General features: G+C 47.8%; 3 protein-coding genes and 1 non-coding gene across 5 annotated transcripts; all 4 read right to left on the bottom strand.

Annotated features, from left to right (window-relative positions):
- Positions 1 to 3,377: 3,377 nt before the first annotated feature.
- On the bottom strand, positions 3,378 to 28,336 carry LOC126537979 (uncharacterized protein KIAA0930). 2 transcript variants are annotated; one of them, XM_050185096.3, is made up of 8 exons: positions 28,220 to 28,336; positions 22,328 to 22,479; positions 21,003 to 21,182; positions 18,317 to 18,418; positions 17,138 to 17,395; positions 14,840 to 14,990; positions 13,002 to 13,106; positions 3,378 to 12,086 (listed from the first exon to the last, which is right to left on the bottom strand). In XM_050185096.3, the coding sequence occupies exons 1-8, from the start codon at positions 28,326 to 28,328 to the stop codon at positions 12,046 to 12,048; spliced, it is 1,098 nt and encodes a 365-aa protein (XP_050041053.2). In that variant the 5' UTR covers positions 28,329 to 28,336; the 3' UTR covers positions 3,378 to 12,045. The 2 variants fall into 2 exon arrangements, with proteins under 2 accessions (XP_050041053.2, XP_054930556.2); XM_055074581.2 differs by lacking the exons at positions 3,378 to 12,086; positions 13,002 to 13,106 and adding an exon at positions 13,117 to 13,558.
- A 2,389-nt stretch (positions 28,337 to 30,725) lies between these two features.
- Positions 30,726 to 63,677, bottom strand: LOC126537977 (caprin-1-like). Its single transcript, XM_050185093.3, has 8 exons — positions 63,492 to 63,677; positions 62,877 to 62,939; positions 56,574 to 56,660; positions 55,742 to 56,069; positions 49,645 to 49,826; positions 43,802 to 44,528; positions 36,099 to 36,200; positions 30,726 to 31,370 (listed from the first exon to the last, which is right to left on the bottom strand). The coding sequence occupies exons 1-8, from the start codon at positions 63,603 to 63,605 to the stop codon at positions 31,297 to 31,299; spliced, it is 1,677 nt and encodes a 558-aa protein (XP_050041050.2). The 5' UTR covers positions 63,606 to 63,677; the 3' UTR covers positions 30,726 to 31,296.
- On the bottom strand, positions 59,404 to 59,587 carry LOC126538003 (U2 spliceosomal RNA). Its single transcript, XR_007600894.2, has one exon. It is a non-coding gene; the product is annotated as a U2 spliceosomal RNA (small nuclear RNA).
- A 14,728-nt stretch (positions 63,678 to 78,405) lies between the features above and the next one.
- On the bottom strand, positions 78,406 to 80,348 carry LOC126537980 (uncharacterized). The gene is made up of 2 exons (XM_050185097.3): positions 79,972 to 80,348; positions 78,406 to 79,017 (listed from the first exon to the last, which is right to left on the bottom strand). Exons 1-2 carry the CDS (start codon positions 80,293 to 80,295, stop codon positions 78,481 to 78,483), a joined length of 861 nt encoding a protein of 286 aa, XP_050041054.3. The 5' UTR covers positions 80,296 to 80,348; the 3' UTR covers positions 78,406 to 78,480.
- Positions 80,349 to 112,191: the final 31,843 nt, after the last annotated feature.

The raw sequence follows: 112,191 nt of genomic DNA, 5'->3' as shown, positions 1-112,191 counted from the left end.
ATCATGGGCCGTATAAAGTAAAACTATTCCAATATGTTTTTATTCTAATCTCCTGACGTCAAATTTGCCTAACCAATGACGCAAGCATCGGGCGGTCACCCGCAGCGTTGTCTGAACAAACCAATCAAGTGCTCCCCTCGTTCATAGAAGATCACTTTTGTTTGCTTGAAAAACAAATAACATTGCCTGCGCTGAGCGGCTTGTCTTATCTAATTGGCTCACAAGAGGCGAGGAGCATGCTCAAGTGGAGAGGGATTCGATGCGGCCAAGCCACTGCAGTGAATATCGATAACCGGATGAAGAGGGTGGTGCCGGCCTCTGCGATTGGTCCGCTTTCCCTTACTTAGGTTGCGGTGGCTCGTTGACAATCGCGGCGGCATGCAACGGAACCTTAAGAATGGCGCTAAAATGGATCCTCAGCAAAGAAGAGTTGGCAGAATGAGGTCATAAACATGCCGAAAGTTTTCGGAAATGTTACATGGCCACGCAAAAAGTTTTATTACACTCAAATAAACCCATGCTCTCCAGCAGGGGCAAGTAGCCAGTGCCAGAGCAATCGGCGGCAGCCATCTTTTATTCCTTTCGGAACGGGGCAGCCTGTGGCTGTTCAGAAGAAAGTTCACTTTTGTTCGGCATATTAATGCATCTTTAACGCGTACGCGTCACTTTGATTCGGTAAGTTTTTGTGGTTTTGTGACGTTGTGCGAGAGGCAGGTGAAGCGGGTGCAGCCCGAAAACTTTTGACCAATAGCCGAGGGCTAATGGAAAAAAGGCATCGAATCAGAAATTACTATTTTTGTTTTGGTCGGTCAAATTATGCATAATCAGCGTGTACACATCCTATCAGATGGGGAGCTATCGCAGTTTTCGTGAAGTCGCGTGACAGACAGGTGAAGTGGGGGTGGTCCAAAAAAGTTTTTGACCAATCGCGGTGGGCTTATTGCAGAATTGGAATAGCTTTACGTTATAGTGCCCCATGTCTTCTTTCTTTGCATGTTAGGTTTGTGCTTTACAGTGGAGCTGTTAGAACCTCGCTGGGTTTCTCATTGTGTCTGCAGCTTTACCGAGCTGGTGGAGAGAGTAAAAGCAGAGTATAAAAATAGCATTGCGCAGCATAGTGACGCTGCAAGAGCAGGTGGAGCCTAGCAAGGGATAAGAAGCGGCACGCACACGAGTGAGGAACGCGGCTCGGATGCATGCCCTCTCCTGTTGCGCGGGAGGCAGGGGGCGTTCTTCTCTGGCGGCTGCTAGGGTGCCTCGATGTCCTTGCCCACTGCTCCATACAGAGTGGAACAGCAGCTTCTACTACAGCGTTGGCCATCCGAATTGTGGGTGCCATAGTAAGCACCTTTGGCAGATGCCGTAGGGACGCGTTGGCGGTGCTCGTGTGTTTTGTATGTGGTTTGGCACTACTTTGCTGGCCTTACCCCAGCTCCACTGGTCTCTGGTGTTTGCGATAGCAGAGCCACGCATAAATTTTTGTACTCTTCTTTTTAACTTGATTCTTCTCATCTGTGCCACATCCGAACTCTCGTTGATCACTCTATACAAAGGGGAAGGCCGCGTAGATCATCATAAGCAGCAGCAGAGTCTCCGAGTAACCACCAGCACATGTCATCGCTGCCACCTCAAAGAAGGGACCGCGAAGCACCCTGGCATCGTGTGCTGATCCAGGAAATCCAATAAAAACGTCGATGGACTTGGTCTTATTACCACATATTCCCTGGAGCAGCACAGACAGAAACTTCTTGCAGTTGAAGTAGGACTGTGAGGATTCAGCCAGCTTGTTTATCTCTATGTGGCACCCGTCGATACAGCCTATGGTGCTATGCGGCCCTTTACCGGAGGTCTTTACCAAGAAGCCCGCCTTGGTCCATTCTTGATCATGACTGTTCGGCCATGCAATTACTTCTCCGCCTGTGCTGTTTAAAAATTTCAACAGTCACTCAATGCACACGTGAACTGAAGATTCAGATAAATGAAATCTATAAGCAAGTGAGTACATACTCGTCTGCCTTCCAATATAGCTCAGTACTACCAAGCAAGTCTTCTTGGCAGTAATCCGTGTGCGCCCTCTTGGAGAATCAGGGAAGAACAGAGACAATTCGTAGCGGGCAACAAGATCGCTGAACGCCTTGCGTGACAGCCGGAACATCCGTTTAAATTCAACCCCAAAGTACCGATCTACAATGCCCTCACAGTATCTTGGAATGCGATTTCTGTCCACTCTTGCCAACTTCAGTGCCATTATTGCGACTAGGTGGTCATACTCGTCGTCATTTTCAGAGTCCAGTAGCTCCATGGTGACATGCACGACAGTTTAAAGCAGGCCAGCGTTCACAACCTTCGTACAAAGAAGCAATGGCGAGGAAAAAGGCGGCGATTTCGACACGACGAACACCAAAGCACAGAAAACACCGAGACGGGCTGAGACACATTGCTGCGCATGCAAAATAAGAAAACAGAAGGCCTGCACAACGTCTGCACTTCGACATTCGGTTCTGCGTGGCGCTGCTGTCCGATTAGGCCGGCACCACTGAACTAGCCCTGCACTCGCACTGAACTTCTCATGAACCGCCGTGAACTGGTTCAGGGTGGTGCAGGCGAATCAAAGGGACCCGTTAACACTAAAATTAGCACGGCAGTCAGCATGGCAGTCAGTCAAGTAAAAGAATAGGAATTCACAAAGCGCAAACAATTTTGCAAAGATCTATGCACATTTATTGTAACAGCAATGGTTCCTGGCAACAACTTTTTACGCACAAGCCACACTTTCACAAGTGTCAGTAGATTGGACTCGAAGCAGTCTCACCCCAAGTCTTCAATGCACGTGGCCTGCTTGCATGCCACATCCAAATATATACACGAACTTTGCCACGCGAGGCTGAAGCCATTACTTGTGCACTCATCCTTTAAAGAACACTGGTAGAAAAAAGTCCAGTTGCTTTTTTCGTGTTGTCCTGATGTCGCAATTTTGATGGGAGTATTTGCACTAAAGAGACACTTAAAGGAATTACTAGGTTAACGTAAATTCGCACACTATGCCTCTGGATCCCAACCAAACCATCTTTACTGTAATCAAAATACAAAAAGCCAGTATGGACACAGAAACGACATTTCCTGCACCATTTAACCATGATAACAATTTTGACAATGTCTATTTTGAGCCAGTTTCTTGTTTATTAATGAAGATCACACTGCATTCAAATCTAAGCAGGAACTCAACCTGGTCACTTTCGGGAACATTTTCTTCGTGAACACATCGAAAACACCTGACAACGCAATGAAATCTGCGACATCGTACTCGTGCAATTGATTTTGTAAAATATAGAAAGTTCAGCCTCACTTTTCTCCACTGAAAACTTTTCTTCATTGAAGAAGTGCAAAATTTTTTGAGAAATACTCCTCCAATATACATTTATTCCGTATTTCATTCCAGTCTACCTTTGGTATCCACAGCAGTAAATACCAGTTTCACATATCTAAAATAAAGTCGATTTAACTCATTTGCAGGAAAGATGACAGTGTAAATTTGACTAGATGTGCCATGTTCCTACAGGGAGGGTATAAGCAACAGTTCTAGCTGAAAACCACAAGCCACAGCACAGCACATGTCCTTTCTCCTAAAAGTAAAAGTTTACCCTTGTCCATGTCGACACAAGCACAATGTTTACATTCCATGAGAACCTTGCAATACCTGTGTCACACAAGCGAAACGAATGGCATTAAGTGCTAACGAGATAACTGCAAAATACATTCGTGTGCTGCCACACAGGTGGACTTGGTGCCAATCGGAACATGCCACATTCCAGTAACTATATAGTACACTAAAAGCATGTGTTGAGAAACATTTGGTTAGATGGCTTGAAACACATATGCAACAAAGTCATCACAACTATTTGTTGAAAGTATTTTCACACATCAGAAGTCATCAGCACTGTCATCTGTTCTGGCCCGGTGCTCTTTGGTCTTGCACCACACAACACTACATTCATCCTCATCACTGTCATCTGTTCGGTTTCACATTCTCAAAACTAGAGCTGACATTCTCCTTCAACCACATCAACTTTGGGTTTGACAGCAGTCGACAGGGATGCTTCTAGACATGAGCATAAACACAGCTGAAACAGCAGATCTTGCTTAAGAAATGCCTACTAACGTTTTTTTTGTGAAATTGTTCGTGCATTTAAGCGACAGATGGCCTTTCTCTTTGAAAATCGTGACACCAAACCATAACCTGCTGCATCGATTGCATATGCCATTACCACAGCACTTAATGACATTAAACACATGTGTGTTGTGCTGACTGCACACATAATGTCATCAAAGAACTTAGGGACTTAGCACTTAGCGCCACTAATCTTGCACCTGTGACACTGACATAAAAGGGATACTGCAAGGACTGTACACAGTCCCAGCAGTGCATGCTACAGTGACAAGTGTCCAATGCCAAGTCGCAAGACTGTACAACAACAATCCAAAGTTCAAACAGGCAAAGCTCATGTTGACAGATTGCATGACCTCAACATCCTGTGGCCAGCCAGGTACAGCAGGCCAAGAAAGAAAGCGACACGGTTGACAAGATGCGCCAAGAAAACTGCATATACACATTCAATAACACTAAACTGCGCATGACCACTTGGTTGCAGACTGCTGAAAGTGCATGCTACAATCATAACAGTTTAGTCACAACGGCAAATGAAGATGCAAAGCTGGATCGCAATTTAGCAGGGGAACCCACAGTGATGCCTTGTGAATTTGGGCTTGTTGACGTGTCAATGAGCGAGACTGACTTGAGGCATGGCAGGTATAATGACAGCTACACATAAACAAATGCTGCATTTAATTCTAACATAAAGCACACCTGAAACTTACAAAGAAGCTACTAGCCTTTACAAGACGTATGCAGACTAGGAACAAAACAGATGCTGTAAATGTGAAAAAGAAGTGATGTATGTGATCTCTTGAACTGGAGGAAAACAGAATAAGGTAGTTTTACTCTGTGCATGAATGTATCACAGCTTAAGAAATACCTATGCACTGGAGAGACTGAAGCCAGCAAAAGTGCTGGTAGCGCTGTCCTGTGATACTTTCTTTAACTATGTGTCCGAAACCTTTTAAGTGTCTCCTTGCAAGGCCAAATGAAGAGAGATCCATTATATACTAATAATAGTTTCTGCTGATGTGTTTACACTAGCAGATAGGTTATGAGGTATGCACCAGCACCTTCTTATGACATCTCCATCACAAGTCAGGGCTACCAGTGTTGCTATGCAGACCAGTCTCTGGTGTTTCACAATTCTGTCAACTGCAATGTGTTCATGGGGCCTCTGCAGACATGCTTTACATACTGGACACACGGATGCTGTCCCAATGAAAGACTATGGGAATATGCAATGTACGCTCAAGCTCAACTGGTCATCTCAGCCCTCACTGCTGGCAAAGTGGTTTTGTCCTGTTATAACTTGACAAGTGAGACACGGTGGGAAACAATCAAGGAAGTCTCATGTAGATAACTATCATGTCACCACACCTTCAATTAAGCTTTTCTATGAAGGAACTGTGATTTTTGAGAGATGTGCAATAATGAAAGTGAAGTGCTTATAAAAAAAAATACTGCATTGTCAACTTGTTCCTTGCTCATTGCAACTTCTCACGATATTTGCTCTTTCCCTACACATACCCATCATATCTTTATGGTTAAAAATAGGCTGGTACAGTTTTTTTTTTTTTTTTTAACGTAGTCGTTATCCCTTCCACATTGCAAGTCAACCATGAAAAGGGATTTCTTTTTTTACTCGATTTTATCTAATGCCATTTTATAATCTCTACACTTTGCGTTTTCTGTCATGTCTTTCCTGCTATAGTTTCTCACAAAAGTTACTACAGGAAACTCTGGCACTGTGATCGTTCAGCTAACCATGAGAATGTGCATAATTAGTACGTCGGATTTGTCTATTCTTCGTGCTTGTGGCTTCAGAGGTTCTTGGAGCATTACTTATTATGCTTCATCGTTCTGAATTTTCAAGCAATCATTCTCTAGATGGATGAAGCCAATAAGACTCTGCGCGCATGCATAATCGTTGCGAATTGTTCCATTCATAACTCAATATTTTGTTGAGCACTTCGCAAGTAACAGAGCTGTTTGAAGCCAGAAGGAGAAAGTTTAGGAGTGCATGCAGCTCCCATAGTCGCTAGCACGAGAGCTTCCTCCAGCAATTTTTCAAGGAACCTACGTGTCATGCCACCTGCCTCTTGAACAAGTATTCAGTACTAGTTAGATGTCATCTACTTCCCATGCACCTGTGGTGATGCAGTACCCTGAGAAGAGCTCAGGGGCCATATTATGTAAAGGTTCTTTTTGTTTTCCATTTTTTTTGTCCTTGGTCATTGGGCAGAGTGACGTTACACCTATTTTGCCACCACTATCAGCCATTCGCTGCGATGGGTGGTCATAAACGAATACACACTCCAAGAGAAAAGTATTCTTACATAATACCACCTCAGGCTGTCATTTGCCTTTAGGTTTTCTGGTCTTCCATAAAACTCTGCATCTTCAGCCATCACCGCTGACAATCCTACAGAATAAGAGCTCCAAATTAGGCTTTACGTTGAAAGCTCTGCTCTGGGTGAACAGAGAGTACCGAATGGCCCCAATTAACTCTGAAAATATATTAACAAGTTGTTGTTGTTTTTTTTTTTCACGCATGCAGTACAGTCCAGTATGTTCCACTACTCGGAACAAACAAAATGCTTGCTCCATCAGTCCTGTGAGAGTTAAGAGCAGTTCTCGTCGAAACTCTGAATACATCAACAAGGTATTTCTTCCACACACGCACTGCGGACGCCATGTGTCAGCTCCTCAAAAAAAAAGTCGGTACTTGTACCATTGAGTGTCATGGTCAACGCAGCAGTTGTCGCGCACACACTGAAGCCAAGCAGAGCATGCAAACCACTTGCAAATGCAGAGTGCTGACCGTTCTGTTGGCACACTAGTTCTGGTCTTTGTGTCAATTGTGGTGTCTCTGGGACGACTCTCTGTACTTCAAAACAAACACTTCTCTCTCTCTCTTTTGCTCAACAGATGTACTAATGCAAACCCACCAGACTGTAAACTGTCTACTGCCCGACATTAAAATTTTTTTTTTTCTGTGGTGAAAAGTTAAAAGATCAATCACATCAAGATAACTATCACTAGGCACATCAAATATCTCACAAATGATGTGTTCCTTATAAAAAAATTGATGTGAAAGGCATTTTGAATGTAATTTTCAACACGAGTGCTATCAAATGAATAATTCGTAAGGTGACAGCCACAATGGAGGAAGAAAAACTAAGGAAAAATTTAAACTATCCCAGGTGCATTATGACAAGTGCAATGAAAGTCGTGCGTCATTATAGGCCTTCTTTGTTCTTATTTGTAGGGCAAACCGTAATCCACATTACATTACCCACATTTTTATACATCATGTGTTCCCTGCTTTGCACCCTGGAGTCTCGTTTCATCGCCAGATCTCATTTTGCTTACAGAAATTTATTCCGTGCTAACTGACATCTGTTGTTGCCTAGCAATTTATATAAAGTTGCCTGATCTGTTTTGCTGGACAATGCTGAAGCTCTTTTCTATGCGCATTGTTAATACACCCTTACTGCAAGTCTGTGACCTGTTTAGTTATCCGCACTTTTTTATTGTTCGCCATTCGTTGGGGGCAGGGCCCAGTCAAGCCAGCTTAACTTTTTTTTTTCCCGCCCCAAACATCCTGTGATCTCTGAATGATTTGATTTGGTTGCTAAGGGCACTGTTTGCTCCCCGTGACTTATGCGACCTCGGACGGCGCGGTACAAAGGGTGGAGGAGGTGCGCTTGGCTTCGAAATGAGCAAGGGCAGGTGGCGAGGAGGAGCTGACCATAATATGGAGCTGCCGGTTCAAGGCTTCACAGAGATTGGCATCAGGGTGTCTCAGTTATTTTTTTCCTTCCTCCATGGTGACAGCCGCGTGTGTTTGTCCTACCTTATGAACCTGACTAAAGACTAGGAGTACAAATGACCTGCACAAACTGGGGAGTGTGACAACGCTTTGCTCCAAAAATAAAAATGCCATCTTCCGAGGGTGAGTGCGGACAACAGTGCTGCTGCTGCTGCTGCCTGCACGAGTTGCAACACTGCCGTCCCAGATTGTTTTGAGCTTTGCCGGCCGACGTTCTCTAGGCAGCTGACCAGCAGCTGCGAGCCAGCGGGGCATGGAATGACTAGACAGGAAAACAATTTGCTGCGAATGACAATGAGGATACCAAAGCAGTGCACAACACCATGTTGCAGACATTGCAATTCAGTACCTTTTCGCTGGTAGCACATGCAGCATTTCATCGTGCTATGTAAATGCAGACTACCCGATTGTGGCTGCATATAAACCTGTGTGCAGCGTTACCGTGGAAATGATTACAGCATGTCCAAAGAAAGAAACGTAGCCAGCAGCAGAATATGAAACTGCGTCCGTGCACTGGGCATGAAACTGATTAGTTTAGATTAGATTAGTTAGATTAGATTAGTTGGTTGCCAGTGCGAGGTCATAGGTCTGTTAAGCAAGTTTAGAAGAATGCTCACAACAAAGTTACAGCCTGCTAGTTTGCAAACTTACTGGTTCATAACATGCTAGTTGGTATCCCGCCAGTTGGTAAACATCCCAACTAGCAGGATGCCGACGCAAAGTCACAGGTCTCTTAGGCAAGGTTAACAGATCTTGTTGGTTCAACGTCAGTTACGTAGCACACATAAAAGACAGTACTGAACATCGAACATTGCACTTTCTTTCAACTTCTTTGATGCAGTCTCCTTTTATTCCTAACTTCCAAAGTGCCACCAATAGGAGCGAGCAGGCACTACTGAGACAACCTTGTAGCTGGGCAGTAGAGTTGAACTCCACTATTAAGTGAAGTTGCCTCTGACACGAAAATATCTTTATTATATTCGATATTCATCTTAAGTATATAATCTTTACACACTGATATTGGCAAGAAACATTTTAGATTTGCTGAATTGTATGCAGCGATTTATTATAACCATGTTTGTAATATCGAGGGTCAACATTATCAGCAAATGGGCTTGCACACATTTAAACCCTAATGTCAGTTAGGCCAGAGTGAATAATGAGTAGCCAAACTGCGAAGGTTTGAACGTTCTCGCATTACAGGATGTCCAAAACGATCATGGGAGCTACAGCTAGCCATGTTAGTAATTATTATGCATTGATGTGAGCAGCAACAACATGCGAGTCAATGGCTTTGGCTATGATACAGCTGTGGTAGCAATGGCTGATGATGATGCAACTGAGTATTACAATGTTGTTGGCCTATGTACAATCCTTGAGTGTGGTATTCATATGCCTTTCACTACTTTGTGAAGCATGCATATTTCATAGTGATTGAACATGTAAAGGAAGTTGCTGATGACACTATATTCATTCACGACAGTACATTAGGCTTCCCTGCAAATACTGTCCAAGGTGGTTGTATGCAGTTCAGTGGCACTGTTATGCAGTTGCGAACAATTGTCAGACGCTGTAGCGAGCAGATAAATAAAATGCGAACTGCTCTGATGCAGGCCTGTACTGATGCAACACCTGTATTGATGTTGCAGAAACGGTGTTGATAATGTTGACAAAACACGTCCCCGCAACATTCATAATGTTGGCATGCAAATACTCAATGCTTTTTAGTAGGGTAGAAACCTCAGTGTTCAATGTAGCGTCAATGTTCAATTATTCCTGCAGTGCAATTGGACAGTTAGCTGACTTCACAGCAAGTGGAGTGGTCTACGCATGACTTGCACTCAGTAGACCAACCAAAAGAGCCAATTACTGCACAGCATAATCTAGTTCAGCCAGTGCAGGCAAAGCATGAAGTCTCATCATTCAACACATTGCAAGCTGAGCAACACCTGGAATACCTAGTGATAAATATGTGCAGTGACGATTGGGCGTTAATTTAGCCAATGATGCTCATCTCACTGCACAGATTTAGCAAGCCATACTGAGACCACTGGTCCAATGGTTCTAGGGCAAGTAACACAACATGTGTGAACACACCAGTAAAAACTGCACGTGCTTCAGCATAATCTCTTCTGACAAACATTATGGCTCACTTAGATTTCGTATTGGTTCTATTATCACTTCCATCTGCTCAGGAAAAAGGTTGTGCACAGCTTGTGAGGCCTGCACACAACTGATGAGTACACGCAGTAGCGACTGCCGACAATTTCTCGCCAGAAGAAAAACAGTTTCATAAAGACTGAACTAATTGTCCAGGGTAGCGTCCAACAAGTGAGAACTACAGCTGACAGTGCGACGGTCAGCACTGTCGCACCTACCGCGACTTTGAGTTCTACGCCGAGAACCTGGTATGGACGGAATCATTTTGGGGACAGCACGCTTTCACTGTCGAAAGATAACGGCAATGCTGCCTAACCAAGGCTACCCTCCCAAGCAACTGTGCCCACACAGCTGTGCACCCATACACGGCTTATAGATAAACATGCTGTTATACACCGGCACAAAACTGCACGAAGCACACACCACAAAGAGTGCGACTGCGTTTGTGTCGTCCAATTTTGTCCCTGTGCGTAACAACGTTTTCATCCAAACGTGTCTAACCAAGTGACCACAAGTACAGCTCCCATGCATGGCTTACAGATTCCAAACCGAAACCAGCCTTTTTTCTACTCTCAGTAACACCACAGTGACATTTTTGTCACTGAGGCATGATTCCAAATCTTGTAGGCAAGGCTCCATCTATCAATATATGCAATGTTGGTACAAAAAGAAAATGAGACAAGCATGCATATTGAAAATGTTCTACATGCCATTATGCAAATATATTGATGTTGTTTCTTGAGCTGCAGATGTTTGGTGCCTGCGTGTGGTGTAACAAAGCTGCAGCAAATAATTTGCATACAAATGCAATGCACAGGACTCCTGCCTGCTGCAACGTTATAAGAAAACATCTCTGTGCTAGACGCACTCTGTCAATGGCAAGCAAAGATAAGTTTCAGTGTGCACCACTCCATCTTGAGAATACCGCAACTTTTGTAAAAACTTGTTATGATGAGCTGCTCGCCACACATGTGACGACGTGCACGCTCTTGGTGCTTGTACAAATGTAGGAAATCGTGTGAAATGTCTTAACTTTGCCGCAGACACCGCACTCGATAGTTATAATATCATCTGGTATCGTAGGACTTGTCACAAGGCCGGAACCTCTAAGCTACAGCTAATCAAGTTCAACAGTGAAAGGATAGGGAAATAGTTGGCTGTGCTTCGTTATGATGACTTGCGCTAGCTTAAAGACTAACACAACGCACAAAGGATACAGTAGCGCAGCATCAATTCTTAAAATTAAAAGTATACCTATTAACTGCTGCACGTTGCAATATGCACACCGATGCTGGGCAATGCCTGCACAAAATTTAATGGCCGAAATGTGTTCTGCTTAATGTTTCTAAACTTTCACCAGGATTTTAGCATCCAGGGCACAAGGAATGGAGCGCAGGTTCTTCGCTTCGACCAATCCTGTACCAGTGTATGATTAACATACAATACCAATCTGGATATCCAGCTTCTGCGCAGGTCGTCGGTTTAACAATTTCAAGCAGCTACCAGTGATATTGAGGCAGGCTCAACTCCTGAACAATCTTTGCGCAGACAACAGGCGTGAATGGCCAATTCTCGCGGTGCCAGCAGCAGATAGCCTGAGCACTGCAAACAGAAGGTGTTCGCACCCATTCTTGTACAGTCACAATTGGTGTAAGGTGAAGAACCAACGCATCTGCTTTCACCACACAGATAGAAAGGCCTTGAAGTGCAATGTCTGCAACACGTCGTGGCACAGAAATTTGTGAGACTTTTCAAGAACTGAGCCTCGTGGCCTTGTGCGTCGCTGTCTCCCCCACCGACCGCATTCGATCTGGAGAACGCGTCGAGGGCGTGGTCACTGTGTCGGACTAGAAAAATGCGGCCAAGCAACCCGTGGCGCTTGTACGGTGAGCAGAAGCTAGAAGGTAAGCAGGGGCTCACGTCGGATGTCCAACAGGTCTGCAACAGAGATGCGGCAATGTCAGACAGTTGCTCACATACGAGGCCACCAAAAACTAGCAGTAGGAGCACAGGTAATGATAGGCATTGACAAGAGTGCTGGCTAATCAAAATCCCAAGTGTTGCTTGGCGCCACGTGATGGGACACTTCAAGAGGCATAATAAATCAAATCTTATTAGTAGATTATGCTTTTGCGATAGCTGAACAGCCAGTCTTACGGAGGCGCCGTAAGGCGGGAAATTTGCAAAAACGAAAGATAGGTGCCAACGCTGCCCTGAAGTTTCTGCACTATATCCCAATGATATTATGGCTTTCGAGTTTGTTTACTCAGGTTGGATTAATTGCTTATTGGTAAAAAAAAATGACTCCACTGAATTCTAGCAGGAGCCTAAGGCTCAACAAAGTGAGTTTTCAGAACTATTCCTGTGCCACGCCAGCCCAGATATATGAAACTACTTTGAAATCTATGCTACCACATTGGCAACTGAGGTTTCGGAGTAAATTCAAAATCAGGAAATTTGGACAGGAAAGAAAATTTGTACCTTGTTTTCTCTAGCAGTAATCAAAGTTTCTTTTCCAAATGAATGAACTGATGATGGCAGGTTGTTACATAAATTGGAACACATTCATGGACCGAGCACAGTATTCAAGCCTGTAGTGTCAGTGACGGGGGAAAAATGAAAAAACAAAAGAAACACAGCAGAGTAGTACGAACTAGCATAACCACAGCCCAATTCGCACGTTAGGCCACCTCGCAAACTAAAGGCCTCACGTCACTTGTGACATACAGCCCCGGTTCCGTGCAGACTTAAACTTGGCGTCACATTTGGTCCTTCAAGGACCACCGGAAAGCGCGTGCATGTAATGCTTTGGAGCTCTTTTAGTCCCACTAGGAGCTTAGCTGTAAAACGTACCGGCCACGATGTGATGCCATGGTAGCGCCACGTACGTCAGCATGGTGTCCAAAAGGCCCTCGTTCCTGTTGCTGCCCACGGGCGCGCAGTCTTCTCCACAAAGAGCTACGCACGGGCAGACACAACAGTCCAGAGATTGGTTGGAAAAAGCAACAGCCTTTCAACGCTGCATCAACAAGAATTCTCTTCAATTTCTCAATGGAGCATTGACACACACCTTCAAACTCGTGAGAACTTCAGCGCCGCACATTTCTCACACATAAAAAGGATAATGCTCAGCAAGCACTAATGTTGGGAAACAGTTGTAAGATATTTTATTTCGAAAATGAAGGTGGTCTCGAATTTTTGACCTTGGCATCACCAACATAACTGCAACATTGAAACACAGAGATAAACCTGCTGACATTGTGCAACAATAAGACCAAATATGACGACGTTGCTCACAAAAATAAACGAGTGCAGCATGTATTTCTTCTGGTTGCGTTAGATAGTAGCAGCCACAGTGACTGCAGGAATGGAGCAAGCAGCATCTTGCGACTTCACGACGCCTCCGCCTCCTGCGTACCGCAACAAACTGGTTCGTAGGAACCGGTATTACTGTAAGCCATTTAGGCCAACCTTGTCAGTATGTTTTATGGGGTTCAGGGAATTTGAATTTTTACTTCATGCAAGAAATAAGATAAAAAAATGAGAAGATGAAAATTGAGTCAGTATTCACTTGATTTGGCTGTTACTTGTGCATAGTAGTATTTTTCCTCTGAATAAACTTGCTCAGAGTTACAAAGCTTCACACACGTGACTCAACTGCTGGGCGGTAAGTTGTCATGTGACAAAATTTGATGTCACCTGTATTAGGTCCCTCTGCCAATCTGCAAGTTTACCCACTATAAGTGCCGCAATGCATTGCAGAGTTCAGTGCAGCACTTGTCATAGACATATTTCTAAAAGCAAACACGTGGAGACAAGTCCAGCAGAGGTGCACGTGAAATAGGGTGATGCCACAGGAAAGGCTTGTTTCAATGAAATTTGTGCTGACTAAAGTTCCCTGTGGTAAAATTTATTTCAGTGACATAACTGCTTTCCAGAAGATGTTACCAAACTTTATTTACCTGGAAGGATCATTCAAGCTACCACGTCTGCCAAAGTCATACTTCACTGCTTAACCTCGTACACACTAAACATTGAAGTTTCTACGAGCAACCAGTTTTTATCTCCTGAAGTCTGACCTGGGCTATGAGTGCTTCTCTAATGGAGCTTTGAATTTCAGTTTTAACTGTTAGCATCAAGACCTGCGTACACTTGTTTTCTTGTATTCACACAAACCTAAGAATAACTGAAAATGAAACACCTGACCTTATGCTTGGCACTAGAATTCTGCAACAGCTGTGACATATAAATTTATTCATGAAGAATGCACGGTGTCAGTATGATGGGCTACTGCAATGAACAGACCTATAGAAACAATCTCAGCAAATAGAGTAATACTTCTGCTACTTGAAATGCTGAAAAAAACAAAGTAGTACTAAGAATGCCAACAACATTGGGCCAATGTAGGGTCAACATGCCCCCATGTTAGACCGATGTTGGCATGGCTTCCCACGATGTCAAGAATAGACTATGGACTAGTTGGTTTGTGACATAACTTGCAGCACAAGATAGTGGGGAAAAGCGAGACAAAGAGAGCCAATCTTAGCAAATAAACATTCAGCTGAAAGTCAGCATTTGTATGTACGTGTGCGTCTCCCTTTATGTCATGGTCATGCCCTGCAAGTTATTCATTCTGCACTGCCAAGGAAGGCCGCCAAGGAATACGCCGACGGTGCAAACGGCGAGCGTACCATCTCGGAGGTCGTCAGCTTCAAGCTCTTCCCCGGTTCCGCACTGGTCGATGCCCTGCCTTTCGGATCGACACCGGTGCAGGGGTCCCGGGTTTGGTGGTGGCGCCAAGCCGGGCTCTGAGCTTCGGCGCCACGGACCACAGGGCCACTCCTGTTGAGAAGCACAACAACAGTTTACCATAATACAACACCTGTGCAAGTCAGTCATCTATTTATTTCGTTCATTCAAAGGCACTTATTTTACAGAGAAATGGTGGAGGCTGACGTCAAGAGCTACTATATGTGACTTTGGATATGTGACATATCCAGTGGAACATACCCAGTTACCTAAGTTGGGATGAAAGAGGTTAGCCGAGGACCAATGGACAGACAGACACAGCACAAATTAGGTGAAGTTCCCAAAGAATAATGATTGCATTAAATTTACGCGAGTGGTAGAGGATTAATGGCCTGTCATGAAACAAAAGTGAACGACACCATTACCACAATCAACAAGATGATTTGAGCACCATAACCACAAAGCACACATGGCTTGGGTGACCAAGAAATACAGTAGAACCCCGTTCATATGTTTTGGCAAAAAAAATACGAGAAAGAACCGTACTAACCGGGAAAACGTACGATCCGAAATACCAAGAAATTTGACAGACTCAACTGCGGTTGACATCCACCTAATGCGAAGCATTGCGCAAGTCGTTGCGGCATGAAGCACGAGACGCAGACATGTGTCAAGCTGGTTAAGCTCCAGCAGCCCGAGAAATGTTTTGTTGTTTTTCTGTTACGCAGTGTTTTAAGACGGCGACGAGAAACCGAAACGTAAGCGAGCTGGTGGGTGATAGCAGACGCTGCCAGAGGACAATGTGACGCTCACATCCCGCTCCCTGCAGCAGGGAACGGCAGCACATTTGGGTTATCGCCTAATAAAAGCATGCAGTAAGCTTCGAAATGCACTGCGGCCCATACGCTGTAAAACAAATAGGTGAACATGCTTGGCGGTGACAGGTGAAGAAGGGTTGGCAGTGACAGCTCTGAACGCAGAGTACGACGACGCGGGAGGAGATTTGCTGGCACCGGGATAAAAAAACACTGAGTGCATGCTGGCATTTTTACGCGAGCCGGGTAGGCGAGTGTTACGGGGAAGCCGACACGACGGGCAGCTACTGCTCTTGATTGCATGCACCTCACGCCTTATCTTTTTTACGTGGAATCTAGCCACTGGAACATGTACCATGTGATCGCAGTTTGCCCATGTACCGAACATTGGTGCCGAAAAAAATGTGTTTTCCAGGAACGTATGAACTGGTAAAAAATGTGCATAACTTTATTGAGACATTTTTTGTGTCCTCGATGGCGAGCGTTGGCGCCAGGAAATCATGCATAATGGGATCGTATCAACGAGGTTCTACTGAAACAGCAGGGATGTTGTTCCACACTTATAGCTGAACAGAGGACACAGGCGAGAGGACAGACAAATGACAAGGACGTCACTTTTTTATGCTGCAACACGGAGCTCCTGGACCTGACTTGCACGTGTGCTCTGCCGTGCTCACGTTCTCAAGCTGATCTCTCTTGTCGGAAATGTGAAAAGCAGCCCAAACGTCACCACACTTTCTTATCAAGACATTTCCTCATTAGCGCAGTTGGCGGCCGTCGAACTGACTGACGGCACTTGCATCTGAGCACCTTTCATACATGCACTGCCGAATCTCCAAGATACGCTCACAGTGACAGTATAAATTCAATAACATGCTACAAACATTACCCTACACTACAACACTCTGATTTGACTGGCATGCCTTTATCAAAAAGACTATGACATTCAATATGTCAGGGTTTCGCAATATCGGGAGCACAACTCACACAACAGGACAATCCATGTAACAGTGAATGTCCAGAGGACAAAAGAAAGGCACATAGTAATGCAGTTGAAGCTCGTTATTAAGAAGTTGTATATGGTACAAAAATACATTCATTATATGTAATATAAATTATCAGCATAAATTTGTTAAGATTCTGATATCAATTAGGAACATATCCTAGTTACTTTGTTATATTGGATAATTTGTTATATCCACACACATTATATTGAGGTTCAACTGTACATGCAAAAGCAGTGCTTGAAGCACACTGTATATATACTGAAGGTCAGCTGAGCTAATTCGTATGAATTCAAGCTTGAATACATACAGATTGCTTATACTTTCAGCTTATTTTCCCACTACAAAATAAACGGACTCCTGCTTGAAAAAGGTTTTACTGACCACGATTTAGAAGCCATTGTGTAGCCGTCAGACTGACCTGTGAAGGCACAGCCGCCGCCCTCCTCAGCGCCACCTGTGCCTGACCCCTGCCCTGGGGCCCCCTCAAGCCCACAAAGTGGCAACGGCCCCGTGGCGCGGCAGACGAGGAAGCATCGGCACGGGCCAGGGTCCGAGCAAGGGGCTCGTGTGCAACACACCCCAGAAACAGCAGCGCCGCCTGGGGGCCGTCGCGACACCGAGCGCACAGCTCCACACACAGCAGCTCACCCGGCTTCAGGTTGAGCCCCTGGAAAGCCTGGGAAGCGGAGTTCTCACTTGCTTTGTTGTCTTCATTAGACAGCCATGTACTCCATAATTACCAAACGAAAACTCAAGTACTCTGGATAACCACGAATAATCAATTACGTCAACATTAAGGTGGCCAGTTCAAGATGTGGGCCAAGTGCAGCATGGCTTCAAACACGAAGTGGGGAACTATTCGCATCAGCAAAGCGGGCGGTCACAGGTCATGCGGTATCACAAGCAACTTGTGCATTCCAGTCAGCCTGGTGCAGCGGTTGAAGGCCATACAATGACAACGTCGTCGAAGGCTGCCAAATTCTGCCCTTCCAACTGTGTGCTTCCCTTGGAAGTGCCGGGGCATCCTCTCATGCCAGGTATCCTGCCAAGTGTGATGAATGGATTCAGCTTTAGGCAGCACGATCATGGTTTCCATGTATGTGGTGTCTGGTACCACGAGACCACCACACCAGGTTTCAGCGATGCAAATAGTCTCTTGCCTCAAGTCCAAAGCCACACTGCGCTTAGCACGTGTTTTAATCTGGTCACAATAAAACATCATTCAACCGGTCGCATCAAAAGGTAGCAAAGCTATTTCTATTTCTTATGCTATTGAGCAATTGAGGCTCCATAGCGTAATTACTGGTTCGACAGCTATATAATAAAACAAATAAAAGGGAGGCAACAATTTGGTGTCAGTACTCCCTTAAAAGGGGTTCTACTGTTTTGCCAGAAAAACAGCTAAAACTTATGTGCAAACAGATAAATAAATAAGAAAGAGATTCTACCTTTCGAAACTTCTGCCTTCATATCGAAAAAAATAAGCACTGAATATGCTGTACCCTATGCATAATTTGCATAGCTACCATCCCAACTGAGAGAAGCCTATAGATGCGAGCCATGGCCGGCTCATGACCTTCAATGCTGATGTGCTGACCTCCTCGTAATTGTCAACTGCAAAGAAGATGTCCGGGTAGGCCACTTCCTCCGTGTCCCCTTTGTCCTCCATGCTGTGCCGTGTAGGAGAGGCGTACACACGCTGCAAGGCACACCGAATAAACCAATGAGGCTTCTAGACCAATACCATATCAGCATGCAAGAGCTAGCCCATCAAGCATTCTTGTTTCATTGGGACAAAAATGAAAGAAAGAGATTTAGTCACCCTATAATGCTGACGACTACTCATTTTCATGTAATAAGTACTAATAGAGAAAACTTTATAGTGCGTGAAGAAACATCAAAGGTTTGAAAAACATAGAGCACAGTGAGCTAGAGTAGTTTACGCAAGGCCTCTATACAGTACATAGTCCAAGACACATTGGAACATGGAAAGATAAAAGGGGCGAGAACAGGATGTACCACACGCTAGAATGAGTTCTGAAGAGGTGCACAAGCCAGCGGTGCAGTCCAAGATGAGCGGTTACTTGGAAGAGGCAAATTCACAGATGCCATAACGCGTGCACAGATCAGTATGACACACATATTGGGCAACAAGCGCACATAAATATACATTGTGGAAGTTGATCGCACTTGCATAACTCTACCTGTCCAGCTTCTCATGTCTGTAACAAAGGGAGTCCAATGACAACTTGGTGAGACCAGAAGGCTAGCACACAGTAGGAGGGCAAGAGAAAATTAACAACCAACTCGAACTGCTGGACCATTGATAAAGTGATTCCTGCACATTGCACTCGCATCTCAACCACACAGTGAACAACCAATAGGGGTGTGCGAATAGTGATTTTTAGTGTCCCTGTCAATCCAGCGCTACGACTTCAACTGGTGATATTTGAGACCGGATTGAATAGTTCCAAAAGTGAATCGAATTGAATATCGAATACTTTTCTAATACTTTTCGAATAATAAAAAGCCATTATTACAATTAATATAAAATGATGTTCACATCCCGGTTTCTGTCATTACATAGTACAATATGAAGTGTCGTTTGCTAAAAACACAAATGGAGTATTAGGAGCTAAAAACTAGTTTCTTTGCATTCACAGGGCTTTCCAGAGGGTGCAAATGATCACTGTACAGCTTGTAAAGTATGGCTACCTAAGTGACATAGCCTGCTTCATTATGCAAGTTCTTGCGACTTATGTCTAGACTATGCCTGTGGGAGTGAAAATTTACCGTATCTTCGCTCCAATTTTATGTCTATTTGGGTGCAGTCGACATTCTGAAACATGAGAAATGTATTTCACAAATATTCGTATTTATGAATAGTGACTATTTGATTCGAAGACTGAATCGAGTATGCCACTACTGGATTCATTATTTGAATGTTTCGAATATTCACACATCCCCTAACAGCCAGTTTAGCATTAGTGAAAGGAACCAAGGGAAATAAGCGTGTTGGTGACTTCACGATGTGCTTGCTGAATGAACATCTTCGATGAGTGTTCCAGGTTTGCTATCTCTTGGAGCTACACATTCCTGCATCACACTTTACAAGTTCATTAAAGGTTCCAGTAGGTTATGTTGCTAATGGTACTGTCTCTCAAATATAGGCTGTTGAGCTAATTGGTTCATGATCAACATCTTGTCTATTCTAATCTTCTAATCTAAATGTGTGTGTGTCTCTCTGTCTCATTGATGGGCGTTGCAAGTTACTGGTGTACCATCTCTGCTGCAATTCCTTTTTGTTACACATTCTTTTAGTTACTGCCAATTTTTTATTTCTTTGTATAAGTTTGTTATCTGGTGCAAATAATTTCGCTTCTTGTTGCATGGCAAATCCCATATGTGTACATGTGCCGTGTTTGCAGAAATCAACATCAGCAACTCTTGTGTGAACCCCAGTACCAAGAAGGTTTCAATGACATCCAGCCTCTTTGTAGCTGTAGGAGAGCCCTCCGGTTCTCTCCCACGCTTGCTCCATTCTCAATATTTAGTTTTATGCTTTGTGCTTTGTGCAGACATCAAATGATCATTTCCAGTTGCACTGTTCTCAAGTTATGCTGACTGGCAGCTGGAACAAAAAAGAGCCTGGCAAAAGTAATCTGTTGGTCAATGCACTTCCTATCAATGGCACCCTTTCAGGTGTCTGCCTAGACTGCAAATAAACCAGGAATATGTGGAATAGCCTTTCTATTCTGTCTTACCATAGACCACCCTTCACTTTATCATTCTATGAACAACTGTAAGCCATAAATAAATGTTATAGCCTGTCTGTAGGGCATATTACCACTCATCGAATACCGAGTTACAGGAAATGTAGGTGCGAGTAGCCATGCCCGCAGCACCGTTTTGTTGTGCCGAGTTTAACCAGAGAGGACGTGCAGCCACTGTTGCAGTGACCAATTATACTACCCTTAGCCAACGGTGTTGGCAGCAACGTAATTGTTGACAATTTTTTCTGCCGTTCACATCTCCGACGACAAATACGTACGTGGGCAAGCTAAAGCTCTCCACTTAAAACCTTAGCCCTGACTGGCCACTTATTTCTTCCATCAGCTGCGAAAAAGATGTCGACCCAAGCCCATTGGCAGCGTTTTTCTTATAGATTATGTTCGGAAATCCTATAAACTTGACAAACTATCTGCATTACTACAAACGTACACACTGCGTGTGTTCGCCAGTATGTTTTTTTCTGTCCAGGCCTGGCAATCAGTGCGACCCACCTGCGAGCGTCGTCGCAGAACCTGTAAATGCTGGTTCCCCGTGCGTAGGCATGCGGCCGCCGTGAGCGTGTACTCCAGTTGCTGTACTATCAGGTTCAGGTAGACTGTCTCCTCCCAGTGCAGGTCCAGGTCAGCTATGGGCAGTTTCTTGGAGTTGCGACGAAACACCTGCACGGTCGTCTGACGGAGGCACACAATTACGGAGGGAAAGCTGGGCGAGTTCGGAAGTATTTCCAACACCGAGACACATTTAACTGGCACTAAAAAAGATGCAGCAATAGAACAAGCACACGGTGGGACTTCTAACTGTTAGAGTCTGGTGTTGCGCCCTGTGTGCTTTTTCGTTCGTAGCATTTTAGTGCTAGTTAAACGTGTCTCGATCCCAAGAAAGGCACGAGACAAACGCTTTGGTCCGAAGGTATAGGGATGCTGTACCAAGCCTAAAGTAATTTCAGTTGCCATTGCAACTTGCAACTTATGAGCAACTTGGGCAAAAGGCAGCAATGATGGCATTGTGGAGCAGGAAACGAACTTGTGTAGCAGATATTTCAGTTGAGATTAAGAGCAATAAGTGGAGTTAGGCAGGATATGTAATGTGCATGGCAGATAAACAGTGGTCTATAAGAATTACAGACTGGGTGCTAAGGAGAGGGAAGTGCGGTCGATTACAGCAGACAACTATCGGGCAAGATCAAACACGAAATTTGCAGGCATAAGGTGGGGTCAGCTGGTTTAAGAAAGGGGTAACTGGGGAAATCACTGGGAGAGTCCTTCGTCCTGAAGTGGACGAATAATTGGCTGGTGATAATGATGGCAGGTAAAATTAACAAGCCAATCACTACCACGAACACAGTAAAACCACTTTAGGATGACACTGCATATAACAATATGCCACTTACAACGTTTGGTCACCTTAGCATTTGCCAACTCTTGCAGTGGATATGTGCAAAAATAAACTTGCGATGGGGCCATCATGATGTATTGAATACAACAATTGATTTCCGACTCATAAAACTGTATTTTGAAAATAAAATTGACAAATCATATAAATCTGAAATTATGAAAAAATGCGAAAGCAATACTTGTGCTTTTCTATGGAACAGGCAAATGTGCAAGGAAGGCCAAATAGGACACGGAATGCATGCTTTGGATTAGTGTTAGGATCAATTTCTTTGAAAGAAAGATTAATGAGATTTTATTTCGCAGTCTCCCTACGAAATAAAGAGCTCCAATATTCAAACGATATCACTACCACGTGTCCCGTGCACTGCACTTGTTCTTTAGAACGACAAAACCTGTTTCGTTGGCGGTGCTATCAATCTCACCTCCAGACGCGGAACATAGCGTCGAGCTGCCTTGGATGCTGTCTTTTTCACAAAGAACACAAGGTCATCGTGCTGGTCCACGCCCTCAGCACACAAAAAGTGCCGGATAAAGATGTCCATCCAGAAACTGGCACTTGTCACGACAACGAAGCCTGCAGTGTACAAAACAATAAAACAATGCAGACCCGCCAACCAAGACGTTCCAAACTTCTACTGCCATTGACAGCTGGTTGCCGTAGCGTAGAACCGCAACCTGCCGTATAAGATGGCAACAGCCAAACACTAGCGGAGCTTGGAAAGAATGGTACAATGCATGTTGCAACATCTTCAACTTCTGTCTAAAAAAAAAGATCACTAAACGTGCCAAGCAGGCGGGTTATTCCTTCGATCAGCGCATTTAGTACACGACATGGTGAAATGAGAAGGAACTACACAAAGATTTGTTAGCCCTGCATATATCATGCCCGAACACAGTTCAACGTCAACAATTATTAGACCAGCTCATCCACCTTTATATCTGGCCATATAAAGTACATTTGTACAAAAGAGAACAATGAAATGTTATTTCATTAGAAGCTTCATTAGTATAACGTTTATCTAATTAGTTATTAATTCGTTTGCTATATTATCCAAACCAAAACATTATTGGGTTTTGTGAGCCAAAACTATGATCTGATGAGGCACGCCGTAGTGGGGGACTCCGGATTAATTTTGACCACCTGGAGTTTTTTAATGAGCACCCAATGCACGGCGCACAGGCATTTTGCATTTCTCCTCCATTGAAATGCTCCTGTCGTGGCCAGGATTCAATATTGCGACCTTGCGCTTAGCAGCACAACATCATAGCTACAAAGCCACCACAGCAGGTAACTATTCACAACTCAAAACTTACTTCAGAGTATCTAAACTGCTACTAGTTGTTCCCGTGCTTAAAACAGAATTTTCAGGCAGCAAATTCAGCGCAGCATATATAATATGCTGGGCATTACACGGTTAAACTGAAAATGTGCGAATGCCACATTATGCACCAAATGGCTCAATTTCGTTATATGGCCACATTTATGGTCCTATTTCAATTTTGCTTAGCCTACCAATACTCAATGCTCCAGGGTGTGCCAAAAAGCATGCATTATATCACAGACTGTGCCGACGTGCACGAATCATATCACACAGTACCAAGTTAAGGCAAAAGTTCAGTTAGGTCATTGGAGTGCCCACAAATCAGTAGAATCGGCTAAATGTCACTGTACACTCGAAGCACGAATTTAAGAGGTTGATGGATGTAGACCACCAACTTCATTCGTATAATTGAAATACATAGAAATTTGCCTCTTAGGTGAAAAATTTACTCCCCAACGACTTTTTTCCTTGAGTGCTGTTTGTCAACTGTAGCGTTACAAGCTTTTAGCACAGTGGCAGTGTTATGTCGCGCCATCTGTGGCTGACTTCTGGAGTCAGTATTCCCCTGTGTTGTGCTATGCCAGCTGCAACGTGCTTGCCAATGTGGTCTAACAACCCCGCATGCCTATGTTGCATCGCTAGTACCACACCATGTCACCGCAGCCTATATATAAGCAGCCGTGCGCCATTAAAATGGGTCCTCTCTTGACTGTAGTCACCTCTCTGCTTGCAATGTCCCCATCAGACAGCCGGCTACTTTGGCCTTGCCCCGACAGTTCGACGATAACACAGTTCGACAATAACACACTTCTCAGTGCATGCTCACTTCCCTCCCGAGAACTGGCGAGCCTATTAAGGATGTCAATCGTATCCACAGCATAGCTTGGCTTTGGCACACGATCCGCAGCGTGGCTGAATCATTGTCCGAAACTTCTTTACTAGCAGCTGCCATGAAGATGCCTTCATACTTGTGGCACGAACGATGGTACCATTATGCACGCCAAGCTGCCAGGGGCTGCCAAAGCAGCCTGGTGGCCAATATGGGACATGAGGTGCAGAAAAGAGGCTACGGCTAGGAGAGGAGAAATTCTTGGCATTTCCTTAGACTCTTGACTAATTTTGCTATTTCTTGGGTGGCTCCACTGCTTTGGCAAAACAAGGCACATGAAGCACTGAGTCACGCAGGCTACACATACACAGAAGGCATACAGCAACAGTCACAGTCATGAGGGTTGTAAAACTGGTGTTTAGATTGCATTTGCTGGCATGGATGAGATCACAGGACGACTGGCTCTATGTCACATGCAACACGCCTGACTAATGCAGCAAATCTGCCATGCAGCTTCACTGCGCAAGCGAAGATGTGTTCCAGTCAAGTGCGCGCATGCCATGTAAGTCACAGTGTCGTACCATGTCTTTTTCTCTTACAGCAAAGATCTTAGTTAAGGGAAGCTCTGCAACGGTTTTCATGTGGCAAAGGTCAGAGCGGTTGACATCAAATGTAAGTGCTATGCAACAGAAGCTGGAGCCCAGAATTTGCTATGAAACATAATGGTCAATAATTACAAAATAAAAGATACCTTGCATATATCTAATTCTAATACACAACTTGCATGTGGCAGTAATCCGTAAATTTTGTTTCTCCCATCACGTCACACCAGCCTCGCTTTGGCAGTCAACTAGGAGTTTGTATGGCTGTGGCAGTGAAAGTTGATGCCATGGTGCAGCCTGCTCAGAATCTGTCACCGAGAACAGCCAGCCACAGCTGTGCTCGAGTTCAGCAGCAACTACTGCTGCGTTTGAGCAAGGCCGCAAGCCAGCAAACAGACTCCACTACTTTTGAAGGGTGCGAGAACTTGCTCATACCGTGTGTCCCAGCAATCATTAGCCAAGCTGTTGAACAAAGAAAAACAAGATTGAAACAATGCGGGGCAAGATACAACTATAACACCCTACAGTGTTCAATCGTCAACAGTCTTGACAACCGAACACCACCGGTCTTAAAACTGTATCTTCCAGCACATTGTTTTAATCATATTTTTTGTAGGTGTTGTTGAATAGCTTGGCTAATGTTAGCTGGGACACCCTATAGAACTTTGCCGTCTTTGATGTACGAGTTGTCAAATGGGCCATACATCTGTGAAGAATTACTTTTCACATGCTTCATTGGGGCATATTGTCGTGTGAATAATTCTTAAAATTGGACTCAACATTCATACTAGGTTCACGAAATTGGGTTTTCAAATAATTGAAGTCTATGGCTTGTGACTGGGCAATCAAATCTTGTTCATAAAATTCGGTTTCAGCTATACCGGCATACAATCTCGTCTGGAATTATTGTTTTCACCAAAAAATCTTAATGCAATATAAAACAAAATCTTAAGGAACCAATTCTCATGTTAGTGTCACCAGACAAGGTTTGTAAAAAGGTATTGTGGCCATTTGCTGCCTTCCTGCGTTCTCTATATATGCAGTCTCTATTTAACAGGTGACATAACAATTTAAAAAAATAAAAAAGTTGAACATTAGCCACAAAGCTGACACAGCATTAGTGTCAATACATGGAAGTGAATGCTACCATCAATGTCGAGTTGTGTAGTATGTGTACTGCCAATTCACATTCACACAATTAGTTCTGTCTTTCACAGCCAACTGGCTGGATTAGTATATACCAATGCGTAATGTCAGGAGTGGCCTGCCCCCCCCCCCCCCCCCCAGCAGATTAACTGTACCATTGTGGCAACCATTTGACAAGTGCTGGAGCTGATTTTATTACCAGTAGTGCCTTGTGCAGGGCAATTATAACTCTCCAATTTTTGGATCCTATCCAATTTTTATATTAATGATTTAATTGTGATTAATCGTTTTATGTGGCGTGAGCAAAAATGGGAAAGCAGGTATTGTCTTACTGCTGCATGCACTTCCCCGTGGCCTTGCACACGACAGTCACCACCCTTGTTCGACCCAGTCTTAGTCGAACAAGGGTGGTTTTATGAGCCACCTGAGCGTGATGCTACCGGCTTGTGAATTAGTGACGTATCCCCTTGGTTTCTTAAGGTTACCAGATAAGTTTCATTCATTTAGTTGTGCATTATGAGTGCTGTGTTAGACCAAATATGCAGGCAATTTGCCAACTTTTACACAGGCATATGAACGTGTGTGAGTGCATGCACTGTACTGTTTGCCGCCCCGTGTGGGCCCCTTTCCACTGAAGGGAGACTTTAAGCCCTGGTATACTCTGTCACATAACTACGATATGAAAGTATGCATGACCAATTTGAATAATTTAGCACTGCTTCTGCATTTAGCAGATGGCGGTTCACGAATAGTTAAGTGAGTACATGCAACCAAAACATTACCTCCAACATATGGAACAGCTTTACACACAGCAAAGAGCAAAAGTTTTCCGGTTAATACAGTCTTTTGCACATGCAGATTACATTACAGGTGCAATTGAAGCATGACAATCTTTCAGTGGTGCTGCACTGTTCGATTCAGAGCTTAAGTACATGACCCCTTTAGTCGCAAATTATGATACTGTCGGTAAATGCACCAAAATTACATAATTCCATCGAGCAGGAGAACAGTGTAGAAACCTTCAAATACTACGAGAGGCACAAAGAAAACAAACACAGCACATGTGTTTTTGTGCTTCTCTTGGTATTTGTTGGTTTCTGTGCTATTCTGTACGATGAACAAGCAACAAAACCATCTGGAAATACTACATAATTCCATTTTAAGATGCTGCCGCCGAAACAAAGGTGGTAGGATGACCCCTTTGCTTGTTGTGTACGGAGACCTCGTAATTAAAGAGTAATTAAATCTCGACTTCGTGTATCATCAACCAGGTTGAACTTTTTCATAAAAATATTTGAAACAGTGGCTCAATTACCATGGACAGGAATCAAAGCACGCACGCAAGTTAATTATCGGCTGCAGCAATACACGGTTCAATGAAGTGAAATGTAGGCACACTGTATGTAAGCAGGTTAGCTTGTGCCAGAGTTCCATGTCTGACCTTTTTTTTTTTGTCACTCCTGGACAGAAATGGCAAAAACAGGTTGTGTATGCAATGTGTATACACCATGACTGGAGGAGATAATGATGTTTTGCTAGTATGATTCAGTCAGCTCGGTATCAGCAAACGGCATTGCGAGACACACAAATTAACAGATGGTTATAACTTTTACACAGTGCTCATATGAAAACCATATCGAAACAGGCTGAAGAAGAATTTGTATTCAGAGGGACTCCAGACATGAATACACAATGCATCTTACAATACGCCTCAAGTCTCAAACGGATGCGCCAAAAACATTAGCATAAATTTATATATCTTCAGTCTCCTATATATACAGCTAAACTAAAAGCGTAAGCACTACTGTTTCGAAATAGATGGAATATATAGCATTCTTGTGCAACCTAGATTTTACATGTCAAGCTCGTGCAGACGACACACAAGCGTGCACTGGGAAATACTATATGTCCACTGCTTTTCTTTCCCCAGAGGATGCAGCGTCGGCGGATGTACACTTCGCTCTTTATCGCTTATTGTTGCATGCCACGATCGCTTTCACTCCGTTGAATTTCGTTTAGTTCACCCGCCCCTCTAATGCGTTACTCCCTCCCAACGAAGGACTCCCACACAAAGCGCAGCGTGTTTCGGCATCAAAACTGCCTCCACAACGATTGTGCAATCGCATGCAACTCGTGATCGTTTCGCTTTCAGTATAACGTCATATAGACGCACAAAGCAGCATCCTCCGCAACGAAATCGCCGTGGCGATGGTAGCTTAACGACTTCCTGCGGCCACAAATTGCCCCAAAAACCCCCCAATCGGCACAGCGGGCGTGATTGTCTCGAGTCACGGGACATTGGAGGCAGCGTCATACTAGGTAGCCCCGCAGTCATCACTCGGGAGTGCGAGGCGCTCACGCGCTGGAAACACCGCTCGCGAAAGCAGCGGCGCACACTCCTGCACGCGCACTTACCGGACGGTGTGATGTCCGTAGCTTCACGTGAACGCAGCTGAGATATTTCCGCAAACACGCTGGATAACGCGTTGGAGCTGGACCTCCCATCTCGAGCGTCGTCTGCCATGACATAGAAAGCGCTCAAATTTTGGCTAGTCTTGTCTTCGATTCGACTTCAGCTCTATCGATGCCGGGCCAATGCCCATACGCACGGTCAATGGCACGGTGCGCGGCCTTCGTGATAAGTCTAGCGATAACTTTACGGTGATAACGCGGTAAACCACGGTGATAGCCAAGCAACGTCGCTGAACCGTAGGCGAAAAGTTTTCGTTTTCCCGGGGGGTGGGGAGGGGGGCTTAGGCCCGACCAGCTTTCTTAACCTCACTCAAAGTTGTGCGAACGTTAGTTTAACGAATATTTCAGAATGACGAACGTTTAAAAAATCCACGGCAGATTTCCTATGCATACTATGCAAAAATCTTTCAGTTAAACGAATTTCTCAATAGAGAATATTTCAGTTGAACGAACTTCATCACTGGGCTCTTTTTTTCAATCAGCAGTTCAACGAAGTTTTGCGCTCTGCAGTGCTGGCGTAGACGATGCCCCCCCCATAATCGCCCATTCAGCGGCAGAAGAATAGTGCGACGCAGAAGATGCAATGTCAGAGGCAGATTCAAATCATGCAACTCTAGCCGAGGCTGTAGGATGCCTCGAAAAGTTGCGCGACTTCGTGTCTCAGCAAGAAGCTGCGCCAGAATGCACAAAAACTGCCTCTCTGGACAGCTTCGTTAGTTCTTCCGCTTCAAGACCACCAGTGCAAATGAAAATATATATTCCAAATGAGATAGGCAGCAACGCGACTGTTACGCACTTCATACATATTGTTGTACTACACACGTAACTCCATAAATTGTATTTCAAACTTTTTGACTCTGTCAGCTGTGCCCTATATATGCTGTTCCTTGTTCTACTGAATATTGCTTTGTGGACTCTCGGTTAAGTGAACTATTTCCTTGGGTCTCTTGAAGTTCAAATGATAGCTCGCTATATATACATACTTTAATAACAGTTGCACTGAAGGGCCTTATACGAGTATGTATAAGACCTCATGATAGGAGACACTCAAGGCAAATTCTCGCTGTCGTCGTCGCCACGATGTTCCGTGTAAAACCCAAAAGCCATACGAATGAGCGACCCACACACTACGGGAGCCAGAAAAAGCACGCAACGGTGAGGTGAACAGGATGGCAGCTTGATGGGCATTATCTTCCCGCGCGCCACTCCCCCTCACTCCCTTTCGCGCTATGGGCGCATTTGCCTCCCTTGCGCGCGCCCGATTCAGCCGCGATCGCCGGCTCTCTTCGCGTGCTTTCACTCGCACTTGCAGCGCAACGGCAATAACGCTCCTAGAGTGTCCATGTAATGCTATCGCAATAGAATCGCATTTCATTTTAAGCCAGATGCACGACTCCACCACCACCCTGTTGCCATCAGTGCTTTGGAAAACCACTACTTGAACGACCGCCTGTGAAGTCCATTTAAAATGTAGGTACTGCCACCCAGGAGGAGGCACTAATACAATGGTAATTATCCATGCACATCTAGTCATGCCATTTGATCGATGTTTTTTTAGTTTTTCGTAGGAAATCACTTGGCAGTAAGAGTACAATACAAAGGCAGTGTTGGCAAGCTTTTTCCTGGGTCCGAATAAGCTAAACTATAGCCTTGCGACTTCCATGCAACCCCCCCCCCCCCCCCCCCCACTTGCAGGTTTCAAAACATCTCGTCTCTCATGCATAATTATGGTGCCTTAGCAAACACTCGTGTTGTCTTCATATGCATGGACTGCCGTAAATAGTGGCCTTCATTACGCGATGCATGTAATGCATTGTGCAAGCCTTGCGTTTACGACACCAAGCACACACGAGGGCCACGGTGGTACACATTTCAAAGATTGTAGAAACTAATGAAACGCCGTTCATATAAAAGGACGACACTAGCAAAGTACTGAAATTCGATACTAAAGTTGAACTCTACATACCACGATGTTGTCACGGGGCAATACATTTACACACGTAGTGCAGCAATAATACTTGGTATCGCAACACTGCTGAAAAAATAAAGAGGGCAAGTGTTTCTTGTGGCTGCATTAGTACAAGGCAGTCGCAGCAATAGAGTATTGTGTACTGCTGCATCCACCTCGCAAGTATCAAAGCTGGAACTGGTTTGTAGAAATAAGCACACAATTATAAATTTAGGGCACACAAATGCTCGCCAGTACTTATGCCTTATAGCGCTTCGACTTTCATTTACAGCAAATTACCAGACAATGTTACTTTTTTTTAAGTATGTTGCGTTGCATTTTGCCCTGACATTCCATGTGGTCTGCAGTTGTACAAGACAAGGGGAGCTTGTCTTGTACTTGACCGTACTTGACCGTTTAATCGAATGAGCCAAATTGACTGCAAGATGCAAGAGGAATGGTATTGGCCAGGCAGGCCAAGAATGAGACAGAACACTCGGACATTTTTTAAAACTAGAAGATCCACCTCGGCTCTTTTCTTTATTTGCCTCGGCATGCGTTGCATCTTGCTTTTCCAAGTGCATGCCACAGACAAACGGCCCTGTGCACAACTGCTGGTGTCCACTTCCACACAGAAACAGGAAGGGGAAAAGAAAGAGTGGAGAGGGGAACAAACAATGTGTTTTATGCACAAACTCTCTGCAGAATGAGGGGAAAAGGAGGGCGAGGGCTGTTGTTGGTCCTGGCACGCACGCCTGAGAGATGACCTTTTTCTTTGACAGAGCACACCCCCGCCCATCCCAAAGAGGAGGAAGAGTGCCTTCCACTGCCCCGGGCAGACTGTACAGGCACACATACATAAAGGGACAAGAATGAAAAACAAAATGTGCAGAGAGGGAGAAAGTCTGGGAGTGGAGAGGGGCAACAGTATATAACAAGAGAAAGAAGGAAACAGAATTGGCTGAGGGGGCAGCAGAGGCAACTCCCAGACAGGAGGCAGAGTCAGATGGGTGCATTGGTAGCAGCGCCCTCCCGGGGCAACTGGGCAAAGCAATGTCACTGGCAGGCACCGCTACTGGGCATAGGCTGCAGCTGGAACACCGGCGTTGCGTGGGGCGCCGCGGTTCCCTGCAGGGCGCCCACGTCCTGCAGAAGAGACAGCCGTAGGTGCAAACGATTACTTCTCGTACTAAGAATGCATGCAGAGAAACTGATAGTTAAACCTTGATTACAACGAAGTAGGTAAAATCAGCAATTTGCTTCCTTATATCAAAATTTCATTGAATTGAAATTCGGCCTTTTATGCGAATAACTACAGTCGCTGATCAATTTTTCTTACACAGAAAGGGGGCCACAGGATTTTCTGAATTATCAGGCAACCAAAGAAAGCAAATTTGAAAGAGAAAACAATTGTTTTGGTGTATTTGGGAGTTGGCGACGAATGATACGATTTCATGCCACGCTTTCGCCTGCACTTTCGCTGGTCGATCTGGAGCGGGTTCGCGCATTCCACTGGTCGTTTCGGATCAACTCGCTCCGCGCCGGATCGCTCTCACTTGCTCCGCCGCCGAGGCGCGGATTCGGGCGGAAATAGCTCGCGTCACTTCCGTCTTCAAGCGAAATCGGTACCCGTACAGTGTTCTGTAGGTACCCGGTTGGTACGCACAACCACGAGTCGTGCGCAATACATTGTGTTGCTTCGCAAAATGGCTGCGTTCGGTGCTGCCGCAGCGCTCGCGTTTAGCAATGAGAGCTCGGACGACAGCGATTACAAAGTGACGCAGGTGCTGTACGAAGCCTCCTATGCACGTTGTCCATGCACAATCCTTGCGGGCGCGACATGGAAATGACGGACTATGCGACTGCCACGGTCAAATTACACACGGGGGACGGCGAGTTTGGTTGCCGTGGAAACGTACAGAACGGAAGTCGGGCATGGTTTTCGGAACCGGTTCGTGCAACGCGTGCGACGTGTACGCAGACTTCCTGTGTGATCCACCGCAGAGCGTTCTTGCGCTCCACTGGCCGATTCGGATTTGTGAAACCCGAGCGCTCGCTCGAGGATTTCGGCGGCCGCTCCAGATCGACCAGTGAAAAACGCCATTAGAAGCAGTACTCCCACTAATGTGTTTATGCCTACGACAGACAAAAACAAATATATGATGCAGGAGATGGCACGTGCTTTCTTACACTCGGGTGCACACAGCTCGTACAGACATCGGACGTGTTAACACTGCACAAGTGAGTGCTCGGCTTTACATTCCACACAATACTGACAGTCACATTTAAGAGGGAGATTTCTGCACCACAACTTGGACCATGTTTCATATGCAGCAAGATGAAAACATAATGCCGAAGTGATTATGACGCAGTGATTGCTAAGGGCATACCAAGTGTCACACGAACGATGCAGCAGTGCACTTCTTCAAAGTGTCGACAAAGAAGCTCGAGCCGTTGCGTCTGCTAGGCTTGTCGGCAACACTGGCGACTGTCGGTAAGTACACAGCAAGCACTAACATCTTATTGAAATCTACATGCTGCAGCATCGCACATCGTCACCAAATGTTACCGAAACCTCGAAACATGCAGTACAGAAATGCAGATAAAGATATGTGGGGAAACTGTGAAATATTTTTTTATTTACATTTACATTTGCTCATATTACCAATACTGTGCACACAGAGCTTCAATGGGCTGTAAAGTGATAAATAACTGTTCAATCTCGAATCTGTTTTCGGCGTGCTATACCTATGCACTCTAGTATTCAACTATATGCTGTGTGCAACTTTCCCTTTAGCAAGTAATTATTAACGATTTCAACAAATACTATGTATATACAGTGCAGTCCACTTATAACGATATCGAGAAAGACGAAAGATATGATCGTTATAACCGATGATCGCTATATCTGGACTGCAGTTATCAAAAAAATTTTCTTTTTTTTTAACGCGTTTGCGCTCTTTACCTTTGCAGCTCTGAACTCGAATTCGCTACTTGCTCTAAAGAATAGATGATGTATACAGTAGGCCGTGAAAAACAAACTTTATTTCTAGCGCCAATGACCGTGTCAAGGATTAGGCGCGCCGAAATAGTCCGAAATCTGCACTTGCTTTTGCGGCAGCTTCAGCTTCACAACCGCGGTGTGCATGGATTCCAGCTGCTGCGCGAACACTGGCGGCAATCCTTTAGCATGCATAAAATCAATTAAGGAGTCGATCGACGACAGTGCACTTTGCGTGGACATCGTGGTCGGGGTCAAGGAGCCACCGTCGATCTCGTTGTCACTGTCGCTGATGCCGTCGCCACCGTCGCACAACTTTGCGTCTGTCGAGACAGCACATCATCGGCGATCGCCTCGTCAGTGACCTCATCGTAGAACGAGGCAGCACTGTCTGCAGTCAAAAACTCCTTCGACACACCACCTGTGTCACCAGTAGGAATGAGCTCCCAGAGCTCGGTTATGTCAGCGACTTCCACCGGGTCGGTCTCAGCGGGTTGGGGAAGTTCGTCCTTACGCACAAAGCCCGCCTTCTTGAAGCAATTGGTGATGAACCACTGGTAAAGCGCCTCTTCAACATCGGAGTTCAAAGGGTCTCTAACTCCTTTTCCGCTGATCGGAATGACCGCTGATAGCTCCTGCCTTCACAATCGCGGTGCTCCCGGTTTTCAAGATGGTTGATATCGTTAACTGGACGAGCTCATACTTCTTCACGAGGGCGCTCACCTTGAAGCCGCATCGAGAGTCCTGCAAAATATCCATCTTCGTGTCAAGCGACACAGCTTTGCGCTTTGTTGGCGCCATCTTCGAACTGGGTTGAACCGTTGGTTGCACGCTGCTTCGGTGGCGTCAGCCTGCTATCGCGAGAGAGACGCGGGACGGGCGCCACAGCGCCGCTTTGCTTGTCGCTTGTTTTTCTTTCTCTCTCTTTCGGAGCGACTGTGGCCGACGCGCATGAAGCAGCTAGCGCCATCTTGTGGCGCGCTGCGCCAACGTTGGCTGCGCCTACTCGTGCGCGGGCGGGGCGAGACGCGCTGCGCGGTAATGGCGGCAGATACGAACTTACGGAGGTAAACATCGCCTCGTCTCGACATCGTTCGTTTCAGGGAACTAAGCAACGCAAACGTTACGATTATTTGGCACGGAAAACGCCGTCCAGACTGCAAAATTTTGATCGTTATATCCGATATGCGGTGAATAACCTATCGTTATAAATGGTTTTTTTCCCCACAGACCTAATGCATAAAATGACACTCTCATGTCGACCCATCGTTATAACCGATATATCGTTATATGTGGTATCGTTATAAGTGGACTGCACTGTACAAAATATAATTAGATATTTAAAATAAACACTGAACACTGAGTGAGCCTACACAGTTTTATCAGATTTGACCAAGAAAGAACAAAGTTATCTCAACAACCCATGTCCCCCTATAATTTAAAGCATTTAGCAATTTACTCTATTCTCACCTTTAATTTATGCCAAATAGTGTCCGCCTAGTCTACTCAATGCTAACAAGCACGCTGGGGCGAAAATTCAAGAAACACAAATGCACAACTGTAAAGACATGTATTAATGTCTGAATGATGCACACAATAGCAAGAATAATGTTATAACGATTGTTCGTGACCAAAACAATGTTTACTGGAGTTGTCTAAGTATGCATAAGCATATTCCGAAATTTCAGTTGGCTCACCCCTGCTATAAGCTTCCCCAAGCATTTTTTGTGAAGCCCTAGTAACCCGATGGGTATTATCTCTGATCGACATTTTTCTTGAGGGGGGATGGGGAGGGGGTAGGTTAAATTGCTCCTTAAAGCTATAAAGTTGCCAATCATCTACATTTACACTATTATAATTACATGTTCTAACTTCACAAATACACAAGACATTAGACCTCCTTAACATTGCAGCTCTCCTGCTGGCAAATGGATGAATCCCGAGCAGAGTTGTAGTCGGCTCGTTCTGCAGACAGACGGCACCGTTCAGACATGCGTCTGTTCTTACACCATGCTTTCGACTGCTCTCGACGTTTCAGCTACAGTAATCTCTACGACTTGCAAGATGGGTGCTACGTAAAAAGCGTAGAAGTGTGGCCGATCCCTCCGTTTTTGGAAGTTTCAGACCTGCAGCTAAGCATTCTGAGCATTGGCGATGCAGACTTTGCAACGAAGCTTCGCGCGCTAAATCCTTGGACACGCGGCAAAGACGTTCCATACCAGTTCATCGGAATTCGTGACCAAATGCATCATGCGCAGAGTTCTTGGACACATGGCTAAGCATTTTGCAAATTGGCGTCTCAGACTGCATGTTAAGCCCATAGAGCGATGACCTCTCGGACACGTAGCTAGGCATTTCATGCATTGGTGCCAGAGACCTGCAGCTCGGAATTTCGAGCATTGTTGCCTCAGACTGCGCATCTAAGCCTGTAGAGCGTCAATTCACGAGACCCTAGACTAGGCATTTTGCACATTGGCACCTTGTACCGACGATCACACACCACCCGCGCAGACATTTATCATATTATCACAATATTGTAACAATATCTATTATACCACCCATTCATAAGAGAACCTCATCATGAGCTCTCTTCACGAGGCCCCTCGAGCTGGCACACACACCTGGCTGCAGAAGTGAGGCGTCACACAAAAGTACCAGCTGGAAATGGAAAGCACCTAGCAGCTGCATTGCTGTCTATCTATCAGTGCCTCTCTGATCCTAAGCTTCACAGCCACTGTCAAAGGAAGATAACTCGGAAGGATCCCAAGAGCCTTCATTCGGCGATATGGTTGACTCTACCAAAAGAAAAAAATTGAGCTTTGAATTAAGAGGCTTCTACTGTTTCGGAGTGTTTCATAAGCCGACACACTTACCCTGGTGCTGTCCTCCCCTGGGTCCGGACCCTGCCTGCCGTGGGGCCCCCCTGTAGCCTTCTGGTCGATCATGACCACTGCCATTGTGCTGCCATTGTGGCCCTGTAGGATAGAGAGGGAGAGAGCAGGGTGCGATGTCCCTTTAAAAACAAGCCACATCTCTGGCACCGCTACAATGCGCCCACAGAAAGCTGCTGGACACTGAAATACTACAACCATGTTGGCGTTTTGACCCACGCAAAGGCCGTAGCAGCCAGTTGGCCCATCAAATTGACAAGATGGAAAATTTGACTATATAGTGGAATTTGAATGCCTAGAATACCAGGTTCGTACAGAACATTTTTTGATGTGAAAGCAATATATGCCCAATGATACAAAACTATCGGCGTGACCGAAAGTTGGTACCAAAAATGGCCAACAGCGCAATGTCGCAAGCAAACAGTCGGCCAACAATCGCAACCAGCGAAATTGCTCAAGCAGAAATAAATACAGGACTATTTCATACGAAACTAAGCTAGTTTTACAATAACTGATTTTATAAATGGTATGTGCTTTTATGACACCCAATTCTTTAGAAGGCTTATATCTAATTATGCCCTGTATAAAAGTGATTGGAGTTTTTCATTTTTTTTTTCGAGTTCCATATAGACGGGTAGACTATAATAAAGAAGAAAAGAAAGAAGACTGCAAATATTTGTGTCCACATGATAATCGTAAACTAGCAACAAGAATCAGATACCTTATGATGAAATCTTAACTTGGCAGCTATGCATACCGCAAACGTACACTGCAACAAACTTGTGCAAAAAACAAACTCATGGCTAGCATGAACAATATCCATTAACATACATTGGTCGGTGTTTGCATAACACATTAGTTTTGGAACAGCCAGTATAGTTATGCATTCTCACACCAGTGCCAGAACAATCTATATTCTCACTTGGTGCAAATTCAAATAGGAGTGGACTGAAGCACAAGTGAGTTGAAATGAGTTACACATGTAACTTTTCAGATAGAATGAAAAGAAGCCATTGCCAATGTGAATAGCTGTGCTGCACTAATTTTAATAGAATTTTGCATGTGAAGACAGTCAAAACAAACTAACTTCGTTAGTCTGGTGTGACCATGGTTAGTTTTCAGCAAGAATAAGAGGCAGCCATATTTGCAAAGTAACAGTGCCATTTGAAGCCAGACGTGTAAGTTTAGGCAAATCCATGCCACCATTCCAACGTTGTCATACCTATCGTACTTATTCGAATCTAGGCCGGTAGTTATTTTCAAATAATCATATACCAAACTCTAGGGTAAGCTTAGATTTGAGGATATTAAATAACAAGCCAGTTTTTAATTAAAATTGATAAATATGGTGCATAGCTAGCACTATCTAGAAAATTCAGTATTGCAGCTGCTACTAGTCGCGCCAGTCGCCAACTGAAGTATACGAGCCACGTCACCATTTAGACCTGTATCGTATCGGCGTGCAGCACAGTGTTATCATAATGGCACCGAACTATATTGATGCCAATATAGTGCCGTTTTCAAACAAAAAGTTGTGCTAGCCAGAGAGGCATCGTCAAACATTCAAGCCAGAGGGGACTTCGGCATTGATGGTGAAAATGTCCGTCGCCGAAGGGGGCAAGCGCAGATGTTTTTTGCATGCGCTACAATAAGGATGGCATTTATCAGACCACAGCAGTGAAGATTTAGAATGAGCTCGGCATGTACATATTCAATAAATGTTTTCATTTTGTGAACGCTGTCCTCACTTTTTTTTGTTTGGCCTAAATTGAAGGCAGGTTTTTTCTCTTTTTTTCTTTCTGGCGTCGGACTTTCAGGGGTCGGCTTAGAATCGGGGCCGGCCGAGATTCGAGTGAATATGGTAGTTCCCATAGACATTAACCTTCTGTAAGTGTCCATCTAGTGGACATGTCCATTTCATCTGATGCCAACATTCTGAATGGCTGGGCTGGGTTATGCGCCAGGAGGTAAAAGCCCCAGCCAATCAGCACTTCAGCAGCAGACGAAATGGACATGTCTACTACATGGACATTTACTCCATTGGCTCCTTTGCTCAAGCTGAGGAAGTCAATCGCGGTCGAGAATTTAAATATGGATTGGTTTTGATTGCGATCATAGGTGTGTGTGTGACACTGGCATTACATCCAGGTGAAATTTTACTTCCTTGCTTTAAGAGGGGATGTGGCAATTGAAGTGGTCAAATTGTCAAAATTTCGATTTTCTGATTTATCTTTTTGCATGATCCACGTACCATTATTTACCTTGTGAAATATTATAACAAAATACACAGTAGAAATCGAGAAAACCACTTTCCTGGAGTGCTATCATAAAAATCATGGAAAAATTGGGCTTTGGAAGGCCCCGTCGCACCGCAGATTGACCTGCTATTCATTGACGCAGCACCGCCATATGGTATCATCATAAAGAGGAGAGATTGGAGCTGAAGATAGCCAGAGGAATGCATTTTTTCACCGAAAAATAAACCAGCAAACGCAAGAGAAAAAGGAAAACGTGGCATTGCGACTAGGGCGCAGTAGTCATGTGGGGCACAGGGCGTGCTATTATTTGGCTGTTGTAGATTTGAATTGCCGACGAACCTCTCCTGCGCATTTGTGCAGCAGCGAGCTGCACGTTCCAGTCAACGTGATCGACTAGCGTGGCAGCTTATGCACAGTTTCTATGATGAGCCTCAAAGGAATCAAGTTCCAAACGGCCTACGTGCACGGAAGACCACAAAAGGCATGGGAAAGAGGGAGAAAACTACTCGTAGAAGTGGATGCCGCTGAGCTTGCTGACGAGGCACGACCAGCGCACGTGGGTAATTGGGAAAGCGTGCCCACGAGCGACGGTGAAGGCACGCCTGCGAGCGATAGTGAAGGTGCGTCCACGAGCAATGGTCCGCGAGCGACAGCGAAGGCGTGTCCACGAGCGATGGCGAAGGTGCATCCATGAGTGATGAAGGCACGTCTGTGAGTGATGGTGAAGGCACGTCCGCAAGTGATGGCGAAGGCACGTCAACGAGCGATGCAGGTGCGTCCGCGAGCGATGGTAATGGTGCGTCCACGTGTGGTCTTGACGGCAACGTGACATTGGCGGCGCAGAATTTTTAGCATCAAATATTTAACTGCTGATTTCAGCTCCAACTCTCACTAATAAAGAGGGTGCGCTGTCATGCCGGATGGATGCATGATGATCAAAACGGCAACTAAGGTGCACAAAACTTATGAAAGCGCGCAATAAAGTAAATCAAAATGCAAAGAAAATGTGTCCTCACAGGCAAAGGACTACATCCCAGGCAGTTTTTAGGTGCTCAAAGTAAAGATTTAAATGTTTACAACAAATGAAACTTTGAGCTCCGTTTTCTCAGCTTTCATATTTTGTGCAGTTGCTTTCAGCCATCCCAGTGCCATTTTACAACAAATGAAGACAAAATCATCTCTCTTTTGCACTTAGATCCTGAAACATTGACGAGTGCAATAAAGATGTCCATTTTTAACTGCACCTCATAAAAAAATTGTTTTTTTTGCAAAAGTTGTAAGACAATATGCACAGGAAAGTTAAAATATTTTTTAGTCATTTCGGGATTTAAAAAATAAAGCAATACCTTTGTTGCACAGAATGTGCCTTTGTGAACATGCGGATGTGAAAATCTTGGCGAACTTCTGTGTAATTAATTTGGGGATGACCATTAGAGGCTGTCAATTGTAACTCGGAAACTATAATACAGTTGAACCCACTTATAATATTCAGGTGCCACGAAAATTCCATTGTTATAAGCAATAATTGTTATAACTGGGTTGCAGAAAAAGAAAGCAAAATAGGGGGATGGCAGAGCTGCTGTGCAATATCTAAGTGCTCCATCCCCACCACCTGCCTCCATGTGGCTGCTGTTTGTGTTAACTCGTTTTAAAGGGCCCCTTCACCAGGTCTGGCCATTTTGGGCCGACAAGTGCAGAGCATACATTGCGCGATAACGATGGTGTCTGCAATGTATTACATCATTACACGCCGTAGAAAGATCTGAAATTCCAAACCGAATGCCGTTTTTCCTTCTCTTCACAGCCGCAGCGCTCCAAGCCGGACGGTGAAGTCGTGCCCCTGCGCCTACGTAGTTGTGTCCGCAGTGTGACGTTGCTCGTGGTGATGCGCGACTTCGAGAATTATTCAAGACATCTGTTATTTGTGCTATCTGTTGCTTGAATTCACGTTTAGAGCAATAATAAAACACATAAACGGAATGTCCCTGTGCTTTTTGTTTTACTTTGACCTGAAGCCAGAGAGATGTACTACTGCTTCATCGGCTTGTTCCCACGGTTGTGCGGTCATGTGCGTAGGTACCGAAACTAAGCCATTTTTGTATAGCGTTCCAGCGCAGGATCATGTTCTGCGATCCGCTTGTTCTGCCTCAGTATTCGTGCAGCAATGAATTCTACCGCTAGTCATGTTTCCTTGTGCATAGCGTGCAAAATCGTGCGCTGCGCAAATGAGACAACATCTCGCGTGCGACGCCGTCGATGGAAGTGCGTAGCGCCGAGGGGGGGAAAGGCGAGGAGAAAAAAATGAAGGCGGGGCCTGTGACGTATTCGTCATACGATCCTCGAGGTCTGGTATGGCAGAACGCAAGGAAGGAATTTCGCTTGCGTAGGGTAGACGGGGCGAGTGGAGAGAGCGTCTTGCTTGGCAGTGGAGCCCGCCTGCTGAAATCATGGGTTCACGGCACTGAAATATTTCTATCTCGGCTATTAATGAGCCGATTTGAAACATTTTGTGGCAGAATGCTCCCTAGAGGACATGTAACAACTTCCAGCGTATAACCAAAATTTGCTATGGGGCCTGGTGAGGGGCCCTTAAACTTTTAAACTCTGCTTCCTGCGTGCTCTCCGATCGCGTGTAACAAGCCACGGCTGTTAGTGGTCAAGAATGGCACTTCTAACAACTGCAAAGAGGGGTCACAAACAACAAGTGAGACGCGAGCTCCGCTGAGGCATCATTTTGGTGGCCCCAAATGGGGCTTTAAAAATTTTTTAAGAAGGTTGCTGCAACAGCTTCTCAGCTTCAGAAATCTAGAATAAACATCTTGAAGGGGCAGCGCAATATGACGAAGACAGAAGGCAGGAACACACCAGGACAGCGCTGATCTCGCAACTAATGTTATTCGAAGGCATACACAAACTTATGTACACAACCCATAGCCACGTGCTCTCCCATCGATGACGTCATTATCAGTGCGCAGGAAAAAATGCAAAACCCTGTAATATAATGTTGCACAATGAGGTGGCTTAAAAACTTAAATTCACTGTCATACAAATTTAACAATGGCATGCTTACACAACACGACCTTTTTTTCCTGATATAGCAGGCCTCAATAATCTCCCTCGTCTGATTTCTATGCCCGGAAAGTATTGTGGTGTTTTCATAGATTGGAGTGCGCCCATGCTCAGAGCAATGCCACGCAACATGCGAGTAGGCAGAATAAACGTTGGGGTGAGATCACCACAAGCATCTCGCCACGTAATTCTCACTAGCTTGCATGTCTGTCAGCCTTGCTTGCTTTACGCGAAGCTTGCCGACATCTTTCTCCAAGGCATTCAGGTGCTCCACGTAGTGCAGCAGAAGGTACCTTGTGAAAATGAAGCCCCGGAGGGACTGAATCATCTGCAGGGCCTCCCGTGAGGGCAACGTTGAGGCAGCCTGCCCTACAGCGTCATTGTCGTCGCTATCCGATGCAAGCACATTCGCAACAATCGCCTCATCGGTTAGAAGTTCTGATGTTTCTAATGCATCGTCCGTATGTAGCAACTCTTCCGAGTCCTGAAGCACCCTTGTCGACAGTGGACCAAAGTTCAGGCATCACTTTGTCGGTGGGAACTTCGCGGGCTTCGTACAGGTCATTGCTGCCTCGAACAAAGCACGCTTTCCTAAAGCAGTTCTGCATCATAGAAGCACTCACTTCGGACCACGCACCAAAGATAAACTGCACGGCCATCAGTAGATTGATTTTCAATTCTGGTTGCTCCTTGCCTGTCCACGTGGCCATGTCCATCAACAAGACGAACTTGTTCAGGATGCGGCTACGATACATCACCTTAAGGTTGGCGATCACGTCGGCGTCAATGGGCTGCAAGCCTGCCGTCGTGTTTGGTGGCAGGAAAAAAAAACTTCCGCGCTTGTGAGCTTAGGCATCAAGTGGTGGGCACTACAATTATTAAGGATGAGCGCCACCTTCCTGTTAGATCGCTCGATACGTTGATCAAATTGCAGGATCTACTTGCGAAAAAGTGCTCGCGTCATCCATGCCTTGCGGTTGTGACGGTAGCGTATCGGTATCCTGGCAGCACCGTAGAAGCAGTGTAGATTTTTTTATTTTCCAATGACAAATGCGGGACACTTGTCACTCTCGCCCATGTTGGCGCACAAAAAAAGTGAGGCGCAGCTTGCTGTTCTTGCCGCCCTTACACGTGTCTCCTTTGAGTGCATGCATCTTGGATGGCAACATCTGAAAGAATAGACCCGTTTTGTCGCCATTATACAGGTTGGCGTGAACATAGTTGTTGAGGATGCGGGACAGCGTTTCCTCCACCCACTTCTGCTTCGCCTCAATGTCAAGCGAAGCTCCCTCGCCTGTGACGGCTTTGTACACAATGCCGTGCCTTTCTTTGAAGCGCTGTCGCCACCTGGCTGGAAGTCAACATCATTGATCAGTAGGGCAAACTGCTTCGCTAGTGTGGCCAGAATTGGCCCGGTGATGGGCAACAAGTTCGTGACATCGGCACCGAGAAACCACTCGTAGAGGGCCTTTTCCACCTCCTTCCACCACCCTGTCGAATGCGTTTGCGCCCAATGTTAGCGTGCACTTCTCTGTTGAAATTCTGAGCGGAGTGGATGATAGTCAGCACTGTCGGTTGCGACATTCCATACTTCTTGACCAAGACGCACACCTTTTTACTATCTTTCTAGTCCTGCACGATATTACACTCCATTTCCAAATCTATAGCCATGTGCTTTCTTTTCACCGGCAACGTCGTGCATTTCTAATGATCAGCGGGCGGATCAGCCATCTTCCGTTTCGGCAGCGCCAGATGAGGCGAAGAAACCACGTGGCGGGGAACGACTTCGACGCAACCAACACTGACAAGCACAAGCGACTCACTCCGTTGGCTGAACTGCGCAAACTGAAGGGGTGGCCAGGTTGGCCAACAAGCATTCTGGGAGCGGCGCAGTTGGCATGGTCCATTCACGTTTCACAGGGTGGTGCGGCTTGGAGCTGTGGGCGCAGCCCATTCGTGTTTGGAGTGGTGGAAGGGCGACAGGAGAGAGGTGCGTGTGGCTGGAGAACAGGTTCTACTGTATGAGCGCACAGTGGCGGGGAAGGTGCAGTGGCTGGAATTTCTCATTTTCTTTTATTTCACTATAGGAAGCATTCAAAAGTTGACGGTGCAACAGATTCCTATTGTTATAGCAGATATATTGTTAAAACCGGTATCGTTATAAGTGGGTTTGACTGTAGATAGCACAACACTAATTTCGGTTAAGATATCAGCATAACAAATCACACCTGCATGGCGCATTTCACCAATTTATTCCCATAAATAAGTAAATCTTTATTGCCACGTCCCCCCTTAAGCCTACGAAAATTGGGTGTGCGTTAGCCTTCAGTGAATATGGTATGTGGCAGGAGAGCCTACCTTTGCCGTTGGTGTAGCCACCCCTCCTGGGAGGTCCTCCACCAGGACCACCCCTCCGTGGCCTCCTATCGTCGCTGTGGGCACTGCGGAGGCTCTGGTTGGTGAACGTCACAGTGGGGATTGGCACGAGATCCGAATAGTCCATCGTCATTGGTGGCAGCTGTGGCTGGTGCTGAGGCTGCTGATGTGGTGGAGGCTGTTGTGGATGTGGCTGGGGTGGTGGTGGCTGTTGCTGGACAACAGGCTGTTGGACTGACTGTACTACAGGTTGAGGAGGAGGCGGGATGGTGTGGCTCACAAGTGGCTGGTGTGGGGGCGGGGCAGCGTGGTGAGGGAGAGGGGGCACGACTGTTGCAGGGTGGGGTGGGGGGCCAGCGGTCAGCACAAAGCCGGCAGGCTGCACAATGGCAGCGGGCGGAGGGGCCATCGCAGGCACTGAGGGCAGCGCTGCCACAACGGCCGGGTCCATGTGCGGTGACTCAAGGTCGATCTGAGACTCTTGGAAAAAGTCGAGCCGACCAGGAACCAGGGAAGTAGCCTCCGCCACCACTGCAGGCTCCGCGATAGTGTCGCCAGGCAGCAACGGAGGTGGGGCTGTTGTCGCTGCAGAAACTGGTGCCACTGGGATGGTCGTTGGCTCAACTTCCCGCAGGGGGCTTGGTGCGGTTGCTACTGGCTGTGGAAGCTGCGGCTGCTGCTGTGGCTGCTCTACCAAGGGTTCGGGTACCTGTGCAAATGCGGCAGTACAAAACTAAACTGAGGCCATACCTGTGACAAATGTGCTTTGTAGCAGCCCCAACAGTGCAGCCTCGAGGTGAGGAGCACCCTGCACGGTGGCTTCGCAACCACAAACATTTACTGATGTTCAGTGTCTCACGCAGGCAGGACATAACAGGTCTGCAAGTCATGTGTACAATTTAGTTAGAGGGACTTTTTCAGTTTATTCAATGCAATTCAATTATTCAATGAACTTGAATTCAAGGCTACGGATGGGCGAATATTCAATGTTGTCGAAGAGTTCTCTATTCATTATTCACTTCGATTTGAATTAAGGTATTCGATATATTCAAATTATTTGGCGGTCTCGAATAGGCAGCCAAAAGCCACAAACGACCGGCACAAATACAAATCTCGGAGGCTATTTTTTATATGTCGTGGCTGCCATACAGCAGCTGTAGATCTCGAAGGCTATACATTTTTGCATTAAAAAGGTGGAAATATGTCATCGCTGTATAGCTCACTACGTGGGCGGCCTCACATTGGTGTAGACATCAATTTTTTTTCTCTCCTCCTGACAAAGCCTTGGCATTGCCCCGACCTTCCGTTGCACCACACCAGTAGCGCTTATTCACGTGTTGGCGCTGCTGCTATAGGTGAAGATGGCGTCAACCGCGCCTGTGTACGGGCAGCGCGCGCATGCAAACCCGATATGGAACTTTTTTCCTGAAAGTGCCTGCTGGAGTTGAAGCACAGTGCGAGACCTGCAGAGTTGTTTTGAAGATGCCTACTAGCACTATGACGACGCTTCTCACCCACTTGAAGAAACATCCAGGCAAGCACCAAGAATACTCGGAACTGCACCAACTTTACAGTTTGCTGAAAAACAAAGGCGAGTGAAAGGGGCTATCATTGCAGCTATCCGTGGCCAGTTTATTTAAGCCTAAACTTCAGTCATCGATAAAAGCGCAAGAAATGACTAAGAAGATAGCAGAATTCATTGCACATGGCCTGCAGCCATACAGCGTGGTCAAAGAAGAAAGCTTCATCGAGATGATGGGCTGTGCAATTCCGGAGTACGTCGTTCCGTCGCGGAACGCCTTTTCATGAACAGGCATTCCAAACTTGTATGCGGCGAAGAAAAATGACCTGAAGAAGTGCGTTAGGGACGTATTTGACAACGGATGGGTGGACAGTGAGGGCCGGCGACAGCTACATGTGTGTTACGGCCCATATGATGGATAGCGACTTCAAACAGCACGCCCTCACCTGCACACCAATGCCACAGGAGCATACTGAAGAAAATATACTTGTTTCTCCAAGACGTGATCAAAGAGTGGGGTCTGCCCGATAACATCCAGACTTTTGTCATTATTGACAACAGCTGACAAATGCCATCTTGGTGTTGTTTTGACTGAATTTTTTTGTCTCTGTTTTGCTGCCTTGCAACATGGCATCATTGGCGTGGTTGAGGCGCTATTGGCGTTTTCCCACGATGCAGAGCGCTGATTGGCCGGAGCAGAGCGTTCAAATCCTGCGGGCTAAAGCGCACCTGCCATTGGCTGCTCCCTTTGATGCCGCGCCCACTGCGCCCGCGTCGTTGTTGCCCCTTGCTCCGTCCACCTCAACAGACACCTGCTTGCGAGCTGCTCATCACCTTGCGCTATCTTTTAGATTATTTTCTCGGCTTTTTTTCTAGTTCTTTGCTGGATGCAATGCTGGCAACGAAGCCCAAACAATGCAGATGTTCAGTGCGCGGAAGCGCGATATGCGACTTGTATGAGCATCGAACTTCCGATCTTCCCCAGCGAGTCGAAAATCTGACAGACTGAGTGTCTGGAGCCGCAAGAGCTAATTAGAAGCTCCGCAGGAGCTTTCTAATTAAAAAAAAGAAAAAAAAAAAAGAAATACACATGTTCAACTTTAAGGCCCAAATTCAAATTCAAAGTTGTGTTAAATTATTTTGGAGGGGAAGTTAAAGAAAAGGGCTCTGTAGCCCCCTGGGATGTCTATCAAGGGATCATCACAGTGAATTTCAGCTTCCTGCGATGCCCTGGCATTTCTCCAGGCTCTTCCTCAGGCATATACATGAACCACCTAGTTAGACCTCAATAACTCTGGAACTAATAAACACATCTTCGTTGAAACATTGCAGTTCCTTATAGTTCGGTGGTGTGAACGTACCTTATAAGTTTCATCCGTATATCCTAAAATATAAGAAAGTTCGGTCTCCAAGGTAGCCTCCCCCCTTTAACATTCCACGTAGACTAAGCATTTGCCTTTAGTGTCCCTTTCAGTAATACCCTTGGCTTTGACAGTCCTTGTCCCCATCACACTTTTTCAGAAACCCTGCCAAATAGGCAGACATGTACGCGTATAAATCTTACACACTAAAGGCATGACCACACTGAGCACGGAATAACAGTCTCGCTAAGCATATATGTGCGCGTATGCATCTCCATACGCATGTGAAGGGAAGGGTGAGCAGCCATACGATACTCGCACAAGTGAGTGCTCCATTGCGCTTGCCACAGTGCTTCTAGAATCACTTCTGAAGGAAATGTTTATGGGTTTGAGGAAAGTATTCCTAACTTGCTCAGAGTCAATCATGATTAAGAAATGTGTGCCCGCTCAATCGTGATGGAAAGTGCGCCGCATATAATACCCATACAAAGTTTTGAGCACATGCCTGTTACGACAACACTGAACATCACATTCTCCTTGTCATGTGCTTATTCTTATAGTGCTTGTCCTTTGCCGGCCAAGGTGTGACATGGAAGCAGCGGTGACTCCCGGCGTCTCAGCACGTTTCTGAAACAACCTGTTTCCAAACCCATGCAGGAAGTTTACATGCTGGCCATTAAGCCAGCACGCAGACTGCCACTTCCGTTGTGTACGCTCAAAATGACGCTCCCAATCAAGCCCTGCCTGATGTGCTCACAGCCTGTGCGACACACAAGCAGGCATGTACAATTAACCCCATGTGGCTCAGCCTGAAGGACACAACAGCAGCGTGTCACTTTTTAAAGCTGACAGGGTTACATCCCAGGCACTGCCACTCTATTTCTCATCAGTGAGAAAGGTAATGCGACATGCTGGAAGTGGGTTCTAAAGAGATCTATGGCACCAGTCTTATTTCAATACGTGAAGCCCTTAAGGGGGGACGCGGGGATCAGATCGCGAAAATCGCAAAAAAGATCGATTTTTGGCAACGACGCGTTTCGGTATCTGCAATGCCTAATCTACATTGTATCAAAATGGTTTGACTGAAAACGCACTAAAAGTGCCCGAAAAAAATTAATTTATCAGTGCGTAGGGCGAGAAAACAACTTTAAATCGCGTAAAATCACCGCAGTTCGCGGAGCCCTAACTCGTCTTTCCCGCCACCGAACGCCGCCATCTTGGTATCGTTCGAACGCTCGAAGTTGCGCCATTCCGTTTCTGAATTCTTCGGTCGTCACCATCTTGTAACAAACGCACAAACACAAAAGAAGCGCGGGTCTGCTAGAGGCGGTGACACGGGCCCTGCGATGAAAGCGGGCCTCCGATTGGTTGCCGTACTGAAAGGAGTCTCGCCATTGGTTGCTGCTGCAGCAGCGGACAAGCTGGCAACCACAACGGACGGCAGTTGTCTGCTTTGAAAACCACGCCGGCGTCGTTCTTCGCTTGACACTCGCAGAATTCGGATTTATGAGAGCTCCCAGGTCAGTGATGGATCGTCGCTCGTTCGAAAAGAACTTTTAAATGAAGCATGCCTTCGGAAAACGGAAGCGCAAGCCTCCTATGGCGAGAAAAAGACAGCGGCCAGCGGCAGAAGCGGAGAACCCGACTGAACACGCGGATAACGTGCCGCGTTATCTTGCACCGTCAGCGAAGCCGACAATTGCCCTGTGACATCGACACTGATAACTAAGACACCGGAAGGCGTGCCAATGGAGTCTCTCGCACCTGTGCGTACGGCCGCGCGAGTCAGCAACCGAGATCGCGTTGTTGGAGGCGACGCGGGTCGAAGGTCTCCATCGCCGGCAGAGACGGTGTGCGTTTCCGATGCATCGTGCAACAAGGACACGCAGCCTGCGAGTGAGCCCCAACCGTCGACGAGCTACATACTGTATGGTGACTCAAGGCTCACCAGACGAATCGTCGCACGATTCAGACATGCCTCAAGCCGCGTTTTGTGTCAGCGGTGACTGCAGAAGCGCAGGCATGCAGCGTTCGCGACTCCCTTCGCGCAGTGTCCGCGACTGAGCGGAAGCAGCAATGCCAAGAACAAATTTAGGCCCCTTGTGACTGCGAGTTCATTATTATGCCTGTTTCCGCGATGAACTCTTTGATCGCTAAAGCTCTGTGCCCAAGATGCCAACAGCGTTCTGTGGGTGTACACTGCGATACCAGGCTCGGCCTGGCAGTGAAAATGGTGGTCATGCACTACTCCAAACGGCGCAAGAAAAGGATAAAGAACGCCTGAAGAAGGCATCCAAAGCCCACCAAATAAAGAGGCAAAGGTGTAAGAAGATGCCTGACAGCAATGATTCAAAATATTACAGCCCTGGTGCTTTGTAATAAATTTGCAGTGCTTTTAAAACTTTGCAGCCATTTTTCTCAATTGCATTCTTTTGTCATTCACCTCGCTCGTGGAAAGCGTAGCACAACAATGGCTGGACCGATTTTGGTCCAGTTTGTTTTGCTGGGATCCACAAGCTCTGCTGTACTTAAAGACAGTCTTGAAATGTTTCTTTATCTTTCCATTATTTAATTATTTCACAATTACTACATGGCTCCATGCAGTGAAGCACAGTCATGTGCATGTTATGTTGAGCAAAAAATTATTAGCGCACTAAAAAAAAAAATCGAACACTGTCTTGATGTAGATTAGACAGCTGGGCAAACATGCAAAGTATTTCCAGCTCCCTATCATGTTTCGTTACTGTGCCAGGCTTTCCACAAGCAAGGAACTTATAAATTCTTATAAAACAAAAACTAATTAAGATATCCTAATGAAATTTTAGAATTGTCTCTTTATTGCAATGTGCAGTGTGTGTGCCAAATTTCAGCCCTTTCTGTCAAGAAACAAAAAAGTTAATTCTGATCCCCTCCTCCCCCCTTAAGAGTCTCCCCCAGCTCACCTCGCTGACTGGCGACTCGTCCCCCGTGACCAGCGGCACCTCCTGCGGCTGCTGCTCCTCTTCCTCGGTGGCCGTGGCATCCTCCTCGGAAGCAGGAGCTGCGGGTGTCGTGTCCTCCCCAGATGTCCCAGAGAAGTACGCGCTGTGCTGTACCTCCAGCAGCACCTCCCGCAACGCCTTGTCTGATCAGTGCGTCCACGGTCAAGGAATTGTACACGGCTTGTAGCATGTCAGGCAGCACTGCGCCCTAACTTGCTAATGTGGTACGCTAGAGGACACACGGTTTCCTACAAAGATTAGCAGAGGGAAGTGTGCTGCTTGTGTCTGTGTATTGCTTTGCAAGTAGGGAGTTTAGCCACCAGTAGAATAAGTACGTCCAGCCTGCCAGCGGCAAGTTCAAGTTATAATGAACTACAGTCCACCGATTTTTCCCACACACCCGATTTTTCGACCGCCTTCGTAGCACCCCCACGAGCCCCCCAATAAAGCCAACATATGCGGACATCTGAAATTTCAGGCGCCGAAACGCTTCACTGCCGCATACTGCAGGCTTGAAACGGCATAATGAACGCAACCACTGCCACCATTTTGACGATTACCTTGTAGCCTCGAACCAGTGCTGATGCACGCCAATCCAGAGGCAGTCGTATCTACAACCAAGGCAACGCTAAGCCTAGCTGCTTCAACGTTCGCTACCCTGCTGTTCGGTGCAGCGATTTTCATTAAAAGGATTCTGCACTCTCAACATTGGCACCGACTCCACCTTTGTTATCTTTGCTGATGGCTTCCAAGCGCAGAAAGCATTGTCAAAAGCAAGGGTCAAGCATTGCATAATGCTGGTGCCCGAAAGTCAACTTCGTTACAACACAGCGGTGTAATGCGACGAAGCATAAGAGAATCTAAAAAGGACACCTATGGGTGTTTTTTTTTACTAATGGCACCAGTGCCCTTGATCCAGTTAGTGGCAAGGTTCTGCTCGCAAATGTTTACTGATGCAATGCCGTGAGCAGCAAGGAAACAGCCTTCTGCTGTGGCAGTGATGACCCATCAGATGGCCCCTGTGCTTTGGCTTCCCCACAATTTGTGTCGGGCAGAGGACTACAGGGGCCCACACGGTGGGCCCACAGCCTCAACAAGCACGTCCTCATCACGTGGGCCGATCACTCCCAATGCTTCCAGCCCATGCACCTGCTGTACGCAAATGCCACGCACACAGAGCCAAAGTCCAGCGCCACTTCTCTGCTGCTGCGCGGTCGCCAGTGCACCGTACAGTCAAACCTCGTCATGAATATGCCTCAAAAGGACCCTCACCAGGTCTGGCCATTTTGAGCTGACATGCAGTGCATACAATGCATGCTCATGATTGTGTCTGCCAAGAATTACGTTCCTACGAGCCGCAGAAAGCGCTCAAATTTCAAACTAAATGCCATTTGCCCTGCTCCTCGCAGGCGCCGCGCTCCAAGATGATAGGGGGAGGGGGGATAAGTATATCAGCAAGTGCACCTTACATGCATGTATACGCGGTGACGTCACTCACAGTGACCCGTGACACTTCGAGAATTATTCAAGGCAGCATCTGTTATTCGTGTAATCTGTTGCTTCAATAGATGAAGTTTAGAGAAATAATAAAACACAAACCGGGTGACCGCATGTTTTTGTTTTACTTTGTACCACAGTAAGAGAGATGTACTTCCATTTCGCCTGTTTCCACGTGCAGTCGCGCACGCTGAGAGTGAAACTGACATTTTCTACAGTGTTCCAGTGCACGACCATGCTCTGTGATCTGCTTGCTTGCGCAACCGTCAGTGGAAGTGCGCCACGCAGAAGAAATGTGAGAAGGGAAAAAGAAAGAAAAAGTGGGGTCTGTGACATATGCCTCACGCAATTTTCCAGCTCCTGTATGGGAGAACACAGGGAAGGAATTTCACTTGCGGAGGCTAGACGGGGCAAGTGGAGAGAGTATTTGTTGGCAGTAAAGCTCCCCTGTTGAAATCATGGATTCGCAGGACTGAAATATTTGCCTCGGCTATTACCATATTTACTCGAATCTAATGCGCACTTTTTTCCCCAATAATATGGGTCCAAAAATTGTATGCCAGTTAGAATCGAGTATGGCCCTAAATCTGCATTGCCATATCGCCATTGGCATTTCACAATGGCCACCTCGTATACGCTTCGAGCCTAGCTTGCATAGCTTCCTCCACATGCTGTAGCATGTGTGCTTACCGTAACAACCGGAATATAGGTCGCACTTTTTTCAAAAAACCATTGCGAAAAGTTGACCCTCGTCTTATATACCGGACATTGGCGGAAAAGCTATGGAAATCTTGCAACAATGGGCGGACGACGTAAACAGCCGCCATCGCCATCAGCGCGGCATGGCGACATTGTGGCACCGCTATTTTGCGTTTCCATTGTCACAAAGTTATATTGGTTAAAGGCTGCTCTTTCACATTTTGTTTCAAAATGAGCGAAAGCCAACGGCAATTCACTGTCGCCTTCAAGAAAAAGCCGATTGAGTGCGCGGAAGCCCACGGCAACCTGGCGGAACAGCGCGAATTTGGAGTATCCGAAGAGAGCATTCTGTACTGGCAGAGGCAGAAGCAGCGTATTACAACTTGCAGCAACCAAAAGAAAACGTCATTTCATGGGCGGACCGTAGAACTGGAAGACAAGGTTGCGGAGTTAGTCTGGGAGCTGCGTGTAAGATCGCTGCCTATGACTGCCGAATGCATCCGTGTGAAAGCAATAGAGATCGCGCGCGCCTCTGGACTTGGCAGCGACAAGCACTCGTCATCCGACTTTAGTTTGGACGACTCTGATCAAAGGCGTTGCTCTGATTCAGAGTAGCGCTTGCGCACTTCGTGCCCTTCTGTGTATTGCACACCCGGCCAAGTTTTTAACAGTATCGCGCGACCATTGACCCGTGTGTTTATCAGCACCTTATCACGGCACGGAGCGGCGAAATAGTGAAAGTAAGTGCACGTGCACACATGCGCGTATCTCATTTGTTTCGCCACTCAGCGCCTTTAATAAGGTGCTGACAAGCACGCGGGTCGATGTTCATGCGATACTGTTAAAAACTTGGCCAGGCGCACATGCGAGCAGCATTTAAATAAATACTGTCACCATTGTGCAACCGGCTGAGTCGCATTTGTTTCAAGGTAAGGGTGTCATTCTGTACTTTTGCCATTGAAAAAGATTTTTTTTTTTCATTTTTAGAACTCGTTAGTTGGGGAATCGACCTATATTCTGGTCCGACCTATAGTCCGGTTTTTACGGTAGCTTAGTCCACCGTCAGTCTTCCTGTTTTCTCTGTTTGCTCTATAAGCATGGAAGTGCCAACTGCGAAGACACGCCAACTTCATCATGATGCTGCAATTAAAAGGAAAGTGATCACATGTGTGGAGATGCTGGAAATCGGGCCACATCACAAATGTTCGAAGTTGCCGAACCTGCCTGCAGACTGGCGCAAACAGGAGACTCGTTCTACTCCAGCGGCTGCTGCATTCTTGAAAGTGATCTGCTATGGAAACAGTCTACGCCCCCTACGCGTCTAGACGCCACCGCACTGTGTTCTCGTCTTCTCGTTGCTTCTCACGTTGAAGCAAGAGGCCGCATAAAGGTCAATTCGCTTGCTCCTGTTGCCGCACTTCCTCACTCCAACGCTTCGTTAAAGAGTTTCCGCGGCCATTGAGCAAGACGTGCTCACGCTTGCTTGAGCACGCAAGACAATATGCTTGTTAATTTAGTTAGTAAGCTAATGGTTAAAAGTTTATACGACCGACAAAACTACTTTTGTTATATTTTGTATAGCTGTCTACTAATTGGTTATCACAATCGATGCTGCAACTTTATCGCAACTTCAGTGCATTGAGAGTAAATCTGTTTTTCCAAATGAGAGAAAGTTGTAATTCTGTATGAAAAAAATGATGTGCGTGGTACTGTAAAGAACTTCTCTTTAGGCCACAGCAAACAGGCGCACGTTACAATTGAGGGTGCTTTTTTTTTATTTCCTTTTTTTGGTCATGAAAAGCGGGTGCACGTTAAAATCGAGGTTGCATTAGAATCGAGTAAATACAGTAATAAACCAATTTGAAACATTCTTGCGGTAGAATGCTCCTAAGAGGGCATGCAAGAACTTCCAACGTATAACTAAATTTGGCTATGTGACCTGGTGAAGGGCCCTTTAACCCTTTGAGGGTCGACTTTTTTTGCCATATGCGACCGCCCAGGGTCGATATTTTTTTATTGCAGATTCCACTTCTTAGGGACTTATTTCGAAAAAAATTTACCGTAATTTTTCTAGGGTGACCGTAAAGTGAGAAAAATATATTTTGTGTTCGTATATATGTACTTTTCATTCATGAATAACAACAATAAGAAAGGAAATAAACTTATAAGAATAAAAAATTTGATGCATTATTATACACAAAGTTCTAGGCTTTGAAAATGCGCACACGAGAAAATTTCGCAACTCTCACGTGTTCCTGCTCTTAACACTAATATTTACATCCATCGCGTAATCGAACTGCGTAGGTGCGCACACTCAAGAAAATTGTGTGGTTGTGTGCCCGTCAAAAAAGCAAAAGGTGAAACAAACTTCCACTAATCCATCTTATCACCAAACAGAGGCAACTAGTTTTGGCGAGTATCCAAAAAAGCAACGGAAACGCATGCACGGCGACATCCTTCCTATGTGCACCCTTATGAGCACTAAACGAGCAAGAAACAAGCGTTAGCCCTTTGAGTGATTAGTAATGAGATAACCATCAGGTTTGCAAGTGAAAGAAGCTGAAACCGCCCGTGGAACAAAACGCAAACCGCCACCCGCCCGTGTGCCAATGCGCGAGCGGTAGTATTTAGACGCGCGGGGGCAAACTAGCTCTAAAACAAACCATGCCAACGAAAACAGAGTGGGAGGCGCGCGAAATAAATTCCCTGTATTCCCACATAGTGGCAGCACATGACAGAAAACATACAGACGGCGCCGTAAATATACAGCATGGACCATTTTCGGACTTGCTCGCGACACCATATATTTATGTAATTGACCCTTAAAGGGTTAAGTAATGCCGAACCTCATTAATGAGAACGTTCGGTTTATTCAACTAACACTGTGGCCCCATCAAAGCTGTGTATATTAATGGTCGAAAATGGCCAGTAATTCTAATGCACAAGTATTTGCGATGGTTAATTCGAACATACTGCGTTCCGACAATGCTCTCAGTAGTGCACCAAATTATGAGACTGTGTTTCTGACCAGCATTCCTATGACCCCACCATAAAGGAAGAGCTTAGCAGACCCGCATCAATGTTGCACGCTAAGAAAGGAAGAAAAAAGAAACAGCGGAAATTTGTGCGCAGGTATGCATCATTGATTGCTGCTGTTAATGACAGGTGTCCTGTACAGCCAATGACAGCTTTCCTGCACACCCAATTTTTCGGACAGGTTCAATAATTCAGACGGCTTCGCGGCACTGCCATGTACTGCATAGAGTCGGTGTATAAGAATGCCTGAAATTTCGGATGCAAAAAAACCTTCACTGTCTGACTTTGCTTTTTCCCATAACCGCAGGTCCGAACAGGCATTAATCGAAGTCACCACCGCCACCATTTTGATTATCTCACTGCCTCTAACGGGCATTCTTGCACGCATATCCACTGGCAGCTGTAGCCAGTGGATATGCACAGTCGCACGTAGATGTGCACTCTCAGTTTCAGCCAGAATGCCCAGCCTGAAAATCTCGGCACCTTTGGTCCCCAAACTTTTGCCCGCGAGTGGACCTAGCTTGCCACCAGTGATTGCGTTATTCTGCATAGCAGTCTGAGCACAGTTTGAAGCTTCAATAAGTAGCCTGCCTGGCTTGTCTAAACACCGTGCCTTGTAAGAAATCCAATGTGCTGGCCTTTCAGGAAGAACTTCGGTATTTCATGGGAGCACAGAGGGCTGACGCTGCAGGGGTGAATGACTCTTGCATTTTTGGGCCTCTCAATGACTGCATTTTGTTGCAATGACTGACAGTGGGTGTGCACGTTAAAGCTTTGCTCGGTCTCGAGCTCCCCCTCGTCTCTCCAAACGACACCACAAGGATACAGGTGGTGTCCAGCAGAGGCCGTGGTCGTGCATCCAACAGGGCCACCAGGTGTTCCGCTGCCTGCGTCAGGAGGCTCGGGAAGGTGCCCGGCTCGCACTCCTCCCTGTCGGGAGCCACCAGCTTGTACAGCTGGTCCAGCTGGTCCAAGGTCTCTGCCGACAGGCGCGGGGCGCCTTCCTCGCCGTCCAGAAAGCACTGGCGCACTGCGGGCGAGCCCAGGGCCATCAGCACATCCTGCACCTCCAGCAGCTCGCGCACTCGCTGAGCCTCCCGTGCCTGACGCTCCAGCTGTTCCCGACGCGCCTGGCGCTTCGTCTGGCGCAGGTGCTGCGTGGATACCCGCAATGCGATTGGGCACAGCTGTCAGCACTAGTGGGAAATGGAACATCCCGTAACGGCAATACCCGTACAAGTACAATGACAACCTCAGCAATGCAAAGTCAACACTATGCGGCAGTCCTGGCCAATCCCTAAGTGCCACTTTAGACAGTGTTCTTGCAGGCACAACATTCACTACATGTAACACTTGCGCACACAGAGCGTGAAAGGGTCTTCAAAGGCTTGAGACTCTGATGTGCATGACTGTTGACCGACCCTCAGGTCACCAAACTTGCCCACCAGACCAGTCACATAACACAGCACCAGTACAGCTGTTTAACCCTTCACGCACACTCTGGCAAGCCTTCTTATATACTGATTTCCTCATAAATCACAAAGCCAAAGCTGCAGCTGTACGAACCTGTCAAGACATCCCTTTTCTCGCATGCAGCTTCTTGCACCTTTCAGAACGCTATCAGCTAGAGTGCGCAAAAGTCAGCAAAAGCCACAAACCTCTTGGACGACAGCAGTGACACTTTTCTGCAGCTCCTTTGTCAACTCCAGCGTCTCCTGCACCTGGTCATATTTGCCAACTGCCGCCTGCACAATGAAACAAGCGAATGAAAAGCTAGCACGTTAGAAGCCCAAGAAACAACATTTTGTAGTAGTAAATATCAGCACAACACCTAGACCAATAAAATGCTCCTTTACAAGAATTTGTACACTAAATCACAGTGTCACCCAACAGTGCGAGGGACAATATTACATTGCAGCAGTTATGTTCACAAAATGCCCCTTAGAGTAAACATTACAAAGGTATGTGGAGGGCCTGCATGGAATCTTTGTGCAGAGGCAGAGCTGGCCGATCCTACACAAAGCCACTCACGGTACATTAGACTGGCAACTTCCAAGTGCTCCAGAGTTCGTGCAGCGTGTTTTACATCTGGCTGGTCGAAATCGAGCTGGGAGCATAACCAAGAGCAGAGTTCCGAGGACATGGCTGATGCACCCTCTCGTTTTATGCATGAGCATTCCTCTCACAGACTGAAGTTTTGTTTTTTATCACATCGGTACATGGCAAAATCGCAGAATGACAAGGACAGTGGGGGAAGAAAGCTGCATCATCGTGGTGTCGCTGACTCCACCATTCTCCAAAACAGTGCAGAAGTTTACACATGATGTAGTTTGGAAAATAAACAATGCATACAATGAACTGTACTTCTCTGACATTAAGTATGTCCCCTGTCCTTAATATATATCTTGTCTTCACGTGTCAGCCAGCCTCCAAAGACATTACAATTTGTCATATCTGTGGGTTATATATTCATGTTCGACTGCCTAAGGCTCAAAGCAATCCAAAGGGGAGGAGAGCACAGCACTGGAGTTTTTGGTCTTTTGCCCAAGACATGTTTCAATAAAAGATGTATGGGAGCAACAGAAGAGAACTCAAGCCTTCACTTTCCAAAGCAAACAAGACATACCAGACAAGGGAAACCCATGCGTCCACTGAGAAATGTGCATACACAAGCACTTGAATGTTTACATCATTTACAATATGTTGACACCACACTGCAGTCTTGAAAAAAAAATTATATGGTGCTTAGGAGATGTTTGACATGGCTCACTACTCACTCATTCATATCATGAACTTAAATGGACACAAATCTGCCTGCTCACTACTACGCACAGCCATTGCCATCCCTTGCAACATCATTTGTCTTCCACGAAATATGCGTAAACAGGACCGTCCACCTATGTTGATGTACGTTGAGCTATTGCAAAGTCCCTTTTAACTATCTTGTCACTTAAACTAAGCTTATGTGGTGCTGTGCCCCCAATAACTGGCCATGCAAGTGTCGGAAACCCACTGACTGGCAACATTAATGGTAATTTCATCACCCCTTGTTCCCCTGCCCCCTGTGGTGCCTGTGTCAATACATTGAGCAGATATGCATGTGGCATCGAGTGCATGTAAAAATGGCTTTATTAAAGCCTGCACTTGGTCTTTGGGAGCTCTGATGCTGCTCTGATGCAAAGAGGAAAAGCTCATACTTTCTGAAATATTGCATTCAATATTGCATTCACTAAGTATGTAGTACCCTTCTTCAAATTGTTTCATTTTGTTATTATATAAGATGAAGAGAAACTTAAATTTAACCCTAATTCAGTTAACTCTGCACTCAAATAATGAATCAATAATTAATGAGGACGATAATTACACAGTTATTGTGATAGCAATTATGTGGACACTCCAGGTGAATTTGGGCGGTGGACGGTGGTGTCAGCGTCGCCGTGGGGTTCCGTGTAATGTCCAAATGTCCTAAAATCGCGCCCGGGTCCTACATACGCTGTAGCTGAGAGCCAAAGCATGCGAGGGTGAGTAGAGAAGGATGGTTGCTTGTTGCGCGGCGCATTGTCGCGCATGCAAAATATTCCGAATTAGGAGCAGGTGCGTGTCGGCGTAGGCTTGGCGCAACACCTGCGACCATTTGGTGCAGCACTTCCATTCCTGGTAAGCTGCATGCTGTCCGCTACAGTACCAACATTAAAAACCACTTATTCCACAGCAATGAAAAGTGTACTCTAAATCTTCAGTAGAATAATATATTCTGGCTTGCTGGCACACTGACACAAATATCAGAGGCCATACCATGCACCATTAATTCCTGGGGTTGAACCCCAATACCCGAATGTTTGTAAAACCTTATCCTGGCGAATCACTATCTAACTGCAGAAAACAGGTTCCCTATCACTTCTTGGAGAAAAGAAAACGAAAAAAAAAGGCAATATTTTAAGACCTGTACAGATTCAGTATTCCCCATGAAACAATTCTTACTCAGTTCAATTAACTATCTGGCGGACTGGGTAGTGAAGTGGACTGTAGAGAATGTATGGATATGTCGATGGCACAGAAAAGGTGAACAGTGTGACTGCATAACACAAACATGAGTGAACCGCATAATTGCCTGTTTGCTTTGAACCAATGATTTGCTTTGACCCCAAATGTCACCTGTTCCGACAATGGCCAGCAATTGCCTTTAGATTGCTATTTAGTCAACCTTTCAAGAAGACACTGCTAGGCCTGGACATTTTCTGCCGAGCTTTTCTAGAAACCGATATGGATTTTGTTTGCACTATTTTGCGATGACAATGTTTCCCATTTATGAGGTCTCCAGTACATTTGCTCATTGCGGTTCTAAAGGAAGGGAGCATTGCCAACTCTTCAGTGGACAAGTGGAAGGGGGGGGGAGCCGACGATGACTGGCCCTCTCAGTGGCAGACTTTCTTTACAGCAAAGCTGTGTATGGCTAGGGTTCCATGCATTTTTGTTCTGCGTGTGCAAAAACAATGGACCAATCCCGGAGATAATGCAATACCAGGCAGACCCGCGGTGGAGGTGAAGCAGGCTTTAAGCACTCCGCCGACTTGCAAAAATAAGTGTACTATCCTGTGTCCAAACAGGCCCCATATCCGATATTAAGTTGATAACAACAGATACTACACTTTGACCCACGTTGGCCAAGTCTACATTCGCATCACCCTCTCTTTGTCAGCGTTCCAAGCACTTTCCTTCCGCTCCCCTGTGGTGGCAGACACTTCAATATGTCCACATTTAATTTCCTCCATCTCTTCGAGGCCGCAGTCCCATCGTCCACGCGAATGTATATAGATATCACAGTAAATTAGTCCGTGCCTTTGTTCAAAGTTCTGCGTTACCTCCGTGTCGACTGCTAAACAGCTTTGCTGGCCATCCACATTCACAGAGTGGTATGGCCAATGATTTTTCTTTTTCGCTAACAACTGGTCGTGGCAGATGCAACTCGCTAAACGGGACTTGGGAAGTAAATTGGCGATCCTCGACTAGGCCTGGCAAGTCGCAACAGCCAGCGCCAGGGCCCTGGAAGAGGGGCTCCACCCACAATAACCAAGCAGTCTTTATTTCGATAAAGTTGCTTCTCTCTCAGTCCTATCATCTTTCAAGTTACAGAAAGAGGTTCAGAAGTCACCTGGCTAACACAGCTGCCAATACAAATAAAAGTATACTCTGAAGAGCTAAAGGGTCAACAACGAACCAGAATGACAAATGAAACCACCTTTCCATCCGTGACAATGCAAGAGCCGGGCTGTCAGGCATCACAAGAAAATCTGGTTTATGAATTGTTATTCCGGTAAAAGAGAGTAATGAGGAAGGGAGAGAGTTGGGATACCTGGCCATTCCAACTGGGTCAAGTCTAGACTCGAGACATTGACAAGGGGGTCGAGACTGTCCTGCTAAATTAAGTGCCGTTGGCAACCTTACCTATGGCAGGCATTCAGTGGAGGGCTGCAGATCAATTTTCACCTTTAGATTCTTTCAGAACGCACACAAAGCTGCCACTACCGTGGGTGTTGTACTCCATTTCTGCAAGCTTTGCCCAGGCGGCCAGTTCTTGAACATGCTTCCTTTTTATGTTAGTACTGGCTTGTGGTGTCAGCAACAACCTTACCTCTCTGCTGCATTAGTGTTACCCCGACTTGTTCTCTTTTTGTTACAGAAGAACCGCTAATGCCCAGAGCTTAGGGGCCTCCTCCTCCTGTATATTTTATTGCCATGTATACTACCATGAATGAATTAATGGTTCTTCTTGCACCCAATGACTCGTGGTAAATCAGGCTGATGGGACTGCTGGAAGTATGCACCAAATGACTCATGCAGGCACTTGTGCATTACAATCATTAATCATGCTATTGCTGTCAGTTCAATTATGTAGAAAGGTGCATAAAAATTTGTCGTAAGGTTTAACTTAGCGATAGCTGTGTCCAATGAACTATAGCCAATTTGAGACTTAGTTACACGACTCAGGATTGTGGGTAATTTTACAAGTATCTGAGCCTGCATGTCGCAGAACGTAATGGATCATACGTATCAGCTATGTGACGATTCAAATGCCCATTGTGAATCTGTCAGGAAGTATGGTGAATCTTAACTTTTTGTTCACTGGCTACATATACACAGGCCTTATGGGACTCAAAGTTATGCAAAGAAAACAAGGCTTTTCTACAGCATTTCGTCTATGCTCAGAAGAAGGGAAATATTCAAAAGTAGAAGCCTAATTCCCCCCCCCCCCCCCCCCCCCTGGATGTTATTTTATTTAAAATTTTTCAATTCGAACATCGCTGCATTTATTGCTTGAATTATGCAAACTGCAAGAATCAAACAAGCCAAGCTGCCTGCTAAATCAGTAGTTACAAGGCTAGCAATGTACCTCTGCAATGCAACCCAACGCCGTCGGCAGCCCAGAATTTTCAAGTGTCTACAAATATGCATTTTTTATTGGGGCAAGCAAACATCCTCTCTGGGATGCAGTACATGGGGGGAAATACATAAAATGTTTTTGCCATCTCCTGTGCCATTCAGCTACTGCTCACGAAAACTAAAATAACCAAGCCTTAATGTTCCAGCTGGTGACCATGCTGGCACCAGAAGGCATGCTACTAATGCTCAAACTGGGCATCCACTGAAATGCCAATACAAGCCCCATGTCAGACAAAGTAGCCCAGTTTATGGCATACACACAAATGAAAAAAAAAAAAATGGGGGGTCCACCTGGCATCAATCCTATGCAATTACAGTTGTGAAGGCAAAACCAGTGTAGCTAGAAATCACTTCAGCACAACAAAGGCATCCGATTACAAAACCAGCATCAAGATCAATGCCACCGTGCAGCTAGGCTATGCACTGCTAACCAGGAGGAGGCTTATATCAATTTTGACCCCCTTTGCGCATTCCTGCTGACACTATTCATAAAGGGTGCTTGCACTGTAAAAGCCTGAGACGAGTAGACCACCATGTAGAGCCCGAGACTAAACGATCACGAATTTATCACTGCACACCAAGTCATTGACACTTGCATGTGCTGATGATGCCAAACTTTTCTGTCACGAATGTGATTATAATGCAAGCAATACGGTGATGCCTGCACACAAATGCTACGATGTCAGGTTTCGTGTCAAATGCATGACAGTGCATAGGGCTACTGCACTATGGCATATTTCTATTGTAGCATCACAAACTTTAAAAAAATGGGCTTCTTACACTGAACAGTGGGCTGCTGACTGCAATGCTAGAACTGTTTTGCTTTATGTGCAAATGCATGCCGAAAGATGCTCAAATATGTAAAAAAAAAAGGAATGAAGCAGCATCGCCAACATATCGCTTTACAATGGTTCGCCAGTAACGAGACACGAGTTCCACCGATGCCAAGCTTCCAGCCGTTATGCCGTCGCCCATATTTGCGGTTCACCAGACAAATTAGGTCAAAGCCGGAAGTGGCAGTTTAGCTAGGAAGTAGGCAAAAGTGGTAGACAGAGCTCTCTGCCTTAAAAAAAATAATAAAAGCTGACACAGTGACTCGACTCGCACGTTGTTCACACATGTGCGCTATCTTGCAAGTCTACGCTCCATGGGGCGACCAGCACACTCAAAACTGAAATCGCAACTATGATACGCGCGTGCCAATTAGGGCGCAATGTACTACACGAAGAATGGCACGCTGCGGAGCTACACGATCGTCCCTCTCAAGTGAAACATGCACTGTCCGATGAAACCACGTCGTGAATTAATGTCGGCGCTAACGGGGTCGGCGCCGTGTTCGAGATTAACCCAACGCAATCACGGGGAGCGGCAACTGCACACTCACTCAAGACGGCCGTGCGATGTGGCCAACGCTTAATGTGGCTGTCGCGGCACCTGCAAGCTGCCGCACAAACGGCAGGTGCGATGCAGAAAGTGGACAAAGCGGGGCGGCGGCGGGAACAGCGAGCGACATGACGCACCTTTTGGTCCTCGTTGAGTTCCTTCCCTTGTTCCAGTTCCTTCTTCAGGAGCTCCAACTTCCCCTGCGCGAAAGATCAGAGAAAAGAGTGCACCACGAGTGAACAACGCTTTTTCCCTATTCATTCACAACCGGCGCCCCACTACCAAAAAAACGTGGGCGCCCGGGCGTAGCTGCCCTGCCTGCCATGCGACTAGGCCCGTGTGCGAGGGGGTCATGCTTCCGTGTCACAAAGGTGCAAGAGTGGCAAATAGCGCACAAAACTTCGAGATCCGCCGACACCGTGAGGAATGTTAGTCAAATTGACGAGCATTCTTTCTCGGGGCCGACGACAGCCGATACAACCGCAAATGAACGAAACGATAGCTCGCGTGCGCTGCAACAATTTAGGCTTAAAAACATGCCTCTCCTGGCTGAAACCGCCCAATGTGGAATCCAAGGCAATTGTCAGCGCCTGCCGTACTGGGCACCGGGTCTGAAAACGCCGAGCACGCCTCGTGCAGTGTGTGTTACGTGCTAGGTAAGGGCTGCGCAGGTAACCTAGGCTTAGCATGACGTGTAGGGCCGTGGTCGCCGACACGGCTAAGTATAAAAAGTGGTGGGACAGGGAGCGTACCTTGCGCTTTTCGAGGTTCCTTGTCTTCTTCTCGAAAATGGTCACGATGCTCTTGAGGGAGTCCTGGCCCTCCAAAGAGGCCGGTTTCTCGATCTTGGCAGCGGCCGACGGCATGCTTTAACCAACAACAGCGTCAAGATCGGCGTGCGTGCCACTCGCGCTGCCCCAATGTGATACGAAAGTGCGGTTGGTCGGCTGATGCAACTGATAGGTTATGGGAAACTGCGCCTTCACCAAATCCGGCCGAATTGACATTACGAAATTGAAATCGAAACTGGTTATCATGTTCTGTTTTCAAAAGTGATTTTTTCATATGCAGTGGTTATTCTAGTATATTATATAGCAGTTTCAGTTGAAATTACGAGAACATGCTGTTAAACATAATGCAAAAGAAACGCCATACTTGGTTTGATCTAGACAAAAAGAAAATCGGGTTGGCTGTATCAGGGAAGCAGCTACCATGGGGTCGTGGAATGGGCACTAAGGAAGATAAATGACGTAAACAAATTGCAATTTTCACACATGATTCACGCATCTTACTACGCATTTACGCACCTTACATGCTTAGCTTATGATACAGCTAGTGGAAGTCTTGCGGTCTAATTTTGCAACCCTGCTCGCTCCTTATTCGGAGTTGGCCCGTTTGTTTTCTTTTTCTTCTTCGTGATTTGGGAGAGGGAAAAATACGCTAAATTCTGCAGCCCATATGGGAGCACGGCGCAGCGTACTGGGGATGGGGGCGGGGAATGAAAGATGAGAGGATAGAGGGGGAAAGGGAGAGTAGGTTTCAGGCAGCATACGTCAGCATCATCCAGGGGTGATGGCCGGCGCGCGAGGCAGAGGCCATGGTAGTTGGAAGTCTATTGGCGATCTAGGAGCCTGTTTGAGTACACATATTCAAGCAGGCTTGCCAGTGCAGGGAGGTGGTAGCGGGCCGGGAAGAGTAGGTGTGTTTCTGAGGTAGCCGGGAGTCCATACCGTCGGTAGGTGGCAGTGACTGGAGCGCGCTCCTGGGCTAATGCAGGGCAGGCGCAGTGTAGGTGCTCGAGGGTCTCGGCGTCACCGCACCTTCTGCAGGCCGGCGAGGCGATGCGTCCCTTGGCATGGAGCCTAGCTGCCGTCCACACGGAGCCCGTGCGCAGACGAAGGAGTGTGGAGCGGTCCCGTCACGAGAGACCGTTCTCAGGGAGGAGTTTTGGGGCGCGGTTGGTAGCTGCCCTGCTATCCGGATGGCTGGAAGTGAGCAGCTGTTTGAGTCGCTGCCTGGAGGAGTCCGATGCTGCTTTGCAGAGGGTGTTCAGTTTAGGCTACTAGACGTCAGAAATAAAACCCCTACTGGTAGCGTCCCAGAGTCCATCCAACTGCCCTGAGTCGCTCCACACCGCCGCAGCGGCCGCAATCGTTGATGGTTTGGCGTGGGGCTCCTGTGCTAGCCTCAATCTCTCGCACTTGCGCTCCCTGTCCAAACGGACACGTTTCGCCGTGGTAAAAGGCTGCCCGAATCCCCATGCCATTTCTAAACACTACGTGTCGAACGCAGGGGCAATAGCCAAGCATGCATGAAATTTCTACGACAAATGTAGGCCATATGGCTGAGAACCGGTTTGAGTTCGAGGAATTATACCTGCTATATGGCACAGTGGGATCCCTCAAACGCGACCACGCCCATGCACGCATCGAAAAACGCACGGCCGAGCAACGCCTCTATGAACACACCTGGCTGACACGTGCATGATTGCGTAATGGCTTCTTTCCTCCAGAACCATACCAAAGCAAGGCGCATAACGTTTTTTTCGCACATTAGAAAGCTTACATACTGCCTTATGATACAGCTAGTGGCTGACCTCCTAATCTCGCAATTCTGTTCGCCTCCTGTTCAGAGTGTAGCCGCAGTGGTCAAAGATGGTGGGAATCGCTCCGTCTTGCTACCTGAGTCTCTTCAAGCCATTTCCGGACTCTGCGTGTCTAACACAGGGCCGCCACAGCCGAAAAATCCTGAAATTTCAGGGGGACAAAATTTACATTTGTAAGCCTTACGACTGCTGATGAGCACAAATTTGAGTTTAATAGATTATACCTACTATGGCTGAGTGAGCTGTCTCAAATTCGATGACTTCCGCTCGGATCGACTTATGTACTTGCCGAGCTGTGCCTCTGAACGCCGAGAGAGGGGCTTAAATATATGTGGCTCCGATTGTGTAATGCTCCATGGATGGATGGATGTTTAATTAGAGTCCCCTTTGGAACCCCCAGGGCGGTGGGTTGCGCCGCCAAGCTCTTGCTATTATACTACCTGATGTCCTACCTAGGTTAAACAACAAAAATGGAAAAAGAACACTATGAACTACCACAACCAAATTTTCTGATCCCCTATTGCGAACTGTGCTTTTGTACGTCTCCGTCTTTAGTCGCTTCCCTAATTTTCTTCCACCAATCTTCCAATCGCCTCTTACTAATGCCTATTGCGGACATGTTTGCTTTACCACTGCTCCCGCTGAACCCAAGGGCTTCAAGGAGGTCAGTGGTGCCTAAATCGACCGCTGGGTACCCGTCTTCACATTCCAATAAAACATGCTCCATAGTTTCCCTAGCTTTACCACAGCAAGCACATGCTTCTTCTTCCTTCTTATATCTCGCGTTATGGGTGCGTGTTCTAAGGCATCCCGATCTCGCTTAGAAAAGTAATGAGCTTCCCTTTGAGTTATCATAAATGGTTTCTTTCCTGATTTCCTTTTTTCCTCTTAAGTAGTTACTCATGGCAGGTTTCTTTCCCATTGCCGCCACCCATGAGATTATTTAAGCCTTTCTGACTTTCCGCTTGACCTTCTTTGTTGCTGTGTTGCCCACCCTACAGGCCGCATGCTTGCTGGTAAGCTTCCTAGTTCTTTTCCTCCACTGTAAATCAATGTTTTCCTGTACAGATACCTGAACACTCTCCCAGCCCATTTACTTTCTTCCATATTCCTCAGCCGTTCTTCATACTCAATTTTACTGCGAGCTTCCCTCACTTCAAAACTAGTCCAGCCCATATCACCCTGCACAGCTTCATTTGTAGTCTTCCCAAATGGCGCGACAAGGGCGCCATCTATGGACGCGATGCGTGCGTGATCGAATAATACACCCAGATACCAAAGCAAAGCACATGGGAAGTACGGTTGCAAAGATATCAGCGATAATAGTACAAAATATTTTGTTACATGCTGTCTTGGCAAGCAACCACCCATAGACGTCTCACGTCAAAAAAGACAAGAAAACAAACTACTCGCAAGATTCCAGACAAAATTAACGTCAGAGTTCGCAGATGTAGCCGTTGTCATTCCGTACCTTCGCAGTTCATGCATCTCACTGACTCTCCAAAACGGCGGGAGCGCTTCTTGTATGCAGTGCGTTCCACGCAGGCCCACCTCTTATACTTCTCTCTGCGCACGGCTCCAGCTACTTCCTTCACGTACGCTTCTTTCTGCGGAAAGGAATTTCCACTTAGTGCGTGGTGTGCTCCTATGGGATCATTCAGAATGCGAGGATAAATGTAATACCGTCAAACGGAGGCTTCAGGGGAGTCACTAAGACGACAATAAGTATCCTCTGCCAGATTGTGAGCGAAGCGAGAATTGGCGCAAGAAACAAAAAATAAGTAAGTGTAAACATGTTTCTTTCTGTAGAGAGAGAGAGAGAAGGGAAGACGGAAAGGCAGGGAGGTTAACCAGACTGAGTCCAGTTTGCTACCCTACACGTGGGGAGGGGAATGGGGAGTGAAAGAGGGAGAGAGAGAACTTAGGTGTAGGATGTCTATAGTCGGGCACTCAAGTCTGTTGCCCTCAGGTAGCGAAAAAGCGCTCGAACTGCTTTCTGGGCCAATGAACTGTGAGGCCAGGCTCCCAAGATCTTCGCTTCCGTAAATGGCCTGTCATCCAGTCTATTTAAGGCACACTGGAGAGTCTCGCGTTGATTATCGAAGCGAGAACAGTGGCACAGAAGGTGACTGATGGTCTCTTCAAACTTGCACTTAGCGCACATTGGTGAATCCGCCATTCCAATACGATAGCTGCAGGAGTTGGTGAATGCTACTCCTACCCACAGCCGACACAGCAGTGTTGCGTCACGTCGTGGAAGGTTCGCTGGTAATGCAAGTTTCAGTGATGGGTCGAGGCTGTGTAAACGACACTTAGAGTTCTGTGGTGTATGCCAGCAACCTAACGTGATTGTACGAGCGAGACTGCGAAGCTCTCTTGCAGCGTCGACTCTGGATAAAGGTATAAGGAGTATCGGTGAGCCAGCCTGGGCGCGTCGGGCAGCGTCATCGGCGAGGTGATTACCAACGATGCCACAATGTCCCGGCAGCCACTGAAATATGATATCATGTCCTCTTTCAGAAGCGCAATGGCAGGTTTCGTTGATTTGTGACACCAGCTGTTCATAATTGCTACGTCGTAAACTTCGCAAGCTCTGGAGGGCTGCTTTCGAGTCACAAAATATTGCCTATTTGTTGGGCGGTTCTTTTTCAATGTATTCGACAGCAGCGCGAAGAGCGGCCAGTTCAGAGCCTGTAGATGTCGTTACGTGTGGTGTCTTAAACTTGATGACGACCGATTGAGATGGTCCGTGGGGTGGGGTCTCGCCGAGTCCTCTCCGTGCCGCCATGATTTATGCAAGATTTATGTTTTTTATCTAAGGTCTGCGACTTCCAGAAATGCTGCTAATGGGGGTCAAAAAAAAGAAGGGTCAGAATTTTCTGCAAATTTTCAGGTGCGCGTCTGCTCCACAATTTGCGGTATATATTGGTATAAACCGCCTGGCGCAAATTTTGCATTTCTCACAAGTGTGCCTGGGTGTAAGTGTAGCAATCGGACACACGACACGTATATATCTCAGATGTATCATAGGCTGCGAGTTTGGAGGAGGCGGGATTGGCGCCTGGCAGCTTTTGCGACGAATGCTCTCCCTCGAAGAGTGCTGCTTTTAAAAAAAGATTGAGTTATACAGCACATTAGCTTTCCGAAAATATCGCCGCCTACACATGAAAGCCGCTCTATACGGCGCAGCAAGTTTTGTGCTTCATAAAAAAAGAAGAAGGGAACGTCGAAAGGAAGGATTACTTCAATAATGATTTCACATCTTGCAACGGCACATTTAGTGTTGCCTGACGTGTTTCAGTGTTTCAGCTGGCGATTTGTACATGGAAAGTTGTCGTCGTGTGCTAAAGCTCGTTGCTCCCTTTCGTTTGAATTAAGAATGACGAAACTAATCAAATTGCATATTAAAGATCCAGTGTTTCGGGCCCGAATAGGCTCCTTCTTCAGGGGCGATGGCGGGATAGTCAATGAGCCACAAATAACCACTCGACATCCCGGAGACTGCCAGTTTCGTACATTTGGATGTCCGTCAGATAGCGACAGAAATCCGCCGGCTTATAGGTCGGTGCCGCTTTAGCGGCCGCAGACCCATGAATAATGACACGTTGTTACTGTGAATTCGTTTTATTGTAAAATATTCATTTGGATATGCTGAAGTTCTTGTTCAGGCGGGGCTGCGACAGTTTGCGTGTCCATGCATGTGGCACGTATAGCGGTACCGTCACCGACGACCCTGGCACGCAGAGCGCCGGAGGCGGACTGTGGAACGGCAAACACTGTTTTGCGCCCCCCCCCCCCCCCGCCTCGCCACCCGTGACACGGGCCAGCCACCGACGACAATAAACTGACGCTTCTCCATTACGGACTTGGTATCGGCAGCCATGGTCCCGTTTGGACGGAAGTTTAAGCGGTTGTTAAACGGATGGAAAGCGCGTCGTCCTCCGTATCAAAGGCAAATTGTGAGAAGCAAGAGTCCCCAGACAAAAGAAAAAAAAAAGAAAATATCACGCAGAAACTCCTCTGCGAGTTGTCAAGTGTATGCGTATAAGCGTATACTTGATATAAGCCACTTGCTCATCTCCACGCAGCCCGGTGTCATTATGCAATGTTATAAGGAACTTGATCCGGCCAATACAAACGGCAGCGCTGCGGCGACACTAACTGCTGCGGACGGCGGCGCAAGGGGAATTGATGACGCAAGCAAAGTACTGCATGTGGCGGCGCCACATGCGCTGATGACGTTTCGATCATTATATATATATAAGCCTTTATTGCTCCCTAGCGCCTTATCTATCCACGACGGACCATCATGAACCGTGATCAAACGAACTCCGGCGACGGCTGCGCATGGCACGGCAGTGTGGCCCGTATATTGAAAGTGATCTCCGATGGAGAGAGCCAGCGCCGACTGCTGATAGCTTCGTGAGCGCTGTGTTCTCGCCACTTAGTTCGGGTTGAAGAGAGACGCGCGGGCCCCTATTTTGAAAGCGATCTGCGCTGTGGGCAGAATGAGCCGAGTGCTGATAGCTTCGTGAGCCGCTCTGTTCTCGCCGCTTAAAGTGAGAGGCCAAACGAAGGTGAAATCATTCTCTGCTTCGGGCGCTATCTTGAAAGCGGCCGTCTTAAGGGGCGGACGGTTTTCTTCGTTGGGTAGGCATATAAATTCTTACCCATTTATAATTCCCCAGATTTCTCTCTGGGTATGGTAGTTCTGGGCTGCGCAAACGCGAGAAAGAAGGTCATATCCTAATGGACATTCGTCGGACGTTAAAATCCATGCTTATTTTTCTTAATGCATCGCGGGGACAAACATCAGATGCAGCACTCAAATATTTGACGTTCACGCATGCATGGCGTATCCGTGGAACGTTATTTGGCTGTTATGCCCATATGATGATCTTGGGCGGTGGATTACTCAGAATCTGTTTACGTTGCATGTTGGTGTGCAGCGGACGATAATGCAGCGCAGCATAATGTTCACAGCGGACACTCGGTGTTCACACTGAGCACTACACACTACACATATAAGCCTGCCGTGGTTGCTTAGTGGCTATGGTGTTGGGCTCCTGAACACGAGGTCGCTGGATCGGATCCCGGCCACGGCGGCCGCATTTCGATAGGGGCGAAAACACCCATGTACTTAGATTCAAGTGCATGTTAAAGAACCCCAGGTGGTCAAAATTTCCGGAGTCCATCACTATATACGGCGAGCCTCATAATCAGAAAGTGGTTTTGGCAAGTAAACATTACACATATATACTAGGTGTTTTATTTTAACCTTAACGTTAATTTTTTTAAAGGTCGCCTATGTATGGGCACATGCATATATCAGAAAACTACAAACTGAGTTATATTAGTCGAAGAGGCGGATATTGGTTACACTAGAAATGAAAATGCATAATTGGCTTATTAAAGAAAGTCCATAATAACATTTTATCTAATTACTTTAGCATACATTTCCAACGCACGAATTAAAGCCCGTGATTTCGCAAGGCATATGCAATAACTAGAGTATTGAAACGCGCCAGTTTCGAAATAAGCGTTGTTAAACTTCCGGTAAAAATGCCCTGTTTCACTTACTATTTTAACAAAACGAGTTTGTATGCATTGAAGCTAAAAAATTACTGAAACATCAACGCACATCGTCGCAAACTTTGTGAGCGCATATATCTAAACTGTTGTCCTCAGGATTAGTTCCAAGTTGATATGAGTTTCAAAGGCACCCGATACAATTCGCAAGAACAGTGTGTGCTGTAATGTACTTTCATTAAAAGTTATTTAGCAAGCATTTATTAAGTAATTAAATATTAGTTTCGATTTTCGTGCAAATGACAAGCGTCTCAGAGAGTATAAAGCTAAAGAGGATAGAATTGTGCTATACATATACCACGGATGATGTTGAAAAATTATGTTAACGATAAAAACAGAGAAAAAGAAAAACAATCCCACGTATATGCAATGCGCAACGTGCAATCGTCGTCTGATAGGCGTTCCGAGGCCTTGCGCATTCCTCGGAAATGGACAGCGGGAACAGTTCCCGACGTGCGATTGACGTTTTCCGGCGTGTTTTTTATTGTGCCACCGCCATATAAACGAGGATACCTCCGCGGCGGCTGCTTTCTTTCTCCAAGACGACGGCGCCGTCCCGGGGCTAATCTGGTGGTCGAAGAGTTCGCAGAGTTCTGCCATACACGTCACTGCATTCTCTGTTGAGATGGCGAAGGCCACTCTCCTAGTTCTCGACCCGGCAGATCTCTGCCGAATATTTACACTTGGTCCCTTTCTTTTAGTGCGGAGGACAGTCGGCTGCAAAGGGAAGCTCGCCACCTTGCCCGAAGCATAGTCTTGCCAACGCGGTCGCACGCGGCCATCATAAAAATTCCGGCAGAACTCATCTACGATGGCTATCCAAGTATATACGAATAGCATTCTTTTGAGACGAATGTTAATTCCGAGAAATTTTAAAAGATTCTGTTTTATTGAAGAGGACCGTGAACGACTTTAGGCCTACATATTTAGACGGCGCCATCTTTGAGCTCGACCCACAAATATGGTTACGCATTACGATAGCCGGAAAGAAAACTCCCAAAGAATAAAAATTACGTTAAAACTGCAGCGTGCCTGCGTTTCGTGCGCTGATTTGGCACATATTTCACAAAGTCGGCGCACAGTGACGTCACAGCGATGGCTCGTAAAATGCCAGTACACGGGATATACGATCGAGTGAAATACCGAGCCAAGGCGTTCTTGCATCTGCAGCCAGTGAACTCCAACTGTCGAAGAGTACCCTAATTAAACAGTGCAAAATGCCACCAGAAAGTACTTCAGTTACTGTAGTAATATTACTCTACGAAAGTATTTCTAAAATACCGAAGTGCTCACAAAGGTATTTAAAATACAGTATATTGAGTCCAAAAGCTGGCGTATACAGGGGCTCGCTGACACTGACGCCGGCTCGCATACGTGGGGTCTGCTCTGGCACTGAAAAGTTTTTTATTTTTGAGGTGCTGGGGAGGTGGGGGGGGGGGGGGGGGGACGAGGAGAGTCGAGGCTGAAAAGAAAGCTCTGGTCTTCCTGCTCCCACGTAGTCAGCGCCTATATTACGTCTCGGAGGTGGAATCTAATGTTTTCATTATGTGTATCATGAATGGGCCCTCATCGCTTCGAGCCGTCTTGTTACTGACAGGTCAAGCACGCAGAGGCACGTGTTTTTCAAAGAAAGCACGTATTCGGGCTTCAACGAACCGCATCGTATTTAGTATCTCTTTTATCTTTTCCTATCCTTCGCATACCCGCGTCCCTGTCTCCGCATTCGTCGGGCTCTAACTTAAATTGCCCGGAAATCTCGATCGCCCTGATGGGGAGCTTTTCGTGCTCCAAGCGAATGGTCTGTGAATGGATTAGTCGATCTGTTCAACATTTCCCGGTTCACGTTAACAGAAGCTGCTGCTCCCACGCGGGGGTGAGAATCGTGGGTGTTGGCGAGGATTCAAAGACAATACTTGAAGACTTTGGCTCATGTTCGTACGTGACCACGGCGTAGCCGCTGTTGCTAAACAGCCGCGATAGGAAAACTACGGGCGTTTGACGAACTATACCACGAGGGCGCAGCGGTTTCTTCCTCGCCTTCGCGATAGCTTCCCCACAGGCGCTTCCTCGCCGCGTACTCTATCCAACTCCATGCAGTGAAAGCTACTGGCGTATCAACACCGTGACTACAGGGGCGGTATTCCACCTAGTGGACCTGTCCATTTCGTCTGCGGCTGAAGTGCTGATTGGCTGTGGCCCCTGGCTGCTGCGAACGCGCAGCGCAGACCAGCCAATCAGAACTTCAACAGCAGACAAAATGGACATGACCACTAGGTGGACTCTTAAAGAATACCTCCCCAGGAAACGTTACTTCGTTGTCCGACGCTAATTTTCCTCCGCGCGGCGCCGACTGAACGAAAGCTTCACAAAAGGATCGGCGGCACACGAAAGACCAGGCCACCATCCCTTCTCAGAACATACAGCTGAGGCTCTCCACATGTTGGCGCTATCTTCCCAGTACAATATATCTTTTTATATAGATATTGCTTTTAAAGAAGAAAGGAAAGATCAAGGAGAGATAGGGAACATTGTAGGCTGCGATGGATATAATAAAACCTGATTAGATCAAGCACACTAAGGTGACTGTTTGTCGCCACCCCGTTACAAGGGGATGCCAGTAAAGATCATCATCATCATCCCGAGCGAGTAATCAACAGCTTTCGCCATAGTGACGCCACGCACATGACCCTGTTTGCGTCACGAAGTCTTTTGCGCAGAGCGTATCATTGCCATGTGTGTAAAAGATGTGATATACAGCGGGAGTGTTCCTTACACAATGCGTGTAAAGAAGTTACGCATGGAATGTGCCACACGTACACTAGGGGCGCTTTAAACCTCAACCGTGTGAGCACCCAACTCCGACTTGAGGCAGGCATCTGAAATCGCCAAGAATCGCGGAGGTCACATACGACATTTCCTTTTTTTTTTCGTCCTAGGAAATAAACTCGCAAGTTCGTCTGCGGAGGAGAAAGTTTTGGCTAGAAAAGCTTGCACTTCCGGGTGGCGAGCGACATCAGGCGTTTCGCTGCGTGCCCAGGTAGTCAGCACATGGAATATTCTTGTCATAACCCCCCTCACCGCCCCCTCTCCCTTCTACTCCTCAGCTTTCACGGCGCTACTGGGCAGGTATCTAAAAATATACAGCAGGCTATTTAAACTTTCTCTCTGGTGAGGCCCGAACGGGAAGGTCCCAACTATGTAACTCGTAGTCGAGACCTTCGGGACCGAGGCGACAATAGAGACAGAGGTTCGGGCAGACTCCACCATTCCGGCGTGCTTTTTTTTGCACAAATTTTGTAGGAAGATTTTTTGAGCGGTCTTTCGTACAGCGGCTGCTGTTTACTCAGGTCGTCGAAAAAACGTAATTTCCTAACGTCGTTTCCATGCACGAACACTATATACGACCGAAATGCCGCCAGACAAGCCGACCCAGTCTTTTGTCGGTTTCGCGTAAATGTAACTCGTGTATTCACTATTTCAGATCATTGCAAGGAATGTTTGACTACTGATGCTGCGTGGTCGGTAGGAGAGAAGACAGCCAAGGGGCGGCCGGCCCATGGCGGAGCGAAAGGCAAATATCGCGAAAAAAGCGACGGTCAACCATATTCGTCCACCATTATATTCTCCCGTAACCAAATGGTTTCGCCAGAATGGAGATGCTGTTGTAGATGACTGTCGTATTTATCGCGAACGCTTTCCCTTGTTTGCCCTGCACTTTTGTGCACAGATTAAGCTTGAGTGTCTCTTTTGGAACGCCTGTGCTGCCGCACCGTTGTGCACGATAATCTTAAGTAGCACCACTCAAGGGGGCATTTGAAGCAATTCGCGTGCCAACAGATTGATACGCCATCGATGCTGTCATGCGCTAGAGAAAAAAAATTTGAGCTGTGCTAGCAAACGACTCTTCCACGACACCAAAAAGGCCACTCATACCGCGAGAAGGCGCTTGTTAAAGCTAGGTAAACGACCGAACACGTTTTATTATAATGTGAAGATATCTACCCGGCTGTCGGCTTAGGCCCCTGTGGCCTCCTTGAAGCCTGTGAGTTCATGGATAGCAGGGGGAAAGCAAGACATGTCCGCAACAGAGATTAATAAAAGGCGATAGGAGGTTTTGTGGCAGCAAATTAGGGAGGCCACGAACAACAGAGGTGTACAAAAACAAAGTTTCCAATAATAAGGTATCTTTCAGCGTATCAGACGGGGACAAGTGGACACACACTTTCTTGTCCTGTCACAGTGGGCGACCACTTTCTTGTTCCCATCTAATACGCTGAAAGATACCTCAATAACACAGAACCAATTAGCCCAACGATCAACCATCCCAAATATAATTCCGAAAGTCTGATGCAGGGAATCTTTTGTCCGTAAAAATGAATAAAGATCGGATAAGTAAGAGACAAAAAAAAAGTTCTTTGGTGGGCCAACCCACCGCCCTGTTACAAAGGGGATACTCATAGCATCCATTCAGCCATCTATGCACCAAGGACGCCAAAACGAGGAACTGTATACCAAAAAGAATTAGTGGGTGGTGACGCTGCCTTGCAGTTCTCGCACAAACTCCCCGTGAAGCCATGGGTTTTGACGCTGTCGGCTCATGGTCTGCGCTGGCCTAGATAAATGTTTATTATGGGTGATGATGGACTACATCGTATTATAATAGAGCCAAAGAATAAACTTAAACTTTTACTGAGCCACAACGGCCCACATGTAAAATAAAATAAAATTCATTGAAATTCATGACGTAGCACTGTCGTCCTCGCCCTGGAATGGAATGGAAGGGAAAAAATTGAATTTCAAGCTTTTTGTTTTCACCACGTTACCGCGAAAGCAACGAAAGCAGGCTTTTTCTAGAACATCAGCGCAAGCTAATTTAATGTATCTCTTTAGTGCCACCTTAAAGAGACACAAAGGAGAAACTCTAAATGCATTTAGTCTGATTAAGCTATGTTTCAAAAATATACTTTTTGTAATTTATCGGAAACAGGGAGATCTTTATTAAAGGAAAGCGAAGCTAAAATTCAATTTTTTTCCAACTTTCCCGCCGAATTCCCAGTGCCGGTACGTTAACGTGACGTCATGAATTTCAAAGTTTTTTTTTCTTTGTTTTGGTGCGTGCGCTGTTCCGACTCAGAGAACGTTCTTGAAACTTGCTAAGTTCAGGCTTTGGCTCTTTTAGAATACAACGTGGTCAACTTGTGCCGATAAATATTTACCCTGGTCCGAACAGAGGCTGTCAAAATCCATGATGTCGCGGCCAACGTCTGCGGTAACTTCAAGGCGGTGTCGCCAGCCGTCTTTCGTTTTGGCGACTTTTCTGCACGACTTACGGAGCCAGTTCTAGCAGCGAGTGTGGCTTTTTGTGGTAGAGGGTGATTTGCGAATGCAGCTCAAATGACTTTTCTTTTTGTGTCTCCTTAATCCCACAAAGCCCAACGTGTCATATTGCGCTAAATTTTATGCCTCGATTTTCAGATTTGGGCGCTGCAAAGTTAACGTATAACGCAAAACGTATATAGTAATTGGCACGCTGGGGGTTATCAGTTCTAGTTAGCTGAGCAACTCATTTACAGTATTATATTTACAACAACTAACCATTTACTCAATTTTCACTTTTTTTGTTTTGTTTTCTGTTCGACTGTAGACGCTCTCCATGACGAGAGAGAGAGAGAGAGGGAGAAAAGAACGCGCTCCACGACGAGAAATGCTCGTGCTTTGTGGGGTTAATTGCTGTCGCATTAAGCATTATCCTCTTCAGTCGCGAAATGTGGTCGACTGTCTATAACTGTGTGAAACTTACACAATTTTATACCAAGGTGGCTGTAGACTCAATTGGAAGCAAGTCAAGGACCCTTTGTGCCTTTTGTGGTAAGTGATCATAATTACAGAGTAATTGAATATATATTATTTGCACAGTCAGCCATGCTATGTTTTTTTTTTCATAAAAGTAATTGAATATCCGGCTCAAAGCGCATGCACCAGTTATTTATTAACTGTAAGCATAGCGAGAGATTAAAAATTACTCTTTTGTCAGTGCTTACGGTGCGTAGAACACCCTGTCAAGCACGATATTACCTAATGCAATGCTGCCCTCAGAAGTGAAATGGAGCCACTTAAACGGCCCGTAGACCACCATCAGCTCGAAGTTACATAGTGACTGATGTGTGCTAGGCTAGAATGAATATATAGCCGAAAGAATTATTTGAAATGGTGCAGTAGTAGCGAAGTTACAGTCGTTTGATGAATGACTATGCGGCGGGTCAAGGTTTCCCAGCCGCCTTCGTATCCCTCTCCACTTTCGCTCTCTCCTCCTCTCGCACTTTCACCAACTTCATGCAGTACAGCAAAAGGTCGTGTCAACCCACCAGAGGTACCAGAAGAAGGGCTCCTCCATTGTTCGCGTCTAAACTCCCTCTGCGCGACATCGACTGAATGGAAGCATCAAAAAGGGTTCCATGGGACACAAAGGGTAAGCCCCTGTCCATTTTCTAAATACACAGTCGGCTCTCCTCATGTCGGGGCTGTCATCCCTCGTCGACCGACCAGTCGACCGTGTTCACCTTTGATGACGTCACTTAGAGCAGCCCGGGGGCACGTATTCTCGGAAGGCCATCTTTGGCGATATCAATTTCAATGTGCGGATGAGATGATGGGCTGGTTAAGCACTACGTCACGCGAAAGCGATAGTATCACCCAACTAACGGTCATCCGAGAATACGTCGTCTGTCGACATTGCCTCGCAGAGAAAGGAACCGGAAATGCCATGAGAGCAGCAAGGGATTGTTTTTTTTTTTTGAATTTGTCGTGTCCCCGCGCCATGTACCGCTGCCACGTTCGCGAAAGATGATTGCCGTCGCATTCTGTACATTATATGCGCGTGTTTATTTGAAATGCGTAAAAAAAATGCCAGAGGTAGTTCGGGGCCCTTTAAGGTATTCTAAACTGTCACTGTGGAGTCCGTGGTCTATACCTTGCCCAGCTATCGCTGCTGCACAGAAATGGCAAAAACAAAAATAAGTGGCGTACACAAATGTGCACGCCATGACTGATGGGGTTACGCGAATATTCTAGTGATACTAAACACGCAAAGGACAGTAAGGGGAGAAAGTGATTTGTCGATCTCCCTTGATCTCTGCTGCGTATTAGTGCTACACAGTCAAGCTAACTGTCAAACTAAGTGAGATTGAGGCTGAAACACGCATAAATTGTGAATGGCGCATCGCGTTGTCTGCTAGCCGCTATACGTGTTTACATGAGCGCATATGGCGCGCATATCTTTTGAAGACTGCTTGTTACGTGGTTGTAGCACAGTCGTAAATGCTAGCTGGTATGCGTTCTCATTTAAGACGCAGGGAAACATCTGACCTTGCGCTGTAGTCTTTGCCCTATAATAAGATCAGTGGCTATCGTTTGAATTTTATTGATACATAGTGCTTCAAGCACATCACACACACATGTGCACAAGGAAAGAGATGTTGCGTCGTTTAATACAAATGAAGTGGTCGCTGCACGACCCGAATGCATTCGGGTCTCGCGTTCGTAGTGTGTCAGCGCTCGTGACGCTGGCCGCTATGAAGCGCGGCCATCTGCTCGGGCGACAGTCCTCGCATCGTCAGGTAGGTCGCGGAGAAGTTGCCGGTCCGAAAGCGTTCGTTTACGACCGCGGCCGCCTCGCCGTCACCGCACGGTCCAACGCCGTCCAGGTGCGTCGGGACGAGTCCCGCCTGCCGCGCCAGGCGTCCCGTGACCAAAAGACCCTCGTCCTGGTCCAGGCTCTCGCTGTCGAAGGCCGGCTGCAGGCGCAGGAAGTCCTGGGACTTGGCCGCGTACGCGCAGCCTTCCAGGTGACCGCGGTCCGCAGAGGCGCGGCCGAACACGCGCGGTCCGGGCGCCCAGCGTTCCAGGACGTCCAGCAGCGCGAGCACTCGCACGTGCGTGTCGTCGGTGACGCGCACGGCCCACTGCAGTGCGTGCAGGTGCATGGGCACCCACTCGACGATCAGCGCAGCCGTCGAGGACGGCTGCAGGCGCACGCCGGATGCCCGTTTGTGGGCCACGATGTCCTTGAATACTTGGTACTCCTTCTGCGCAAAGTTGGCAATGGGGATGGCACACGTGAATCCTCAAAACCGACGCCGGGTTATTATGCACGAGGAAAGCACAACCATAATATTGTCGCGTTCTTTTGCGCGCAATGGCGTATAGAGCCAGGCTACACTGTTTTTCACGTATGCGACCTCTTGCGAAGTGAGCAAGCAGAGCGCGGGAAATCGATGAGTTACATGTTTTCCAGCCCAAATTATATGAAGGGTTACGACTGTCCTCTGTGGCAAACAATTAGTGTAAGCAGGCCGAAACGACGACGACAATGCGGACATGGAAGACGGCGAGACGCCCAACGAGTGCACAAATTTGAACGAGCGCATAGGCACATAGTATAGGAGCGAGCCCCGAAATGTACCGAGCGCCGGCCGCAAGCCATTGCAAGCGAGAGTCTAGTCCCTGTATCTCCGGGTCGATTGTGTTCCTGATGATGATGATGATGATGATGATGATGATGATGATGATGAACTGTAGTTGTGCCCTTTGCATGGCAGTTGTAAATGCCCTAGCTACTGAACCTTAAAAAGGGAACATTGGGGGGGGGGGTAGGAAAGAAGGTATAAAAAGCGTCCCTCACCGGCAGTCTGCAACTCTCAGCACAACCTTTGAGCGTTCGCTCTCGCTCTTGTTGAGAAGCTTGTCAGCGGGAGTTTCAGGAGTCGAGTTTTTGTCAAGCTGCCGGTTTTTTTCTCTATCTTTTAGTGTTTGCTCCGCCATCATGATCATACGATCAGAAATAGCTTTTGTTGTTATTATTATTATTATTATTATTATTATTACTAATCCCCATCGTCACCGGAATAGCCCTATAACTGTTCTCGGACACTCTTCTTCAAACAACCGCTTTGAATTAGCGCCAAACTTTTCCTTTCCGATTTCATTTCCTGATGGATGTACAACGACCGTACAAGCACGTCGCTCAAACGAAACTTCACCTTGATGGCGGCGACCTCCTTGCGTTCGGCCGGCAGTATCAGGAGAAAGACGACGCGCAGGGTGCAGTTGGGGTACTGGCCCAGCCAGCCCCAGGTGGCGCGGATGGCGCTCCGCTGCGCGCTGCGCTCGGGTGCTGTGGGCACGAGCACGTTGAGCCTGGGACATAGCGTCCAGGTGCCGGGCACGTCTATCGCAATGTCCGGGAAGTCCGACAGGACGGACTCGTCGTTGCCTCCGGCCGGCGGTTGCCCTGGCGCCGTGCGCCACACTAGCCGACCTCCCAGCGGCCATCGAGACTCGCAGTTTGCGCAGCCGATGACCATCTCGGCCCTCGGACCACTGGTTGCGAGCGTGATGGCCTTCGCGGGCGGCGCGTTGGTCGCTGTGGGAAGATTGATTGACAGGCTGACTGACTCATTCATGTACTGATCGACTGAATCAATCAATGAAAGGCTGGCTGATAGATAGATAGATAGATAGATAGATAGATAGATAGATAGATAGATAGATAGATAGATAGATAGATAGATAGATAGATAGATAGATAGATAGATAGATAGATTTTAACGTACGAAAGGAACATACGGGCTTTGAGCGCAACCGTAGTGGTGGGCTCCGAATCAATTCGACCTCCAGGGGTTCTTTAAAGGGCCCCTCACCAGGCCCCATAGCAAATTTTGATTATACGCTGGAAGTTGTCACGTGTCCTCTAGGGAGCGTTCTGCCGCAAAAATTTTTCACGTCGGTTCATTAATAGCCTACATAAAAATATTTCAGTGCCGCGAACTCATGATTTCAGCAGGCGGGCTCCACTGCATAGCGAGACTCTCTCTCCACTCGCTTCGTCTAGCTTCCGCAAGCGAAATTCCTTCCCTGCGTTCTCCCATGCCGGACCTCGAGGATCGCGTGACACATACGTCACGGGCCCCGCCTTCACTTTTCTTTTTCTGCTCGCTTTTTGTTTTCGGCGATACGGACTTCCGTTGGCGGCGTTGCGCGCGACCTGTTATCGCTTCGCGCAGCGCACGATTTTGCGCTCTGTGCACAAGGAAACATGACTAGCGGTACAATTCAGTGCTACATGAATACTGAGGCAGAACAAGCGGATCGCGGGACATGATCACGCGCTGGAACACGGTAGAAAACGACACAGCTTCGGTACCTGCGTACGTGACCGCAAGACCGTGGGAACAAGCAGACGAAGCGGAAGTACCCCCCATCTCTCTTGCTTCGGTGCGAAGTAAAACAAAAAGCACGCAGACCTTCCGTTTGTGTGTTTTATTATTTCTCTAAACTTCAATCCATCAATTCAAGCATCAGATCACACACATAACCAGATGGTGTCTTGAATAATTCTCGAAGTTACGTGTCACCACGAGCAACGTCACACTGCGGACTCGAGTACGCAGGCGCAGGGACGCGACTACGTCATCCTCCGGCTTGGAGCGCGGTGGCCGCGAAGAAAAGGAAAAACGGCGTTCGGTTTGAAAGTTCAAATCTTTCCGCGGCGTGTAGTGATGTAATACTTTCCAGAAACGATCGTTATACCGCAATGTATGCTCTGCGCTTGTCAGCTCAAAATGGCCAAAACTGGTGAGGGGCCCTTTAACGTGCATGGCACGTTAAAGGGCCCCTCACCCATGGCACGCATAATTTTTTTTTTTGGCATGAGCATACACCTGTGGCATACATACGCAGTTCACTAACGCTGATTTAACTTTACACACAGCACAGAAATAGTAGAAAACTTGGCACAGCAGAGGCGGACAAGCCACATTGTTTTTTACATCACAGATATATTTTCGGCGACTGTACTGACGCCGGTTTCGCCTGACTTGTCCTTACAAACTTGCTCGATCAAATTAAGTAGCCTTCTGGTATACGGCGTCTTGCGCTGCCACAAGAAGACGGCGAGAGTACCATCACAATTTCTATTTTGCATCGATTTCCTTTTCTTTTTTTTTTTGCAATCTCACACGGCCCATCTTTCAATATCTTTAAAAGCTTTTCGCGGATTCAATTCGTCTTTCGTAAATCATGACGTAACATTCGTAAAAGCGTTCAACGGGTCAACACTCTTAAAACTTACGAAAAAAAATTAGGGAGAGTTGGCAGGTATGAACACGTATGATTATTAACAGTGAAGTGCCTCCGAGTGGACATGTCCAATTTCTTACGTGACGGGTCCCTCTTGCGCTGAAACTTCAAGGCATCGCCGCCACCCGTTTATTGTGTGTTCTCTTCGGTGTTGCCGAGCTTCCGTTCCCGTTACGAGTGGCCTAGCTAGATAAGTATAAAGTATACCAACTTACCTCAGCTTGGCCTTTCTTTATGGGGCACTTAAGGAAAAAAGAAAAGAGATAAGGAGTTCAAGGCATGTATTGCCCCGACAGAGAATAACTCCGTGTGGCTGCTCCATTGCCGCAATCCTTCTCGGATTGAGGAAGCCTCTCTTTCCAGAGTCTTCGGGCTGTGGCGGCTCTTGTACCTCCCCTCACCGAGGACAATAGGTTTCCAAAACCATGAAGGTCCCGTGGGTTGTCGGTAAATGACTGCCGGCCAGTTTGAGTGAAAGATAGTCTCCACGGGAGCGAAAGGCGGTGAGTGGGAGTGGACGCGAGCGTGAGTGGGTGCGGGTAAGTGCGAATGGAAGTCGCTACGAATGCGTGTGAGCGTCGGCGAGTGGGCGTGAACGGCAACGTGAGTGAGGGCCGAGGAATTAATGTGAGTGTACATGAGCGCGAATCAGTAGATAGCCTCAACAAATACTGGTGAGAGATTATGAGTGAGTGTTCGCTTATTCTGCCGAACTAGAGTAATAAACCCCCTTTTCCCTCCAAATTATTGAACATAGAGATTTGATAAACACTTCATTTCTATGTGATGATTCAGTATTGATCTCTGTTGTCCCATTAAAGACAGTTTCATTAGTTTCCTTAGATACACTTAAGTGCATGCAGTATGGACCGTATAAAGAAAATAAAAGGAAGCAGCAATAGGACGGGGGTATAGGTGGTGGTGGGGTGCAGGGTGCAATGCGGGTCTTCGCGCCGGTATCCGGTTCCACAACCTTTCTTAATTTTGACTCTGGAACTTGTAAATTTTAGTCATTCCAGAAGGTGTGCACTGTTTTCTAACACAGTGCCTAATGTATCAGTATCTGATGGGACCGGAGGCGCCGGGAAAATAATTGTTATGACTACAAACAGTTTTGTGATGGCGCTCTATTATATTAAGTGAAACAGACTTGTGCTTGATATATCGCGTCAAGTATCGCCTTCAATCGCGCAGAGGGCGTCTTTAGTCTACTTGGCAGTGTTCAAAGCCAGCTGACTTCCTCTGATAAGCAACTGCGTAGGCTCCGCCATCTAGCTATACGGATCTGGTGAAACTGCCTTCGTAATATTTATTTATTAATTTAATTATTTATTTATATGTTCCAGTGCCTTACAGCCTTCTCATTGGAGTTAAATGCAAGGGGGTAACATCACTAATTGGAGTACACTAGAAGTAACGAATAAAATACATATATCTGGAAAATGCAAAGCACCAGACTATTTTGTCTTCTAGTGTATGGCATAATTCGCGCGCAGTGTCTTGATTGGTTGTCAGTGACTATTTAAATGGCGCCAGCCTGGAACCTGGAACAATTAAACGTAGTTGGTAGTTAGCCTTCCGAAAGCGTGCTTTCCTATTCTTTTCCGTGCACTTGTTTTCCTGGTAAACATGATGTTTAACCAAATGTCTCGAACCCAGAACTCAGTGATGTGCTTTCGACGCGCGCTGCTCATTCGAAATGACATCTTTTTTTAGGACGCGGCGCAAATATTTCGTGCGATACACTTTCACTCCTGAGCCCAAAATTACTGTTGAATTCCGAGCAAACGAACGCAACAGCATTCCAGGCAAGGCCGCGAAACCTTTGCCTTAATGCATGACTATACTGGTACTCGAAAGTTCGAAACCAAGAATGTGCACTCACTCGCGCGGTCTGCAAGAATCTCCTCTCTGGTGCCATTGTTGTCGGGAAGCTGGTCGTGGCCGACCGGAGCCGCCTCGCCGAGCAGCACGGCCACAGCAAGGGCAGTGGCCAGCAGCAGCGGAAGCAGCACGAAGATCGAGAACTGGACGCACAACCCGCAACCCTGCGACACAGGAGGCCTCTCGACGGTCACATTGGACGTCCTTGCGTCGTCATGATCACCACAATAATTATCGTGATAATCGTCTTTATGGCTGAAATGTGCCGGAATCTTGAAAAGTGTACAATCATTGCATTCTATCGGCACAAACATATATGGCGTAGAACCTTGGAGGTTAACAAAGCAACTCTACAAGACGTAATGGACTCCATGCACAGCGTGAAATGGAGCGCAGAATTTCGGGCGTAACCACCTCGAGAGACAGGAAGACGGCGGTGACGATTAGAGATCAAACGGGTGTCGCCGACATTCTATTAAACACACACACAAAAAAAGGAAGAGACGAAGTTGGGGTAATGTGTATATGGCAGATAACCGAGGATCTATTGCAGGAGTTGCAGAACGAACGCCAAGGAAAGGGAAGCGCAGTCGACGACGACAGAGAATTAGGTTGATTGAAGAAACCAGGAAATTAGCAGGCGTATTTGGAGATCGCTGGGAGAGGCCTCTGTCCTGCAGCGGATAGAAATAAGTTGATGATATTTTGGAACGGCTCAAATGATACACCATGTCTCCCAGTTCGCATATGGTCGCAGAAAACTTGTCGAGGGTAAGTACTGAAGATGAAAGAAATTATCGTGGGTATGCTTTACATTCAATCTGTCACGCAGACGTGAGAAAAGATGCCGCCATCACGGCGTCAGCGCTATATATTGTTGAAGCTTGGCAATAAGTTAGGACAATTATGCACCGCCGTGCTGAGAAAGAAAGAAGACAGTTGAACACCTTACAGATGCGCAAAGTCTGCCAACAAGTATGAAGGTTGCCCCATAGTGGAAGTAGTACTTCATATAACTGCTCTTAGCAACGGTCGCTTCTATGTATACGGCAGAGAGATTTTACGATTGGTAGTACACACTTGCAGCTGTACTCCGAACTCTTCAGTTAGCGAACGTCGATTTAGGCATAGGAATTTAGAAGCTCGCCTAGCGATCGAGACCTGATGTATCATTTATAGGGGTAGCCCGTATACGTAAGTCAACCCTCGAATATCTTGCAAAAAAGAAAAAGGGGGAATTTTCCCGCCTAAGCCATTATCTTTCGCGATTAAAGGACAGTGCGAGATGACAGTAGAGATGATATACAGAGAGAAGAAAACGACTGACATTCATGCGACTGTGTTACAAACGAGACGGCGCACTGCTTAAAGACTCACTCCTCGAACATTGTGGACAATTGTTCGATGACTGTGCAATTCACACGAATCGGAGTAACCTCAGTTAAGCCACGTATGCGTGCACCCACCAGATCGATGCGGCCGAAGAGGAGACGCTTCCTTTTCACGGTCCACCATAGCCAGCTGCGGCGCAGCATGATCGGCAGGGCAGGCGCACGTCGGTGGGGGCCTCTGATTCTCGGGGCGCGCTTTCGGTTTCTGGCCCCGGTGCGAAGAAAGCAGCAGCGAACGCAGGCTCGGAGCCGCCTGCATATTCTTCTTCGTCTTCGCCTTCCCGCATACCCCTTGAGGAGGTTGTTGCGGTTGTCCAGCAAGCAATATGGCTCATGCCCACTGTGGGGCTTTGGCCAAGAAATCGGTGGATTATTTGCAAGCGGTAATCGAAAATAAATTTCAGGGCTGATGTAGAGTAAATGACGCGAAAAGGTAAACTAACATAATAAGGTGAGAGGAGTAGCAGTGTGGGCATATAATAATTAATACTAAAGTGAGAAAAAGGAGGGAAAGCGATGCAACTTTTAATAGGCAAGTCGGTGAGACTCAGTAACTAACTTAATTGTGGACGGCAGAACAAGTGTTACTGCGACAGAACCTTCGAGTTAACGCTGGAAATAAAGAAAATTACAGGATATCGTAAATTCAGGTCTCAATCCGGGCACGTGCCTTCTCTGAAATTTCTGTGTACGAGGATGCTGCGTGCTTCCCCCTTCTCCAGCAAAGTGCGTGCACCCCTCCCTAACTCCCCCCCCCCCCCAAAAAAAAAGACCCTGTCTGTGTGTCACAGAGTGCATGACCGCGCCCCTCTCAAGATGGCCGCCATTGCCGCAGCAGCAGCAACGCCGCTTGAACGGCGATGAGGGAGAGCGCTCCCCATTGTCCCTGAACCCGCCCGACGGGTTGATCACGTGGGTCGCCTGAGCGCGACGGAGGGACGAGGCGGCTCGGCGAGCCGGCAGAGTGGCTTGGAGGACGAAGGAGCGAGGTCGTGCACCGGGGGACAGCTGAAGATGTGGTCGGCAGGCTGAGATCTCCAGGCCGAAGCCTTCGCCGGTCGAGCGACAGACGGTGCAAGTCCGTCAGGATCTTCGGCAGCGAGGTTGCAGCAGCCCGACGCTCTTCAGATCGGGACCTCGGCAAGCACGCCCCAGATAAGCCTCGTGTTCCAGGCCGCTCTCAAACTTTCCGCCGGACTCTCTTTTCTAATCGCGTTTAATCTTTCATTTGTCTATCCATCGCGTGTTAATTCTTTTATGTTCTGGTTAGTGTAGTGCTTGCCGTATTTATTGTCGCGTGTATTTTTCGTTTGTGTCGCGTATTTTATTTGTATTTCGCGAGTGTTAATGGTTCCCACGTGGTGGGCTTAGTGTCGCGCGAGTGGCGTCAGGGCGTGTGCTGTGTGACCCGCACGCCTTCCGCGAACTAGGCCCCACGGCTTGTAGTTTGTATGTTCTTTTTCTTTTATTATGTTTTGCCCATGATTTTATTTTATTAAATTGAATGTGTTAGTGGTACGTCGCCCCCCCCCGTCTCATGCCTCTGGTTCACGGTCGATCAGGCGTGGACCTTATCGCCGGTCAGCAGTCGAACCCTCACTAAACGCACGCGGGGTGGGTTTGTTGTCGCCCCATCCCCTCCGGTTCGGAGAGTGCAATTACCCCACCACCAATCTTTGACAACTGGCGTCCGCGCGACAGGACTTGCTGACCACGATCTTCCGTGACCACGAGGTATAGCGGGCGGAACATACGCGTATCGCCGCGAGCGGGAGAAGGCCGAGATATGGCTGATGGACTCCTCGAGGAATTGGAGCGCATCGTGGCCGTCGGGAGGCAGATGGGCCTTGAGGGGCCAGCGCTCCGGGAGTTTGTGCGCGACATGCGCTCCAAAGAAGAGGCGGATAGTCGCGAGCGCAGGAAAGCGCGAGAGCTACGACAACGCGAGGCGGAGGAGTGCGATGCGGCACGGTCTTCCCAGCGCGTCCTCGAGTTAGAGAGGGAAATTGCGCTGTTGCGCGCGAGGGGGGACCGTGACGAGAGCATTCGGAACACAGAGTGCCTGCCGGGCTCGACCGTCGCCGCTGACCAACCTCATCCCTCTGGAGTGAGCCTTGCGCAGGTTCGTGCCCAGCCCGAATCCTACCTCGTGCCTCAGCCCTTGGGCGCCGGGGCCTTCGAAGCGAACGTGAGGCCGGTGCTCCGAGAATCAGGCGGTGTGGCGGGTAACGATGGTCAGAAGCCGACCACGAAAAACGTCAGCCGCCGCGCAGGCAAATTGTGCCATCGCAGGCCGAGAGAGGCGGCGAAGTGTGTGGCGCGGCGGAGGCTGGCGGGTTGCCGCACACCGCGGAGGTACGAGGTACGGACCGCTAGCAGATTGCAGAGGGTGAGGAAGAGGCCGCGCAAAACGGCGCAGAGGTCACGGAGGCGCCGACGGAGCTTGGCGGTCGCGAAGCGTTGCTCGTCGCCGCGAAAGAAAGCGCGAGCGATATATTCGCTGCGGCAGATGCTGCTAAGCCGCGCACTTCGTGGCACCCGGTTGGCCAAGCGCTGCGCGTGGGTGAGGACCGAGCAAGGTTCAGTGTACCCCAACCACCGTGCCAAAAGCAGGCAACCGGGGCGCGAGGTGATATGTCGCTGTAGAGCGGCTAGTGCGTCTCCCCACGTATGCGTCGGGAAAGCTCGGGGGACGGCAGGAATGCGACCGCAGCGAGTCCGTTTGAAGAGCAGGGGGTATTAAGCAGGGCAGCCGGCACTGTGTTGACAGTTTCGATTTGTTGATAGTGCCACGTAACTTTTTTTATGTTTGATTGCATTTGTTATCGAATTAATTTTTCTGCCCTTCCATTCACCGATCTCTGTTTTTTTTGTTTTCTTTTGTGTGTGTGATGTGTGTTGCCTGTAGAGTGCGCGTACCGGCTCTGCCGTGGGTTGCGCCACTCACAGGGCCCAAGGGGACAATACCTTATCGCATGTATTTTGGAGCTGGGGATTCTCGGGACCATTATTTTATCACTAGTTTTCTGTTCTTTTGCGTTTGAGTTGGGCTGTGGACTGCACTGACTGGCCGAGAGCGAGGCGGCGATGTGCGCGAACCGTGACCCACACGACGACGTGATTGTGCGCGTGACCTTCGAGTGCGTGGGGAGTGCGGTCTCCTTAAGGTGCGCGTGCATGACTATGTGTTAGTTTGAATGTTATTAGAATAACATTCTTGTCGTCGGGGTGGTGTCACAGAGTGCATGACCGCGCCCCTCTCAAGATGGCCGCCATTGCCGCAGCAGCAGCAACGCCGCTTGAACGGCGATGAGGGAGAGCGCTCCCCATTGTCCCTGAACCCGCCCGACGGGTTGATCACGTGGGTCGCCTGAGCGCGACGGAGGGACGAGGCGGCTCGGCGAGCCGGCAGAGTGGCTTGGAGGACGAAGGAGCGAGGTCGTGCACCGGGGGACAGCTGAAGATGTGGTCGGCAGGCTGAGATCTCCAGGCCGAAGCCTTCGCCGGTCGAGCGACAGACGGTGCAAGTCCGTCAGGATCTTCGGCAGCGAGGTTGCAGCAGCCCGACGCTCTTCAGATCGGGACCTCGGCAAGCACGCCCCAGATAAGCCTCGTGTTCCAGGCCGCTCTCAAACTTTCCGCCGGACTCTCTTTTCTAATCGCGTTTAATCTTTCATTTGTCTATCCATCGCGTGTTAATTCTTTTATGTTCTGGTTAGTGTAGTGCTTGCCGTATTTATTGTCGCGTGTATTTTTCGTTTGTGTCGCGTATTTTATTTGTATTTCGCGAGTGTTAATGGTTCCCACGTGGTGGGCTTAGTGTCGCGCGAGTGGCGTCAGGGCGTGTGCTGTGTGACCCGCACGCCTTCCGCGAACTAGGCCCCACGGCTTGTAGTTTGTATGTTCTTTTTCTTTTATTATGTTTTGCCCATGATTTTATTTTATTAAATTGAATGTGTTAGTGGTACGTCGCCCCCCCCCGTCTCATGCCTCTGGTTCACGGTCGATCAGGCGTGGACCTTATCGCCGGTCAGCAGTCGAACCCTCACTAAACGCACGCGGGGTGGGTTTGTTGTCGCCCCATCCCCTCCGGTTCGGAGAGTGCAATTACCCCACCACCAATCTTTGACACTGTGACACTCCTCTATATAGAATACACGAAAAATAGATTTTGATGGTTCGTATGAGAGGCCGTACTGCTACCATATACTCCGCTAGCTTCTGTGCGGAGTTTCCTTACTCTTTGCTAATTCAGCGAAAGTGACTGCCATCTGAAAAGTACCCTTCGACACACTTGGCCACACTCGTCGACAGCGTCGCACAGAGCTAACGTTCGATTTTATTGCGAATCATTCTTCTCCGAGTGCAGCCATTCTTTTTAAAGCGAAGCTTTCTTTGCCTGTTCATTCGACTTTTTCACTGCTGCTGCTGTAGCTGTCTTGCACGCCGCGTCGGGAGTTGGTTCAGAGCGCGCATATACATTGCATATACATACATGGCAGGAGTGTTGCAGAGAGGAAAGGTCACGCGATAAACTAGTTTCGACATTTACATCCCATCGAAAGTGCACAACGCCCTCTGGAAATCCCTGCCCGTCACCACAGCACCTACTTTACAGCTATAATTATCCATGACCCACCGCAAAAAGCATTGCAGAAACTGCAGCGCTTACCTTTCTACTAAAGTGCAACAGTCCAGAGGAGAGGTAGGCAGAATGGTAGAGAGGAGGTAGGGAGATGAGGCAGATAATGGGTAAAACCGATGCACTCACGAAACGAGTGAATGACAGCCTTGCCACTCTTCGCTCGCAGTTCCCATACATGTAGGGTGGGCGGGAGAGGCAAAAGGCGACATGAGAAGGCAAGGAGATGCTACTACTCAACAGGACCGCGGTTGCAGAAAAAAATTGATAAATTTAGGTTCGGGCTGTGGTAAGGTACGTTTCTGCTATTTCTGAAAAATAAACATCACGCAAATTTGTCAAGCGGATAACTGACGCAGGCCGTGCAGACGACGCAAAGCCGTCTAGGCCACATTACGGAAGCGGTCGCACGTCAAATCAACACTCGTGTGCCCGCCACGGTAGCTTTGCACCTATGCCATTGGTCGAGGTCGGGGGTTCGATCGCAACCACGCCAGCCGCCTTTCGACGGAGGAGAAATACAAAAGCTCTTGTGTGCTATGTACACGACTCGAGGGGGTCACAATTAATTCGGAGTCCGCTGCTACGGCGTGAATCATAATACAATTGTCGTTTTGGCTCGTACAGCCCCATAGTTCAATTAAAGCGTCCACGCAAAAGGTTGTCGCAGCTGCGTCATTCCAGCGACATAGCGGCGCGCGCACGCACACGCCCGCACATCCATGGCCATGAGTTGTCAAAATCAGCAGCGTATGTACTTGAGGGCACACTTTATTCTGTTACGCTGAAGCTCAAAGAAAACCCTTTTCCAGCGTTTCTACCATCCATAGGCCGGCCGCGGCGTCCACCATTTGCGCGCGCCGGCGCTCGGGTGTCTCGGGGGCCACGCAGCTGTGCGCCCGGTTCCTAGCAATACCTTCAGCTGGCGCTCGCCTCCGCCGCATCGCGGCCCACGCAGGAGGACACGTTTCTACCAGAAAGCCCGCCTTCGTGCACAGCGTTCGCAGCCAGCGTTTCCCGATAAACATTGCCGTTACATACGCTCCAGTTGCCGGGAAGCATGAGAAGCAGTCAGGTATATTTGAATACTGTCGCGTTCCGCTCTTAAAGGCGAAGCTTGGTGTTTCCATCAGGTCAGGGACGCACAGGACCACTTCATGCTAGCAAGCGTAATCAATGAGCGCCTTAAAATATAATTAAGGTACGTCCACGGTTCATGGCACAACTGTTAGAAAGGGTGACATGCTGCTTTATTATCGCATGCCGATATGCTCTAAGCAAGGAAGCCGCCATTCCACCTTTTTTTTTTCGCAGAAAGAACGCGCGCGAGATTGATGTCTGATACGTACGTCGAGAACATTCCTCCTTTAATTAAACGACAGTCGCCGTCGTATGCACTTGCGATACACAAGCGTTTTCGACGTCAGCTGCCGTCTCGCATCGAGGTGGCGGGCCTCCATCACTTTCGGTCATCCCATGAACCAAGCTCTATCGTCCTTGCGCCACCAGGGAGCAGCACCGGGGCGTCTGAAGCGCCATCGGTCCCACCGGAGTCGTCCCCTAGTCCATCGGTCGCGCTCGCCCCGGGCCATTCCGCAATTAAATGCCGCGCTGCTGGCGCCGCTGTGTCCGAGGTCTCCCCGCTCGTCGAGCCTTCGGACGCGTGCGTGTCGTTGCTGGCGTCGGTGACGTTGCTGGCGTCGCCATTCGAGGTGGCGGCTGCGCTCGTCTCCCCGCTCGTCGAGCCTTCGGACGCGAGCGTGTCGTTGCTGGCGTCGCCATTCGTAGTGGCGGCTGCGCTCTCGTTCATCGTCGTCTGGGAGCCGCGGTCAAGGGCGTCGTAATCGAGCCAGCCGCCGGCAGGCGGCGCGGGCTCCGGAAGTGGTGGCGCCTCGCCTTCCCCGGTGAGAATTGGTGTGCACGGGACCGCAGGCTTCGCGGTGGGCGTGAACAAGGGGAGCCTCCTGACCGTCGAAGGGCCGGACGTCTTCCGCGGGCTTCCGCGGTGGGCCGGCCGGTACACGATGTGCCCCTTTTCACAAGAGATACAGATGTAACGCGAAAAATTAGTCTACAGCCGATGCTCCGTTCCGCCAGCTTCGTGTAGTTCAGTGAAAGGTACGGGTCGCGCCAGCCAATCAGAATAGAGAACCATAAGGTCTCGTCCAATGATTGCCTGTGATTGCCCTCCGCGTGACGTGGGGCTTCACGGAAGGATCGGGGGCGCACAATGTGTGATCAATCATCCCTTCTCAGAATGGGCCACCGGTTTTTCATAGTGATTAGCAGACGCAAACCCTATAACCTTCGCTGTGCTGTCCAGAGCTGACGAAGCGACCGAAATAGCGTACGCTGGACGCAAACACGCGCTGCAATAACTCTCTTGGTCGTTTAGAAAGGCAAGAAATCCCCTATGATTACGATAGTCCCTAATTCGAAAGTTGAGCGCCGCTGTATACGCGTTTAATTTCGCGATATATTGAGGCGTCGCGCCGATCACCGCACCGAGTGGCAGAGCTACGACGCGCGGCACTCTATATAATCCGACCACACAGTTGCCGCTTCCCGGAAACGGCAGCTTACGCAACCGTAATCTTTACCGAGAAATACTTGCGGCGAACAATATGCGCGAAGGCGAGCATTCTGCTTGCGCGGACGTGAGCGCTGGTGCATGCTTCAAAGTGGCTATCCCACTTCCCTCCTCACGTTGCCGCTGCGTCCTCCTCCCCCGCTTTCCTCCTCGTGCCCTCTTCCCTCTCACCGTATTTACTCGCGAGCTTCGCTGCGCGTTTCTCTTTCCATCTGTCGCTGTGCTCGTTCGCTCAGTAACGCCGCCGAGGCACGCCGACACTCAGCGCCTAAAAAGCTGTGCTATAACATCTTCATGTTTACCTTTCCAGTCTTGCCGTTTAGTCTACAACTATGGGGATTTTAGGTCGCATCGTGATCACTAAAGGGACGCTTTATTACAAGCGAACATACTCGGAGATAGTCGAATCTGTCTACTGTCCTTTTGCCGATGCCAGGTCGTCCACCTAGCACTCCTAGTAACCTCCGGCCGATTTCGGTTACATCGTGCGTGGGGAAGGTCATGGAGAAGATGGCCTTGACACGCCTCGAGTGGCATCTCCACGTCCATAACCATCTTCCAGACACCCTGATCGGCTTGCGCAAGTACGTTAGCACCCAGCACATTGTCTTACGTATATCAGAAGAGGTATGCCCATGCCAATAGCGCCCAACACCTCAGCATTGTCAGTGTTGACGTGGAGAAGGCTTTCGACATTGTGCTTCATGGCTCATCCTCAAAAAGCTTATCCATATCCGCAGGATCCGCATGATCCACTACGTCAGTGATTTCTTCACATACCGTATAATCCCTATCGTGGAACCGGGCTACCAGCCGTTCAAAGCCTACCCGGTCTAACGAGGTACAACTCAAGGCTCCATGCTGCCTATAACTTTTTATATATGGCTATGAAAGACCTGCTCCTTGTTTTAGTGTACTTAACCTCTACATAAACGACCTACCGAGCATTCCTTCCACACCTAACATAATAATGTACGCTGACGATACAAATATTTTTTCGCTAATGCTTCCCTGCAATACCTCGAGAAAGAAATTATTGAGTATTTAAATTTATTGGCTGACTGGTTGCACCTAAACAAGCTGCAATCTGATGTTAACAAAAGTAAGTATATATTATTCAAAGCACCAAACAACAAATTATTTAGTAATACAACTATTTCATTTTATAGGAAGTACATAGAAGTATAAACACCAAAATATTTGGGGGTCTGTTTTCAAGATAACCTCTCTTCAGACATTCAACTCAGTAAGTTAACCAATGAGTTTAGTAAAGTAGTAGGTTATACGATTAATGCTCTTGTTCCATTATGGTTAAAGAAAGCAATGTACTATGCCCTTTTTTACTCTAAGCTTACTTACTGTGCATTAATTTGGGGAACAACGACTGCAAGAAATTACGAAAGATTGACACTTAAAAAAAAGAAAAGGTAATACGAATGTTTGAAAGCTATTGTGGTAGGCCGCGAGATCTATCGACATGTAACTTGTTTGACAAGCGCTCGTTGCTCCAAGCCAGTCATGTATACCAATATAGGTTAGCTTTACACATAAACAGTAATAGTCTTCACACCGTTTTTTTCTTTCTCTATGGTTAACCAACCTAATTCTCCATTACGTTACCTATTGCGCAAACAAAGGAGGACACCACCATTTACCAGTACAAATTACGGACGTCAAGACCTGGACTCTCAAATGCCGTGACTATTAAATATTGTTACGTGTAGCTGCAGCCCAATACTATATACAATTTATTTACAGGGAAGCTAACGGAAGGCCAAAATGGCGACGCTATATCAAGCGGACCCACGTCGTCTTCTTCTTCCTCAGTGCAGCCTCACTGTGGCGGCTGTTCCGTAGCATCACCCCCGGTGGCAGAAGCACCGTCCCGGTGCTTAATCTACACATCCGCGGTGAAAGGTGTCTGGCATGGCTTTAGTTTCGCCACGTGAACGATGTCACTTGCAGCCAACGATGACGCTGACAGGTCGGTGGGGATGACTTCATACGGGACATCGGTCACTTGTCGCACCACACGGTATGGGCCAGTGTAGCGCGACAGCAGCTTTTCGGAAAGGCCCACACGTCGAATGGGTGACCAGAGAAGCACCAGAGAACCCGGAGTAAAGTGCACGTCGCGATGGTGGCAATCATAGAGGCGTCTCTGATGCTCCTGTGAGGCCTCGAGACGGGTGCGGGCGAGCTGGCGCGCGTGGTCGGCGTGTGCGATCGCGTCGCGGGCGTATTCAGTGGTTGAACGTGTGGCCGAGGGCAACGAAGTGTCCAAGGGAAACGCGAGTTCTCGGCCATATAGGAGATAGAATGGTGAATAGCCGGCGGTGTCGTGACGCGATGAATTATACGCGAACGTCACATATGGTAAATGAAGATCCCAATCGTGGTGGTCGGTCGCAACGTACTTTGAAAGCATGTCGGTGATGGTCCGGTTGAGGCGCTCCGTGAGGCCGTTGGTCTGTGGGTGGTAGGACATGCTCAACTTGTGCTTTGTCGAGCAGGAGCGGAGGACGTACTCGACGACTGCCGACAGAAAGCTGCGGCCACGGTCAGTGCAGTAATTGGCGCGGAGCACCATGCACTAAAATGATGTCATAGAGCAGAAAGTCAGCAACGTCAGTAGCACAACTTGTCGGAAGGGCTCTGGTGATTGCGTACCGCGTAGCATAATCAGTAGCGACGGCGACCCATTTATTTCCGGAGCCCGAGAGAGGAAACGGTCCAAGAAGGTCCAGACCAACACGGAAAAAGGGTTCCGGTGGGATGTCGATCGGCTGGAGACATCCAGCTGGAGGTGTATAAGGCTTCTTCTGGCGCTGACAGGGCTCACCAGCGGCAACGTAGCGCCGCACGGAGTGGGCGAGACCCGGCCAAAAGAATCGACGGCCTACACGGTCGTATGTGCGCGAGACGCCCAAGTGTCCAGCCAAGGGAGCGTCGTGAAGTTGTTGGAGGACAGTCGAACGCAGGTGTGATGGAATTACGAGCAGAAGGTCATGGCCGTGTGGATCGAGATTGCGGCGTTATAATGCCCCCTCCTTAAGGAGAAACATTCGGGGAGAGGCGTCGCCAGGAGTTGACTCCAGATGGTCGATGAGGGCTCGTAATGAAGGATCCCGGTGTTGCTCGTTGCCGATTTCAAGCAACTGGGACACAGAGAAAACGGAAGCGATGGCGTCCGCATCAGCCGGTTCGTCGACGGGGTAGAGGGACAAAAATCGGCATCCTGGTGCAAGCGTCCCGTCTTTTATACCACGGAGAAGGTATATTCTTGCAGGAGTAACGCCCAGCGAGCGAGTCGTCCCGTGGGGTCCTTGAGTGAGGATAGCCAGCGGAGCGCGTGGTGATAGGTGATGACACAGAAGGGGCGTCCGTACAAGTATGGACAAAACTTCGCAACAGCCCACACAAGAGCGAGGCACTCGCGCTCTGTGATTGAATAACTGCGCTCAGCGGGTGGTAGAAGTCGGCTGGCATAGGCTATAACGCGGTCATGTCCACGCTGGCGTTGTGCTAACACTGCTCCTATGCCGTGACCACTGGCATCAGTTCGAACTTCCGTTGAGGCAGACGGGTCAAAGCGGGCCAGAATTGGAGGCGTGGTAAGGAGAGTAGTGAGCTGCGAAAAAGATGCGGCATGGCCAGGTCCCCAAGGAAATGGAGCGTCTTTCTTCAAGAGGTCGGTAAGGGGACGTGCGATAGTCGCAAAATCCTTCACAAAGCGTCGGAAATAAGAGCACAGCCCTACGAAACTACGAACGTCGTTGGTAGACTTCGGAACAGGAAAGTTCGTAACGGCGCGAATTTTTTCCGGATCAGGTCGCACGCCTCTGGCGCCCACGAGGTGTCTAAGGATGGTGATTTGGCGGTGAGCGAAGTGACATTTTGAAGAGTTCAGCTGGAGGCCGGCGCGGCGAAACACGTCAAGAATCGCTGAAAGACGGTCTAGATGCGTGTCAAACGTGGGCGAATAAACGATGACGTCGTCCAGATAGCAGAAACAGGTGGACCACTTGAACCCCTGAAGCAAAGAGTCCATCATTCGTTCGAAGGTGGCGGGCGCGTTACAGAGACCGAAAGGCACCACCTTGAACTGATAAAGGCCGTCAGGGGTAATAAATGCAGTCTTCTCTCGGTTCATGTCGTCGACGGATATCTACCTGTAGCCGGACCGTAAGTCGATAGAAGAAAAATAGGTGGCACCGTACAAGCAGTCTAGAGCGTCATCAATACGTGGCAAAGGGTACACGTCCTTTTTTGTGATTTTGTTCAGGTGGCGATAATCTACACAAAAATGCCACGTTCCATCCTTCTTTTTGACAAGTACGACGGGAGAAGCCCAGGGACTACAGGAAGGCTCGATAATGTCCTTCGCAAGCATCTGTTTGACTTCCTGTTGGATAACAGCTCGTTCGGACGCAGAAACACGATATGGACGTCGGTGAATAGGGTTCGCATCGCCAGTGTTTATGCGATGGGTCACGACGGACGTTTGACCTAAGGGTCGATTGTCAAAGCCAAAAATGTCGCGATAGCCGTCAAGCACACGGCAAAGGGCTTCAGCTTGAACAGGTGTAAGGTCAGAGGAAACCATCTTCTCAGTGTCGACGTCAGTACCGTGCGATGACGTCACGGTATGGGCTGAGCTGTGACGATCTTCCACTGTGAATGGCTCGATCTCCTCATCCTGCAAAGAGCGCTAATTATAACCAATGAAATCCCCTGAGGCAGAACTTGCGCGGTTAACGCGAAATTACCAAGGGGAAGGCAGGTGCGGTTGCCAGGAATTGTCAGCACAGTGTGCGGCACGGTAACACCATGTGTAAGTATAACTGCCGGAATTTGTGCGACCACGTTATTACCGTCAGGTACAGCTGGTGAGGACAACAAGTCGACGTGTGTCACAGATTGAGGCGGTAGGCGAATAAAATCCATGCAGCTCAAACGGCTTGGAGGCGGGTCCACAGGGTCGGCAAGAAGAGGCAAGTCAAGGCGAAGTGAGCCGGCCGAACAGTCAATGAGGGCCGAATGATTGGCAAGGAAATCCCTTTGAGTTCGTGAGGGCAATGCGCGATGACGGTGAAGAGAACGACGGTTTGTCTCTCAGCAATGGTGAGTCGGGCAGAGCGCATGCCAACAATAGCGACAGTCCCTCCGTCGGCGAATTGTACAAATCGGTTCGGGGCGGGCGTCAGAACTTTCTTGAGCCGACGGCGAAGAGCATCACTCATAATGGACACATGCGCCCCAGTGTCAATCAACGCGCACACAGGAACATTGTCGACGAGAACGTCCAAAAGATTCTTCTTCGTGGGTAAGGTGAAGCGAGGATTTCGTGCCAATGTCGTCTTTGCAGCTTCACCTCCAGAAGCTGCACTGTCTAGTTTTCCGGTCGGGGGTGCGGCGAGTAGGTCGGAGAAGGAGCACGGCATGACGGGGGCGAACGAGATTGACGACGGGAGGGAAAAGGCGAGCGGGAGTAGCGGGGCCGTGTCAAAGGTGTCGCAGGGTCAGATGATGGAGCAGGCATAGAAGTGGCGAAGGAAAAGGACGCGCTAGAGGGCCGAGGGTGGTAATCAGGAGAATAGCACATCGGAGAAGTCCAGCGGCTGCGGCAGTGGCGAGCGACATGTCCAATGCGTCGGCAATTAAAGCAGGTCGGCTTGTCGTCAACGGTTCGCCATTCAGAGGGGTTGCGCTGTCCGTAAGAGGAGTAAGAAGAGCGCGGTGGGGACGTGCGTGGAAAAAGAGGTTCCGAGCCTAAGGAACGAATGGATTGCAGGCCGACGTTGGACAACTCTTGACGGACGACGGCCTGGATCAGGGAGATTGTCACCGGAGAATGATCAGGTGACGGGAATGAAGGGGCCGCCAGTTGTGCCGCTTCGACCTCACGACGAATGATGCGGGTCAAGTTGTCACATCGCGACGGCTGGTGGAAGAGGTCGTCACAGGATGACGTAGCAGCTGTGTTGGGAAGTCGCGTGATGTGCTGGGATACCCGGCGGCTTTTAGCATGCTCAAGACGGCGGCACTCCTTGAGGATCGCATCGATGCTGGTGACGTTCGTAAACACCAGTAAATTGAAGGCGTCGTCAGCAATGCCTTTGAGGACGTGATTAACCTTATCGTCCTCAGACATGGTCGGGTCAGCCTTTGCACAAAGCGCCAAGACGTCGAGAATGTACGACACGTAGGACTCGGTCGACGCCTGTACACGTGTGGCAAGGGCTTTCTTGGCACACGTGTACTTGGCGACCGAACGGATTTCGAAAAAGGTCGCGGAGCTTCTCTTTGAAGAGATCCCAGCTCGAGATCTCCTCTTCGTGAGTCTGGAACCATGCAAGTGGTGCTCCGTCGAGGTAGAAAAGAACGTTCGCAAGCATAATAGTCGGATCCCACCTGTGACTGGTGCTGACACGTTCGTATAAGCGGAGCCAGTCGTCAACATCAGGACTGCCGACTCCGTTGAAAACACCAGGATCCCGAGGGGGGGAAAGGGCGACGTAGGTCGAGGCTGCAGGCGGAGGCGGTTGCGTAGATGAAGTGCCGCCAGCAGGAGCCGAAGTTGAACTGTCGCCGTTGCGACGGCTGCGAAGCTCCATGACGGGTACGGGGAACGTCCACCTCCACCAAATTAATGTTACGTGTAGCTGGAGCCCAATACTATATACAATTTATTTACAGGGAAGCTAACGGAAGGCCAAAATGGCGACGGTATATCAAGCGGACCCACGTCGTCTTGTTCCTCCTCAGTGCAGCCTCACTGTGGCGGCTGTTCCGTAGCAATATTGTTGACCTGGAAACTGATTTACTGCCCAAATTTTTCGGCTATATGTATATGTGTCAGGGTACATTAGACGATACATAACATTATTCGCGTCGACTTTACAGTCTGATTAGGCAGGCCTGTGCCACTATCGCCAAGACACCGACACAGAAAGCGCGTCTTCCGCGAGAGCGACAGCTTGCGCAATAAGTATACGCGCTAAAGCGATCACCCGTAAAAGAAATTAATAAACGCACGCTTGGCGATACGGACCATGCAGTACCAATGAAAACACATTACGGAGCAACGCTAAATTTTTGAAGAGCAACACCAAAATAGCTTAGGCTGGTCAACGTGTCATTGTGGTTTTAACATGTTATTTTCATTATTTGAAGGGAAAAACGTTGCTGATTACGTCAGAAAACGAAGGAGAAATTTCTTTCGAATTTAGCGTCGGGGCCTGACGACGCTGACTGGAGAGACACCGGCGCGTTGCGGCGACGTTGCAGCCCCTTGCTTGCGCAGCGCAGAGGCTGCCCGCCGGCCGGGTGACGTAAAAAGAATGTCGCTCCGAGGGGCGCGGCTATTTATGCGCTCCCAGCTTCAATTACGCGCACTCTGGCAGCTGAATTCCATCGTGCCACAGTTCCGCGGATAATCGAATTTTTTTTTTCCTGGTGCAAAAGTTGATATGGCTCTTGCGGAGAACTCTCTTCAATTTGCCGATTACCACGATTCCGTCGAAGTAAAATATATTGAAGTTCATTACCTTCTATCACGCGTCTCCACATGGTCGCCACTGCTCACGGCATGTCTCGGAAGGAATCGTCCTTTTAATTGATGCAAAAGCCTCAAAGGACCCCATTTAACGAAAAAAGAAAACCGGAGTGCGGAGCAGCGAGACGGCACCTGAATTCCCATCGGCTGCGACCCGCCGCGTCACGGGCGCGCCTCGACGGAGCACGGCGGGCGAAAGCACGCGTGTGCTACAGCGCCAGGTGTTGCGTGAGGGGAGAGGGAATCGCCGCAACGCCACGTCATCCTCGCTCTCGGAAGCCTGAGTTATCCGCGCGTTCCTTGCCCGCGTTCTATAGCTTTGCCTGGGTAGTCGCTATAAAAATAATTTGTAAGAAAACAGAATATATTCGAAAGGAAAAACGCTGGCAGTAGTGAGTTTCGAACATACGAGCGCACGCTCAGAAGCCGAATGTCTTATCCATCACTGGGCCAACGCCGCCTATAGGTAGCGGCCCTGTGCATTCTGCTTCATGACATCATGCCGCTTGGACCGAAATTTGCATCGTCAAGCCCATCGTGAGGAAAGCGCTGAAGTTAAAGTCACCGCGGCTGACTCAGGAGCGTCTCCATTAGCTTCTGTAGCAGTCGGGCAAGGTAGCATGACGTAACGGATCGAAGTGCATCGGCCTTGTGCTATCCAGGAGACGTTGGCCAAGCGCCTCAACGAGCTGGTTGGCCCGCGAGGAGATCATAACTCGAAGAACTGCTGAGCGGCGTTCAATGGGACATTAGTGTTTTCGCTTTCACAACTCCTAAAAAGTGCTTAGGTGTCATCGCATTTCATTAAAAACATTTATTTTTAAATATTACTAAACCTCCTCGTAGAAAAACCGGTAAAATGCAGCTATGGTGGCAGCCTCAATGCTCAGCCTCCGAGCTCCCGCGTTCCTGAAGCGTGCACACGCACTGCACGACTCCGTTCAAGTCCACGCCCACGCACAAAAATATCTTCGGCCATCAATATCCCTCCTGTATTATCTGTTGCTGAGGTGTACATCTCTGGAGGAGCTGTTCCTTACTCGTGCATATTTGACGGAGCGGAGAACTAGAACTTTCGCCACATCACTGATAACCGAACTACAGTGCACAGTGGAATTCAAGTGAAGGCTGACCTTGAGCTGTTAACATTCGTTCATTCGATTCTATGACACGGGTTGGTAAGTCACGTGAAGGAATGCATTGCCGTGGAGCTGCTTGTAGAACAGTCATTGAGTCAATACTGCTCAGTCTGTATCTTTCTTAATATGCGATTCAACGCGTTTGTACGAAAAGATAAAAGCCACGTGGAAGGTAAAGCCTGCAGGAATACGCCCAAGGCCTGAATAAGCGCAAATCAGTAGTAGTTGTAGTATGAAGTTGACGTCCTTTGAAAAAAACGTTACGCCAGAAACCATCCTCGATTATTATCTGAGACAATTAATGCGAAGCATTTCTGCTCTACACGTGACGCGATTCCTGAACGAACTGACGTCCTCACAGGGAAACGCTCAGTCGAGGACCGCCACATGCGCGGGCCGCGACACCCTGACGACGTACGCACTCGGCATCAGAGGCAGTCGCAGACACTATACGCACAGCACCGAATTTGTCTTCGACGAAGTGCTTTTGAAAGCGCGCGTCTGCGTCCCGCAAGTTGCGGTCCTCCAATCGGCGACGTTTGGTCTCGGCGTCCTGTTCAACGGTCGTCCGCCACACGCGTGCCGCTGTTCTTCAGCCGTGTGTCGCTTGCCTTCTTGCTCGCGCTCCAGGGCCGAGCGCATGTGGTCGGCCCGTTGTTTCGCCTCCTGCGTCTACGATTTGGTACGCATTGCACGCCCCTGTCATCTCTGCAGACAATTTGCGCTTTTCCGCTCCCCTTCCGCTTGACACTTTCGAGGGTCCATTGTTGTATCTCCAAGTAGAGGCCTACTTGCAACATAGCGCACCTACACCGCCACCTGCAGCCACGTCCATTTGTGGCGCGTGCACGCCCGTGCTGGCGAATCGCGCACGGGGGTGCCCGCGCATCGGCGACAGACTCTGCGACCTTGGACGGCCTCGCGTTTGACCTGCGCTCCGACTAGGAGAAGGAATTTTTCGCATTTAAAACAGATCTGGCAACATTGGGCGCGGTCATTCGAAGGCTATCTGGACTCTGGAGGCAGATGGGTACACCAGAACAAGGGTTACTCAGTAAGACTCACATCCAGCTGATATTCGTGTCGTTTACAAGGTTCCACTTCCTTGTCGAAGAATCTAGATTGCACAGACCGAGACGTCCGCCTGAAAGACACCGCAAAAGATTAAGAGGCCGACAGGAAAACTGTCATTTGTCTCAGGACCAATGTCTAGAACGACATAAGCATTTCGTATTAAGGAAGCAGGCGGAGGTGTGTAAGTCAGCCCTCAGTCTTCCCTAGTGAGCGCTAACGGTTTGATATGCCTCTGCGGCGCTGCTCCTCTTGTCGAAGATGCAGATGTTATCGCTTGAGACGTAGCGTCTGCGACCACAGGCGGTCGTGGATGCTGCACGGGGGTTCCGAAATGGTCCTGGAGGAAGTGGCGCTCTATAAGTACGGTTTGGCTCTATAGCGTTTGGGTAAGGCTCGGTTGTAATGGGAGCTTTACTCATAACACACTGGGCAACATATAGTGCCACAAATAACCACCTCCCAAAGCACGCTACACGCATTCTTGCATAGCATCCAGGGTTGGCCCTTTATAATTCTTCTACAGCGCAGCTTTTAGCCTCTAGTTGGTCTAGATTTTTCGTGGCGTGCTCACCAAAAAGATGGCTTCCACTAAAAAAAAAGATGGTTTCCGCGTAACAGAATTATGTTTCCTCGTATATTCGAATTACAATGCGATGCTACAATGTCTGCTGGTTGCGTGTAAGTCATACTTTTCGAATTTTCGACGCATTTTACTTTGAGAAATTCAGTTAGTTCAATAACGCCCTTGCGCTACTCGGAGGGCTTAAAAAAATGAGGATCTATGCTGCGCCAGCGGTACCGCGACCTTGTGGCGGTATCGCACCTTTTGCATTGGACGATTTCCCGAGGTCCCGTGACATAATCGACGGCGTTGCACACAGTGCGTTTTATATAGAGGCCTCTGTGCGCAAGATCTTGACTCTCCACATGGTTGGAAGCGCGACTGCCTGCAAAGGAAGAGTGCGCAGGCTTCTGGTTGAAATCTCAGTGTTTTCGCGCATTGCAGTTGATTGATACGCGATCTCTCTTACCGCCGGATCAGTGAAAATACCAGTTTTGAGAGAATACGACGCCAGCCTGAACTGGTCTAGTGTATACCTATCCAGTGTCCCTTGAACAAGATGCCACCGCACTCGCCGGTACCTTGAAATTGGGGTCGCCGGGCAGCGGCTCGTCGGTCTGGATTACGCCGCGTCGCTCCGACGTGCCCGTGGTTCGCCAGGCCCCGGAAAACCCTCCCAGGTAGCCCCTGTTGATGAGCGTCATGACGAGCGCGCTGGCGGACATGAGGGAGACCACGGTCAGCCCCAGGACCCAGTAGGAGGCCGCTCGGCGCTCCAGTTTCGCGGAGCGCGGGGCCCCACGAAACTGCGACGTCCCGTCGTCGGGGCCCGTGTCACTTTTGCTTATGCTGGGGCTCCTGGAGCCGCTCCTCCGTAGGTGCCACATACTGCCAGTTCAGGCATGGAAGGCGAAAGAGAAAAAGTAAACAAACAAGAGGCACGTCCAACGCATATATTGGATTTTATGCCTAGCAGACCTTCACTGAAGTGGTCAGTGGAATGCTATACAATGTATTAAATGTGATGACCACAATTGCTTTTATTTTCATCCTACGCAACGTATAATGTGACGCAATGTTTACCCATCGCGTCGATCGCAAACCTAATCTCATGCAATCGTTATGTTTATGCACTGTTTATGTTTATGTTTAAACTGTTCACAAACTATGCCGACATGCAAACACCGAATCAGGTGGAAGGACAGTGTGAGAGACGTCGGCGGAGCAGAGGACCAAGGCGATGCGCACGTGGAAGGACGAATCGAGATGACGGGTGCATGCACGGAGATGCACGACACACCCCCTCCAAACAGATTTAAGGATTCTCTGCCCCTTGTACCACGTGGCGTGCACGCCTTCCACAGGATTCGCCAAGAACGGGCACGTGCCCAGGGGCTCAAGAACGTGGTAGCCCATGTGGCGGGTGTCCCGATAGCGTTAGCCCGGGCCGTTAACCGTAACAGCTTTTCATAACACGCCTGTGCTCAGACAGTGTGTCAGGCAGCTACACAGGGGGAAATTATTGAGCCATTTTGCATTTTAAACGCTGGTGATGAATGTACATGTAAACGTATCATCTGTGGCAATCACGGATAAAGAAGTGTTTTACCTTGAGAGGAACCTTGTCATCAATGATTTGCAATGGCTCGTTGTGGGCGCTTACCCGCTTTGTTGCGCTTTTGGTTATCTGGATCCTTTGTGCCACTTACGTCTATGCATTTGTCTGCGCATTTATTTGAGACTCTGGTGACCTCTTTCCATGTCATCCGAATGAAATTTTGTGAGCTGAAGTCTAGCGCCCTGTCCGGTCCCAACTTTTTTCCGCTATCTGTGTTCGCGCTAGTAACTATGTCACCGCAGTTGCTGCTAAAAATACGCGTACAATATACGTATACCATTATGAGACCTGCGGTGTATAGGGTCTCCACTAGGCTGTCCCTCTCACGCCCCCATTACGACATGTGAGCTGTAATTGCCTAATTAATTAGACAAAACGATTCATTAAACATTCTTCAGTTAAGGTAATAACTTAGTTCTTTCGAATTAATTTGGGGGCCACGGATGTCGCGGCGCGTTGGCACCTAGTCGCGCTGCACTTTTTCGTATTTCGCGGACTACAAGTATATATATATATATATATATATATATATATATATATATCAGTGATTATAAGCTCTATAATGTGCTATTCCTCTTAGAGGACTGCCTGCTTTAGAAATCATATGCCGGAATTCTGAGCATTACCCCTCCGTCAATCAACATAGCTTTGAAGGGGCAATGTCCAAAACTTCAGGATAGACATGTTAGCCCACATTATATGCGCAGGTCCTATGTCGCAATTTATTGTTTTATTACAAGGAATAGATGTGAGAGGTGTACTCACTGGAAATTATGACTGTCAAGATTTCGTTCCGTGTATAGATGGAAGTGTACGGTTGTAAACGTGCTCACTTTGCCCGTAATAGCACTTTTTGTGTAATTATGTCGTGGTTAGTGCTCAATAGATTTGCTGCAAGTGGCGCTTCGTGTATGTGTGTCGGTCTGCCTGTGTTTGTCGTCTTAGTTTTCGCGCCTTTTTGCAAGAAGGTGCGAAACCACCGTTCCGTAATTTTTCATCCTAACTTGAGAATGGATCGTCTAAAAGTGGTGTGTACGATGCAGCTACACTGCAACGCGAAATCGTAATGCAAGTGTTAGAAGGCGTTTGTGCTTCCATCTCCTTGCGTGCAAGCCCAACTTTTTTTTAACACGAATCCCTGCCAACTAGATGAACTTTATTGTAGTTCCAACAAAGCTCTATACTTGAACTTCTATTATTATTTTATTTATACCCATACTGCGAACCACTACCGTGGTCCAAGCAGGAGGGGTCGTCAATCGTCATGACAAAAATAGGTACAACCGACAACCCCAAACAACACAATAAATGCACAACGTAATTGTCACACACATAGTATACGGTAAATTAACGGCCGCAATAATGACACTCCAGTTCGATACTCCGATAAAGCATGCAAGTAAAACCTTGACAGATGTATGTTAATTCGAGGAACTCATCGATCACGTGCAGCAAAGTGGTACATAGGAGTTCAGCAAAATTTGCAGCTGTGCATCGGTGAGTTGCTTGAAGACTAAGGAATGCAGGAAAGAAAGACTTAAGGGGGAGGGGGTGGAAAGGAAGATGGCGGGTGGTAAACACCGCGATATACCAAAAATGGTTGAAGGTTTAATATGCCCGCTTCTCGCCATGTCAAACATTTCTGCTATATCGTGGTGTTTACCACCAGTTATGTTCCTTTATAATCACCCTTTACCCCTTTCTTAAGTCTTTCCTTCCTGGTCGCGCTATTATGCATTCCTTAGTCTGTATAAAGGAATTTTCACATCCCTCATAAGCCTAGTAGGGGCCTGCAGTGTTTTGCCACTGCCCGAAACCTACCCAAGACTTTGCAAAATGGTTCACAATATCCAGTCTGATTCCCCGATACTCTTAATATGCTTAGCGATATATCCGAGCGTCATGCTTCTGTAGTATGCGTTATATCACAGACTGCATGAAAAGCCATGACGTCCTAGCCAGCTGGTGCGAGAACTTCAAGGCGATCTCGCCACCCTTCTTTTACCTCCCAATACAGGTTGACAAATATTCGAAGTTTCCAATACGAATCGGATACCTACACGCTATCTATTCGTATTCCCATTCGAAACGGAACTATTCGGTGTTTTTCAATGTTCAAAACTAACCACATACTTCGCCAGAACCGAATGGTTAAGTCTAGTTATTGTTTTCTGTCTGCTAAACTAAGTGTTTCAATTTATCAGAAGTGAGTCCACGACAAAAGCTTTCGAAACGAGAGAAAGAAAGTGGGTAATGCAAGCTTTGTTTTCGGTTCCCTGCCGGAAGCCTATATGACAACCTGACAGGTTTGCGTTTTGTCTATGAGGCAGAATTTTTGGCAGTTTAATGATGTAACTGCTTCATCTTATGTAGTGCAGCCAGTAACGATTTCCTTGCAACGGGTACTGTCACATCTGTCTAGGTAGCACAGAAGTCCATCAAGAGAGATATCTTTTTTTTTTCTTTTTCCACAACTTTTGATGTTTTATCGGCTACTACTTAATTTAGCATTTTTTTGAAAAGCTAGTCATACAGCAGCCATTCTTTCTTGGAAAGCTTGCTTGCAACCAGCCTCTGAAGGTTTCGATATGCGTTTGACTATTCCATATTACGTTCGATGTATTCGATACTTACTATTCGAATTCAGTTAGTATTAGAAAAACCTGGTATTCGTCCACCTCTAGTTTCTTATTTTTTTCGCCTTTTCTGGCCTACCGAGATTCTTATCTCGGTAAAAGTAGCTTTTCTTTTGTTTATTATACAAGGGTAGATTACCAACACCAGCTAAATATAAGTTTACTCTTTCGTGTTCCTTTATTGGCTTCTCAGTAAAACAGTCGGGCAAATGCGTGATACACCAAGGGCGAAATAAAACAGTTTATTACCCGCCGTGGTTGCTCAGTGGCTATGGTGTTGGGCTGCTGAGCACGAGGTCGCGGGATCGAATCCCGGCCACGGCGGCCGCATTTCGAAGGGGGCGGAATGCGAAAACACCCGTGTACTTAGGTTGATTTCCAATGGCGGAGTCGGCGCAAGTTTTTCTGCTCGTCTCGGAGCAAGTTTGTTCCAATGGCAGAGTGAGGGCGGGAGTAAGGTGTTCCAATGAGAGAGTCGGAGGGGATTCAGAGCGGGAGTCACTCCGTGGAGCAGAAAAAGCTGCTCCGCCAAAATCGGCGGAGTGGACCGGAACTCTGCGTTACGTATTTCCTTCACCACGTTTGTCTGCTAGGAGGCGCCACCGGTCACGACTCGCGAGGAAGCTAAAGCTGCTGCACGCTTGGCGAGATATCCATTCCGCACTTAAAAAAAAAACAACAGGTGCACGGCACTGAAGAGACAAGTGACCGGTGCGGCGGTGCTGGGAGCGAACAGTGGAAGGAAATGACATCACGCAAGGTATCCTGGGTAACTCGGTGATAGAACTTCCGCTTCCGCCTTGCTCCGGCGGCGCAGGTTGTGTTCCATTCGCGGATCTGGAGGCGTTGCTCTGCGCCAGAGTCGAGTGCTCGCTCGCGGAGTCCGTCGGCTGCTCCGACTCCGCCATTGGCATTCAACATCAGATTTAGGTGCCCGTTAAAGAGTCCCAGGTGGCCCAAATTTCCGGAGTGCTCCACTACGGCGTGCCTTACAATCAGAAAGTGGTTTTGGCACGTACGTAAAACGCCATAATTTAATTTAAAGCAGTTCATTCGAGCCGCATGATCTCACCCTGGAAGGTTGCTGCGCAGCTCGACTCCTGGGAGAAGCGGCGCCGACTCGTTTCCCCGTGGCGTCGGCTCCGTTTCAATTTCCACGTAGATTGCGTCGGGCTGCTCGTCACCGCGAGCCGAGGTCGACGACCCCGACCGCGCAGCAGCGCCAGGCGACGCCGGGGCATCGCTGTGGGGGGACAGGCGGGACGGTGGGCGCGGAGGCCAACGAGGGCCATCCTGTGCTGCCCCGACTGGACCGCCTCCTGCGCTGGGACCCTGGGCCGAGTTCGAGCCCGAGTCGTGCGTTGCCGGAAAACGTAGCGTCGACGCGGGCGGCCCGGTACGCGAGGCTGGCGAGTGCAACGGCAGCATGGTCTCGGCAACCGACGTTAGCTTGCCCGCTTAACTGGCTCGTTTGTTCCTCAAACTGTGGTGCTTACCCACTGCGAGGGGGGGTTGGGGGAGATGGGCCAGGGATCCGGCCGTTAAACGGAGAAGGGAGACAATGGTGATGACGGAGCTTTAATAAATTCTGAATGACTCATCGGCCTGCTAAGGATAATGTGGTTGGGGAATTACGCGGTTTTGCGCGCCGAAACGCCAAAATCACGATTTGATCACGAGGCACACGGCAGTGGGGCCACCGGAATAATTTTGACCACCTGTCACGTTTTTTAGCGGGCGCCTAAATCTAAGTACACTAGCGTTTTAGCGTCCCTGAGAGGTACGTTAGCCGCCGTGGTTGTAACCACGGCGAGTAACGTCCCTAAAAATATTTCCTGGAGTCCCCCACTATGGCGTGCCTCATAATTAAATCGTGGTTTTGGCACGTAAAGCCCCATAATTATTTTTTTAGAGGTACGCTATAGATGTAAACACTAAATGACTTTATATTGAGGAAGTATACTTTCATAACCACTTTTCTGCTTAATTTCGTGGCAACAAGTTAATACTAGTAGAGAAAATTAATGCCAAACTATGCCGGAAATTAATGCCGGAAGCCAGCGGTATTTACGGTATTTGTGGGAGAGATGTCACCCGGCATGGTTCTCAGCTACTTGTGAGGTTTTCTCATCTCAAAAGGTTTTTCCCATGTCACCTGTACACTCTGCGAGACATCTCGGTCCCACATAGAACCCTTGTGGTGTTTTCCATCTCAAAACAATTTAAATAATCTCTATCTCATGCAAAAAAAAAAGAGCTGTCCGTTTTATTGACCACTTATCCTATCACGAACATGTTTCCTCCTATTTCATCGTGGACCGTATTCTTAGTACTCCTGCTATGTACAGTTATCTTCATTGTGAACTTACTTTCCACTCAGTGCACAGTTCATTACCAATTATTCTTATTCATATACACTAACGCTTCCCCGAAATACGATTTCAGACATTTGATATTCATCATCATCATCATCATCATGCTTTATGTCCACTGCAGGGCGAAGGCCTCTCCCTGTGATCTCCAATTACCCCTGTCCTGCGCCAACCGATTCCAACTTGCGCCCGTGAATTTCCTAATTTCATCGCTCCACCTGGCCTTTTGTGGTCCTCAATTGCGTTTTCCTTCTCTTGGTACCCATTCTGTAACTCTAATGGTCCAACAGTTATCTAACCGGCGCATTACACGAGCTGCCCAGCTCCATTTTTTCCTCTTGATGTCAATTAGAATATCGTCTATAGCCGTTTGCTCTCTGATCCAAACCGCTCTCTTTATGTCTCTTAACGCATTTCCTTGACTCTGTTCGACATGCATTTGAAATAATATTGTTGGATTGCTGTTTGCTCACTAGCTGTATATTGATCGCAGTTGTAAACCGGTTTTACATTGTATCGTTGTACTTGAATTCTGGTTGTATATTCTGTTACTGTTATTTGTCAATGCCCACTGTAGTAGGCAAAGTCTACGTGTTATTTTCTGCAGTTGCGCATGCATAACCTGTATATTGATTTCAGTCTTGTACGAGAATATTTTATGGAATGAACGCTAATATGGTGCTAGAGGCCTACTCAGGTGACTATATAATGTCTCCTTTTGCCCCAAGCGTCGTGACAATGTATTGTTAACCGCATCAATAAATAAATAATATGAAAGGAGGCCCCTGTACAGTCTGCGAGACATCTGGCTCCCACATAGACACCTTGTCCAATCACAGGCGGCTATCTAGTGGGGCATCCGTCGAGGCTGTGGGAAGCACACGTGTTGCAGTGTATATTGTCAGAGTTGTCGGACGGTCCTACCACTGTCGACCAGATGTAGGAGTCGTCGGACTATCTCGCCGCTGCCACCATTTGAAGGAGATGAAGGTCGTAGACAGGAACTCGGTGAACAGGATTTATTTACATATTAACAGTTTAAGCAAGATACATTGGCCGTCTAGCGCGACTCCCATATGGAGCCCGCAAGACTAACATACAGGAAACAGCTTACGAGCACACAGCTCACTTACGTTTCTAGCATGACAAAGAGCACTCAGCTCCCGACAACGAGCACGACACGAGCACACACTAGCAGCCGGCAAACGCTGCTTATAAGCCCTTGCTCGACGTCTTAGTTCGACGTCATTCAAGATGACCCGCCTTTTTGGAGGATGAGGTGTGTCGACTTGGAGGATGAGGGCTCACATACACGTGCCGCACATACACACAGGTGAAAAGGCCGGACAGTTCTCGGTACCGCCCAGCTTTCAGTGCCGCCGTCAGAGGGCTTCGTAGAACTGCTTTGTCCCGGGTGGCTCGACCAAGTACCAATTTCCTGAGTTGATCGCGCGCCACGTGGCTGCCGGCCCTTCGCAGTTCTCCGAAGGGCGCCCCGTCTGGTGGGCTTGGAACACGTGCAGCGGGCTGAAAGCTGGCACGTTGCCACCCCGTACGGCCATTCTTAACAATATACCGGTAAAATAGGCACAACCTCACTCGCGGCTAGGTGATCGGCCATCATGGGACCTCAGCGTTTGGAAAGGGGTGTTTGTCCGAACCCGAGGGCAACCCCAGCTAATAGGCACATTGGGACGGTGCACGGGAAATCGCCACCACGGGAGCGGTCCGAACCTCCTTATCTCTTATCCTCCTTGACCTCCTCATTGAGAACCTGATGAGTGCTGGTGAGAGCTCAAACTTCTTTGCGCGCTCGACTTTGCGGCGTAGTGATAAGATCGCCTCCTCGAGCCTCTTGGTGTGGACATCTTTTTGTGACAGCACCGCTGTGCGCTGTCCGTCACTGTTTGGTCTGGCCTCCTCGATCCTGTGCCCAGGTATTTCCCCAAATGCAGCTTGAGGTCACCTGCCGGCGGGACTGACTCGACTGCTTTGGGACGGTAAATTACGCCGCTGAAGGGAACACACAGGCGCATAGCCTTTCCACCGCCTTCGACCTTTAGAGCACTCAGTGGCTCATCTGATTACGGGGCCGCGGACTCCGAGGTCACTACGGCGCATGTCGTGATCTCGATCTTAAGCTCTTTGTAGCTAATGCGCTGCTCGAAGCAATGTTGGACACCTTTTTTTTTTATGAACAGGGCTGACGTTGTGGTCAGGTCGGTCTTCGTATTAAGAGGAAGCTTTAGCTCGGGCTCAACTTCGATGCCACGTATTGAGATACGTGAAACAACAACAACAACAACAACAACAACAACAACAAGAGAACCAGCCTTTCCTAAGATGACCCGTTGAACGATTTTAACGAAATTTTGCTAACAAATTCGTATATCTGCGTCAAAAAAAGATATTGCACTTCTGTAAACTGCATTCAACAGATCATTGAAAGCGGTTAAGTTGTTAACTTATATCTTATGCGGATTTATCACGATGTTTACCAGAGTTTTGAAAAAGTCATATTCACAACATAATTATATATTTCACGGGCAAGCATAATATAACAAATTTGTCCGCTTCGGTTGTATTATTAGGTGCAGTTTACAGAACTGTGATGTCGTCTTGCATTGGTGAGTTACGGAGTGGTAAACTTGACAGT

This window comes from Dermacentor andersoni, chromosome 4, assembly GCF_023375885.2.
Source record: "Dermacentor andersoni chromosome 4, qqDerAnde1_hic_scaffold, whole genome shotgun sequence".
Lineage (NCBI taxonomy): Eukaryota > Metazoa > Arthropoda > Arachnida > Ixodida > Ixodidae > Dermacentor > Dermacentor andersoni.
Note: the sequence above shows the minus strand (reverse complement) of the source record. Positions and strands in the feature narration are given on the sequence as shown.

Coding starts and splice junctions, on each gene's coding strand:
- LOC126537979 (XM_050185096.3), bottom strand. CDS start 28,328: ATGGCAGACGACGCTCGAGATGGGAGGTCCAGCTCCAACGCGTTATCC. Junction 22,480..28,219: donor TACGGACATCACACCGTCCG/GTAAGTGCGCGT, acceptor TGTACACTGCAG/GCTTCGTTGTCGTGACAAGT. Junction 12,087..13,001: donor ATGGCATCACATCGTGGCCG/GTACGTTTTACA, acceptor TCTCTGTTGCAG/ACCTGTTGGACATCCGACGT.
- LOC126537977 (XM_050185093.3), bottom strand. CDS start 63,605: ATGCCGTCGGCCGCTGCCAAGATCGAGAAACCGGCCTCTTTGGAGGGC. Junction 49,827..55,741: donor GCCTCTGCTGGACACCACCT/GTATCCTTGTGG, acceptor CGCACTGATCAG/ACAAGGCGTTGCGGGAGGTG. Junction 31,371..36,098: donor CAGGGGAGGACAGCACCAGG/GTAAGTGTGTCG, acceptor TCTCTTCTGCAG/GACGTGGGCGCCCTGCAGGG.
- LOC126537980 (XM_050185097.3), bottom strand. CDS start 80,295: ATGGTCATCGGCTGCGCAAACTGCGAGTCTCGATGGCCGCTGGGAGGT. Junction 79,018..79,971: donor AGGAGGTCGCCGCCATCAAG/GTGAAGTTTCGT, acceptor AACTTTGCGCAG/AAGGAGTACCAAGTATTCAA.